The 123,868-nt window shown below is 39.0% G+C and overlaps 2 protein-coding genes across 2 annotated transcripts; one reads left to right on the top strand and one right to left on the bottom strand.

Annotated features, from left to right (window-relative positions):
* Positions 1-7,881: 7,881 nt before the first annotated feature.
* AKAP7 (A-kinase anchoring protein 7) lies at positions 7,882-95,034 on the top strand. Its single transcript, XM_055714262.1, is given in 10 exon segments — positions 7,882-8,246; positions 8,248-8,302; positions 11,148-11,297; positions 12,334-12,479; positions 17,190-17,326; positions 22,666-22,826; positions 34,772-34,884; positions 45,347-45,491; positions 93,956-94,587; positions 94,923-95,034. Coding segments are annotated over 9 exon segments (1,431 nt in total). The 5' UTR covers positions 7,882-7,925; the 3' UTR covers positions 94,159-94,587; positions 94,923-95,034.
* Positions 38,231-42,155, bottom strand: MSH5 (mutS homolog 5). The gene has a single exon (XM_014282925.3). The coding sequence runs from the start codon at positions 41,583-41,585 to the stop codon at positions 39,150-39,152; it is 2,436 nt and encodes an 811-aa protein (XP_014138400.2). The 5' UTR covers positions 41,586-42,155; the 3' UTR covers positions 38,231-39,149.
* Positions 95,035-123,868: the final 28,834 nt, after the last annotated feature.

Here is a 123,868-nt window from a genome sequence, read left to right as displayed (position 1 = left end):
GACTATATCAGATAAAAAGTTAACTTCTGGGTAACACATAACAGATTGAGAGAAACGCTTTGAGAGGTTTGAGAGGTGAAGGAGTAAGACAAATCCTCCAAAGGCAATGTTGAAAAATAGGAGAATCATAAATCAATATTGTCATAAAAAACGAAGTGAGACAAGATTTCAGTGAGAGAAATCTAATCATATGATTTGAAATATGTCAACTAGCCACTAAGAATAATGATGGAGTCTTGTTTTTGGGACTTGGGTCACGTGAGACTTGGGTGAGAATAGTTTCAGGTGTAAGGCAGAAACTGGACTGTAGAACATGCACTTTTAGAAAAATGTAGACAGCAAATGTAAACAGTGTATTGACTGAGGCCAGAGCTGAATGGGTAGGACATGCAACATCTAGAAAACAAAGTACGTACAGACTTACTATCAAAGGGACAAAGGCCCCTTAGGTTGCCTGTTATCATGGGAAGTCAGTGAGCACCATCTACTCACTCTCTCTTACTCTGAAATCTCCCCGATTATCATACATGGATAAGACAAGTCAGCTGTCAGTGGTACTTTCCATGAGTCTCTGGAGTCCTCCAAATATACGTAATTGGTAATGTCTGCTGTAGATCCACACACAGATTTGACAAAAGTACAGCTCAACATTTCCTTTGGCAGTTCAGTTTGCTTTTCTTCCCTCTTGTTCTTCTGCTGGTCCTGCTCATCTTCAATTAAGGGAACAGGTCCTGACCATATTACACCACTGCAGGGATCCTATTATTGCCTTCCTAACTGTCCAAAAAGTACAAAGCCACCTTTTTGCAGGTATGATTTCACCCTTTTTGAAGGTCTTCATGCAGCTTACCTGTCTCAGCCAGCTATGCTGTGAAGAAGGCTGTTCTTAGGATTGCAGGTACCATTGTGCCAAGACACAGCAGAAAGACAACTACATGTCCCATGGTACTATTTATCTACTAATTTCAATTTGCCTGTTACTTGCAATTTTGATGCTTATCTGTTTTGCTCAACATAATGAAGTTTTTAGGACCCAGTGCAAATTAGAAAGAAAGCAGTCATGTCACAATACTATGTTACATGAGAAGGTATCATACCATTTAGTCAAAACTGAATGCAAGCATATCTGACACTGAAATATTTTCAACCAAGTATGAATTATGTGTCAAAAAAATTCATTGATTCTCTGGCTGCCCACTGAATGTGCAGTTCTTGACAGAGTGTATTTTATGTACATCTGAGCTCATTCCTTTCAGTTTTTCACAACATGTAAGCCACCCTTCATGACTTTTAAGCTGCAGATTTAATTTCTTACATAGAAGCAAGTCTAGCAAATTATACTCTTAAAATGAGAATCACCCAGGAACTGATTAAAAATAAAGACTTTTTCTCTGCTACATGGGTACAAGTTCTTGTGGTAAGTCCAAATAGCTGTTGTGATCAAATTCTTCTGGAGCCATAGGGAGATGCTTTTTCCCACCCTCTCCTCACTTTATACTAACCGCATTAAACAGCTGTTCGTCCACTTTCGAAGAAACATGGTAATGGACATATGCTGGCTTATGGAGACAGACTGGATGCCTGACAAAATGGTCCAAATCTGATCCTTTCGATAGGAGTGCTAAAAACGCTGTTCTAACCTGGACTGAAAGTCAGATTTACCAGTGGAAATGTAAATGGTTTCCTCCCTTTCAGTTATTGCAGCGTATTTAGTGCTGCAATGTGAATTGAAAGAGGCTCAGCAAAAGCCTGCAGGATTGAAAAAGAACTGTGAGAGATCAACTGTTGAAGTACATAGCAATGTGCTAAGCTGGAGAATTAAAACTTGTCTCTTTCCCCATTAGCCAAAACATGTTTAGTTGTCTCTGTTTAGTTGTATTTGTTTCCTTGTTTATGTTTTGTCATAATACTAGAATATTTTACATTTGAAAAATACTAGAATTTGTCATAATACTAGAATATTTTACTTGATGTAAGTCAAAATGATGACTGTAAATAAGGGAGCTTTAAATTGGTTTATCCATGTGACTTGATACACTAAAACCTTGAGCCTCAAGAAGAGGATCAGGAAACTCCACCGTCAGCAAAGAGATGGCGAATACCCTCAGAGCACTACAAACAGCCTGATCCAATAACTTTAAGAGATTTTAGTGACAGAAACTGGATGCCAGATCACATTGCTTCAAGCGTGAGTGGTGGCTGAAACAATGTTAGAACTGAGATCTCTCATTTCTATTTAGGTCAGGTACCCTATTCTTCTTCAAACAATAAGCTGCTGTTTTCCTGAATAGCTCGTAGAAAAGGCATTTTGAACATCACTCTTTTTTTGGTTTACATTTTTGTTTAAATATGAACAGCCATCTTAAAAGACTGCTGATTGTGAAAGCAGTGGGTGGGATTTTTTGAGCACTTAGGCCCAGCAATACCAGGGGTAAATCAATTTCAAAATTCATGTGAAACATAAAACACTGCTTAATTATTTCTTCCTAGGTAAGCTCTAACTTGGCAGAGTCCCAAAACCTACACTGCGTGAAGTTTTCTGAGCACTTGAGCTTTGCAGCATTAGCCATAGCCATCATCAGGTTCTTCGAATTGGATGAGGGTTAGTATAACTTTTGAAAAAGGCTGGTTTGACACAAGTGATTCCAGTTAGAGAGTAGATATTCAATTTAATTTTCTGAGCTCCAAAAGGCTTTGCCAGAGTCTGAAATATTGGGCCAGAGCACAAAGCTTTTTTCCTAAGTCTGAACCAGGCAATCACAAAATTCAGGCCTTGATCCATTTCACCCAACTTGAGCCTTCTAATCAAAGTGCCTAAGCAGGACACAAGCCTAGTTGTCCTCGCCATCTCTGTTCGTGGAAAGAGAAGAGCAACTCTAAACCAATTCCTATTTATCAGGTGAATTACAGTTTCCTTCTGCAAAAGCCTCTGTCTTTATTGACTGGGGAAGAGTCCCAGAGCAGGTACATTCACATCTTAGGCTAAATGAACAACTGGCTGCAGCTCTGGTAGTGCTTGTGAACGAATGTCTCAGCTGCTCTCAGGAAGAAAGGCAGGCACACACCAGAAATGCGTGCAGAGGTAAGAGTGGTGACCTGAACTTCAGGAAGGACTATGCAGTAAGAAGCCTAGATTTGTTCCTTTTTAATTGGACTTTGTGCTCTGCAAACGTGCATGAAAGATACTGCCCATATTTAACAGACATCCTAACTTTAGAAAAAGTCCATAGATAAAAAAGAGGAGAAAAGATAGAAGGCCACACAAGAAACCTGCACAGCAGTGACAAACACATAGCATGTTTGTGCAGCACCTGGAGCTCGGGAAGGTGAGGAGGCCAGATCTAAAAAAGAAGCTTGCAGCTGAAGGGAGAGACAGACAGAAGAACAAGAGGGGAGAGGAGAGTAAGAAACACAACAGATAGGCAGCTGAGAATCAAGATTTTTCAGTTTAGTCAGTAAATACGTATTTCCCCCACCCACATCTGGAATAATATGAATTTTGGATTCAGAACTGCATTCTTTACTTGCCTAAGACTCCCAGTAAAGTGTCTTTCACTCAAGGAATGCAGGGTCTAGTGTCTCAGCTGCTGTATGACTTCCGCATGTAGTTGGCAATATTTACTGCATTCAAAATCAAACTGTTTTTAATTGCAGGCAGTGTCTTCTTTTTAAACTAAAGACTTTCCCTCCACTTTCCCCTACATATACTTTGTTAAAATCTCTGTTTCAGTCAGAAAATAAGAACAGCTCCAGGAAGCTGGAGATTCCGGATCAAACCCAACAACCTCTGGAGCTAAAAGGTCCAGTGGGTTTAGTAAAATTCCTAAAAAGAGAAATGTGCTTTTATTTCAGTGTACAGTCTCTCATGTTGCTGATCTGTGAGTTTCCTGGTGTCTTCACTTTGCAGACTGCCGTTCTTAATGGCCTCCAGAACATGCAACTTTTTGCTTAAATCAAAATTATATATATCAAGAATAAGAAAAACAAGATAGTGGTCCTTAAAATCAAGTTATTTTCAATTTTATGGTTTCATTTGTGTGTGTATAAATATTTGGTAATAAGATAGCGATCTCCTCACATCACAAAATATGAAGTAGTAGAAGTATTCCATAATATTATTTTTATTCTAGTTACCCTGTATTTTGGAAACTGGAGTTATGTATATCACATTGTTTGATGGAATTTGTGCTGCTGAGATAAAGGTACACAAGTTAATAGCTGCTTTTAACCTGATGGTGGAGCAACATAGGGAAGACTGGTTTTGTTGACTATAGAAGGTCTATGTAACTGCTGCAGAATGAGGATTTACCTAGATGACTTCTGGTGGATTTTCTGTGCTGACAAGTGAAAGAAAAATTAGATTAGGAAAGCATATTCTAGCCCTGCTTCTTCAGGTATTTAAGAGGAAATATTAAAACTAGCCAATGAGATACAATTTGCAGGGCAAATGGGTAAAGGAACTTGCTCTAGTAATTGCTTTTTTCAGGGATCAAGGGCTGCAGGAGTTCAAGCTAGAGATTACACCCTGATAGTAATGCCCAGGGCAGAGTCCAAGTTCATAAAAAATGTCACTGACTGTAAGTTAGTGCAGATGTGCATTGAGCTGCTTTTGCCAAAACCCATCTGTCCTAGATAAAAGATTTTACATTTGTCTTTCTTGAACTTCATGTAGCAAGCATCTGTTGTTCCACTTCTCCAGCCCGCTGAGGTCCATCTAAATGCTAATCTGTGTGTAGGAACACGGGACGGGTCCCCAAGCATGCTGCTTGCTCAGGCAGGGAGGGACAGCCTCTGCCATCATGCTATCCCACATCTGCTTTCTCATTAACTACCACTGCCTGTCAGCACATCTCTTATAGCTCTTCCAGTTCTTTTCCAGCTGATGGGACTGCTTCTCCATTCTTCAATAACCTAGTTTAAAAGCCCCCTTACGAGGCTGGCAAGCCTGTTGGCAAAGATATCCATACCCCACTTTGTCATAATGGTCCTAGTGGTCATCCTTCCTCAAAAAGCCGGGAGGAAACTGGAAGCGTCTGAAACAGTGCCTTGACATTAATAATATTTGAATATCTTTGCTGATCTTTAGCCAGCGTCCCTCATAACAGGTTGCTCTCCGGAGGGCAGCAAGTGAAGAACTACCACTCTGGGTAATGAGTTAATTTTTCAGCTGATTCCCACTGTTCTGTTCCTTCCTTTTGCAATGTAAATGCACTGCCTGTCATCAACAGATCATAAAAGTATCCATTTATGTTATTCCTTTGCACATTAATCTTCATATTCATGTTAAGATATCAATCAAACATAGTTCCTGTTCATAAAATACAACTGATAGCATTTTCATGTGGTTTCTTTTCTTCAGTTATTGTAGAAACCCTAGCCTATTTGCTTTTTGATCTTTGCACGAAATTACTTTATCCCAGGCACCCCTCTACCTCTCATTTTCCATTATCTGTAGTTCTGCAACTCACACCTTTCTCTAGCAAATTTCTTGTTACTACCAGATCACAGTCTGTTCTCCACTTGTCAGAAAACAAGTGGCTGTATCAGCAGTGTCATTAATGAAGCCTTGTTTTGTATCAGTTATGTCTTCCCTTCTTATCACAATGACCCAAGCTTCCCCTGTAGTCTCTCTGTCCTCCCATTACAACACCTTTAACTCCCTCCCACAACCTACATAATATCCCAAAGTTTCCTTCCAATATTTAGGCCTCCCTGTAACACATCCCGTTCCTGCCCCTTTATTTCCTAACCTCCCACAGTGAGTCACATCCCAAATACTCATAGCTCTCCCGTATCTCTGGGTTGACTAAGATAAGATACAATATGTATTGATAATATGTACGGTGACCTATCATGTAACAGGCTGACCAGTACTCATGGCGAGCCACCGTTTCATGGAAAAACACAGGCACAGCATTGTTTCTTCTTGCCTTCATTTGAGAGCTAAATCAATCTCTGTTTTCTCCCAAACCACTCATTTTCAGAAAAGGTGTGGCAATATCATACCTCTGAATCCTCTTACTCTCTACTGAATTTGATTGAAGTTAGAGGGTGAATTAAGAGATGGTGAAGTGGGTAAGAGGCTAACAGGTATGGGCTAGGCAGTTGTGTAAGCAAATACATTTGTAGAGCTGACTCCGCTTCCTCTTTCTGTCAGTTTCATTCAGCTGTTACAGGATATATATTTTTTTCCCTAAAAGGGACAACTGTACTGCTGAGAAGTTAATCAGAAACTTTAATAAAGGCAAGGCCACAGAAAATTGATAAAGTGCTGGCTTTAGCTCAAATCTATGCTGTAATGAAAACCACTCTGCCAGGCACAAGGTCAGTGACCTCCTCTATGAAACTGGTGCAGTATTTGGGCAGGCAGAAAAATTGCAGCTTGTCACTTCAGCTTTCTAGTCCTCATTTGAACATTTCTCTCTAGCACCACTTTTAGGACTTGTAGGGACAATTCACAGTAATTGATATCAGCTGCAGCTAAGGTGCTTTCAGTTTCTCACTTCTCCTCATCCTGGAGATACTGCATTCAGGCACATCATGAACCCAAAGAATACATCTACATATTGGTGCTAAACTAGTGGGAATTGGTTAGATACAATTTTAGCTCCACTAAAAATGAATTGTGTTTTCAAGTGTTGAGAGGAATATTAAATGCTAACTTATCTAAACATTTGCTGAAGATTTCTGTGAAACACCTAATGAATTGATCTGGAGCAGTTTCAGATCCAAAACTGTTTTTTAAACGCATATTTTTAAAAAGACACTTGATACCAAAATATTTCCTCCCAGTTTTTGTTCTGTAACTCCACAGAATCAATTTTTTATGAAGGTATCATACTTATCAATTCTAACAGGGTAGGAGGAGGTGACCGCTTATGTATTTAGTTTCCTAACGATAGCTGGTATTCAGATGAAATGTGTATATCCAGAAAAACTGACAACAGCCTCATCCTAAAGCTTCTCTTGAATCCCATAGAACTTGGACTTCTGTGTCACATCCAGCCTTTGGTCTCCTCACAGGACTATGCAGACCAAATGAAAATATTGTGCGAAACACAATGAAGGCAAACACAGCACAAAATGGGTCAAAACAATGGTAAAATATTTCCAAACAGATTTTATCAACCAGAAGGGAAAGGCACAGAGGAGCTAAATACAGAAACTGGCCTCGTTTTTGACTCGTCTCTCAGCTTCTAAGATCCAGCAGCCATGCAGTTTCCTCCCCTACGACTGCGATCCCATTTTATTTGCTTTTGCTATCCCTATGCTCTTAAAAAATGAAAGTAGGAATCTTTATATACATATAAACAATCGGCTCCCTCACACCAGGTCTACATGCACGGACCGATCTGCAAAAGCACCAGGCGACATTTGGTTTGGCTTCTCCCACAGAACGTGGCAACAGGATTTGGCTTCCAAGAGGCACCAACTCTGTATTTCAGAAAAAAAGCGTCTCCCATTCCTTCCCTCGGAGAAGCAGCTTCTCCTACACACTTCAGAGGCCGACTCCTAACAGGAGCCTGTACGGCCACTGCAATGGTGGTTGTGCCCGTGGTCGAGGGTCCCGGGGTGTGCGGTAGGGTGGGAGGGGTGCGGTAAGGAAGGAGCTTAGCGCACATTTAGAGCCAGACTTGGCTGTTCTCCCCCCAGACCGCTGCTAAAGATGTCAAATACTGCTCTGCAGCCCTAAGCTGCAAATGCTTGTTTCGGGGAGACACCAGCCCAAACCACTCCCGTTAAATGCCGCTCTTCTGTGGGACGAGCGCTCAGCCAGCCACGTTTTGTTACAATACCGAGTGAAAACAATGCACGCAAATGCAGATCCTGCATTTCAGGGCGCACCCGAGCGCGGCACTACGGCCCTCCGGGCGGGGGAAGGCAGCGGGCGCGGCCGTGCAAGCCTCGGGGCCGCCGTCCCCGCCATGCCCCGCGCGGGTCGCCCGGCGCGGAGCACGCCGGGAGCTGTAGTTCCCCCGAGCGCCCGGCCCCGCTGTTTTCCGCCCCGCGCTCCCGCCGGCGGCAGTCCTCCGCTTGCCCGAGGGGCGCGGCGGCTGGGCTACATCCCCGCCGGTCCGCGGTTTCCCGGTGGGCAGCCTCGCTCGCCCTAACCGGGCATGCAGCGGCTGCTGCGGCGGCTTCTCCCCGCGCTTTACTCGGCGCGGCCGGCGGCAGCCCGTGCCCTCCTCGCTTGGCGGGCTGTGCCCGCGCTCCCCCCTCCCATGGCGCTGCGGACGGCGGCGGGAGCGGGGGGGGGGCGGTGGCGACCCCTCCTGCGCAGGCGGCGCGACCCCGGAGCACGGTGAGGCGGCGGCAAGGCGGTGTTGCGCGAAGCGAACAGGGCGGGCGCGGGGCGTCGCTGCCGTCTGAGCGCGGGCCGGGCGCCCTCCGCTGCCGCGGGCGGGGTGTGGGTCGTGCCGGCGCGGGTGGGGGGTGCTGTGCTGAGCGGTGCTGTGCTGAGCGGTGCTGTGCTGAGCGGTGCTGAGCTGAGCGGTGCTGAGCTGCGCGGTGCTGTCCGTCAGGCGCTAACGGCTGTAAAAACTACGACTCGTGCACACATAGGCACGTATCAAATGGAAAGGGGATTTCACAGCAGGGGTTGTGGGGATCGTAGGGGAAAATGATTCAACCTATTTGTGGGCTGTTGCTGGAAAATCGCCTGCTTGTGTTTTCCCTGCCTGCCCTGCTCTGTCCCGGGACTTGCAGTCAGTGTAAGCGTCCGACCTGGCTGAATACTAAACCTACCAGTTCCCCGCCCCCCCCTCAAAGTTTGTTTTTGTTTCAAATCTTTTCCAGTTCTCTGACTATGTAAACGCTAGTGCCAGCACCAGAGGTTCCAAATGCCTGCAGAATAAGACCATCTATTTCTACAGCAGCTTTCTGTTAAACTGTCTCTAAAAGATTCGTTTGTTACTAAAGATATGAACATAAACATACTAAACATAAACAAATTAAAAAGGGAACAGTGCCTGGAGACCTAATCTCACTGTGATCTGTAGGTGTCAAATGATAAAAGATCTCTCCTTTATGAGCTAGGTGTATCATGATTTTTTTCTGCTGGAACAGATGACTTAAATACTGATGAATATCAGCCACTTAAGTACAAATATGGGAATGACGTGTGTACCTGTTCATGTATGAAAATCAGGCTAATATAATTAAGCATGCAATTAAGAAAAAAGGGTTTATCCTATAACAACTTAATGGTCATGGAGTTCCTATGGAAGCTGGTTTTGTTACTCTGGGTCTGAGGTTATCTACATTATGTCAAGAATTTTGAAAAATCTTGTTTTCGGATCTAGAAAACAGTTCATTAATTTCATCATTGATTTTTTTTTAATAAATATTTCAGAAAAGGCGAGGGATGGAGTTTTTGCTTGAGGCACAACCTGTAGAATTCAGAAGCAGTGCCTGTTCAGCTAATTGATTTGAGAAGGGGCATTGTTAATTATTATCTGTGCCTTTACTATGACCATCTGCTATTGTGTGTAGACAGAATTTTTCAAAGTGGCACAAGTATGATTTTGAGCAGAATTATTAATGCATCATCTGTAGTATATATCCCTCTCATTTATCCGAGTCCTTGTTCTCTAGCTGATGCTACCTTAACAAATCCCTTTTGCTCCCAGCTGGTTAGGATTCTGCTTTTCTGAGTTTCCTGGGTAATTTTTCTGCCCCAGCCCGGCCTACTGGTTTGTCAGTTTCATGGATTCCTGTTTTGTCCTTCAGTTTGAGATCTCTTTTGAAGGCAGGATTGCCGTTTCCTGTGTGGTTATGGATCACCAGCAACAATCTGTTTTGTGTGAGCTTTAATCTGAATGTTAAGTAATAATTTTATTATTGCTTTAACATCTGTTTGTTTATCATAGTTCTTTAGTGTCTACAGGAAGAACAAGCAACCTATCTCACTGTTTTTTTAATAGCCCCCAGGATAAAGTTAGGTGTCAGACCACAACCACAGAGTGATTTATGCCTCCCTACTTTAGACTGGAGTGAATTAGCATTTAATTGGGTTGTTCTTTTACTTATCTTCCTTAGCATAAAGTGATATATGGAAGAAACATTTCACAGGGTGGTAACAACCCGGATTGGATATGTAGTATTGATTTTATACACGTAGTGTAGCTTTGCATGCCACAGGAACATAACGCGCACTTTTGCTGCCAGATTTTCCTCATGGGCCTGATTTGGGCTATCTGCACTGGTCACAAGAGGAGCTTTGAAAATGCATTGTCTGTAGTAATGAGCTGTCCTGGGATAAACTGCAATTCTGACATAAGGCTTCTTCCACTACAGTAATCCCATTGTGGAGTTGTCTCGAAAGAATACTGCAGGATGTCTGGTTATATGCACTTTTTTTGCTACTAGAGAAGATTATACTGTTTAATTTTTTATTAGAGTTTACTGATACAGAAATGTGAAGCAGACATAAGGAAATAGCTCATACTTGTTGCTCTGAGGAAAAAGATATTTTAAAAAATTGTTAGTGGAGATTATTCTGTCATTGTATTACTCTGAGATAGACCTTCATGTATGTCTTTATACATACAAGATGAGTTTTGATTTATATTGATTCCTTTAAATACTAAAAGTCAGTTTTTAGAATGAGAAGTTCAAATCATTGCTATGACATGCTATACTGTGTGGGAGATGCAGGAATAGAATAATCTCATTCCTGAATAATATCGTCAGCTGAGAACTCTTTGTTATAAGTGGAATGGTAGGATTCCCTTTATGCTCCTTCATGCCTCATTTTCAGGGTGCTTACATTGGAATTAATTTGCCAATGTTTATTTGCACTGAACTTCATATGCCATTACTGTTACATAAAGGAACTTTTTTAATGCTTGATTATAAGTCTCTTTTTTTTTTTTTTTTTTGCATGTAATTGCATTTACTTAGAAATAAACAAGACCATAAGTTATTAAATGTAGAAGGCTGAACTCCCTTTTTTTGCTGTTCCACATAAAGTATTTTTGCTGATATGTTAACAAGGAAGAAGAGCAGCATTCTTAAGGGGGTTTATATGTCAATATTTATTTGCTGATAATTAGAGAAACGTATACTTGGTATATTGCTTGTGCATAATGTTTCTACTGTTTATATTAACAACTAAGAACCAGTGTGTTATTTTAAATATATTACAGATGGGCTGGAAAATGTACAGCAAAAGAAAATCTTTAAAGATAATAAGAAGATGACACAACAGAGAGAAGAGCCATGTCCTGCTGATTCGGTAGACTCTCTGATGGCAGAAATGCCATTTGTCGACACAGATATTGAAGATGAATTTGTCAGTAAGTATATTAAGTAGAAATAGTGTGGAAATATAGACACATTATGCATTCGGTTCTTGATCCTGCCTGTTGGCCTGTGCAAGTGGGCTGTGCATGTAGAACAGAGTCTCCCTGCGAACAGGATCCAGGCCAGAGCCTCTTTTATTAGTACTCAGTCCTGCAAATACTTGACGGTGTTGAAAATGTACCATTTCGTGATCCATTGCAGCAATGAGTCACAGAATAAAAACATCTTGTATGTCACATACTGTATATGAGTTTCTCAAGTGATGGCTTTTATGAGCTGTCTTCCAATATGTATATTCCCAGCGTGGGGCTCAAACGCCTCTAATTGGACAGTGGATGTCTGCAGCCTTGTCAGTTTATGGGTATGTATCAGGCCACGTGGTGAGAGAGGGTCTGCAGAGGCTTGAGGAAGTAAGCTGGGAGGAAAAATAATTTATGGTGCAAAGGAAGAATTGAGGACACTCCTTTGCTGTGTTGGAAGGTGTCTTTGGGAAAGGAGGAGGTAGAGAGTTGATCTGGCTTGGATTAGATATTCTTCTGGGTTGGATTTGGTCCTTGGACTACAGATTGGCCTGTTCTAGTCTAATAAAACATTTTCCTTTAATAATCCTATGTGTTACCATATTTTATATTTCAAAATGCAGCATGTGTGGGATTTTTGAAGCTTAATATTGGCCCATTTGCTCTGAAGTCATGTCCATGTTCAAGTGTAGACAATTTTCAGGCCTATTACACTGCAGTGTGAATTCGCTAAATGAAACACAGTAGTTTGGAAGCTGCATGTCTGTATTAGCAGCTTATAAGCCCTGCTTAGAGGTCTAAACTGTTAGTTCAAGTATATATGTATGACTACATTAATTCAGGTTGGAGTAGGATCCCAGTCAGACAGTTCAGCACACAGGCAGATCAGATGACTGGGAAGACATGCTCCAGTCAGTTGGTTGAAGTCCAGCTCCTGTTGGCATGATATTAAGTGTATATTTGTTTTGATTTGTCTGTATGCTGAAAGTAATTTTTATTTTCTCTTCAGTGCCTGCAACCTCTGAAATAAATATAAAAAAGAAAAGAAAGAGGACTACTGGAAGGGAAATTGGAGAAGGCAGTGAGAGAAAGAAGAAACAGAAAAAACAGTATCAGCCGAATTATTTTGTTTCTCTTCCAATTACTAATCCAGAGGTGATATTCTTTATTATACTAATTTGGTATAACCAGAATTAATTCAACAGCTGCATGTGTTTATAGTAAGAACAGTGTTTGATCTTGAGCACCTCAATAATTTTTTTTCAGATATTTTTAAAGCAGTGTTAGCAGCCCAATAAAAGAGTAACTTTATGTAACAATTTTGTGAATAAAATTGCTTATTTGGAAAAGGTAGAGGAAAAATGTTTATCTTTTTATTTGGTTTGTCAGTCTTATGGATTTCACATTATTTTGAATGAAGGTGGCTTAAGTTTCCCTTCTGGACTGTTCCAGTATTGCTTATTTTGTTATTCACTTAAAATAAGGAGGAGACATATTCCTATTTATTTTAGTAAGTAAATTCCTAGCAATGTTTTTAGCTCTCCTTATAGATAGGAATTTATATTTGTATCTATTGCTGTTTTAACTAGGCAGTTTGTAGTTTAACATTTTCCACTGAAATTGATCATCTTATTTAAAATTCAAACAAACTATTGTTTTAATTAGATGTTCCAAGTGGATTCAAGAAGTGCAGAAAGCTCTGTAAGAAAATGCATTTTCCTGTAGTTAGCATGTGTTGTCTCATTTAGACAATGAATGAGAATGATTTCTCACATGCTGTAGGTTGTCTCTGGTACAGTTTTGATACCTTTTGTGTCTGCAAAGAAGAAAAGTAGATGCATTATGTTTAAAAACTTAAGCCCAACAGTTTACCACCATTCCCAAATTTAAATTTATTTTTTAATACTAGGTGCTATTTCAGTTGAGTTTTAACTCATCCTAATTCTCTACTATCTGTTCTCTGAGAAGGTTAAAGACTAAGAGAATCTGAATTGAAAATAAACCAAAGTAGGTTTGAAAATTACAGTGCAGTCTTTGATTCTTCAAAACATACATGTGAAGAAGAAATTGTAGAGGCAGGTTTTCTAAGACCTGGGATAGCCTGCAAAATAATGTAGGGGTTATATAATCTGGTAATTTAGAAATTTTGCTCACAATTGTTATTATGTTGAATAGGAAAGTCTTAACTATGCATGCTTTTTTATGCCATGTGTTTAGCCTTGTATCATTACAGAGGTAAAGGAACAGCTATATGAAATCTCAGAGCATTTGGGAATTCCAGGACTTTACTAGAAAGTTTTGTTTATACTTGCCTTAGATGTAGAGTTGTTTTGAAAGTAGAAGATACTGTTGGAATTTGTATAGGCAACATTAAGCAAAATTTAGACTTAAGACACCTGGTTTCTTGATAGCCAGAGGGAATTTGGTAATTACTGGTAGTATTTCAGTTAGTAATGAGACACCATTCTTTTTTTTTGAGGATCTGATTTTGTTCCAGTGAAGTGGTTTAGACTTTAGTACTCTTCTTCATATTTTATGTAGTATTTTAGGCTTTATACAGAGAATAATTTTGTAGTAAGGGATATTTCTGGAACATTTAATGAACTGTTCATCTTGGAAATCAAGCTATTTTCTTGCTTGCATTTCAGTTATGTTCTGAATCTTCAGAAATAAAATGTAGTGTTCCATTAATTTTGAATTTATATTGAACTTTGCATAATTACTTGTGCAAAAATAGTTAAATGGATGATTAATATTATATCATTTTCTGTTACTTTATGTTATGTTTCATCTGATGTAACTTGGTAGGTTAGGGTTTCAGGGTCCTCCAGTCTTGATTATAATTGTAATTAATCTGGTAAATCTTTAAAACTTACAGTCTTTATATTCACTTACTAGTAATACCCTTGCAATAAGCAAAATAAAGTAATTTTTTTTTCTCTGAGTAACATATTCCAATTAATGGGAGAGGGGCCCCTGAAATCAGTATTTGAGGCCTTTTGGAGCACTTTTAAAAATAATCTAAGGAGAGAATTGTTGAGTATTATCTGCCTCCAGACACTTCTTTTAGTTAAGTTAGAAAATCTCAAGTGAAGAGAAGTAGTCAGCATGATAGCAGTTGAAAGATAAAATAAAACTTTTTAAGGTAATTTAAATAGCAGTTTAAATAGCAGTTTAAAGTTTTTATTTATGCAGTGGGTCATGACTAGTTATACAGAGATGTAGGAAGAGTCCTGGTTTGCTTAGTTAAAATTCAGTGTATTCGACTGTTAATTGCACCTTAGATTTATTGAAGAAAACACAACGAATCTGAAGTTATATTATGCACTGTGATGGCACAGCAATTCTACAGCTGTTGTGTTACATTTTGATCACAACTTCTGGGAGAACACATTAAAAATAAATTCCTGAAATTCACAAAAATTTTTTTCTTCTTTCCAAATAGCATAGATTGTGTAGAATCTTGTCCCTTAACCAAAGAGCAAGAATGTGCTCAGTCTTCTTTCCATTTTGCCTTTATTGAAAAGGCAGCTCATTTTATGTTTTTCTGGTGGATTCAGCAATAGCTCATCTCTGGAACTGCTAACTGGCCATCTTTGGAATTAATCCTGTTCCAAAGGTATGTTATTCATTAGGTTTTTAGTTTGGTTTCCTAATGGACTTTATACAGGTGTGAGCTGCCTATCCGTTTGCCTTGTTATAACCAGGCATATAACCACAAAAATTGAGGTTTTGTGGGTTTTGAAGCTGCTGTGGGTTTTCAATCTGTTGTCCAAATTTGGCTAAAAAAAATTGACATCTTGGAGGTACTGATTTCCTGCAATTTTTGTGAAATTGGTGCTTGCATAAAAGAGGGAGCCTTGAAAGAACATGCTTGTGTTGAAGACTCTAGTATGATGGGGCTATTGCCTATTGTTCTAGACCTGCCAGCTGACAAATTAGTATCTGCATGTTTGTTAGCCAGTCAGCCCCGTAGAGCTCAAAGTCAGTCACAGCATGTAACACTTCTTGCCCAAGCCAGAACTGGACTATATGAAAGAGCTGGAGGTGGTTTAGCACATGAGCAGAAACGGATGTTGGGTATTGGCTGCTAATCTGAATGCTGAATAACACTGATTTTTTTTCAGAGCTAGGATGGTTTTATTACTATGATATCACAGTTCCATACCTGTCCTCTGTATTCTGAAGGGCTTGTACACTTACATTTATATATTTTTGACTTTGCCAGCTCTCATGTGCAAATTAATTTTAGAAGCAACATTTGAAAATGGAATAAAATCGTAATTCGTAGGATAGGTGATTTCATATTTGAGGTTGGGTTTTTTTTTTCTTTATGGGGATAACTGCATTTGCTTTAGTTTATAAACTTAATTATGCAGTTGATACATTGTAATTATCAGGGATTACATTTACCAGTATTTTGGTTAAATGTGGGTTAAATTTCTCCTGTATCTGAGACAATAAAAGTGTTATTTATCCAGGATAAGATCAGTTCTGAGATATGAAGGAAGATAGTCTCACTACGACATGATTAAGGATCAAAATATCAGTGCAGTTTTTTTCATGTCTTACACCACCTAAGACACTTGTGGTTTTGTAGGTGCCATATCACCTTTTTCTGGCAAGTGGCTTTTACTTTCCTTCCTTGTCCCCACCCTCCTTAGAGTTGGTTCCTTTCAGTTATAATTTGGTTTAATTTATATGGCACTACTAGATGCCTATGGCACATCAGGTAAAACTCCTGCATGGCAAAACTGATCTTAGGAAATTTGGTCAGAAAAATACTGAATGCTGCCATTAGATTGTGGTTTTTTTCAGGAACTTTGTTTCTTATGATCAACAGAGCTACCAAAATGTATCAAGGTGGTGGTTTGTTTTTGTTTTTTTTAAAAAAACTAAGAGCCACTTGTGCTTACGTTATTAAAGCCAGTATGTGCAGTATATTTGTGAAGCATTTACCACTGAGTTTCAAAGAAACAAAAAAATCAGACTGAAGTTTTCTACATGCTTCTTTTAGACCTTACACACCAAAGTCTGTAATGTCTTGCTTACTGTGCTTTAAGAAGTAACGCATTTTTGTGAAATGGTGAAGTTTATTTGATTTGATGTAATTTCACCTAACATATTCAGGAATTGTTGCAGGGGGGTATGTGTGTATTGGTTTGGTTTTTGGTTTGTTTGTTTTTTTTAATCACTGCAATACAACTATCATAATGGCAAGCACAGTAAGCATTTTGTAAAGCATGTATAACCATATAAATAATTTTCAAAGAAAAAAAAGTGATTCAAACAATTTTAAAGAAAAGACTGATGAAGTTAGAACTGTATACATGTTGGATGGGAATTCATTAAAATAAGTTTGCAGAGAGTAAATTTTATCTGTCTATTAGACAGTATAATCAGAGTTGTAAATTGAGTATCTCTACAAATTATTTACTGAATATTCCTGGTTTGTATGTGCTTGATCCTGCAAAGATCTTTTTCCAGACACTTGCATGCACATAGCAACGTACAAGTTTAGCAAAGTGGGCAGAGAAAGTCCTTGCAGAAGCCTTTTATTTGTATTACTGGCAGTGTAAAACTGGATGATCTTAATCTGCTCCAGGAATTTGTCATACTTATGGAAGCAAACTCCTATTAAGATGTGATGGGGAGTGTCCAGTGATTTATTAATCACTCCATTTGTACCCACTTTGGGTTTACTCGGGTCAATTAGCACAGCTTTGTTGGAGGATAAAACTTCCTTCTGCTAGAATGATTTTTATATAAATGTTTGTTTTCACTTTATATGCTTTTTTGTTCACTTGCATGATGGGATACAGTAATTGTAATGGCTAACTGTTGTTTCTGTGTCTTTCTTCCCAGATTACTGGCAGTATTCAGACTGTCCAAGATGCAATAATACAAAAGGATCAAAGGCTTTCCAAAGCAATGGTTCACTCAGGCTCATTGCATGTCACCATGTTAGTGATGCATTTATCCAATGAAGAAGAAATCAGCATGTAGGTATTCGGTATTAAATTAAGTTTATACAAGTATTTTTGCTAGAGGAATTAATAAAAAGACAAGAAGAGGTAGCTGGTGCTTACTTTCTGCAATATACAGTAACCCTAAATTGCTAGGGTTACTGAACATTTTATTTTATATTTTATATTTTATATTAAAATATAAAATATTTTTATTAATATTTTATATTAAAATGCTAATCACAACTTATGGTACGTTATGAGCTCTGGACAAAATACATTTTTTCCCTTGTGCTTTTCTTACTGTGTGCTGAACTTGAATGCACAAATCTCATATTTGCTAAAGTAATTATTTTAAAACAGTGTTCTGATATAGGGGACACTGAACAGATTACAAGGGAATTTTCAGAATTTCATAGCTTAACAAATGTTATAAACCAAATTAGTAATTGTCACTGAAAGACTTTAAAGAAATAAACCTTAGCTCCAAGATAATGCCTCATGCAGTTAGAGGGGTTTTTAATGTCCCTAAATGAATTTATTATACTAAAAATTTAAGTACATGAAAAAAAGAGAGGTGGCTATTAGGCCTTATCAAAAATACAATTGTTATGTTGCTTCAGTGATTTAGCTGTTTGGGGTTTTTTTTTGTCATATAAAAGGTAGAAAAGTTGTGGAAAGGCTTAGGACTTGTATGGTGATGTCATGTGTCTAAAATGTTAGGTGCTATGACTTGCTTTATAAAAATGCAGTTCTTTGATTTTTTTACTGTTTATCACATGCTGTACTACTATCTGACAAGCCTACTTGAACGTACAAGTTCAATGGTTTAATACGGTGATGTTCAGACTTAAGTCAGACTATACACCTGTAACTTATGAATGTTCAGTATAATAATTTGTGTGTATAGCTGTAATTTTGACTTGAAAACATACATTGTATTTTATAGTCCTGCTTTACGTGCTTTCTCATGTTTACGTTTCTGTTCAGATGTAGTGCCCAATAGCCTGCATGTGTGAATATAGAGACATCACATATTATAATTGCAGAATTGAGATTGCAAACACTTTGGTAACTGTAACAGAGTATTATGTAAAATGCTGATAAATGGCCTACTGGTATTATATGAACATCTGTGAATCCTCCATTGCTTATGTCAATTTCGTAGTGAATTGCTAATGAATCAAAATTCTTCAGATCCTTGTAATTCTGTGAAAGAGAAGCCTCATGGTTTCATCCTCCCCCATGTGAGTTCTTTCAGGGGCCCTCTGTCATATATGTATGTATCTCTGTGTGTGTTTGTATACATATATATATCTTACTGGTTTTTCTCTGCAGTGGTAGAAGACGTGGTCTATATACTGAATTAACCTAGATCAAATGATGAGTAAGTGCAGTGAGACATTGCTTTGGTTATGGTAATATAGTTACAAAAGAACGTGTCTAGTAAGTGTGTGTTGAATCATTTTTTCCCCTAGAAGGTTTGGCTGTTAAAGTGCAGATTGTTCATAAGTAAGTGAGAATTCAAGATAGAATGTAAGAACCATTTGGTAGTCTAGGGCATGCTTCTAGAAAGTAGAAGTATTTTGGTTAAAAACCATTTAACACACCTAAAAATAATGAGATATCAGTATATGTAACTCAATTGCCCTGCTTGTTTTTCACGCTTGTTTCTTTGAATGCTGTATCTTTGATGCTTCTGTGTTCTTACCTCTCGTGTGAGGATGCAAGGCTGTCAGCATCCTTGTCTCCCAACAGTCTGATCTGAAGGGAGACAAACAGATAGCCAGGAACAGAATAGAAAGGAAACCAAAGGATACTAGATCTGGACTCTCCATGTGTCTTTTGTCTCCAGGAGTAGGCATACTGTCTTTCTCCTGCCTTGTTTGATGAGCAAATTCTGATAGCACTTGAAAATTGGTGAGAACAACCACTGACTGCGTGTGTGTTTTTCTTAAAAAGGGTTTAAAGTATGAACTTTTTAAAAAGAGAATATCAGAGCATATTTCAAAGGTGTTTGCTTCCTCAGTAATATTTTTTTAGAGTCTCAAACTATATCAAAACAAATATTCTCAAATTCAGTATCTTCTGCTACTCCTTGAGCTTCTTCTCATCTTTTACTGTCAGACTGCCACCCAAGCATGCAATTACGGAGTTCTTTTCTGCCTCTCCCAGCAGAACTCCACAGTCCAGGCACCCAGGGGCTGTGTAGTCTAGTCAGCAGCAGCTTCCCCAGAGATTCACCCCTATTCTGGCCAGATGCCTCCTATAGCTATCTAGCTTGGCTATCCCTCAGGTATTCTAGATTCTGTTTTCTATTATATGGGATTTTTTACTTTTTTTTTTTTTTTTTTTCCATGACTGGTGTTTTCTATTTGATCTTTTCAGAGAACGTGAAGAGTAAAAATGTGAATTTTCCTTTCTTTGCTTCACCAATTTTTGATAGCAGGTTAACGGAAAGAAACCAAGATTCAGGCTGGCAAAAGAACCTGTGTGTAACATAGGATAAGAGTAATTCCTCAAACAAAGTGCATCTAGTCAACTGGGCATCTGAGAGTTCACACATCCTTAGGTTTGGATGCATTAAGTTACTTAGATATCTACAGTTTTTCTAGTGTGTTTGCACAATAGTGCCTCTGTCTATACAGAAATGAAATGTGTTGAATGCTATTTGAAGTCAAAATGCGTGATAAGAATGTGCTAAACATAACATTCAATTCAGCACAAAGCCCCTTGTATGGTATTTTAGTACGTAACAGCTTTCACCATGAAAATGGAAGATCTGTATTCTAGGCCGCACTTTCTAAGGGAATCCAGACCTGCAGTTCCCATGCAAGTTTTCTGACTGATTGGCTGTGGTCTAGCCTTCGTGAATGCACTTCACATCTCTTTTTGTAGGTCTATATGAAGTCAAGAATGTGAGATTTTAAAAACCATAAAGCAAACAAGCAAGAGTCATGACAGCACTCCCTTCAAGCAAAAGAGTTCTAGTCCATGCTAACTGTATGCAAGGTCATAGAATCAGGTACTAGAAATCAGGATGCCTGCCCTCACAGAAAATTACCAGACTATAGTGTCAAGTTATCCTTTCTTGTTATCTGTCAAAGACACTGTGAATCTAACCTTTTCACTATAAATATGAGAGCTGAAAGGATTTGGTTTAGCTTTTTTTGCAAGATCACTTTTTCTAACAAGTAATCAAAATGAACAATTCAGAAATTTCTAAAAACAAAATGACATCAATTTTAAGTGCTGTTATAATGTAAATACTATTATATAGAAAAAAACCAGGCACTGCTTCTGTAATCCTAGTTTGTATTCACTTTGTATGTGCTGCTTAATTCTTTTTTTTTTATTTCTTTTCTCTACGTTAAAGCAAAATGCTTGTAAACTTTTTGGTTATCCTTGTGGGTTAATTGCACTGTGTAACTACTATTTGGCATCATGAATACTATTTGGTATAGAATAGCAAGAAAATGCCACTGTTGGTTTTTGCTGTGTACTTCAGTGGAAATGTTTGCCCTTGTGTATTATTCCTACAAAGCAATTGTCAGATGTGGTAAAGTGATTTATATGAACATATTGAATATGCTAGAGAGAGGTGACAACTATTTTTCTAAATATTTTAGTGTTTACAAGATTATATGTAAAAGAAAAAGTAGAACTAAATCTTCAGTGTCAGTGTGAAACTGAAAACACACTGCACTGTTTGATTTGATCTCTTATAGACCCTATTAGGTAGAGTTGAACTGGTCAGTGAGTTCTACAGCACACCTTACAGTATGGAAATATAAATCTTTGTTCAGCTGGGGAACAGAGCTTTCCGTGACACTCTTTCTACCAGTTCTCAGATGCAAAAAATCCAGAGGTGGGGTTTAGGTATATGCATGATTCACTACTTCAAAGCCCACTGCATCTTTGACACAGTGTATTTGGAATATCTGTACTTGTTTTGGAACAATTTTCAGGTTCATGTCAGTAAATAAATCTACACACAATTCCCTGTAAGTAATCTGACAAGTATAATCAGTATTAGATGGTGGTTTTGAAAGGTTGTGAAGTATAGCACATATGGAAGACAAAGGAACATGCTGGTCTAATGGTGATAAAAGGGTAGGTAAGTGGTAGAGACTGTGCTGAAAGAAAAATGCCTTTCCCAAAGAAAGAATAATGGCATTGTTGTTTAAAGTGGTTATATAGGAGCTAAAGTACTTCTAGGGTGTACATTAAAGCCCTATAAGAAAGTATGGGAGAGGACTATTATCAATGAAGGGTATTTTGTCATGTAATCAACGTCTTTCTTAACCTGACCTAGGCTTCAATTAAATGCATAGATCTCATCAAGAGTCCATTTTGTTAAACACAGTGGAAACGTGTGTAGAATTTTCTGTAATTGTAGAGGCTTAAAGAATATAATTTAGCCTAGGTTAGAAATCACAGTGATGGCTTTCATCCAGCTAGGACAGATAAAGTAAAATAAACTCTCTTGGGTGTTCTTAACCTGTTACTGCCATCTAGCGTTTGCAGAGTTAGCATTGGTTTAGTGAAAAGTTTAAATTCAGTTTTGTTGAATAGTGCTTAAAACTATAAACATGTGAGAGATCTTTTAGAAGACACTAAGGATATTTATATTTCTGTTTAGCACGTGAATCAATTCAAGCGCAGGTCAAAAGAAATACATTTCATGTAATAGTACATACGCATAATATGGCTAATTAAAATTATTAAAAGATTACCAGGCTTGATCCATGCTTGTTACATGTAGATTATGTGTGCATGCTACTTAACTCTTAAATAAAGTAAGCACCAATTTAGATAGTGCTTTTAATAACAGTTCTCAGTGAGCTTAATAGTAATTTCCATATCGTTATAATTTATATATATATAATGTCACTAACCTCTGTTTATAATATTCAGTAACAATCTTTAGTAACTTTGAATGCAGCAGAATATTAGTGTGTTCAGTTGAGCTATCAGAAGATTAAAAAAAATAATTATTTTAAGAATGGAAAACCAAAAGCTTCCAAGTAAGCATCTTCTTTAAAGGGGATGCACAAAGTTACAGAGACACTGTCATCTTAATATCTAGTCATCCTGCAGGCTTAAATAAATTCTTGTGAGTAGTTACACCTGCTGCTAGGTCTGCCTTATTATTTCTGTGGTTTTACAGCAAGGTGTATGAACCAGTTTACCTTTACAAAATTGTAGTAATAATACTATCTGCATTGATTAGGAAGTAGTGCAAAATTACCTCAGTAAATAATAAATTTAGATACTAATAAAACTTTGATATTTTTGGATATAAAGAATAATAGCAATGTAAAAATTATTAATATATGTCACTTTCACATAGATACTTTATTTCCTCTTGACAGAGCAGTTGGGGCTCTTTCAGACAGCAAGGATTTTGTAGAAGATCTCCTGAAAGGAAAAACCGTGGATTTGTCTTTTCAAGGAATTGATCACTTCAAAAATGAAGTTGGATTTGTGAAGTTGGCAGAAAATGATCATACAACTTTACTTACAGAAATAGCAGGTACAACTTGTCAATCTAGTTTAAGTGCTTTAAAGACTTTTTGACAACCTAGATGAGAATGGAGCACAAAGATAAGTTGGTGCTAATTTAGTCAATGTTAGTTTACTTTTAACAACTTCAAAGGCTACATAATGAATTTCCCAGCATAGTTCAAAAGGGTATTAATGAATGACAGACAGTACTGTTCTCAGATATCTTTGTATTTAGTCTATGTAAAAAATGAAGTGCAGGTTTGTAGATGGATATAAAGACTCCATTCTATGTTGTTTTGGTCCAGGTACTGTCTGCTGTTTCTCAGCTGATATTTATACCCCTTTCAATTTGTGTATTCAAACTTACTGACTTTAAGAACTGTATCTTTGATGCAAAGTTACGTAGTTCTGTCATTTGTGTTCATGCTGAGTAGAGCACTGAAAGGCAGTGATGTTCCTTCCTCATGCATGGTCTGGGGAGACTTTTAATTTTTCTGTTTCCTGTATGTTATATGTATCAGTCTTAAATCTCAGTGAATTAACTCTTAACATTCCACTCCCACATGTGTAAGTGCATACATACATACGTACATATATATATATATATATAGGTGTATATATAGGTATATTTATCTGTACTTTATACATACAGTTGCATATATGTATTAAGTCTGGAGTTTCTCTGCACCCATGGAGGATAAGGGGAATTCAGGAGAAGGACATGACTCATCTGCCAGAATAATGGAATTTGAATCTACGCTGCTTTAGCCTGAATTTTTATTATTTTTTTTGAGCAGTGTAAGCACGTCTCTGGCTTGTTCAGTGTTGTCTTCCCTTAGCAATTAGGAAGTTACTGAAAGATGTGGCAGGTACATGCTATTATACATGTGTACATGTATGTTCAGTTCCAGAGCGAAACTCTCAGTCCTATCTTAACAGTGGAGCTAAGGCCACTTCCTTTGCCAGTCAGATAAAATGCACCCAAAGATACAGTTCAAGTCAGTAGGAATATATAAATCAAAAGGAGTATAAATACTAGCTGAGAAACAGCAGTCAGTGCCTAAACCAAAACAAGGTAGAGGGAGTTTTTATCTGTCTTATGAGTCTATACTTAAACTATGTTGTTTACAGATATTAAATAAAAATTCTCAGAGAACAGTACTGTCTGTAATTCATTGGTGTCCTTTAAAACTATCTCAGCAATTCCAACTATTCCTTGGAAAGATTCTTTAAAAGACTTTTTGAGTATTGATGAATTATCTTTTGTGCTCTGAGGAATCTGAGGTCACACCATTTTTTAATAGTGCAATAACCCATATAGGACATTTTGCCGAGCAGTGAAGACTGCTTCTGTCACGCTACCTCTTTGCATTCCAGTATAGAGAAAAAATGGAAGAAGTCTTTATTAATACAGTGCTTTCTCTAGCACTTTCGTTAGTTTAATTTCTGAAGTACCTTTAGAAAATATTTAGTATTTTTTAACTTACATTCTAAAGAAAGGTTGAGTAGAAGACTGAGCTTTTCAGCTTACCCAATTGCTTATGCTGTTATTTGGCAATGCTTTATTATTTTAAACAGTGCTCAATGCAGAAGTATTTCTAATATCCAGTATGGTAGAAATTGAACAGTAATTATAGTTCCAGAGAGGCTTTGGTTGTCAAATAATCCCATAATTATTTCAAAGACCGCATCTACCAAGTATTTCTTCAGTCCTTTGGACAATATGCTTCCTCATTCTTGTCTCTTGAGTTTGTCTTTAGATTTCTTTTAAAGGTGACAGAATATTGTATGTATGCTATTTTACAAACTGAGAATAAACTCTTGTAAAAGGAGATTGATGGTTTCTGTTAGTGACAGTAACTTTTGATTTTGAGAAGTTTATAGTTAAGAACTCCAAAATAACTGAAGTTGCTAGACATGAAGAGCCAAGTATGTTTTAACTATAGGAAATAAAGAAGTTTGGTGTGAGTAATTTTCTACACATCTTAGACTAGTGAACCAGGTTTTGATCAGAATTAGATGAGCAGAGATGAGATCAGATTTTGACCTTTGTTTTTCAGTTTGACAGTCCTTCGTAGTAGACAAACTCATAATACAGGCACATTTAGCAAACAAGCAAAACTATGTTTTCTTTATAAAGCATAACTACTGACACTCACCGGTGAGCATTCCTTGCTTATGTTAGAACTACGACTGTATGTTACTATTTTCACTTACCACTGCTGCTTAGTAAAAAAATTTCCTATTTCAGTGTTTGGTTTTGCCAACCCAATGCATCATTTCTTGGCCTTACGCCTGTGGTTCAGTCTCTATAGACTTACACAGCGATGATTGTTTTGTTAGGATTTAGTTCAGAAACAGGGTAGGGAGCTGAATATAACCGGAGGAAAATGGTGAAATAACTGAAGATGTTTAATGGGTTTGACTTCAGGATATACTATTTTACCATATCCTAGTGACTGTCATAATTGTAACTTCTCAGTTGCTGCTAATTTCAGAGTATCTTTTTGTGCCTTAAGTGCTATATTATTTCATAACAAGAAACCTATAATTCATGAAAGCAAATTCAATTTTTGTATTGATGCTTGTGCCAGAAATAAAGATTTTAAGTCTGTAATTATGCAACACTGAAAATTATACAAGTTTATTTCAAAAATTAGCTTAGTTACATATTAAACTAGTGGAAAGGCCAGGTATGAGTAGGAAGAAAATGAGTACATTAAATGGTTTCTATGTATGTCTTCATTAGATTAAATTGCAAAGAAAGTAAGAAAGTAATCTGTTAAAACCAGAGAATTTCTTATTATACAGATGACCTTCAGGGCAGTGCAATTTAGAATACAAAATTAATATTAAACAAAAAAATCCATGTGAGCTCTTCAGAACTGATGAGGTAAACAAGAGAGCTGATAGGATTTTCCCCCCTCCCCAAAGTGTATTACATGTATAATTCCTTTAACAGAAGAGTACATTTACAGGGTTAATTGCAACACAGTTTAGTCTGCATAGAGTTTTTACAAAACATTAGCAGACAGTCCCGTAAGGGCCAAACTTCCTACTAAAGGTGTTGCATTTTAGGGAGAAGACCATGTAGTACTTTCTGGGCTGCATTTGACACAATGTAAAGAACCATATTAGCAGAAAAGTGAGTTTATTTTCTGTAATACATTTCATATATTAATTCAGAACAGGCAGTATGTCAAAATTATGTCTTGTATTCCTGCTCTGTGGATAGTATCCTGAATATGCAATTTTAGAGAGACAGCTGCAAGAGAAAATACTAGAAACTCTTTTCTGCTGGGCTGCTGTTGTCAGGATCTGTGTGAAAATTTCTATCAGCTCTTCCTGTATACTGCTGTGAGGTTATATATGTTTGACAGAAATTAAGTGTCACAAGTTTGCCTGTCATACAACTAGTCTCCCTGGAAAACTGCTGTTTTAAAGCTGAAACTTGCAGAAAGAAAAAAAATGTACAGTATTGCCTTCAGAATGTTAATCATTCTGTTGTCCATTGAACAGTAGATATCACTTCTGTAGCTGGTCTGATTTTTTTTTTTTAGAAGATCTAAGTTTATGACAGAATTACTGTTTTGCTGCTTCAAGATTGTTTGGTTTCTGCTATGCTGTAAGGTGAATTTTGACTTCATGTGTTACATTCCGCATGAATGTTGAAGGAGAAATACTGATGACACAAGCAATAGGAAATATATGAAATTAAATTAGCTTCTTGTAAGAGCCCATTTAGTTCTGCAAATTATATGGGAATTTGTTTGATATCAAAAGCATCTGAATGTGGTACAGTATTATAATGGTCAGTGCACGTCTGCTAAGACCAATATAAATGTAAGTTTGCCAGAGACAGAAGTTCAGGAAAAGCAGAGCTAATATGGATCTTCATTTTGTTGCAATTTGTTAGTTATTTCCTAATAATCCATTACAAAACACGAGCATCATATAATTATGTACAAGGAATAGTGCTAAACTGTTATGACAGAAGTTAGAGGAGTTTTTTAATCACTTTTTGTCCAAGTCTTTTTAGAAATCCTGAGCTGAAAGTGACATAGACACTCACAGTGATTTTTAAAAAACTCTTCATTTCTTGTGCTTTGCTACACCACAGAATATTTTAAGTATATATAATAAATTAATAATTTCAGTTAATTCTGAAAAGGTAATGAATTATTTGACTTCGATTTTAATTTTGATGTTTACATTACAAATACTGATAGAAGTAGATAAGTGAATCCTGATTTTTAGCTGCAGGATTTGCAGATTTTGGTTTTATGGTCTGACCATGAGGGGGAGCTTGTATTTCATGAACAAAAAAGTTAGTCTTCCGTTTATGCAGATAACTATTTCATTTGCTTTTGGTCCTTTGTTTTTAAGAAATGTTGATTTGTTGGGGTAAATATTTTAATGCAGTTAGGACTGCACTAGAAAGACATGTAGTACACCTAACTAGTCATTTCCTTTAATTTCATATAAATGACATTTAGTCTAATATCACTAAATTGATTTTCCTAACAGTCTGTACTAGAGAGAGAGAAATGGAAAGCGAGTCATACTGCTCATCTTCTTCTCTAGGTTATGGCCTTACTTAAGTGTAAGCTGGCATTGCCACCATAACAAAGCAGTCCAGCCCCTTTTGTTGTGCTGGGGATTTGTGCAGCCACATGGTGAAGTCAGCTGTGGTTAAATTAACATATTTACCTTTTCCAGCTAATTTTTAACCTATTTAGTTTGCCAGTGTAGTTTATAGGTACACGACAGCACAAAAGATAAGGAGCAGTGGCAGGCATGGGTCTGGGGAGGAACAGTTTTGGCAAGGGTAATGGTTTATGAGCTTCTTTAAAGATTATGAAACCACACATTTAGAATCTATTTTAGGGTGAGTTGCATTGCCCTGACTTCAGAGAGCCTAGGGAAATAGTTTAATTCAATTAATTTAGTTCACTTTAGTTCCAGATGGCTGAAGCTAAGATAAATTAATTTTGCCTCTTGTCAGTTATTCTTGGGTCGTTTCACATGATGGAAAAACCTGAGAACTCAAAACTGCTGTATTTTGCTAATAAAACAACTGATTTGTACAAAGTGAACAAAAAAGCTGCTAGTTCAAATCCATAACAGTTGCACTGAAAATGTACTGCTCTAATGTTTGATTTTCTTCTAGTCCATGTGCCATTAGTTAGTTACAGTTCCTACTAATGCGTGTAGCATGATTTTGCTGGCCTGTACAGAAACTTGTGCACAGCAAGAAGAGAAATGTGTTCCGAAGCTGAAAGTGTCAATGTTCTGCTATATTGTGTGATGAATATAACCAGCAGAAAAAAATTCTTTAGTTGATTTCATTATAAGAGCCAAGACATCTATATGCTGATAGTACTTACTTTCCTGAAGGACTGATTCCAATAGACCTGAGCGTTGTTTATGCCTTTTGATACTATGAAGTTTTCTGCATGCAAAATTTTCCAGTTCAGCTTTGTGCTACATGACAATTTTCTTTGTTATAGGCCCCTTAACTAGAAAAATGCTGACAACAGGGGCAAGCATTTTAGTGAAGATGAACAGTCACTATTACGGTCTGGTATAACACCAGTTAGCATTATAAGTTTGCACTTCCAATAGATAATAGCTATTTAATATAGTTTGCTCTGGAGATTAACATTTTATTAGTTGCATGGGAATATTAAATGCTGTGCTGTTGCCAGATCTCTTAGGTCACCTTTTTTGTGTGTCATGTGATGAGTAGAAGAGGCTAAAGTAATATGCAAGAGCAATAGGCTGGGACAGAGGCCTGGCTTTGGAGCACTGTACTGGAGTACCTCTCCTGCCCTTTGACTCTGCTACTCTTCAAGCAGATAATTTTGATCAGCTGTGTGGAAGGAGTCAGAAAGAATCTTTTCAATTTGCTAAGTGATTTGGCTGTATAATGGCATTTTCAGCAAGGTACAGAGAGAACAGGTACAAGGGAAAGAATTAAGGTTTAATAGAAAGGAAGTTGGGGTAGCGGGAATAAGTAGAGGTCTGTTTGTAAGGCAAAAAGAAAATAAATCTTATGGGAGGATTTTGGCATTTACAAACCAGGTGATCCCTAGTTTGCTGTTGTGTAGTTAATGCAATAAATCTTGAAAGCTCCTGATCTGTGAATTCCACACTGACTCCAAATGTTTCTGCCATGTATCCTAATGTCAATGTCCGGTAAGACTCTAGGAGATGGCTATAGGCATGAATTCTCATTTCCCATACATAGTATCAATAGTGAGGTGCAAACAGCCAATCTTTTTTCATCTCTTGCTCTGCAACAGCTAATGACTGGGAAAGGGCTGCATAATGTTTATGCATATATATTATGTTATAACATAAGCAAAGTTTTAAACTGTAGCAAGTAATTTATTCAATTAGTAGTGAGTCTGAAACATCTTCAGTTTGTCACAGTATTTTGTCTTTGCATCTTGATGTTATAGTTTTTATTCTCACTGTAGATGCGTATGTGAAATATATAAAACACGCTTAACTATGTGCATATGTGGCTCTGAATCTGCCATTTAATTTCTTTTTGATCATTTATTATGAGGTGGTTTTGTTAACAACTGTCTGTACAGAACACATGCAATGATCTGGTTAAAGGCCACTGAACACTGCTGTATTATGTAAATAACGAAATTAGGCATGCGGTTCACTATGTTCATTGCCTTCATTCCTCTAAAACACCCATTAGCGATCTCCACATTTGTTCCTTAATACTAAAAATGTGAAGCATCGTTCTCTGACAGCAAGGACAGCAAATGCTTTTAGATTTTAATTTACTTTCTTCTTCATATTGTGCTGCCAAATGCTGAATAACAATAACTTTGATAAATATGTCATTAAAATGAATCAATAAGATATCATTTTTGTTGTTTAAAAGAAGGTAATCTCACCCACTTCTTCCTGTGACCTTGACAAACTTCTAGGTAGTATTGAAATGGATTAAAGCTAGTAAAAGAACCGAGGAGTTTTACCAGGAAGTCCTACCTAAGTTTCCATTTCAGTCTACCACTTTGATCCTTCACTTTATCATTGTTTGACTTGTAAGACTTACGTATTGGTGTCTGTACACAAAGTGAAGATTGCTTGGTCCGGCTGCTCCTTGGATCCTACTTTGTGAATGAGCACGTCTTTCTTCTATCTATGTGTATGGTGATGGAGAGAAACAGAACAACCCAGGCATACTGCCGATACGTGTTTGAAATAACCATACATCTCACTGAAATGTGATAGTGGTATGGTACAGTAACAACTCACTGTAGAAAAGCCTAAGTAATATATAACTAAGTAGAGTGGAAGAACCATTGGGAAACTGGATTGACTGTAGTTTACCTTTTGGCACAGTGTAAAGCTGACTATTTGCAGAGGAATGGAGAACAAATAGCCTCTTTTCATATGGAGAGGTGAGAAGCAAGGCCTTGCCTTTCCTTTCCTTACATCTGGGAGATAAAACTCACCAGCACATAAGTAGTGACTGACCCTGGTTTAGCCACCATTTTTTCATCACAGATTGGAGATTGCTGAGGTGTTCAGGAGTCGGTGGATTTTGTCAGGCAGCAGCCAGGGAAACTCCTCAGGCTGATACTGTCCTTCATAGTGGTCTTAATTGTAGGATGATAGAGTTTGGTGCTTGATACAGCCATTGATTATATATTCCAAGCATAACACGATATCGAAAATATTTTTTTGATGTGTGGCGCTCACCTCTGGTGACATATAGTTGAGGTCGTGATAAACACCACATCTGAAACAAGATGGCTTTGAGTTCTTAATTTGCTTGGAAATTAGGTCTTGTAAGGCTTTGCAAATGCATTATTCTCAGTGCTATCAGGAAAGGAAGAATGACCAGAAGAGCTTCTTTGTAAGCCTTAAACTTCTGCTGATAGCCAAAAGAATACTCCTAAAAAACTAGCTAATAATTTAAAAATTTAAACATGGCTTACATGATAGTTATAACTGTAAATTGTCTATTGTTGGCTTTTCTTCAGTCCCAAGTGTAAAGTAAAAATTTTTTTTCAATAGAGACAGAATACTGTTTCTAGATGCTAAACCGTTTACTTGGGGGAACATGGTTTAGAGACAAGCAGAAATCAATAGACTAGAAGAAATTGTACATAAATAGCAGTTTTACATATCTAATGAGATCTTGGAAGAGAAGATGGCCATGTTTATTACAGAATATGGCTCAATGCAATTTTTTCTATGAATCATTCTGTATTGATCTAGCAGTTGAATTTTTGAGCCTTTCCAGTATATAGTGGTTCTAAGTAAGTTTCATATATCACATTTCAAGTCTAATTATGGGGAAACAGTTGTCTAATGGATTCAGCCGCATCTAGTGTAAGAGAGGCAGATGACATTCAGTAACTTTGACATTATAAAAATAAGGTACAAAGTGGTATTGCAGAGAAATTCAAATTGCATGAAAGATGGTCTGAAAGCTGTTCAGAAATTTGTTCCAGGAAGTCACTGAGCTTGTAAAAATAGCCTTTACTTTTCTGGGGTATACTTTGACACTGCAAACATTGGTCAGCCTGAGACTAATAAGGGAAAACGCAGAACTTGTTTTATTTTTCAGTCTAGTTAGTAATGTTGATGTCTGGAAGAAAGATGGCAGATCCTTGTTTGTTAAGGCCCATGGGCATTGTGTGTCTACAATTCTTGTCACTGGCCTCTAATTTCTTTCCATTCATGCAATGCCTGTCATAAACTTTAACCTTTGTTTATTTGCTAAGTCTTCAAATCCACTTTCATGCTGTCCTATAAGCTTGGAACTTTCCCTTGCCCACAGCATCTCTGCTTCCTTCCCCATTTCTTTTAAAACCCTTCTTGTGGCCACTTCAAAGAGCTGCATGGATATTAATACCATTACATTATCTTTTAACCTTCCTGTGCTCTCAGGAAAACATTTCCCTTTGTTCCTGCCCGCCCCGCCCCGCCCCTCCCCCCCCCCGCTTCATCTACTTAGACATCTTTCTATTTTTATTATCTTTGAAGAAGGAAACATTGTGCTAATTATGTTCATAAATCACCTTAACCAATAAAATATCACACTTTCCTTAAGTGTAAAATAGTACAAAACTGGGGCTATCTGTGGCCAATCTCTTGAGCCTGTGATGTTTAATAAAGACACATTTATAGTGTCGTATGATCAGCCTGCCCTGTTAAGAACGCTGAATTTTAAGTCCTGTGATCAGATGCACGTTGGCAAACCACTGCTCTGACACTAAGCTCTTACTGGAGTTAGGAGGGCACCCTCTGCGGTGCAGATCTTCACCAGCACAGATCTTAATTGTAGGGTGGGAGATAAGACGCTGCTTGGCATAAGCATGATGGCACAAAGAATTTTAGGGGAGAAAAAGGAGTGCAGTCCACAAGACCAAGTCAGAATATCACAGGTTAGCATAAACCTGATTCTGATAAGACTAAGCCTTTGCTGGAACACCAAAGTCAGTGAGTGCCCAAATGATGCAGTTCAGAGAATCAAACACAGGAACCAGAAAATGACTTTGTTGCAGATAATTTCAGTTTTAAATAAATGTTACATTTTATTAGCTTACCAACATTAGAAAATAAGCAGGCCATTGGATGCATGGAAATAACATGCACACTTTAACTAAATGATTTAAGGTGAACTTCCATATCTCAGTTTGAAGAAGCAGCAAACGTTTATTTGTAGTCCTCTGTTTTGATATGCTAATCTGTTGTTCAGCAGCGTTTCTGCACACAGCTGCACAAGAGCTTAGTGGGGATTCAATGAAAATTTAGAAATATTTCCCACAGACACAATTTAAAATAATACAAGTAGGTAAGCTGTACTTGTGTATAGATACATAGCTATATATATATATATATAGTATAGATACATAGCTATATATATATATATATAGTAGGTCTATAGATCTGGATACATAGTTGTGTAGATTCAGGTGCATGCATCTACAGATCCATGTAACAGTTATGCTTGTATATACATCAGTGGGCACAAACTGAAACAAAGGAGGGTCCCTCTGAACATCAAGAAACACTTTTTAACTGTGAGCATGACCAAGCACTGGCATAGGTTGCCCAGAGAGGTGGCAGAGTCTCCATCCTTGGAGATATGCAAAACCCATCCAGACATAGTCCTGGGCAACCAGCTGTAGTCCTGCTTGAGCAGGGAGCTTGGACCAGATGACCTCTGGTGGTCTCACTTCAGGCACTGTGGTAGGTTATTTTCAGCATCTGCCATAATAATATGACTCCTATTACCATTGTGTAAATGCTTCAGAAAAGTTTTAATCTGGTTGTCCTTTCGCTATCCTGTGAGTTAGAATAAAAGACTGAACTAATTCTTTTTTTGAAAAGTGCACCAGCACCTTGTATGTGGGGAGTGAAGGCTGAAAGAGAATTTTCAAGTGGGCCTGTTTAAGAGATGGCAGTTGGGTCTTTGATTGCCTTGGCTTTTTTCAAAATCCCAACTTTTGGATATACTGTGGAGCCTAAGGTTATAAATCATATGCAGCAGAGAAAGAGAAGTGAATTTTGATCTTCAGGTCTCAAGTGAATACTCTGAGCTTCTTCTAGGACTTTTCTGTTGCAAAGTAATTCATAAACTTGTAAAATCTCTTCTTAAGTGTGATTTCAAAGTAGCTCACTTAAATAGTTACTAGAGAAAAAAAATGGTAAGAGTAAGGACTCTGGAATGACATGTTACAGGAGCATGAACTGGCACTTATACTAGCCAGCTTTATATGCTTGTATTTCTCTTCCTTGGGACTTCCCTATTATTTTTTTTTTTCAGCCAGCTATGCTGTTTGTTTCCCAGTGTAAAGTTTTCTTCCAGGTGGGAGAATAAAGCACTTGATCTTTGTGTTACAGTTGAACTATCAAGCCAAGAGATGATACACTTAAATGCAAATCCATCGTTATTGTAAGGGTTGATTAAATTAATGTAATGGGATTGATCACACACACACACACACACACACCCACACCCCTTTTTAATTTTCATTCAAGGTTAGTATGAGTCAGCTAGACTACAACTAGTGAAAAATTGGAAGTTGTGTTTGCAAAGGAAAAAAATATTTTTTGCAGTTTTTCTGGTTTTCAGTAATAGAAATACCCTACTTACTGGTATTATCTTTGCCACAGGTTTTAACAATTTTATCTAAACTGTTTAAAAAACAATTATAACAGATTTTTTTCATTTAAAGTATTTCAGCTAAAAGAAACATGGACTACAATTTCTAAGTCATACTGAAATTTATTTCTGAGAAATGAAACATTACATTGGGCACATGAGTTGGGAAACAGTAAACCAGGTCAGTGTAGTAGAGTTGCTTTGGCGTGGACTGTAGGCAGATAAAATTGTACATTTAAAAATAGGAAATTAGCTTGAAAGGCAACAGTGAAGCTTAAAAAACCAAACAAGAATCATCAGCGTACCTGGTATGTTCTCTAATTCCGCCATGTAAATCCAGTGCCAGAATTTAGAGCTTTCAATTTCAGATTTCCTTTGGTCTGAGTGGAAGATTACCCAAATACTGATAATAGAACTCACCATAGAATAGTGATTTTTGAAGAGAGACAATACTGTTTCAAACTCAGAGTTTTCCTGAAGTTTCCAAAACTTCCAGTAAGAGTAAAACCTGAACAGTTCTAATGTTAAGTTCCTCCTATTTTGTTAGCAAAAGCAGACAGCGTGGACAGCTTACTAACAGCCATTATTCTAGTAAAGCTAAATTTGTGACCCATATTAACTGCAAATGTAAGACTATTTCCACAGGAAATACTGTGTGCCTTTGAATTTAACTAGAAATCTCTCTGCCTTTTAGTACTCATCTTGTTTCTTCCATGTGGAGTGGCTGTGACTCTTATTACAATTGAAAGTACATTTTTAAGCATTCTATCATGTAATATCTTTGTGACGTGAATTCCCCTTCCCCTCCCCCCCCCCCTCTTTAGAGAGTATTAAGAAGATATTTCAAGAAAAGGGCATCTTGGCAGGAGAAGGAAGAGCTTTTAAACCACATCTGACCTTCATGAAGTTGTCAAAATCAACACAGTTACGTAAGCAGGTGAGCTCGCATTTCACATAGCTCAGCAGCAATCTAGAAGAAAGTTTAATCTGGAGACAAACAAAGGAGTTGCCTGTGCTATAGCATCATATTTTCTACTTTATAGCTGAAGAGGTAAGACTTTAAAATACTGATGTTTTTAAGAAAAAATAATCAGTACATTCTGCCATATAAACAATAGTCCTGTACAGTAATTTAAATTACCACTCTTGATATTCTTAGTACAGTAGTACCATGGTGTGCTTTTTTGTGTGAAACTATGCAGGACCAAAGGGTGAAAGTACTTGTTCAAAATTACAGAATTATTATTAGAGTGTAGATTATATGCATGCTGTTTGTTTGGATAGTTTTGTTTTGTTGCTGTATAGGAGAAAATAGGCAAATAAACAGCGATATTTATATTTGGATTATGAATAACAGGCAGACTGTCAATTCCCTTTATTGAGTATGATTTGGTGAATTTCAGAGTAGTGATGAAACACATCTATATTCTGTCTTGCAGACAGTTAATTCTTGCCTATTATTAGCTTTTAAAACAAAATATACAAATATATAAAAGTAGGTTATAATTGTGATAATAAATATATAGAAGCAATACTACTCTATCTAGTTTTTTTATTTCATAACAGTAATATTGTATTATTTAACATAAGGTATATCTCCATAAATATTTGTTGCTGACATTGTATAGAATATTTTATGTGATCCTTTAACATTGACCAGGAAAATAATTTTCAGAAAAAAAATTATTTTAAAATAAGAATCAAAGTGCATAATATAAATATTTTAAGGTGGGTTCTTTTTCTCTTCATAGTAAGCATTAAAGAAAAATACTTTAAAACTTCATTAGAAATAACTCTAAAAAATGCTGAAGGGTCACATTTTAATTAAGTAGCAATATGTAAAATCAGTTGGAAGAAGGCAGTGGGATTTGCAATACATCAAGAAACTTCAAGTGCACACATACTTGCTCTAAAACAGAAATAAGGACTTGTTCACAGGTTGCAGGTGGTACATTATAGCTATTACATTTGTAAGCTCACATAAGCTTTTGCTTGTATTAACAGATGGGTTTTAAACACTTATTTTAAAAATCCACAGCTGTTCTAGAATATCAACTGCTTAGTAATTTAATTCTTTGGTTAAAACATCTGAGACAATCAGTGTGGGGGTTTTGCCATTCTTTTTTTCAGTTGTTTTTTGGCTGGTTGTTTTGTTTACATTTATCTGCCTTGTATGAACTATTAGCTAGGATGCATACTTTCTGTGTACTGATATTCACTGCTGCTGACAGAACCAGGTCAATGTCATTCCAAATCATCTTCCTTAGTCCTCCATAAGGCTGGATAATGCATAGGGTAGTCTAAAGATACACTTTACACAGTATAGAAAGATGCTATATATTAAAAATCTATAATTTTTTCTCTGTCAATCCACTGTTGGGCATAAGCACTGGTCTTTATTATAATTTTTTGGTTTATTGCATTTAGTGAGATAGTTTCATGCATTTACTGAAAACAATTAAAACCATGAAACATAAAAGGAATCGGTATTTTGTAGTACATTTTAATATAATGTCTAATTGCATTTTCAGATCATAGAACAGCATGAAAAACAAGGGGGAGTAGATGAAGATTACATGAGAAAGCATATAAAAGAGCAAATAGAACTGAAGTAGTTGAGCGTAGTTCACTGCTATAGCTTTATAACAATAATTTTTTTCAATGTAAGTTTCCTTATTTGAAGCAATACTCTGTTAAGCCAGTCTCCTCATAATGATATCTAAATTTCACCAAAGTTATCTTTTGGGGAAAAAAACCAAAACTGTTTTTCAAACCTTGGTATAGCTACAGGCATTTTTGAAATGTGTGTATTCTGAAAAGATTAATAACTTTCTCAAATATTTACAAAGCAAAGAATCTGAGAATTCAAAATTAGTAAGTATCTCAAGAAATCAGCTTTCCACTTTGAAGATACAGCATTAAGCTAAAAATGGTAAATGCAAAAAACTTGGAAACAGACATTAATAAAGGATAAAAATGTGAAATAAAGGGTTACTGTACCCCATTCAGCTTCTCAGATTAAAGAACTTACTTACCTATTCATAAGTGAGAGCAACTTATTCTTCATGCTTAGTTGGACAATTCTGTGATCAAAGGGGCCACTGAAAACTTGCCCAAAATAAGGAGGTGTATTGTGCCTCTAGGTGTCCTTGTGGAAGGAGACAAAGGGATATAATTTACTTGCACATGTTTACCTATTTCCACGGTTCTTTGAATGATAAGAATCTTGGGTTAGTATCACTGTCTTCTGTACAAAGAACCTAATGAAACACAATGAAAGAAGCAATTGGAGTTTTGCACTTGAAGGTAACATTTCTATTCCTGCTTCCCTCACTGGCCTGCTGTCAGTCACAACCTCTGTTTTTCATTCGTCCAGACTGCTGTTTATTTCAGGACATATTGTGAGGCACGCTTGATAAATGCTGTGTGACATTTGGAGATCCTTTGATAGTGCAGTCCGAACTGCAAATACTGTGAAGTGGATTTTGTAAGTAGAAGATGACTGACAGCAAAATTGCTCTGATGGCATCTGCTTAATTAATAAGGAGTACAGTATATCTTTAGAATGTTGTATGTATAATTAATAAAAGAATATATTAGTGAGAAAAGTCCATTTGTATTTATAACACCTGCAAGTGTTGTACAAGGCCTGATTCACTGTTACCATTCAGCTTCAATGGTAACATCATCAAGGTGCTAGATCTTATTTTGTAGACAGCGTTGTTATGATTGCACAGGAAACAGCAGTAACTGCATGGTTCAGGAATTTATTCCTGTATTTTTTAATGTAAATTGTGTTAAACTTTTGCCACTATCCTAGTTTCATATAAAAATAACATAAGGTACTTATTTTTTAATAAAAATTCCTTCATCATGAAGGAGGAAATTCCACACTGAATCAAACCCAAAGCAGTCTCCGAATTCAGATCTTTTTGATGTGCACTCATGTTCATCTTTTTGCTACCTTCAGCTAGACATACCACATAAGATGTTTAATACTGATAATTTTGAATGTAGTTACTTTTTTCTCATGTAAATTTTCTCTCAATTTATATGACATTAATTTTTTTGCCTTCTTGAAATCAAATGTGGCTGAAGAGAGATTTAGTGTATCTGCTGATGTCTTTTATAGGCCGTACTGTAAGCAGTTACAGCAAGTTTGGCAGTCAGATAATAAGCTATCTAATGTCTCCTCTGTCTTACTTAGATAAGGAATCTCAGGCATTTATCTTACTGCAGGAATGATTATTACTTCTACAGTACTTAGATATCATGTCTCTTCATTAATTTGTTAATTTTTGTTGCATATGCATACATCAGATACTGCGCTCAGTAAAGATCCTCTGCATGTCAAGAGAAGTTAAAGGGAATCCTCCCCTTCTGGTATTATTCCTTTAATGTTAAGTTTTACTCAATACTGGGAAATAGAATATAAAATGTGAATTTCTGTCTTACATTCCTAGTATAGTTTTTGGTTTCCTAGATTTGTAATTTTGCTTTATTTGTACCCATATGGCATAGATACATAGTTGTACCGTATAGAACCTTACAAGAAGAGGGTGATTCTCAGTAAAACCAAAGCACTTCTGTTTATCAGTCCTCACTGGTTCTGACCTCCAGCATTCTTTTTATAAAAACTCCTGGGACTCTGGCATTTTGCACAGAAATGCTGGTATAAGAAAAGCTGTAGAGCTCATTAAATCCCTTTGTTTTTCTGTTTATCAGCCTCTACATCAGTGGTTTTTATTGTGACAACTGTTACTTGCTGATATAGGAGTCTGAGGCACACACCTAGTTGGAATCTTTGATGCTGATCCTAAAATGGCTGCAGCTATCCCTTTGGCACAATACAAAACAATAAACACTTTGCTTTCACAGTCTTATGAGACCAGCAGAAATGTTTTTTGTGATTTTTTTTACCATATTTTTTTAATCTGAAGATCTAACAACAGGGGCAGAAAACTGGGTGACCCAACAGCTGGAAGAGGTTCTTAAATTCTCTGTCTTCCTGCTTTCCCACCATTCACCCATTGCAGAGATATGTAACTACAGTACTTATTTTAAACAACAAGAAGAAAGGATGTAACTATAGAGAGTTTGTTACAAGCTAAAGGTAGCGTCAGTCATTGTTCTTTAAATTACCAAACTCTCCTGCTGAACATGGTAGATACAATGTCATCCATGCATTTACACATGCCCATGTTACAGGACTGAGGCTGCAGAAGCCAGCACCTCGTTACACATGAACTCTTGTAAGTCCACATGGGGATCATCAAGGTCTAGGTGAAGAAACTTTTCCACAACAGACTTGCATTTTTCCATCTGATCTCCTTTTGAAGGATGATCAATACGTTTGATAGCTTTTCCATTACGAATCAGTTCTGACACTTCTACTCCTCTTTCAATAATTTTGGCTGGCATTCCTGCCAGTGCAGCAATGTTGGCAGCATGACTAACAGTGGACAAGCCTGGTTTGATCTGGTAGAAAAATACCAACTCAGCTCCATCTTGGTGGGTCTCCATGGTCAGGTACTCCAGAAGAGGTGTGTCAGGCAGGAGTTCTAGCTGCATTAGACTGTGAAAATTAGTGGAGACAAAGACCTGTGGACACTGTGTTCCTTGACTGATCCAGTGCCTAAGGACAGCAGCCAGGAGGGCCAGGCCATCCAGCGTGTTGGTCCCTTTACCAAACTCATCAATAAGTACCAGGGACCTCTCTGTGGCATTGTTTACTGCCTTGGCAACCTGGTTAAGATCAATCATGAAAGTGGAAAGCCCTACAGAAACTGACTCCCTGCTGTGAATTCTTGTGTAAATCCCATCAATTATGCCAATCTCTGCCTCTGCTGCAGGGACATAACTGCCGATTAGAGCCATAAATACTATGAGACCTACTTGTTTTAAGTAGATGCTCTTTCCAGATGAGTTGGGCCCTGTGATGATCTTTATTCGTCTTGTAGCCTCGCCACTGTTTGCAGGATTGGCCACAAAAGTCTTTGCACATAGTTCCATGAGTGGATGTCTTCCATCCTTGATGTGAAAACCATGGCGGTGAGTAAAGCGTGGCCGGCAGTAGGCGTTCTCCCGAGCCATCACTGCCAGAGCTAGTAGCACATCTAGGTGTGCAGTATACTCAATCACACTGTTAAGGACTTCAGACTTTTCCAAAATCTTTGTCTGCAGCTGATGCATAATAAGTGTTTCCTGGTCTCTGATCTCACAGTGCAAGTCACCGAGCAGTCTGTCTAGCTCCTTAGTCCTATCACTTCTGTAGTGCAGTTTATCCTCTGACAAGAACATGAAGTCCAAGCCTTCAATTTCAAAGTCACTCTTATCCACCATAGTTGGTAGCCGTGGAATGGAGAGAAGAAACCCAATCAAAGGAATGTAGATCACACAACAGGAGGGGATATGATTGTCCAAGGTCTCCAATTCTTTTCGTGCCACTTCTGTAAGGAAGTCTGACAGTCCCATCAGCTTTCGTTTCTTCGCGTCAATGGTAGGGTCCACATTGGGTTTAACAGTGAAGCGGTTCTCTGAGATGCTGCCTTCAAAGTCCACCACTTTGCTGATTAGACTAGCAATGTAGTGGAGATCATCAGTGAAGACACGTGAAATAGTCTGAAAGAGTTCAATAGTGTTGGGCAGAGAACGACATGTGTCTCTAAGGCACACTGCACTGCATGCTGTCTTATAGAGTGCTTGCCAGTCACTAACTTTTGTGTGGGAAAGAGTCATTCTTTTTAGAATAAGAGGCACGTTTTTAATATTCTTGAGGCAGCCTTGAAGAGTGAGAACTGTTTCATGGTTCTGAGCCAGCAGGAAGTAGTGGATAACATCTAGACGTTTGTTCAGCTCTGCCAAGTTCCGAGTAGGTCGTGTGAGCCACTGCCTCAGCAGTTTTTCTCCCCATTTGCACCTGCAATGATTTAAAATTCCATATAAACTGAATCCTTCTTTTAATCCACTGGACAGTTTGTACACAGAAGGATGGATATCACTTTTAAATATCTGCAGGACACTGTAAGTATCTTGGTCCATATTCACAGTATCTGACAGCACAAACTTTTTAAAGGCCAATATAGGAACTGCAGTAGTGCTTTCTTCGAGCTCAACTCCAATCCTTCTCCTGTCTAGAAACTTAAGGAGTCCCCCGAGGGCTCGTATCATGAGTGGACTCTCAAAAGGGATGACTGAGGACAAGTAGAGAATTTTCTCTGTTGCAGTCATATGAAATGGGATAAATGGAAATTGTCTAGATAGGATCCGTTGCTTGCTGACTTCTAGGCCAAAATCTATGTTGGGAAACAGGACAATTTCTGGTTTTCCTGTATCTTTATCACTAGCACTAGCTGTTAGGTTGGTCAGGAATTTGGCAATGTTCTGGTCCTGTTTTGCACTGGTCACTATGCATTGAGGATTAACTTCCTCAATTACTTTTTGCAGTAGCCTGAGGTCTTCGTTATCAGGTATGTCAGGCATGAAGTAGACTGAGCAATCTTCTGTATCATAGTAAGTAATTGCCAGCTGCCCTGCATACCACAAAACAGACATGTGTGTCTCAGAGTGTTCTTCATCCTCTCGTTCAGGCCCAAGCAATGGTGGCAAAGCACAACTCTGGGCTGATGTGGCACTCATTCTGCTGGAAAAAAAATATTTCTATTCACAACTCATCCAAAAAGTCCTGAGAAGTAACTGTAATTGACAACAGTAGGTTAACACTCTTTCAGTCCTATCTAAGAATCTACCAGGAATTAAACATACATGTTACCTGTTCAAGTGAAAAGATGCAGCCCATAACTACAGCCGCCATCTTGCTTCCAAGCAAGGTGTGACTGAGCTCACTACCAGCAGTGCTGGAATAGTTTTACAGTTTTTCTTTGTATCCTTTATTTTAGTAAGATATGTGTGCTCAAATGCCCATAAATACAGTAATATACATGGACATGTATATCCACATACAGTATCATCCTCCCTCAGAGTTGCGGGACACCCACATGCACTGACCACAGCTCCTCACAACAATGCAGCACACTGGCTGTCGTTTCGGGGTCCGACCCTGGTGTTTGTGCAGCACCACCACATAGTACCAGCTTCTATACAAGTACATAACGTACTGCACCTGGGCTCAACCATACTAAACAGTTTCCTCTGCTGCGTCCACAGTTCCTGTCAGCAACGCACTTACAACCCTCTCCCGCTTCTCCGTTCTAGTCACTCTTGTCACCACAGATGGGCATCTCCTCTCGGCGGCTGCATCTCCTTGCAGCCCAAAGTTTTATCTTGACCCCCTTCCCCCCCTCCGCGGGCAGGTGCTTGGCGCTCCCCGCGCTCAGGCCTCCCCGCCGCCCCGCTCCTGTCAGGAAGGCGCTGGGCTGTGGTGCTGAGCCCGCCTCCGCGGCCGCCCTCCCGCCCCGCCGTGCTGCCGGCAGCCGCCCGGGCGCAGGCCCGCCGCAGCCCGCTCCCGTGCAGGGCCCTGTCGTCATGCAGGGAATGGGCACCCTCAACCTCTCCTGCGGCCTCCCGGCTGAAAGGGAAACACCCCTCTCCGCGGGCCTCCAGCTCCTCCTGCCTGCCCCCGCCCCTGCCCCAGCGGCGGCTAGTACTTCCCTCCCCGGCCTCCTCGGGCCTGCGCTGAGGGGAAGGGGATACGGTTGGTGGAAGCCCCCGAGCAGCCCAGCCCACTGCCCAGCAAGGGGCGCAAAGCTCTCAAGTATTATTTCCGTGGCCTGCCTTTGCACCGCCTGCCAGTGCTCCAGTGGGACCCATGTCTGTGCCTGCCTGCTGCCCGGCTCCCCAGTGTTTACCTCTTTCACCCATTGCGCCTTCTGCAGTTCACTTAATGAGCTACTAAGAGCAACTGTAAATGACGCCTCAAGGGACGCCTTGAGTAAACTCCCAGTACTGCCTTGGCCTTCTGGGAGCTGGGTGTGGTGCTGGGAGTCCGGTGTTTTGGCTGCGGGGTCTGGTACATGGAAACTGAAGCTGCTTGCAGGAGAGTGTTGGGCACCTTGCTTTGCACCTGTGTTAAGGCCTGTTGCCACTTGAGCCTGCTGGCCCCTGGTCCCACCAAGAGTGAAACGCTGCCTGGCCGCCCGCTGGCTGCAGCCATGGGGACCCGGTGCAGCTGGAGGGTTTAATGGCAGGCTGGGGGTGGCAGGCTGCACCTTCCCTTCCTGCACGCAGAGGAGGCGCAGAGTTAACGAACATGACTGGGCTACCAAATGCTGTCTCATTGGTGTCCTGCCAGTCTTGCAAGAGGTCCACATGCAATGCTTCTCCAGGCCCACATTACACAGGCACGCCCCTTGAGATTATAGCATTACAGTGCTTCCTCAAAGGCAGGTGTCTTTGTCCTCCTTCCAGCACCAAACGCTTCAAAATGGCCTCTCAAGTACTCGTGTTTCTCACCCTCCCCCGATTATAGCATATCTCTATAATCAGCATCTCTGACTTTCCCATGTGGTAACAACTCCCTTTCATCTCTACTGCTCCAGACCCTTTCAGTTAAGAAATGAACCGTGACCTTCCCATGTACCTGCATTGTTTCATCGGTTCATGTCTCATTACAAAAGTGCTCCAGAAATTGCTCCAAGTTACTAAAAATACCAGTTTTCTTGTGGCTGCTTTTCCAAATATATTTCAGTAGTGCATCACAAGCATAACTCAGTTCTTGAGCATTCAGTATTTGATTCACACCTTACTGATCTCTTTTTGACAAGCAACATCCCAACCTCTTGTAATTGGTATTTTTTTTATTGGAGTATGAGTGGTGATTTTGATCTTTTCCTCATTTCACTCCATGAGTACTCAAGGCTTCACATTTTGACAAGTGTTCTCCTGCCTGAAAAGGTCTTTTTTTATTACTGATTGATGGCTAAATGTATTTCAAAGAACTGTGAGCTAAAAAAACAAAGAATAATGATTTAACTTCAAAATAGCCTTAGTACATAAGGACTAATCTAGCCATAGAGTATCGAATTTTAAATAATGACTGTGAGGATAGAATAAATGTAGACTTCCAAGGAGATTGTGTACCTGAAATGAAAAGCATCCACCACCAGATGTCAACGTTTCAGAGATTAAGGAAATGGAAAGACAAATTTCTGACCTTTGTTAAATTGGACTTTAAGGGACCAAAAGTCTTGATTTAGTAAAGGGGACCAAAAGTCTCTAATAGAGAATCAAATGTGCAGGTACTTAAGCAAAGGGCTTCTGAAGTCAATAGTTTTGTACCTAAGTAAAAGCTCAGTAGACATACCAGCATTGAGCCCATCTTGCACATGAGTAGTTGTAAATGAAACACCACAAGAAATGCGTGAGTGTGATGCTCAGATGAGCGGATAAAGTGTAAGGGAGGAGACAGTATCTGTCCCCTTTAGGGGTGTCTGGTGAGGGACCTTTTCAGTGTAGAAGGGTATAATAAGAAAAGGAGGAGGCCCTAAACAACACAGAGAAACAAACTTTACCAACATATGATAAGGAAAGCAGTAACGAGCCAAAGCTGGTCAGCCACACAGGCTGATAAGGGCACGTGGAGTGTGAGGATGTTTATTTCAGCGGGATGTCTGGTTGAGAACCTTGTGAAATGGGACGGTAAGGGAAAGGGGGAAGCCATAAACAAAATATACGGAGACACAAGCCTGTCAAATGTAACACACAAAACCAAGAAACAAACCTCATCGGTCACACTAATTGGTGGGCAAGAAGCTGCAGGAAAACCAGGACTTTGCAGCTGCTGGGTGTTGGTGGGTGTTGGTGGGATTGTTCACATGGGTGGGGGATGTGCAGGGGAAGGGGATGAAGAGGAGCAGAAGAGGACTGGACAGAATGGGCTGTAAAAGGGGCTTGTCCTGTGTAAAACTGGGCAGGTGGGCATGCTTGTCTGACCGAGCTGGTGTGCTGGGTGCTGGCTGTTGGGGGCAAATGTCTCTTCCCCAGACTGTGTGTAAGGGATGTGGGTGTTCACTGCCAAACCTCAAGCTGGATCAGCCAGCAAGTGGGGGAACTGTGCGGTGGGTAAGGGGGCCTTGTAATAGCATGCCCAGTGTTCGCAGCAAGAATAATTTCCAGTTGCAGGTTCCATGAAGACTTGCAAACTGTGGGAAATTAAAGCAGTTGTAGCATTGTGTATGTCGATTTGTATCCTACAGGACTGAAGAGGGAGGGGTAGAAAGGAGGAATAATGACACTTTTATTTCATTGTTTAATATCTGCACTAGGCAGTGCTTAACTAAAACAGAAGATTTGGCACATTATTGTTTCAATATTCTTTCTGCATTTTGAAGTATTTTCCATCCTAAATATACCTCTGGTTTAAATGAAAACTATAGGAGTTAAATATAAAAATTCAGTCTTCTAGTAGAACGTCTAATTAAATTTTATGTTGCTATTTAAAGGTGAAAAAAATTGACTCAAGCCTGTATGAAGATTTTAAAAGCCATTATTTTGGAGATGAAGTTTTGCACCGCCTAGATCTTTGCTCCATGCTGAAAAAAAAGCAGCCAAATGGTTACTACTACTGTGAGTCTTCTATTGTTTTTGGTAAGTACATCTTCCTTTTCCTCTTACATCATTGTGTCTATAACTTAAATGCCTGAAAAGCCATTTTTTCTGGAGTGTATGTTAGGCAATTCTTGTAATAATAGCCTTGGAGTCTGACAGAATTATGTTCTTCAATCCTGGCTCTCCAGGAGCACTGTGCAGTGCTTTTGCTGACAGCTAAAGTTTACTTTCGACTGTCCATCCCCAGAATCCAGTTCCATTTCTCATCCTAAAATGAGTGAGATAAGTGAGATGTATCACTCTCCAGAGCGGCTCATCTCTCTGTTAATGATAGAGACAGCCTGTATGACTAAGTTAGATTAGATGCAGTAATTACAGATCATTAAAGCTAAGTGGAATGTCTCTGGTTTGGCAGAGATGTGACTTTACTTGGACTATATTCATATACAGGGAGAATTTCAGTGGTACAACAGATTTCATAACTGTTCAGAATACCATCAAGACTTTAGACATTTTATGGGCACTTTGCCTAGATTATTACAATACTAGAAATCACAGTTGTTTCCTTCTGCTTCAACTGAACAGAAGCTTCACATGCCTATGATTAATATTCTGGGCTTGTCTTCTCATTTCTGCCACAAGTCATGTATAGTTGGAACTTCAGGTGGTACGCATGGAAGGACTAAGAGACTATGGGATGGATAATGGCTTGTACAATAAACCTTTCTCTGATGGTTAGATTCCCAGTAGCTGATAGTGGATCTTGGGGCTGCTACTAGTCATATTAAGGACATGAGTTTAAAACACTCTCAAGTGGAATAACTAGAGAATACTGAGAATTTTTTCTCAAATGTAGTCACACAATTAATCTAGGAATGTATTGTTTGATGTGTTAGGAATATCTTTAAAAATACCATTCCTGAACCTGCAGATCTTTAAGAGATCAGATGACGTGGGAACATGGTCAAGCAGTAATACAGCAAAATGCAAAGTTTTTTATATTAATTGCTTTTTTCACCTGTCCTAATTAGTCTGATTCTTTATATATGTCATGTTAAAGGTGAGTCTCGAAAGACAGGTTTGTAGCAGGGAACAGGTCATGGTGTTTGGCAGCCAGTTTTTATTTCTCTTCTCTGTACTGGTGCAGCTTGGTTTTTAGGTTTCTGGGGTTTGGGGCTTGTTTTGTTTTGTTTTTTTCTGAAGTCATGTCAAAGGTTGAATGTAGTGGTGTTAGAAGACATGGGATACTGAAATTCATACTAAAAGTTCATGTGAAGATATCACTTTGTCTTTTTTATTTAGAAATAGAAATTTAGAAAGAGCAAAATGGTTTGGCATGGTGTCAGTGAGCAATAACTCCGTCCCAACAAGAATATGGACCGTCTTAATAAAACTTAATAAAGCAAAGTCTTAACTCCGACCTACTTAAGGAAAAGAGAACATCTGTTCTTGTATGGATCCTCTAATAATAGGAAAGAACTGAAAAATCTTTTACAAGAAGCCTCAACAATAATATGCTTACTTAAATACTGTGATAAATTTGTTCTTATATACCTTGCAATGTTTCTGAGATTTCTGGTAATAAGCAGTAATATAGAAAAAAAAAATGTCCAGAAATCATTCTAACAAGCAAATTATTCAGTGGATCTTATGTTTCTCACTCCAAAGCATACTAGCTTTAGTAATGAAAATATTAATGACCAAGGAATGATCGTATCCTTAGAAAGAAAGAACAAACATGCAATGTCAGGGAAATCTTCGAAGACCATTGCCATCCCAACTAGCTGAATAGAAACATCTTCACTGGAATCTTTTCTTGAGTGGACAGTTTTAAAGGAAAGCCCTGTCTTCAGCCTTAAGTAATAAGGAGTCTCAAAAAGATGAAAACAACTATTTTTTATCAAGATACATCCTTAAGGAATAAGAAATTTCAAAAAGCCTAAATGATTTTATGATTCTGTGAAGATATGTTATTAAGGACAAAGAAATCTCAAGAATATGAAGACTTTATGAATGTACAATGTCCATCCCCGAATTCTCCAAAACTTTTAAATGTGCGATGAGCATAAAAGGAAAGCTTCTGATCCAGACACCTCTTCTAGTTAATCTAATTGTGATGGAAAGATCCAAGTTGCAAAAGCTTATAATTGACAGAAATACACATGAATAATGCATTATACTTTATTTTTTCTAAGCACATACTGTTTTTTTCATAATCATAAAAACTGTGCCTGTTTAATAGGTAGGTTATACCTGGTGCTTCACCTGCTGTTTTTCAGCTGCTTTTCAAGTTCTGGATTGTTTCATTCTTAATGCTACAAAACTGACACTATGTTGGAGACGAAGGGTGTTCATGAACAGTTAGTAATACTTAAAAATTCCTGTTGTTTGGATTAGCTTTACATAAATACCACTATTAAAATTTAGTGCTGGTTCCAGGACTTCGTGTAGGGCTTTGGTGATGACGTGGTTTCTGCCTTGTGGTAACTTCTTCCCCTATGCTGCAGCATTGCTGGTGGAAGTGCTTACTGGTCTTGAGGACCATTTGAGGATTTAGGATTAAATACTTACACAATGCTTTAGTCAGGCACTTTGCAAATGCTAATTGCTGTTAATGTTTTTGCTTGCATTTAGGGCCACCTTTCTTTAGCTTAGGTAGACCTACAAAACAAATTAAAAGCAGTACAGAAGGAAAAAGAGTAGGATGTCTGTTTAAATCAGTGGCAACACTATGGCAAAATACAGACCAGTCAAAATCAAAGTCAGATATATTTATACATATCTATCTATCTATCTATCTAAACATATTATCATATTTATTACCTTGTGTTATGCATGTTTCATAGTTATGTTTATATTTGTTATATAACTATATATCTAATGTCTTCTGTAGGTTTGTACATTCAAATATTATTTATGTGCATCCAAATGCTTAGAGAAAGGAAAATTACAAGATTATTTAACATGGTATAAAATTTTTAATTTGAGTGAAATTGAGGTTCCGCTATTCACAAATACACTTAAAAATTATTTTGAAATATTTATCTGATGAAGGAATTTGGTAAATAACTCATTACAAATAAAAACTCTTTAGTAGTCTATGTGGTAGATATTGACAATGTTTTCTCAAAACATTTGTCTAAATCTCTCCTCTTGAACTTGTCTTTTGACTGACATCTCAGAATAGTTAAATGAGATAGTCTTTCAGCTGTCTTTTGAATATGATTCCCATTAAATGGTTTATAACATCTGTTAATCAACTTGTATTCAAAGCAAGAATTAGATGCTTGTTTGGCTTCAACTTAATCCTGGTATGACAATGCATAAAGAACTCATGGGAAGTATAATTTTCATAGTCTGAACACCGTTCTTCTCAGAATTATCTTTACATGTGTACTATATCTGGCTTTCTTCAGCCATAGTATTTGAACAGATGTTCTTCACTGATACCACATTAAGAAAATGTAGTATTATTATCCCCACTTTACTCAGTCCTATATTGACATAGAAGCATTGTGCCCAAATACATGCATTTAATTTTGTACATAATATATATTTAACTAAGACCAATAGGAGAAGGAAAACAGCTATATTTGAAAAGTTTAAATGACTCATTTTTTATTTCAGAGAAGAGGAAACTATATTTTAATGAATGTTTAAGAACTCATGTTAAAGTGTTTTAAAATATGATTTGAATAGGTGTTTTAGTAATTAAGATAGCTAGGATATTAAAATAAACACAGGAGGGAGTTAACGCAGTTTTAGTAATACATCAGAAATAGTGAAATTTGAAAATTACTTAATACAGACAAAACACTGCATCCAGCTCCTGTTCTTTCTATATGTATGTGTACTCAAGCAGTTATCTTCTTTCTCTGAAGTGCACGGAAAGCACAAAAACAGAATTTACTTTTTGTTAGTTAGAGTTTGAGCCAGAGTTGAGTGTTATGCATCTAATAAGATGAAAGGATCTAGAAAGAGATCAGACTATGTTAGAAACAGGGATCCATACACAACAAAGAATTGCATACTACCATTGCTAGTAAGTGCCATAACGTGTAATCAGCTTGGTAGCCACACATTTGAAAAACATGTTTAAAAATATGGGAAGCATAGAAAAATTAATATAAATAATGGCAAAGGTGAAACACCTGCTGAGCTCCAGCAATATGCACAGCAGTTAAACAGGCTTTGACAATATGTTACAGAGCAGCATCCACTATCTTCAGCAGAGCCTACAGATCTGCAACAGATTTTCCTGCATCTGCATGGCAGACCTGCAGGGTATGTATTCAGGAGTTAAAATTTGGCATGACAGCGCAATAATGTTCATCTTCCAAGTAGAGCTCAGTTTATTCTTTAAAGCAAACAAAACAGCAGACCAACAAAGTGTCCTCCTTCAGATAACCCACCTCATGGCTGCTGTTGTGTATCACCTCAAATCCCAAAGAAGACCAGTAAACGCTGGAGTAAGTTGAGCTTCTGAATATGTACTCCTTCACCTTTATGTCACAGTGAAGGTGATCAGTAGACCTTCTGACCACCAAAGGGAGCATTATATAAATCTTCTTACGTTAAATATGCCATTAGCATGAAGTATCTCACTTAAATTTTCAGGATCCCCTCATGAACTTTTTTGTAGACTTGTTTCAAAGAAATTTTTTCGTAGTAATATAATGTAAAATGAGATTATGTACACATTAAAGAAAGTTATCACATTCAAAGCTGTATTCAGCCTGTAAACTGTGATAAGGTTCTCCGAAGTGGCCAGTAAGGACAGATTTATATATCACACTTCCCCTGTGCTATCTCTGAGGTAGAAAAACTTAAAGACGTCTGCTCCTTGGTGGACACCACCCAGCAGGTTACTCTTACTTTCTGCACATTCAGAACTCATATATCTGGAATGTGTGCCAAGCTGAAGATTAAAGTGCTATTACAGTTCCACTTAACCCTTGCAATCTAGCAGTAGCAATATGGAAATTAAAATATCAGACTACAAACATCTGTTTTATCTGCATAAAAGCATAATAATAGCGTAAAAGGTAATGCTTCTTGCTGCTGAAATATCTTAAACAGATGCCTTTCTAAGTTGCAAAACATTAGTGGGTCAATTTACATTTCACTGGAACTATGTACAGGTTTAGTCTCCAGTCAGATGTTGTCATTGAGGTACTTTCTGCAGTCTCTCTGAAATGGGAGACACCTACAGGAAGTCATTCATCCAACCCTAAAATGTTTTGTAAGGCAGGCAAGATCTAAGAGGTGTCTAAGATAGACAAGATGTAGGTCTAGGATACATTACTTGAACAGTTGTTAATATTTGTTAATTAGCTTGCTTGCTAATTTTATATATATTTAAATACGAATTTTCAACTAAATGACAAAAAGATGCATAATATTTGCAGGCTTCATGTTTCTGAGGAAAATCGATAGCACTATGGACAGAACATGTTACAAACAAGATTTATTCTTGCCGATTGCTGCTGTTAGGCTATTTGAATCATTTAAGTAACTTGTTAGTTACCTAAACTTTTAATAACCTCGAGTTAGGATTCAGCGGTGCAGTTTATGTTTCCACATTACATTTTACATAGCCAGGCAGCTGCTCAACATCCATGTCTCAAAGAACAAGATGTTCCTGATAGTACCTTGTATAAGAGCTTTCCAGGCTGAAGATAAGTTTAGTCAGCAATAGGTTTGGGGGATACCCACAAAGAAGAAAGAAGTACAGAGGAAAGAAGAGCAGAAGAAAGGACTCATCTGTACCTGAAACAGAAAACCTATATATGTCACTCTGTGAACTCAAAACAATACTGAGAAGAAATAGAAAACTGAAAATAGAAGAGTTGGAAACCAATTGATAGTTGGATAAGATTGTCAGCATCCCTCAGTTTGCTCTTTTTAAAAAATGCACTTACACTGTCAAGCAAAAAATACAGTAATATTCATTATAAGGGGAGAAGAGGGTTCAAATACAGTCTGCAATATGAAGTTTGCCTAGTTTGTCTGACATCTTTTTAAAGTGGCACCAGCTTTAAGAGAAAGGCTGGCATTTGTCACCTTTAGATGCTCTCCTGCTTCTTTGTCTACAGATGGTTTGACCTAAATGTGATTGATTTTATTTGTACAGCAATTAGACATTTTCTCACATTGGAAACAGCAATAGTAACCAAATAAATGCTGATTTTATTGTCCAGATTCTACATCCTGCAGAATTACATGTATCATGTTGGTTTCTTTTACTCTCCTCCTTAGTTGCATGACAGTGAATCACTTCTTCTAAAATAATGTCATTCTTTGATTTTATCTGTTATCTGTCCTTTTTTCTTCTTGTTCTGTAATTTCAAAATACTCCTAGGTCTGTTTCTTTCACTTCTTGATTTTTCTTTCCTTGATAGTCTATTTGTAGGCTAGCTTCTACTTTCTCCACTCTGTTAGGTTGTGAATAACTGCTCTTAAGTTTTTTGCATATCTATGGCCCTCTTCTCAAATTTTAATTATTAATATGGCAGTCATACTGCTTTTGGATAAAAATGTCTTGGGCAGCTTCCCGGGTCTATTTCTTAACATTCAAAATTAGTAATTAATTCACTGTTTGTGTTGAGTTTGTCCACAGCCACTGCGATTTTGTGCATGCAGTATGCTTAATAACTTTGCCTACATAAAAAGGAGCAGGTACTGTGTGCTTATCAGCAAAGTCTTCCCATAAAGCACTATTTCTTAGCAATCTCATGTGGTAGAATATTGACTTATAAAAATTATTCTTTTAAACACTGCAGAGAAACACTCACATTTTAGCCATTTATTAAGTTAGAAACCAGGCTTTTTATGGACAGTGACTAGAGAGTGGTGATCGAATGATTTCTTACACACATCAGATCTTTTCCATTCACTGCTGAGGACAGAATGGTCCCCTATTGATTCCTTTTCACTAGTCCTACATTAGAACTTGATGGATATTCTCTTTAGCTGTAGCAACATATCTGATTTTATATCACTACAATGCATAGTTTCTTCTTCTGTATTTGGTTATTTTCTGCTATTGAAACATTGACCATTAGTATAGCAATTTTCATAATGAAATAGCATATTTATATTAATTTTGTAATGGTAGTTATAACTTAAAAACTCTATTGATACATTCTGTGTGTGGATAAGGAGGAGAAAAAGCTGACAGAGAGGGAAATAACCAATATAAATATGGTTTGAAAGTGGAAATTTTCATTTTGGAATAATATTTTATTGTTTTGAGGGCAAGTTCTAATGTCCCTGACTCTGAGATTTAATGTTGTGAAATGTGTAACAAACTTTTCATTAGAAAGTGACAGGGAGCTTCAAAAACAGGAACATGATGTTTAGAATTCAATCATTCATCTCCTAATACTGAAAGTAAGTAAAACCTCATCACCTCTGTGACTCTGTGATTATGAGGTATGTAGTATTTGCTTTATTGTACAGGGTAATTTTTGCAATTTTATTTAAAAATGCCATAATGTAATTCTATTCAAAAGGCTATTGTTCTTTTATTTTTCAAGAAAAAGGTGTTTGAAGTAGTGACGTGTTTTCATGCCAGAGCTGTTATCAGTAGCTGAAAGTGAAAATAAGATTTTCCACAAATGACTTTCAAAAATAGGTGCAGACAATGGGATAAAATTGATGAAGCAAATATCTGACAGGAAAGCATAAAAGCATATTTGACATCAGTAAGCATGTGATTCATGACTGAAAATTTGCTTGAGTATATAAAAAGACAGAATTGATTTTTCACAACATAACATAGGATGCTACAAAATATGAATTAATAACATCCAGCAGCTTTTTTGTATGTTTGATATTTCTGCTTTAAATAAATTTTTCCTCAAGCAGACTTTGGTGTCCAAAGAACTAATTTATTCCTAAATTTAATATATTAAAAATACATTGAAAATTGCAAAAAGTAAACAGACCACCTAGGAGGTGAGGAATAAATGAAATATATAATATTCTTTCATTGAATAGATAAGTAAAAGGTAATTGCTTTTAAATCTTAAAATTTTCCTAGCTAGCATGTTACTTTTGTTAATATGTATTTATTGTATAGTGTTAACATCAAATGGAAGGTATGTTTGATTTACCATAATTAAATTAAGTTCTTCTGCAGTTCCTTTGAGGAGTGGTTTTCAGTAGTTCGAAGGACCTGGAGTGAAAAGAAAAGCAATCTTCCATTGTTTAAATGCTACCATTTTCCAGTTAGTATAGATCTGAAGAGCTTTTCCAGTATGCTGCATGGTTACACAGAGGGAGACTACTATGCTTCCTACCTGATCCCTGTGAAGTATTCTAAACTAAGATGTGGTTGCAGATCAGTAGAGATCTGTACTTCAGGGAAAATACAAACACTGACATAAAAATGTAGTTGTTGAGGAAAAGGGCTTGTTATGCTTAATACCACAACTTACATTTATCTTTCAGAATAGTGCTCAGCAATTAATAGAAACAGGTAATAATTTCATTTCCAGTAGTTTTCTTATTCTAGACTGGACATAAAATATTTTTGAAGCCCCTAGTATTTGTAAAAGTAGTTTCTTTTCAGTGGAAATACTTTCAAGATAAAAATGTGACAGTTTTTAAAGAAGCTTTGTTAATGTGGCATATAGTGTCATTTCTTGTTTCCTAGAAAGCAGCAATGCGCTGTTTCTTATGGAAGCAGTAGACTGTAAGAGCAAGATTACATCTACCACAAGATAAAACATGACATTGTCTTTAACAGCAGCCTGCCAAATTACTTGGAAGTTTTAATTTGTTCTTAAGCACATCAGAAAGGGCCATCATAATATCTGCTGAATACATAGTGTGCGATCTTTGATTTTTCAAATGAAGATCAAATATTTAAGATCTGAATTAAGATTTAATGACAGGAGAGAAATCTGAACCACCCCTCTGTTTATAGGACAGTTACACAGAGCTGTTGGGTATGAACAGTTGGAGGGTGTCACTCAGGCAGTATAGAGAACTTTCTTGGAGGGTGAACATACAATTCAAAAAAAATGTTGCTTTATTACCTTATTAGGTGAAGAGTTTTGATTTCTTCTTAGTGAAGTATGCCTGAGTCTGCATGTGGGCCCTTATTTGTCAGCTATCCAGCTGGGGACAGTCTAGCATTGTGCTTAATCCCCCTGCACCACAGCTTGAAAAGCTACCAGAGGACATGGGTTAGAATTGAATCACTGTAAGCAGAATGGTGCCAAACCTTGCAATTTACAACCAATAATAAATGGCTGAGTGGTGCATAAGAAATAACTTTTTTACACTGCCTTTCATGCTATGTGAGCGTTCCTGCTCTGTTCTGTTACAAAATTAAATGCGTTAACCATCCGTGACTTAATTTATCTGGTATTACTTTAGTTGTTTTGGGTACCTTGCTTGCTTGTGCTGTGGAACTGACAAGGAGCATACAGGATCAGGTAGAGATGGCAATGCTTAATGAAGGCTTTCCTGCTGCCTCTCAAGTGTTGGCTGCTGTCTCTAGGCTGATACAATAGTGTTTAGCTATGTACTAATTTCAACATAAGCATCGGTAGGTCAGGAGACTTAGATGCCCAAAGCTGTGGTACCAGGCCTAGGTCAAACATGCATATATACTCATACTTATTAGACATACCTACAGACAGTTGAAGTTAGGCTTCCAATTAAGTTTCTAAACATGTCTACACTATTTTCTAAGTCAGTATAGATTCACACCACTTGCATTCTGAGCAGATATCTGGGTGTATGTGGTTGGCATAGTGCTGAGCTTGACAGCTGGAGCTGGTACCACAGATTCTGCTCACCTGGATTAGGGTCAGCAGTGGGTATGGGAAGAATGAGCTCCTTTTTTCCTCTCAGGACTGCATGGTTTTACTTTAGGTGAATAACTTGATTTCTGAAGTGCTGAGACACCACAGTTGACCCTTTGGCACATACTTTTAGAAACCTCTGCTTTAACTTTGTGTTTTGCAAAGAGCAGATTTGTCTTAAAGAATTCTGAGTAACCATCCACAGCCTACGGATTACAGCAGAAAGTAATTGCTGACTGAAGACTGTTTAAAAACCTTTTACCTTTGAAATCATGTATTTAGGTAAACAGTAAAAATGCCACAATTGCATTTTAATACCTAAGTACTGTTTCCATAGCTTGCTTATTTTTTAAAAATGTTTAAGGTGTTTTCAATCAGAAACCCTAGATACTGGACTTTATTGCTTTAATCAAGAGAACAAACAAAAGGCTTTCTTACATGTAAAACTGTTCCTAATTAAAACCACTTGGAAAGTGGGTCAAGCTGAACAGGAACAAAGCACTCTTATTCCAAAATAAGCATGTTCATGTATGGAATTATTCAGAAACAGCTCAATACTTTGAAATTCCCAGCCAGTGTTAATCTGTCTTATCTTTCACATGCAGGCAAGCCCTATAGTCTTCCTTCCCCATTCCTGTCTATCTATTGCAAACACAAACCAAACTGGATGTTAAAAATTTACATCACTTGATTAGCATGTTACACCGCCTTTGGCAGAAGAGGAGACTGGTTAGTGTATCTTAGAAATGTTATTTTCACATGAAAACAAGTAAAAGCTATCATTATTTTCCATAGTAAATATACCTACTTATGGATGTACTGTTTTAGAAGCATAAGTTGAATTCTTTGTGATTTTTATTATTGGTGAATTCTGTTTTCTATATATTGTTAATTTCCTTTCCTGAGATATTACCCAAGATGTAGAGATGCTAATTTCCAAGTATCTCAGTTAGCATCCATAGTATGGATTAGCTGGTACCTCAGTCATTTACATCTTCCAGTTATCTAGTCAGACCTTCTCAGATACATTTTTTCTCTTCAGAAATATACAGAACATCTGCCTTACCTTTCTTCATAATTCGTTACCCAGATTGGGTTCAATGTACTTAGTGGTTATTTATATTCTTGAGGATATCTTTTCTTAATTTTGAAGAACACAAAATACATGAAGGCATACTGGTTCTCCAAATTGAGTTTAGAATATTATAGTACAATTCCTTCTATACAGGCATAACAAACATGCATTTCAAAGTAAACCTAAATCCGTATTTTGAAATACAGATATCTAAATTCTAATGCCTTGGTTGTTTTTAAACTAATAGAAATAATTTCCTGATAAACAGTCATCTGTGGTTTTACTGCTTCTCTGTATTATGGGGGCTTTTTTGGCTTGTATTGCCAATTTTCACCATGATGCTGTAGTTATTCAGGTTTCTTATGAGAAACAAAGGCTAAGAAGTTTTAAAAATTGAGTTATTTCTGATTGTTTATCTGCCCTTTGATTTTAAACTCTCCAATCGCTTTCAGCCCCTTTTTTCACATCATTCTTAATTTGGGACTTCAATGGTATAGGGCCATTGGTGGTGAGGCTTGCAGTGAAATTCTAAGGAAAATAACATTATTTTGGGAGAATATTACTCTGTAGTAGGGTAGATTTAAAGGGAAAAATTATACAGTAAAGTGCAATAGTAGAGTACAAAATATTTTTAATATTTGTGTATTTTTGAGCTTCTACTTAGCATTCCTCTTGTCTGTACTGTAGTTGTGTTGCAATGCTCAAACACATGGAATTAGTCAGCTGCATATATTTCATAAGTTTGTCTTCTGTAGCGGTAGCTATTCTGACTATTGCTTTTTTTATTTGAAGACTTACGTCTTGATTGGTTTATTTAATTTAATGGAAGAATCTGTAAGGGGTTGCATTCTTTCACATATATACATCTTTTCAATGTAAATTTATGTCACAGCACTAGCAAAACTATCAAGCTGCAACAAGGTCTTTTACCATCTCATACCAACATACTCTTCATGCCTGTCCCTCCACTGCCTTCTCCTGGTCTCTCCTCACCCAGGGCACTTGTTCTCTCTTCTCTCTGCTTCTTCCTCCTCTCCTCCTTAGCTGCTCCCTCTCCATTGGCTGCCCAGCCTCTTAACAGAACCAGCCAGACCTGCACCTTATCTACATTGGCCAGCCCACAGTTGTATATTATCAATGCTGATTAACCCAGCTTCATTCCTTTACAAGTTTATATTTGTATGAATTCAAATCAGTGTGATTATATTAATAACTTTGTCCTATTAGTGCAATTGTAGTAAGAATTCTCCCTATAGACTCTCTCTTAAGGGCAGTTTTCCAAACAGATTTTGGTCCACAGTCTTTTGTGCCATGAGATATAATACAGGGGCTGAACGTATGTTATCTACCTGACCAAAAAGTGCATTTAATAGATGTATTATGTTGACAAGTCCTGCTTTTTATATTAAAGGAGGGGTTTGTTAAAAGTCTTTGTGTATAAAGAAAACTTTGAAGTCCAAGAAAGGTTGTAAGTGAATATCTTTTGTAGGAATTTGGCCCCAGAATTAGATGCCTTCATTTCCAGTTGCGTGCAGCATCCAGTATCTCAGAGCAGAATCAAGAAATTGCAGGCTGAACGGAGTGCTGTGTTGAAAAAGCCAATGGGAAATACCTGGTTTTGGTATTCATTAGAGATAAATTATCAGTATATAGGGTTGGTACATATATATGTTTTTCTGTGTGTGTTTGCATGCTTGTCTATATGCACATGCATGCATGTCTACATAGCATAACTCCTGGTATTTACTTTACTGGGAGGTAGTGCAAAACATTTCTTTTATGCAGCTCTTTTCTTACTGGAAACCTTTTAATCAATTTAGCCACAGAAGTGGGTGGGGTTTGCATGGAGGAGGTTAAGAAGAAGCACACTAGAAAAGCATTGAATAAATGTGGGTTTGGACAGCCTTTGACTATGGGAGTCATAGGGTACCTTGACATATATCAAAGCTACTTCCTACCAGTTGCATAGTAGATTCCCCATGATAAGCTTTGGGCTGAGTACAGCCCAGATATTTGTTTTCTCATGCATTTTTAGTATTCATTGAAATTCTCCTTTTCTTTGGAAATAGTTCTGAGAGTCTCATACACTGACATATTTATGAATGTCCATTTAAAGGAACATCTTTTTTGATTGTTGCATGTTGTTATCTTTGTATGTGACCTCATTTTTCAAGCTATGCCATCTTTCACATTCTTGCACAAAAGCTTCATTAGCACTTAAAAAGCTCATATTTAACATTTTACTTAAAGAAATAAATCCTATTTTATTTCAAGCTTTGGAACAGGCTTCCTAGGGAGGCAGAAGAATCACCATCCCTGGAAGTGTTTAAAAAAAACATAGATAGGGTGCTTAGGGACATGGTTTAGTGATGGACTTGGCAGTCCTGGGCTAACAGTTGGACTTTAGGCTCTTCAGAGTCTTTTCCAACCTAAACAATTCTATGATTTATTAATTAGTATAAAGCAGCAATTTGAAAATCAGAGCAGATACTGAAGGTGTAACCATTGATTTATCCTATCTCCAAAACATGTTTGTCAGTGCTAAGGATGAAAACAAATGCATTTTTCCCTTCTCTAGAAAGGAAACAGTTGTAGTTTGTGCAGTACACAAATTTTATGGAAATAAACAGAATCCAGAGCAAAGAACAGAAACACTTTTACTTCTTTTAAAGCCTGCTTATACATGAACGCATTTTGCAAAGAAATTTTTTTCAGTACATTGAGGAAGGGAGAAAAAAATTTGTTACTTCACATGGTAGACATTGTATCCTCTTGTTCTGACAGCAAATGTAGAATCCCCTTTTTTTGACCTTTATAAATAATCACGGTGTCCTTGGAGTAAAGGAACACGTAGTAATACCACTCAGTTACACTTGCAATTTGGGTTAAGATGGATAACACATACTGCAATATACCTATACCAATTAGTTGTCAATGGCTGGCTTCTCATGGAGTCTGTAATGGGTCACAGGTTCTCCCGCTTGTCTCAGCTATGTTGGGCACTACTTGCTGTAGCCAGAGTCTACCGTTACCTCACATGGGGCACCAATTGTTGCAGCACAAACAAACCAGTAGGCTGCAACAAGGCTTTTACCATCAGTTAGATTCTGCTGTCCATGATGTTTCTCCTTCCTCCACAAACCACCCTCCCCTCCTCAGGGCTATTTAACCACTTCGCAGGAACAAGCTACAGCTGCCCATCATCCATGTCAATCAACCCACTGCCTTCAGTGCAAGGCCACAGCTGCATGTTATCAATGCTAATCAACCCACTGCCTTCATTCCTCTACAAGTTACTTATGTTTTACTTGGTTAATATAGGCATAGGCATCAGTCAAAGCTCCCAATTATTGAATTCCTTTAAAAAATGAAAATAATTTTTTCAAAATGATACAATTTTTGTACAATAGAATAGGTGTTCATATATGAAACTAAAATTCCAGAACACACTTCCCTTGTAGTTATGAATAGTAAAACCTAAGATGGAAAGATAATAAGCACTTTTCCAGATAAAGATACAAATAAGTCTTCTAGGCCTATTGCTAGCTGGTGTTTTTTGAGAACTTCCCAGTAAATCACTTCTAGCTGTTAGCTCACTTTTGACTCCATAGATTTCTAGGAGGACTTCCAGAGTATGCACTTTCAGTGCAGATTTTTATTAATTAGATACCACTTCTATATCTTTTCATGGAGATATGATAGAAGATCATAATACAGAAGCTTTACTTCACTTGTTTGTACTTTACTTTTTACTTCTTCCAAGTATACACAATTCAGATTAATTGTCAATACTTTTATACATAATGACTTACAAAATAACTTACTGATTTGAGTATATTTGAAAATGTGTGTATTTTAATTTTAAATCTGTAAGTGCATTCTGTTTATGTTGCGTCTCTGGTATAATTAGGTTTACATGATTTTAGTGAACTCTAATATTTTATCTTATCTGTAATTGGAGGCCAATGGAAAAACTAGCAGAACTATTTGTTTAAATCAATATTAAAATTAGGAGGTGGTTGGTCTGTAGCTAAAGAATGGCTGGGTTTTGGTAGAAGTTTCTGTTAACTTTGGGGCTGGACATGATTTTTGTGTTACTTAGTTTTTTTCTAAGAAGGATATAACAAGAATCTGTGTGTGACTAACCAAAAGGAGTTTAGTTCACAGTCATCTGAGAAAGCAAAAGCTGGCTGGCATTCCCAGTTCTCCTTTCCGAGTTTTCTCTGCTTTGGTCTCAAGAAAATCTTGGAGCATAATGCCATGAGAAATGAGTCAGTGTTACTGCCTGTCCCAGGCTTTTAGTAGAGACTATCTGGCATTTCACGATGATGAATCCAATAGATTCTCGCACAGGCAGCTGTAGCAGGGTAATACCTATTAAAATTACACCAACAGTTATCCAACTTTCAATCCTTTGGTAGTGTGTTTATGGTGTGTTGGTAGAGCATATGCTAAGGGGTCACATGCAAGTGATAAATGCAGGTCATTTATTACACTTGCTGCAAAGATACATTAGTAATGAATGCATTTTTTGTGCCTGTTTCTGAGAATGAACATTTCAAATTCCATGCTGGTTTTCGTTTCCTTTTCATGAATTGAAAGAGCAGGAAGAAAAATTGTAAAAGGAAAAAAGCAGCTTCTTAAAATACAGTCAATAAGTGATTGCTAGACTAATTGTTTACGATATTCTAGAATGCGTGGGCTAGATCCCAAAATATTTTCCATTGCCCCATTTCTGTCTTCTTATGACTGAGAACAGAGTTGTTCCTGAAATAATTTTAACTGGTATACTCAGAGCAGAGCTTAACAGTTTAGCACATTTGCCATTTGCAAAAGGTTATACTCCATGTATCAGTTTTAGCTGGCGTACGTAAGGCTTAACCTTGTACATACTGCTTTAAATGACATTGTACAGATGAAAGCCATGGTGCTGCACATAAATCAGATAATTCAAACAAGAGGGCAGCCTGAAGGGTACGTACTTGATTTCTGTTTGAAACTCAAGGTGGAGACTGCTGTCTGAAAAATAGCTGTTGAAGCTGCATGAAGTATGAAACCAGAGGTCCAGCCTTATCTCTGCTATAGTGTGGGCTGTTAGCCCACCTGGCCCTTTGCTGAGTAGAATGGGTTTAGATAAGCTGAAAAGATGATGTTCTCACAGGTACACGGTGCAGGTGTGGAGTATTTTGCCTACTGCCAGTGGTCAAAGCCCTGGAAATGGTAGAGAATTAACTGCTTGGAAGACTAAGCTGCATTCTCATCTCATTGGTGTGGAGAAAACTAAAATTCCTCTGGGTATCAATCTTGGTCACCAGTCTGACTTCCTGCATGTTTTGTATGTGTGCACCAGTCAAACGCTTAAAATTGAGGATTCTTTGTACTGAACCTGGTCACTGGTCAGAGCATCCTTCTTTTTCCCTGTCCCATTCGCAGACCTTCTTCCCACTGTGGCTCATCTTTTCAAAGTACTGTTGGCTGAAAGAAAAGAATGTATTTAAGGATATATTCAAATCCAGAGACTCATTTTCTGGAAGGCTTTGAGGTGAAATGTGTTATTTCAAAGGAAAGAGAGTCACAGGTTAATTCTGTCTTTCAGAATATTTTGCTCCTTATAATCTGAACAGATCGGTATGTTCCTTGGTTAGCTATGCAGTTTACCAAAGCAAATGACAGCACAGGCAGATTTCAGTGAACCATCTTAAGGTGCAGCAATCTAGCAAGTGCTATCAGCTAAACACCACATCAAACTATTATTAATTGTATTTTTTTGAAAATATAAGTTTTACATGGATTCTTTTGCTGACTTGATGTTACTTTCCTTTTTTACCTCTCATGAATCATGAAAAGCCTTTGATCCAATCTTAAAAACATAGCTGCCATACGCAGTAACTAGCATTGGTCCCTTAATTTCTGTTCTCTAATGCTAGGTATTTATTTGCATAGCACCAAATACCACGTTTTCATTGGCATACCAGAATAATATGGCAAAAGCTTCAAAAATTACCTAAAATTCTGGGGTTTTGTTCTCACTAGAAAGTCAGCACAAATAACCTATTACTACTGATTTCCAGAACTTCAAAAAGTATAGAGCATCCACCTATTCAACATCTACTTTTTCTTCTAACTGTAAAAATACATATTTAAGGAGCCTTCTGCTGTTGTACTCTCAAGTAACTCTTAAATAAATTAAAATTTTACAGAAAGGACTACCTTAAATCTCAGTTCTGTCCTGACTTGCATTCTTCCCAGCAACTTTAACAGCAGGAGAAAAGGAACTTTGTAATATTCTCAGAAAGTTAACAAATCTGGGCTCTGGAGTTCCAAATGTAGATGTGGGGAAAGTTGCAATACTGAGGAGTGTTGCAACAGGAATGGAAAGGGGGCTGTAATCAGGACCTCCCTGTGCAACCTTATGCCAGCTAAATTTTGGGCACATTCAGTGAGCCTATTACGTGTGTTCCCAGAAGAATTCTAGTCTAGAATGATAATGAGGAGTAATACATTAGCAATAAAATACTGACCAGTGTTACTGGCATTAGCAAATCTGATACACAAAACTGTGGTAAGGAGTCGATGCATTTTACTGACTTTCTTGAAAAACTTTAAAGGGAAATAATATCCATAGTCACCACTTATTTTAATTTTTTTTTTTGCCTTTTTAAGAAGTTCATTCAATTTGCTTGTTCTAGTGGAAAATTAATTTTGATTTTTTTTAGCAAGAATTGTTCTTCTAGGCTATGAAAAACACTCAGAGTTCCAGAAAGCAAGTTTTAACATAATGTGATAGATAATATATGTGCATTGCAAAAAATAACTCACTGTGCTGTGTTCATATTGCATTTTATTTTAAATGTAAAAATGTTTCATGTCTCAATGGAGAACAAAGGAAAGAAGTACAAGAACAGACCTCTAACTTCTTTTTCTTGGTAGCCACATTCTTCAAATTAAGCATTGACAAATGCTAAATGTAATCAGGAAAGTAAAGAAAATATTCAAAACAGTATTTGGGCAAAAAATGGAAGTCCTCTTAAAAAAAGGCAAACAGTGTAGTGATAATTTGTTGGAAGTCAAAGTTTACTAATTTAGATGGCAGAACCTAGTCATTAGAGCCTTGCCGGTGCCTCATCTTTCTCTTGTTTAATTTTTATACACATAAGAAAAAAATATCATTATGTTACTCTGGTAAATAAGTTGAAAGTAATGTAAGTTTTTGTATTCTCCTTAAAACTTTTCTGGTGCCCTCACAGTCAGTTTAACTCTCAGTAGACCATCATTGGACAATAATAGCTGTCTCTAGCTACGTACTGCTTGGCAGAATCATGGAGAGACTGGCAGGCTGTGAACATCTCTTTTCAAGCCTCATTATCTTAACTGCTCAGTTTGCCTTTGAAAGTTTAGAAGGAAAAAGTATACAAATACCCACCAACATTTTTGCCTTGATTTAAATAGCACTGGGGTTTTTCTACATGTGATATTTAGTAATTAAGCTAAGAGATTCCATTTCTTTTCGTGATTTTGGAGAGGTTTTCCCCCACAATAACTAGTGTATCCTTCACTTTCTGGCATCCCTGCTTTTATACATTCCATTCTCTTTTCCACAACAGAAGGAACTAGCTGAATATTGAATTAAATGAATGCTTGATAGGTCTTAGAGGCTTAAGCTTGTAAGGTGACCCTTGGGAAGACCCTGAAGTGTGATGTGTACCTTGCCCCAGCTCTTCACATTGTCAGTTGTCTTGGGGCTTATCTACAAATCTCACATTCAAGGGGCACATGTTCTTGTATGCTGGTGTCCACTATGAAGTCCATCTTGTACATCCACTTTCAGGGAAAATCACTGCAGGAGTAGACGGGATACTTTGGCACACACACACCACAGATAGACATGTCCACTCTGCAAAGAAGGGTACCATGAGTACTCTGCAGAGCTTGAATATATTTGGGGTTTTCACCCAGAGGTGCTGTACAGCTTATTCTAAACATGGCTCTGAACGCATTCCTGAGGGTAACAATCTGAACAGTTGGCAGATTTGGTCTTGAGCCTCACCCTGAGGTTACACTTAAAATAGAAGGCAGGCATATTGGTGGCTGGCGTCCCAGCCTTTGCTGAAAAGGTACAGTGCGTTCAGCAAATAGAACTTGCAGAAATAGTGATTTACAGTGAATAGGAGCAAGATTCTCTCTCTAGAAGGCAGTGTTGTAAAACACGTATTAGTGGTGAGATTTCCCTGGAAGTATTTTAATGTGGTTTTAAAAAGCATAGCTAAAATAGGCACTTCTGGTTTAGAATGCAAATGTAAACTCAGTATGATTTCTTTCTTTATAGTACATGTTTCTTGGAATATTCTTAAGCCATTGAAGAATAAGAAAATCAAATATGTTAAAATTAATTTAGTCTAGTCATTTATACTTTTTCTCCAGAAAAACTGAATTGGAATTATTGTCAGAAGGACACAATTAAAAATTTGATAGAATTGCCCCTTGCATTACAAACCAGTATCAGAAAGAAATGGGAGCAGAGTCTGCACTGTCAAACATGGTAGGAAAATGTTTGTGTTTTGGGAAGTCCAACAGATGGTTTGTTTATCCCTGTTTTGGGGTTTTTTTTCCTAGATGGAGATTATAATTCTGATTTGGTAGGTGCTCCCAAAACAACACTTAAGAGTGATAAGCTGTCCTCTGCATTCTGTGTGTGTTTATATACATAGGCATGGGAACAGCTTAGGTTCTTAGTGCAGGAATGCTTTTAAGTTGAAATGCAGATCAGCTTTTCTTCCTCACCCACTTTTTACATAATTTGCACTATAAGCATCATCTAAAAAAAGCTTTGCTAGTTTTCTTCTGGATCAGCTGAACAGTGTTCAGGAGCATTAAGAAAGCTGAAATTCCCTCTGCTTAGAAAGAATACCTTTTAGTTTCTTATGGTCTTTACCTGCTCTGAAGAGAGACACTTTTCCAAGATTCAAAATTGTAATTTTTGCTTGATGGATACCAGTAGTTCTGTTTGCTACCAGTTTGTCCTGCCTAGTCTAGGCAACCATCCTTGATAAAGGATGGCACCTTGCTATTCTTTACCTGCAAAAATTCCACCTCTCAGGTACCCTCCAGCTTCCCTGCTTCCCAACAAAATATATACCTGTGTCTTTTGGGGCTTGTTCATTTTTAATACTGCTTCGGCTGTTTAGGCCTCATATGGCTGGAGTTATTATAATTCTGTATCCAGTCACACTTTGTGCCTGAAGCAGCTGAAAGCTTTGCTGCTGTGCTGTTAAGTTCTGTCAAAATGTACTTCATGTATCTCACCAAAATTTAGAGATGTCAAAACAGAACAAACTACAGTTTGAGCTAGCAAAGTGCTCAAAATGTGATCAGGCCCACTTTTGTTGCTGAATGTATGCGCAAATACTTAAGATGGACCATATCCAGCTCTGGAGGTTTAAAGTGACTTCATGGTCCTTACCCTTGCAAGCTGGAGCACATACACTGATCTGGCCAGTGTTACAAGTCCAGGGCCCTCTTAGAACCTTCTTCTTCTTCGCTGTATCCACATTTGTGCTTATGTGTTTTCTTAGTTTTGGCTAAGAGATGACTTGTAGATTTATGAAAGAGGTCTGTCACTGGTTGTGACTATTCCATAATTGCTTAATAGACATCCATGGATTGCCAGGACTGCCTATTAAGCTACCAGCAAGAGCTACGGTTATTGCATGTTTTAGTAGAAGGATGCTTCATTTTAAATACAAGAGTATTTTAAATACACGATGTTGTGCTTCATATGCTGCTTTTCTAAACATGCTTGTCGAAAGATGACAACACCAGGAGTTTTGTATTCATTTAGATACTACATAGACATGATCTTTCTATATAAAGGAAATTATGCCTACATGAAACTGAAAAATCTATCTTATTTTTTGGTGTATTACTTGAACATTTCTGGTTTTTTTAAAGTTTTCTTGGTGGAGAATATTTGTTTTGTTGCTTAAAATGTTGCCTGTGTTCTTGTTTTGATCCTGAGCAGAACGGAAGATACTGCTCACTCTTAGAAATAGTCACTCTGTGCTTTGATGACTGGCTTCACTTATGACCTGTAGTACTCATGTTTAATTCACTTACGTTGTAGAATATGGGTCATGTTCTTTTCTTTTTGCTCTTGGTTAGGCTGACAGCATCGCCTCAAGTGAGGCAACTACACAGCTGAAATGGATTTCTGTGAATACAGAACTTCCTAACTGTTACAGTTATTTTAAAAACTTTTATACCATCCTGATTTTTTGTTTCTGCTACTGGAAGATAATAATTCTCTAAAATGGTAGATGATTTAATTATTGTTAATAACTGAGTAGTGATGGAAAAGAATAAAAGAAATTACAACCTGGCAACCTCATTTTAATGCATTTTAGTTTTTTGGAATAGTACTAAGCTTAAAGACAATTGAATTTTCATAAGGAGCCAGGCCTTAAAAATATGTTAAATATATTACACTTGTTCTTCTCAGATAAGCTAGCATATCTCTGTAAGAAATATGAAATATTTATAGGATTCTCCAGTCAGAGATTCTTACATCTAGGAAAACAAACATATAATTTCATGAATCTAATAGTACTCGAAATTTGAAGCACTAGACTTTTTTGTGGAGAATTTCTGGCACTGATTAAATTATTGGTTTTCTGGAAAGGATGTCGTACAAACTAACACTTAAAAAGTGCAGGTTAATAGTAGCAGAATTCATACCCTCATTTTGTCCTAAATGGATTCTTTTTTCAGCTGTAAATATTAGTCTTTAGAATATAAACGAGAATATTAAAAAAATGTCATCTAAGCCTTATCATTTATTTTACCAGTGTGATAAGGAAAACAAGTGCATGCTTTATCCATCCTTCATATTAATATTAAATGTTAAGAACCATTGCTGTCACAGGCTCTGTGTTATATTCAATGGGTGCTCAAAAGGTATCAGTTATTGCAGGTATTACCAGAGGAGGTGTGCAAGATTAGGTCTTTTAACAGGAAGTATTTGTGGATTTGGTTTCTGATGATTTTTTTTTTTTTGCATTCTGAATGTAAAAAAAAATAAATTACTTTCAAAAGCAAAGTGACTGCAGCTATGAAAGGTTAGTTTTCCAGTGCACAACAGATGATCTTTCAGTGAAACACTCAGGTTAACCTGGATCTCCTGGGCAGGAAATTGTGTGCAGACTTTCTAGACTGTAATCCCACAATTTCTATGTATACCTGCATTCCTTTATTATTAGCCTAATGATAGAAGGCCTGTGGGATCATGTTTTGCATATGTGTATGTGCATGTGCTCTCTGTCGGTTGCAACAATAACTTTAAAAGTTGGCAAATTTCTGGTAAACAGATGCAAAAGTGTGAAAATAATAAATATCTACATATTAGCAGAAATACACATCCAGGTAGAAGAGAGAGATCTTACTATTTCCCACAATGAAGGAAAAATTGCAGTATGAACTCAACTTTTAAGAGCCATGGGGCATCCAGGGAGTGTTGGCATCGTGAATGGCTTACCATGGGTCAGTCTTAAATATGAATTCATTTGACACCGAAGAGCTACTTCTCAGCCACATATCTCATGTGCGTTCTTTGTTGTCTAGCAGAACAGTTTGTGATGACAGCTATTTCCAGCAAAAGCCAGGATATTCACCACATGCTTACCCTGCAAGGATGCTTTGATAGCTAACAGCCTGTGAGCGCCCCAATACTGGCTGTCCAATTCCTTTAAAATTTGATGAACCACAAGACAAAATAGGTAGGAAGCTGGGTGGTTTTGGTTCTGGTGAATGCAAGAATACTTAAACAAAATATTTATGTATTTACATTTGGTTTTATTTACATACTTTGGATGAATAGACTCCGTTTGCCAATGCTATACAGGCTGTGCTCATTTACTCTCCTGTTTCACTGTGTATGCCAAACTTCTACTCTTAGGTGTGTTTATTTTCAAGTAATTAATGACTGTGTTAAGTAACGTTGGGACTAGTACTAATCCCTGTAGGACTGCCTTTGATTATTTTTCATCTTTAATCACTAACTTACTCTTTACTGATATTGTATCTCATTATTTTTTTATTACCTTAGAAAAGCTTAAGTTTATTACATCCACCAGGTGACCTTCATCACCCGCACTTGTAATACATTCCCTGTTGAGAAGGAAGGCTAGTAACCCGGAGCGAAGATGAGCAGCTCTGTTCCTGCTGCAGTCTGTAGTGAATCCCCACCAAACTGAGAGCAAAAATCCCACTTTGTTTCTCGGTAGCTCTTGCCACGGCTGCGCACTCCTCCTTGTGTTGACCGGCGTGTTTTCCTTGCTTAGCCGTATAACCTCATTTTTGCCTCGGGGGGGGGGGGAAGGAGAGCCCGTTTATGAAGTAGAAGTACTTGTTTTAAATATAGAGAGACGTACTTAATATATGCTTAACCGTATTTTGTGCTGTTTCTCAGCACGCTTGCGGAGGGGAGCTGTGGTGGCAGAGGGCACGCAGCCACACACGCTTTCTTAAACGACCGGTGCCTTATTTAAGGTGGCCAAATGCTGCCTGATTTTTAAATGCCCTTCCCTCCTTTAGCGTAAGGACGGGGCAGCGAGGATCGGGCAGCTGTCCGTACGGCGGGGGAGCGGCGCTGCCAGCGGCCCCCGGTGCCCGCGGGCTGGGGCTGCCGGCGGGGCGGGGCGGGCGGGGCGGAGCTGCCGCTCACTGCCGCTCGCTCCCCGAGCGGAATAAGCAATTTCTTCACGGAGTGCAGCCGGCTCTACAGCTTTTCCTTGAGGTGCACGTAGAGAAGACGAGGAAGAGGATAAAGCGGTAGATGCCATGGGCCAGCTCTGCTGCTTTCCTTTTTCCAGAGGGGAGGAAAAAATCGGTAAGCGGGCAGCGGTGTGCAGCGCTGCCTGCCGCCGGCTCGGGGAGGGGAGAGCTGCGGGAAGCAGGCGGGCGTTCCTTGGGCTGCTTTTTTCCTAACTGATTGCTTTAGAGAGGAAGCATAGGGGTAGGTGGAGACGAACTGAGCAGTATTTCCACTAAGTAGATGTGAGATTTCTCTGTAGCAGAGATAAGTAATTACATCTGGTTTTGTTTATGAGCATTCTAGCAGTCCATTTCTTTGCACAAATGTAGTCAGTGTTTTAATTTTCCTTTCTAGCAAGTGTGATTTAGAGTAAGAGATGGAAAAGGGCAAAAAGCATGTGTGATTTGAACAAGTGCAATTTAGAGCAAGAGGTGAGAAGGTTGTGATGTTGGTAGCATACACATGTTGATGGTAATGCTCATTGGAAGCAGATATAATGGAGATTCTGTTGATGGCAATATTGACAGATGATGAAGGAGATCATCAGTTCGTTTTCCGTTTGGGTGGTGGTTGGGTGTGTAATTTTAAGCTGGCCGAATGAGGGAATAGTTGCACTTCATGTATTCATCTGGTAGCGTCAGGAGTGACTATCAAGTATATATCTTTGGTTTTGCTTTTAGTTGAGTAAATATAAGTTGAATTAGAGGAAGCAGTTCTGATTGCCTTACCCTTTGGTGCACTGAGTCAAGCTAGCTAATTTGACTGGAATGTTGTTTCTGCACAATTATGTGCTGAAAACGATGTTTGTCCTAAGTTTGGTTACACAATAAAACATCTACTCGACTTTTTGCTCAGTGAAATATGTTCAACCTTTCTTCTAGGAGATGCAGCCAAATTTCTGTCACATTGTGTCTGAAATCAGTTTTAAGTAAATTCACATAATTCATTAGCTGTAGGCTAGAAAATCCAGTTTTCTGATCTGGTTTATATTTCATTCTTGTTACTCAGGAAGCTGTCTAGGCATAAATAAAATGAGACATTTTATACCATCAATGAAAAAATCAATGTGTATACCAATAGTGCAAGAAACGTGGAAGACAAACTCAAGAAAATCAGTTGACTGCTTTAAAATGTTTTTCCCTCACAGGTCATGGTATGAGGGTAAATTTTCTAAATTTTGCATAGGGAAAGTGGCTAGGAATCCTTTATATTTCAAAACTTTTTGATCATGTAGCTGGTACAGGACATCTTTATGTGAAAATCAAGTAGCTAGTGCATATCGCTTCTAATATACAGAATAGGTGAAGACAGACAGCAAATACAAATTGGTTGTAAGATTGTTCTGTTGACACAGAACAAAAGATACAAGTGATAGTTTCTTCTGTGTCCTGCTTCTCTCAGTCCCCTCACTGCTTTTTTACTTCTGGCATTAAGCGTCATGCACCAGCTTTCTTTGTATGTGCTTCTGTGAATGAATGGAGCATACACTAAATATAACATTTAGCATAGCATGACCTCAGACTGCTTGTAGTCAAAAAAATCATTCAGGAGATGTCATTGCATGCAAAGACACAAAGGCTTTTGAACGAGGTGGGCTTTTGGCATGTAGCAACTGAAAAGTGCAGCATAAACCCCCGAGAATGAGGAAAGGAGAAAAGGGCTGGGTATAGGACGATGGGAATCTGAAGCAAGGAGGTCTGGCTGTGGATGAGGTAAGAGGGTGGTGTCTGAAATGAGGAGGGGGAAAAAAATAGATGTGGCACTGTTTTACCAGTGTTTGTGGGGGGGTAAGATAGACTGAGACATCTTAAAAAGGGAAAGATAGAGGAAGTGTGTGACAAGCATGGTGAATATCATTCACTTTTCCCTCAGTCCAGCGCTGCCTGGAGAAGAGAGAGAGAGAAAGGAGAAAGGGCTTTCCTTTCAACTGATCCCTTGGCTTCCCTCCTTTTCTTCTGCCACACCTTCTTCTCCCTCTGGGTGGTGGGAAGAAGCACCGAGATGTGTGGCTGTGCCCCAGCTAGACGGATGGTTTGAAGCTGGGCACACGGAACAGGCAAAGGGAATTACTTTCACATCCATTTTTCATCTTCCTGTCATATCACGATGGCCTTTAAACTGATTGTGTTGGGAAATTTAACTGGGCTTTTTATTGCCACTGAATTGTTCTGGTTAGCAAACAAGCAGGTGCAAAACACAATCATGTGATTGTTGTACATGAGAAACAAAAAGTACACATGAAATAAAGGCAAGCATTTGCAGTAAACAGCAGCTCACCATGCTATTTGACTCACTTCAGTCACAGTGAAGATGAAAACATCCAAACTTCATTATAATCTTCCTGTAAGTTTTGTTTCAGCTGAAGTTAAACACAGCTGACAAATGCCTGTTACTGAATTGCTGAGAATTCATTACTTATTTGGCAAGGAAATGTTTCCATTTCATGCGCAGTGTAGTTTCAAAAGGTGTTGCGGATTATATTATCTGGTACCATTACATAGTACATATTTATGATGTGAGGTGAAAGCTCACTGCTTTCATGGCATGCTTTTTAAAATCTGAGTTTAGATCTATTTTACGTCAAGTCTGAATTGAATTTAGCTTCAACACATTGCCTAATCTGCATTGTTTAAAAAAGAAAATATAAATTTAACCTTAGAAATTAAGATGCCTATGACTGAAATGCACCAAAGTACTGACAAGTGGAAGCTGAGTCATGTTAAGTTTGAACAGCCACTTGCTTACGTTTTGTATCCACACACAGTATGTATTTCATATTGCTCTTTATTCTCTTCAAGTACAGGTATAACCTTGGAAAACATTTAGCCAAGTTTTATGGTTGTGGTGAAATCATAAGAGTGGTTGTTCTGGACCAATTTAAGATCCTTCTCCCCAGCATTATAGGCACAGGGTACCTAATAAAACCATTAGAAACGGGCAGGTGTAAGAAGGTGTTTCCTCAAAGTACAGCTCCAGTGCAGCAGCAGTTCAAGGCTTTTGGACTTTGTGGAGCAGCTTTCTTGATAATTAAAAGTCTTTAATTGGTTTTACTTCCAAGAATTTTTCCAGTCATCTCTTGAACACATGTAAACTTCTAGTATCTGTACTATCTTCTAGCAAGGAGCTTTACAGTTTAAATACATATTTTGTGAAGAACCTTATTAGCCATGCTAACAAATACAATTTGGTTTACTGAGTACTGTCTAAATAAACAGTTTTGCTGCCACATTTGATAGAAATCAGTTCCCAGAACATACTCTGGGGAGCAAAGAACTGGAGTGTTGTGCAGAGAAGGGAGGGAAGGAAGTATTTGTCTTCACCACTGGTTGTGGGACAGATACAAGTAAAGCATGAGTAGCTGTTATAACTTAAATGTTTAGGACCTTCACAACCTGTTCTTTCAGTTGTCTCAGTGAATGATCGTGTAACCACTCTAAGGATGGGGAGCTTTCTACAAGGATGCAGACACCCACTTCAGCATCTCCACTTGCTGCCTTTATGTATATTCATCTGTGCATCTTATGTTGAGTCCTTTACCAGACAACCCTTTTCAAATAACCAGTGGCTTAACTGGTGTTTTCTTTGGTTTTAGGTACATAAAATGAAACCATATTGATGATATTATTCTGCTCTTGTGCAAGAGATCACTCAGGTTCCTATAAATTTGAAGGAACTTATTTCCATTCATGAGCATAATACTTTTAGAAGTTACATAAATTTTGACAAAATTTGTGAAAATCTTGATTAAAATGTATGAAAACTTTTTTTTCTAAATTAGAAGTCTTAGGGTGGAAATGTGGGGATTTTTTTACATAAAACTAAACAAATCACAAATGAAAAAAATACCCCTTTATTTCTTCTCTGATTCAGAAATGTTAAATTCCAGTGAAGTTGATGGGTGGTTCAAAATTTGGTTTGCTATGTGTAAGGAGAGGCTATTGAAAGAGTGTATATTCCAAAAATACCTAGTGTTTAGTCTAACAATTAGTTCTTTGTATTCATGAGATCATGAAGGAATTCCCTCTTTGACCTGGAGTTAGATCTCAGTTGATTTGCTTATGTGAGTGATAAATAAGTGCTTTTTTATATTTTGGAAAATATCTCAAATGATCTTTAACTCCTTTTTGAAATTATCTCAATGCAAGCTAATTTCTGGTCTAAGTTGTTTGTTTATATTAACTTCATAGCGTGACACTTTTTAACGTGGCATAAAAGAAAGCATTTTACAAAATAAGCGTTGTTGCATTTTTGTTTTAGCTCTATATGTCTAAGCCCATTTGCTACCTGATAGGAAACCAAGGATTAGAGTCTTTGTTGTACTGACCAGAAACTGTTAAAAAAGGCTGTTGAATATTGACTACATACAAAAGTCCTGTGTCAGGGAGTTACTGATGTGAAATAAGACTGGTCACATCAAAATAGAACGTGAAACTTACTTGCATTCTGAAAGATGTGATTTACAACTTGTGAGGGCAGAACATAGCAATGGAAGCGCTTTTACATGTTCTGATGTAATGAGATTAAGCACTTAATTTGTTCGTTGATAGCTATTACACACTACTACTTATGGTGCATATTGAGTATAACACATGCAAATAGTTGTGGAAATAAGTCAATGAACACAGGACTAGGGACTATGTACCTTGTGCACAGGAGCCAGGCACGCTCCCACACACAGCCAGGCCAGGGACTTCAATTCAGATCCTGCTCTTTTGGGCCTGACCAAAAACTTCCCAATGGTATCAAACTAGGGTTAGTTTCTGGGGGTAAAGGAAAGTTTAGTGAATGAAATTCTGTTTTATTTAAGACTTAAACTGATTTTGAAAATCCTGAAAATTACATTTGCAAATCAATGACTTGGTCTCATTTGCAGTTTGTTATAAGTTATCATGAACTATTTTGCATTTATGTGGCTGTAGTACAAAAGATGCATTGTCTGGCTTTCTGTCATGAGAGACAGGACAGGTTTGCCTACTGCAAATAATAAGTCAATCCTCGTTGTTAAACAGCCCTTGTACATTTGTCAGGCTGTCTGACTAGTTTCCAATACTGATAGCACCCTGTCCCACAGGTTGTGTGTACTTTTCACTTTTGTTTTGTGATGTTTTAACTCTTAGCTGATCAAAGCGATACCTGCTCTAGTACTATAAAGACACTATCCTTTTCCCTTCTTCTTCCCTGAATGTGAAAACACACCTGTCAGCTAAGCTTGGGGAGTCGTGATACACTCCATTCTCCAGTGCTTATATTCTTTCCTGTCTTGCCAATCTCCCTGTGTAATGTAGATTCTTCACTCCCATGCATACATTCACTCATACACACAAGGTATACATAGATAAAGAGGTGCATGATGTGGATGAAAAAACAAATAGTTTGAAAGAAAGATGCGTTCCTCAAAATGGCATTTTGGATAACAACTAGGTGGTGTTTGTCTGTTTACCTCTTAGAAGTTCAGGCCCCCTATGATTAGGTTGTTAAGATTCTTTCTTTTCTTCCAATAGAGAACGGAAGCAAAATTTAGTGGTCCCAACCAAAACTAAATGTTCAATACTTACCATGTCGAAGTTGAAAGTTATAAGTCTTCCTCCTCCTGCAACCAATAACGTTAGGTTTGCTGACCAAGACAAAAAGCTTAACCAAGGCCTGATGACAGCCAAGACTGTTGTTAGTGTTTGTGTATCATGAGTTAGCCCTACTTGTATGTCCTTTCTTGGGACTGACGTTGGCTATCGAAAGTAATCCCTCAGTGATGAAGCTAGACTGCTAGAAGAATTGTGTATGCTAGTGAAGACAAAGAGAAAGCAGAGATTTAAGGAAGATCTGGGAGAGAAAATGTGGTGTTTAGATGAACGGTTAAGTTCAACATCATTGCAAGGTATCCAGGAGGGGATGATAGAATAGCAGGCTTTTAAACAGGAGGAAGGACATTTAAAAAAGCCTTCAGCAATAGATGCCTATTTTTGGCTTCAAAAAAATGGAGACTATAGTACTTTTGAAGTAGAGAATAAAAATAATGGTGACTGTGAAATTCGGGAGGTTTTAAGGTGATGTTAGATTTATCCATATGCCTTAGGTAATCCTCCTTGAAATTAAAATGTCTGCATTTTTGGGTTGGCTGTTTTGGGTTTTTTTAATTTTAAAGTTAATAATTGCTTTTGGAAAATAGTCCTATGTGGTATGAACACCTATTTCTGAATCTCCTCCAGTGTCTGATTTATAGTCATTTCAGGTGGCATTTGACTTTTAATTGAGAAGTGATATTACATTTTTTTCTCTCTTTATATTTACATATGTAAGTCCAAATTTAAATCCTATCAGCATTATATGGCCCAGGGACAGAAATTAGTTTATTGAATTTAAGTTTTGTACCAGTTTTTATTTGAATGTAAGGAATTTTGAAGCATAGAATTGTAGAGTTTTTAAAACTAGGCTACGTTTTACTATTTCATGAGTATGCAGCAGATTGTTCTGCTGTACAATCTATTAAATTGCAGATGTTAGGCTCCCTTCTACCCTCTTGGCAGGATGTTTTGTATAAAATGAATTGCAACTAGAAATTCTGGAGATGAGTCAAGTCAAATGTGATTGCCTTGCCTATTAATTTATGTTACTGATGGGGGGGGGGAAAGCAGCAGTGTTTATTATATATTTAGACATATGGCAGAACTGCTTTTTTCCTGAAAGGAAGCATGAACAAAGACAAGGAGTTCTTTGGTTCATAATCAAAAAAATGTCCAGGTTAATTTGTAGCTGTTCTAAAATAGTGAAAATTTAAAATTTGGTTAAAAGTCTCACCTTTCTCTAACATGCACGTAAGTATGAAATTAAGACGTGTGTGGGGCAGAAGGCCTTATTGGGGAGTACTTTGGAGCACAGTGATCCACAACTACTGTACACTGAGAAACTCGAGCAAAGCCCTTGACCAAACTTGTTTGTATTAAAGGACTTGAGGAATTACACATGAGAAGTTACAAAGATATTTCATTTCAGTTGTAGCAAGCAGAAGAATAAGACTAGCTAACTGGTATAGGTGACTAGTTCCGTGATAGGACAGGTGCCAACGCTTCTTGATCACATTAAGAGAAGACGAGAAGGAAAAAGAACAATAAAAACTTTGAAATGGAGATGAGGTTGCTAAAACTGACTTTGTGTTGATGGAGTTGGAACTGTAATGAACTTGGTCACTTTTCAAAAAGTGTCGGCAGAGAACCAGCCTCCAGTGATTTGTGACTGTGTAGCAAGATGAGAATTGCCCAGACCCCAAGGGCAGGTTGCTGTTGGTGCAATGTATTGGTTGTTTTCTGTCTTCCACTGATGCCACCAGAAGGTGGTTGCAGAAAATGGCTGCACTGATGGTTAAGACCCTCTGAAAAATTCTCTCCTGGATATTTTTGTGGTCAGTTTGTTCCTGTCTGTATCTAGACTGTCCATTAGCTGAAGTATTCAAGGGTGAATAGCTTAATGTCTTTTCTGGTCAGTGTAATTGCCAAACCATCATTTTGCATAGGTGGGAAAAAATAAACACCTTTTTGGCTATCAGATGATGCATAATATTTTGCAGAAGTATTTGCATAGAATCCTCCTATATTGTTGAAATTGTATTTTCCATGCTGGGGCCAAGTGTGCCATCCTGTTTGCCTGCTACTATTACTTTACTGTCAGTACCTCTGCAACTGTATTAGGTCCCAAACACATTGGGAGAGAAAGAATTATATATATATATATATTTATATCTGTTTAAATGACTGGCAGAGGGGGCATAAGGAAACTCTTGTCTTTTGCTTTCACTTTCATTATGATCACAGTCCTTTTTACCCCCTGTGTGGGACTTGTGAGATCTTTGCCGTGACTGCCTCTCTGATAAGACTATCAAGGTGAAATCTGGCTGTGCTTTTGGGAACTCTGCTTGTACTTTGTGGTGGGTTGCTACAAGCTGCCATCTTTCATAGTGAGTTCTACCAAGAAATGTGTGGTCATACCCAGTACTAATTAACATCACTTGTTACAAATAAATGTTGATAGAAACAAAGTTATTATGCTGGCAGTTGTTAGATAAGCAGAACAATAATGGCTCTATGGCCATAAAACCACATTCTCTCCTAGATGCAGAAGTGCTGACAGAAGATGTTGCTGATCTCGGGTAGTCATTGTTGCTACCATCCCCAGCCATGTACAGTGGTGGTATGCTGTGCACGCTGATCTATAGCAGAGAGGGTTATTGAGCACTCCTTTCAGGCAAAATCAGCCCAGTGATGTTAAACACTTCTCCATCATTGGCTGACTAACCTGTCTAAATTTGCTTGAAGTAAACTAAGGAATCCTCAGAAAGCCTGGAGCAGAGGACAGTAAGCACCTTTAGCCACAATAAGTTGTTCCACTATATTACTGGATCTAGTAAAAAATGCCTGTTGCTTCAGAAATACACGTGCTCAGTCTTGCAAAGTGCTGAGCAGTCTTGATACCTTGTGAACATGTGCGCATATGGTGACGTCAGCATCATTCCTGCTGCCATCAGAGGATGCTGGGGTTGCAAGGAGCTGAAGCCTTCCATGTACAAGGGAAGCATTAGTGGTGCGGGGACAGGGGACATTGACCAAAATAGATTGATTATGGTGTCTTTCTCAACAGTCTGTATTAGTAACATTTATATTGAGATAAAGTAAAACTGTGCTATTTGATGCAATGAAAGAAATTTACTGTTTCTAAAGTAATAAGCTCTGTTTCTGTGCAGATTGATCCGCTGATAACTTGTGGATCAGACATTAAATCATGTAGACATCAGATGGGTCAGCCTTCCCGCTAAGTTCAGCATTCTCATGACAGTGAAATGGTGTCTGTGCACCTACCCTGGACTGAGATGGAGACAACAAGGAGGACCTATTTGGTTGTAGTCCAATGCTTTTCAGGAACTGCAGCAAGAATAGTTGGAAGGGCAAATCTTGGAGAAGTGTATGGACTATGTATCTCCCTTTTGCCCTCCCTCCTGGTTGTATTGCCTCATACGGCTGCTGCCCCACAGGATAAAGTGCTGTGCTCCTTGTTGGTTGGCTATCTTCCAAAGTCTTGTAGTGTTTATCATGCTTACATTTCACAAGGTTAGCTTCATATTTGTATGTTTTCCCATCCTCTTCTCATCTGCAAAAGCATAATTCTCTGAAAAATCCAGAAATGAGTTTATTAACAAAGAAGCAGTAGTTAGTTAGTGCCAGTCTGGGAATGTTAAGAGCCATGGAAGAAAATGAAACAACTGATGCAAGTTTATACCTAATCTCTGCTGTGAAGGGCATTGTATGAACCATTTGTGGATTTTTACGTAAAATAATCTTATTTAATTATACCAGAGCAGATTCTTCACTGTTCAGTCATGTTAGTACTGCAGTGGATAACTCTGCTATGGGATATTTTTCATTGAGCAAAGATGAGAGACAACATTGAAATTGTTTTGTTTACAGCTGAAGGCTTCTTTCAAATTATGGGAACTGAGCCTGTGATCTCAGTGAGCCCAAAGAAAGGTCACCACTGCTGGAACTAGTCAGCATGCTTGTCAGACTAACAGAGGCTGCTGGTTGAGGGGGTTGCGAAAAATGTGCTCTTAGTTATACTATGGTTATGCAATGCTTTCTGGGTGGAAATAAAACACAGTAAGAGACAGTGATCAGTACTATGCAGCATTGCTGCTATTGTATGTACAGCATTGTAAAGGAAAGAATAATCCTCTGTCAAGAAGAGGGACCTTTCTTAAAATATTTATTTTACTGCACATTGATGCCATGAATTATTTCTGTCACTGGTTTTCTTGCTTTTGCTCTCTGTATTAAAATCTATGGCCAAGTAACTTTGCTACAAGGTCAGGCAGCCCACATGGGGAAGTAATGCACTGGAAAGTTGCTTATGTGGAGAAGTTTCTAGCTGTGACATTAGCCAGACGTTTTATTCGTTGTTTCCAGAAGGTATTTCATTCAAAGAACTGCATGAATAAACAAGCAGATTCCAAAGAAAAAGTATTATTTTCTTGATCTCCTTACTGAGCTCCTTCAACTAAATTGATTGGCAAATGTTTGGAGAGACAGGAAGCTTCAGTAGATACAGAGTTGAACCTTGTATTTCTTGGGGTTTATAGATACCAGTTTAAATTCCATCCATGATAGGTCATTTCCTTGCCTTATTGAAGGGGTGGTGGTGGTGATGGTGGGGAAGGCCCAAGAATATATCCAAAACACTCCATATGGCTGCAATAGCATTCAGATAGCCCTGGGCATTTCAGTGGGCCACCAGCTGCAGTGGCAGATTACAGCTGAAAATTGCATGTAACGTTTCAAATTGTGCTGTTGCTTGGTTCAAAAAAAACAAGCAGTAGTACAAACCAAAGAATGGTGAATACCGTTTCTCATGGGGCCAAATCTTTCAAGTGCAGTTAGTTTGTTTTGTAAACCTCCAGCATAAAGTTAGAACAAAAACTGGCATAGAAATGAATAACTCTCTTAGAATATGCTGTAAATGGGTAATAGCTTTTAATCTTTTGTAAAGGTGAAATAATTGGCAGTTAATTATTGTCTATCAATTTGCAACATAACATAAATAAGAATACATGTTGGGTTTGCCCACAGATTTATTTCCATATAATAAAAATTATACTTTTCTGGTAGTGATAAAATCACAGAAAGATTTCCAGTGTACATTAACCAAACTGGGAACTTTAAAAATGCTTATGTTCATTAAAAATAAGAATTTCAAGGATAATATACCAGTTAGTACTGCAGTGCTTGGAAGCTGTCCAAAAGGACACCTCAGTTGGAATATTAAATTAGAAGCAACAGTGTTTAAGGATTTTTTCTAAAGATGCAAATAAAATCATGAAAGTGAGACAAATTATCTGGGGCACGAATCAAGCAGTAGTGAAAATGTCAAGTGAAACGCTTAGCAGCAGCGAGCAAGAATAGTGCTGATTTATACCAACTGAGGACCCGGCCTGCCAAGTGTCGTGGCTGTGACAGTCTGCTGGCAGTCCTCGGAGTCAAGGGCTGCAGTGAGATGGATGAGAATATCAGCTAGCCCATTTAAAAGCAGACCTTCTATAAATAATATCTGAGAGATTGGTTCAGATGGCAAGCCAACAAATTGCCAACTCCATCTGGAATCCTCTTTGTACGTACATACATAGCAAGGGAAGGATCCTGCGTAAAGTACTGTTGTTTTGGCCCTGGGCATTCAAAATCAGGCTAGTACTCTGCTTCCACGCCTCTTGCAAGAGACTTCCAACATTATTTCTTAAAGCCAGAGTGAGCCTGGAAGGAAAGTAAGATCACATTTAAATTTTCTGCATTTACACTAGTTTGCTTAAGCAGTGTGTCTGCTGCTATCCCATATCCTTTTGGGTTTGAAAGGGAGAGAGAATAAAGGGCAAAAGACATTGGAAGCATACATACACATATCTTGGGTGAACTGAAGAGAGTAACTTCACTGATTGTCCTATATACAGATGTTCCATTTAAGAAGATGAAGTGTTTATTAGATTTCTCACGCCTTTGTCAGTACACAGGTTAAACATTATTGCTCATTAGTGGAAAAGATGTTTGGTGGTCACCCCATATACACCTAGGTGTGAGATATTACATCTTTCAAGCTGTTAAGATATTTTAACAATTATCTTAGCAACAGACTGGGTTCTCAGAGGAGCTCTGCTTGCTTTACCCTGGCATACTACTGAATAGGGCAAAGTCTGAAACATTTTTTTTATTGATTTCCAAAGGGTAAACTACAGGCTATTGCTATCAGGTAATATTAAAAGCTGCCCTATATTTCCAGTGAGCAACATCCAAATACCTTATTCTGTATAATGGAAATCCCCTTTGTACAGTTGCTCGTATGCATTATTATTTACGCCTTTCTCAATTTACTGACCAGTGCCTCTCAACTCAGTATACAAATTGCGTCACTTGTTAACTCGCCAAGCAGTAGCAGGGGCAGCAAGTGCTGTTAAGGCCTGCCCTGAAAAGTAAAAAAGCATCGGACAGTCAAAATACTTCGAGTTATGAATTTTGTCTTTCCTTTTCTTTACTTCTGGAGATTAAGTCAGGACTACAGCAGGAGGATTTCCTTGTAGTGGAAGAGGAAATGGAAATTGTGTTGTTCCCTCAGCTTTACTGGAGTCACAAGCCAAATCCTGTCTTCTGGCACACTTGTTACTCTAGCTACTACTGCATTACTCTCTGAAACTGTTCTTAGTTTGTTTCTGTTTTCATTTGTGCTGGGCTGCTTTGGAGTTACAAGTCAAAACCTCTGCCAATAGAAATCCACAGAAGTAACTGTTCCATGAATGCAGAATTTGGCTCAATGTACTTCTCAGCTTTGCTGCCTACAGACACACCCTGGCTCTGCAGACCGCTCTGCATGCCTTGGACTCCTGTGCGCTGTGTGATGGGGTGTCTGGGGATGCACCTGCACACTGGGCCTGCCTTGTCTGTGCCGTGACCCTGGCACAGCTCAGGCCCTGGGAAAAGGACGCCTTCTGCAGCAACTCCTGGGTGCTGGCTATGAATTAGCACCAACCCAAGTCCATTCCTGGCAGGCATTTAGATGCAGCTGTGTCGTTTCCAAGGCTGTCAGAGCTGGACAGGATGGACCTGAGCTTCTCTGTACTAATTGGCCTCATACCCAAAGAACAAGTACTGGCATTGTAGAACTCATCTGTGTAAGCATAGCCAGGTACCTCTGAATGGAACACTGGCTTTTGGAGGTGCTTTTCTTGTTACTGTGAGGACAGGTATTTTATCAAATGTCGAGACAGAACTTAAGTTGAATTCTCCTTCTCTATTCAAAAGTGATGCTTGAGCAAGTTGGTGTTACAGCCAAGTAAGAACTGTGACATGCTAAAGATGAAATACCGTTCTCTGTTACTGTGTGTGAAGAGCTACCCCAATTTAGATACTAATTTGCTTTGACCTATTGTATTGCTGTATGACAAGTCCTACTGTAACCTAATCACTGTGAGCTTAGAGCAGAGCCATTCACAATGTAGAAACTAACATATGGAAAAAACATCTATTACAGAAATAGAACAGCCACAGTTGGGAGTGGAAAAGTGCTATACAACCAAAATGTGGTAGTTGTCTACTTCTTCCTAACCTGGTGTGTTAAATGTGCTTTTTTTTTTTTTCCCTCTTAGGCTGTCTTATTTGTGATGCTTAGTGCTAGCTAAGTGAGTGCTTTGTTTTCTAATGGAGAGTGGTATTCCTGGAAGCAGGCAGGCATGTTTTAACGTTTATTCCAGAAACCATTAAAATACTAAAATTAAAATTATAAAATCAGTCTGCACAGCCTGTCTCAAAGACATCATGTAATTAAGAGAGAGAAAATAGGTTATTTTATTTTGTTTCATTAAAGGTTTCTAGAAATCAAAATCTGGACAAATAATCAGACTTTCAAATATGACAGTTCCATACTGACCTGGAATGACCAGGAGGCTGTACTGAGTCCTTTTTGAAGAGAGGTGGGGGGAACAGGTTTCATCTATGGAAAAGGTTCACCTCTGGGAAAGAAATAGGGTTAGGGTTTGTTTTTTTCTTTTTTCTTCTCCAGCAAGACTGTGTGCCACCAGACCTACAACCTTTTAGCACAAATGGTGTGCATGCAGTGCTAGCTAGATCTGCACTGGATCTGACAGTCTGACTTTTGTCCTAGAAGCTTAAGAGGCACAACCATGGAGCAGAGGAGGAAGTTTGGAGTAAGGGTTACATTTTCAAAAGAAAACGCTACAAATGACAATAGGAGCCCAGGCTGCACTTTGAGAAAATGCCTGTAGAGCTACATCTTGGGGGCAGCCTATGTGCTCTGAGAGTAGGAACTAGTTATTTTTTGGGGAAAAAAAGCTACAAAGCCAGAAGGCAGGAAGAGGAACTGGTTAACGTGATTAAGCAACTGTTAAGATAGCATGGGATTTCTTCTATTGCATCATGCAAAATAAGTATGAGATCATTTTGTATAAATTTCAGGGAGAGCTTCCTGTTGGTGACAGATGCTGGACTGCAGAGAGTCTCTGTTTTGCAATACTGTGACCAAGATTTTCAGATTAATGCAGACAAACAAAGCAAGCAAGGCAAACAAAGCAAGCAACGCAAACAAAGGTCCTTGGTCAAGTGGGGGGTTGTCCTTTAGATGACACTGGTCTGTTACTATTTGTGGAATTGTTATAGGCAAAGTGGAAAATGAGATAGTAAGGCATACTGACACCTTGTTCAGCAGCTGATTATTGCTGTTTTAATAATGTTTTTTACCTAATAATCAGGGCCATTCCTGAAATTTGAGTGATGCTGTTTCCACAAGCTTGAAGTGTAGATTTGACAGAGGAGACTGGGATTTAGAAGAATTTGGGGTATAAGGCTGTATATGATGCTATGGAAGTTACAATGGAGAAAGTACTAGGACATTATCCTGCCTTAAAAAATGGAAAATGAACTGGATGCCGCAAATACGGTTTAAAATTTAGATACCTTCAACTGATAAACATTTGACTTAAGACTAAGTCCTTGGGCCTGAAGTAGCTAAAAAATATACTGTACCAGTGATAGATCTGGCACTGCCAAACTTTTACAATAGTTGGTGCTTTTAAACTTGTAATTCTGATGTTAGCACACGCAGCTGAACTTTTGTCAGGCTCTTGATCCTGCCTGTAACTCTTCTGAACCTTAGGAATTGCTGTCCTAAATTGGTACAGAGACAATTCACTCATTAGCTATCTCCTCTGGTTCCCAATCCCCAAAATTTCAAAATCCACCATTAACTTTATCTTTTCTGCTGATGACTTAATCTCTTTGAATATCTGCCAGTCTCAGGTGAACTTCATCTGGGCACTTGCTGAGATTCCTGTAAGTTAAATTCTTCAGGCATGGATAATTCATTTGCTGTCATGAGAGAACTTGTATCCTTTTGCTAAAAGGAGAAACGTCTCATACCATGCCCTATTTTCATGTTACTCATTCTGTTTCACATCACAGCAGTAATTTTTTAAATGACATTTTATTCAATTTTCCACTTTAGTACAAAGCATGAGGACTGAACAAAAACGTATTAAGTATCAGTCATGTTTTCTGCAGCACTTACTGTGGCTGAGGCAAATCAGCAAATGAGTAACATCTTTTTCTGTCTTAAAAGTCCATTACCATCCAGTATAGCCTGATGCTATAAAAAAGGTTTTCATTCCTCTCATCTCTCAGCTCCCTGTTTACTTTTCACATACACATCGTTACAGAATGTGAGAGGACATTCCAGCACAAAATGAGAAGCTTGTTCTTGTAGTTCCACAAAATATAACCTGTGACTAGGGTGGGTTCTAGTGATTGAACGCCCTCCTAAAGTCTGGGATTACCATTCTCTTTCTAAAATGAAGTTGGTATAGTGTTTGCATGTTTTGAAACACTGTTGATCCTCTGATTTAATGCAATAAATGTTACTTCCAGTTGACCCCACCTGTGTGCCCTATTCACAGATTGTGTATATGTTCTGTTATAATTTGGAAGGAGAGCCAGGTGTAATAAAGACAGAGGGATTGGTGTAGCCCAGCCCAGATCATGGAGGCGTTGCCTTTAATGCCTGCTTCAGCGCAAGTGAATAATAGTAACTGTTCCAAAGCAGTGCGTAATTTTGCTTTGAAAGGTTAATTTCATTCCCGTGGTCCTTTTTTAGCCATAATCTCTATAGAAGGCATGAAATATGAAGAGATTACAGGATTACACTTTGGATAAAAACACGGTATATGGTAAGCTGTGTCCAAGTATCAGCAGTGGGATACCCGGATCAACGTGGTTCCGCACCTAGGTTGTGAGGACAGGCTAATTCTCAAATGCTCTAGGTTATTGCTTCTGGTGTCCTGCATGGTAACAGCACATAACCCTCTGATCTACAGCTGTACCTGCATTCTTGGAGTTAAAACCACATTGTGCTGTGCCGTGCAACTCTTGTTTGTGTTTACCCATTTCTGGAAATCTCAAAATCATGAATGATATAATTTGCTATTGAGAGGAACAGTCTTTTTGTTAAGGCACGGTATTGAGCAATCCGTTACGTTACAGAGTGTAAGTTGGTAAAAGTTGTGAGAATTAGTTCGGTTTCTGGCATAGCAGACAAATTTTTCTGGATTGATTTAATTGAGGTGCTGCTAGAATAGGCTTTGAGTCACTGAGTTTGAGGAAGTAGAAATGTGGGGGAATACAGAGAGGAAGTTATTCTTTTGCTAGAGTTCGGTGTAGGAGCTGTAGGGAATTTCTCTCATGAAAGAAGTGTTGCTATTAGGTAGGGAAATGTTGGTTATATTCTTAGGGAGTTTTGTGTTGTTCCACAAAGAAAATGCTTTTAGAACTATATGATATTTAGCATAGGAAGAATGTGGAAATAAGGCCCCACTGGTTTAAACAAATAAACAAAGAATAATTGAGCCCTGATTCTAATGAAGCAGACTCAAGAATAACATTAATTTTGTTTACTGGGTGCTTGTTCATCAACTCTAAGATATATGTGCTATTCCTCCTAATGAAAGTAAGATGAAAAAAAATTAATGTTGCTGTCTAATTTTCTTTCATTTTTTCTTGTCCTTGATTATAAAGTCTGCTTATTTTATGTGAAGGATTGACTGCATTAAGTTTAGTTTTATGACATGGTAATGTTTCAATTCTTTTTCATCCACAGATTTCATTTAGTGATCTCTCTTTATGCTGTACTCTAGCAGCAATTTTTAAGTTCCTGTGAATTAGATTAAGTGAACTGTACTCATACCTTCAGCATTCTTAACTGTTTAACTGTGACTTCATATAATTTCTGATCTCATGTGGCTGAAGTGACCAAAAAAACCCCATGACGCAGAGCAATTCTTTATGATCAAACACATATCTGAATTTGCTGCTTATCTTGCCTGAATATTGTTCTTTGGACATCAAGATCTGCTGCTCTTGCAAGTGAGTATATTTGGGCTTTTAGAGATAAATTGAAGTTGAGGAAAAGTTTGTCTTAAAGAGGGTCCTGAGCAGTAGTTTTATGGGCCCAGAGCAAGCATTTAAAGAGAGGTCTAAACTTTTATGAACTAATCTTTCCAAGTGTCAAAAGTAAATTTCATATTTACAGACCTTTCGTAAACCTATATGTGGTAGAGCAATGAACATTTATACAGCTCTGTCTCACAAAATCAGAATGAAAACTTATATCAAACTCCAACCTTAAAGAAATAATATTTAAGGTGGAGGTTATATGACAAACAAAGGGAGGGAAGAAAGAATAAAGCTAAATATGTTACTTAAGACAAAATATATGGTAGATAAAGGGGATTAAGATAGGAAATGCCATGAAAAGTACTTAATGATTTTATTTTTTTTATGTGACATTCCAGTTGACTTACAGGTGTTATATTAGTTTTTCTAAAGCTACTAACAAATCTGGTCAGATTCTGTAGGCTTGATCCATGAAATGAAAGATGGCAACAATACTACTTATGCTCAAAAATGCATAACTTCGTGTTTTGCCCAAGAAACTGATGAAGTGGGTTCAGTTCCTTCATGCAAGAACCTGGAGAAAAGGATTACACCCATCCAGTTTGACATCTTAGGATGTAGTTGCACTACCAGTTCAAACTGATGTAAGATGCTCCTACCAAAAGAGGCAACTCTAACCTTATTCCATTAGATTTAGGGTCTAATTAAGAAGGATTACAGAGCTGTTATAAACACTTTGCAAATGACAGTTTTCCATAAAAATTGCACCTTATTACAGTATTTTATGGACACTGTTGGACATGCTCTGGAATTGCAGTTATATCTTAATATTCTTTGGACAAGATTTTATCTTCCTTTTGCAGTTCAAGCAGCATGCAGCTGTGTTTCACAACTCATGTTACTGCAATTGAAATAATTAAAAGAAATGTTGATTAAAAGTTGACTTTTCTCTCCATAATTTACAAATATATTCAAAACAGTCTCTCACACAGTATGACTTTTTCCTCAGAGAAGACAATCTGACAGCATGAGTTCATATGGAGTCTTTTTCTGAGCTCAGGAGGAGCAACAACACAGGATCAGCTTGTTAAGATTCACTTATTAACACTTGTTTAACACCTGTCTTAAAAAAAAGGTTGCTTTTTTAAGTCTATTTGACAGTAGCATGAAGAAGTCTCAGCCAAAATAGTGTCCCATTGGAAGCTGTATAGAAGTAGATAAATCCTAATGAAATTAAATTGAATTTCACAGAGAATGTGAGAAGGATAGGAAATAATAATGAGAGGTCAATATATATTAAAAGACATCCCTCATCACGCTTGTGAGTGAACAGTTTTTGCAGTTGACTGGTCCATAAGTAGGGACTTGAGGATTTGGCAACATGTTTGGACTCCGGCAATTAAAATCTGTGTGTGTCCTGTTTTGATTAGCTGCTGCATTTCTTGGACCTGCACCTCCCTCAGTTTAGTGACCTTAGTGGGGTGTTTCTTCTGCCTTCAAGACCATCCAGCTGTCTGTGGTCACTGGTGACCAAGGCTGATGGGGAAGCAACCCCTGCTGTCCCCATAATGCTTTACATCCCCAGTATTATTTCTGGAGGGCCATTGAAGATGAGGCACAGCAGAGTCTGTCCTCTTCCAGAATTCAGCTTTTCCCTGGGAAGCCTTGTCTCTCAGGCTCTGAAAACAGTGAGAAGGTCCACCTTGGCTAAGTCCTGGAGGGAGAGGGAACTGTTCTGCTCTCTCCTGCTAGCCCTGACAGCCCAGACATCTCCTTTTCACTGTTTCCCTTGAGCTGCTAGCACCAGGCAGAGCTGTGGGTGGTGAAGAGGGGTGAATAATTCTGCTTGGAAGTTTGCTATCACAATCTGCCTGGATGTTTTTGTTCTCCTATGATCAGCATGCACAGTGGATGTTCCTGTGGTTATGTAAAATCACTTTTGTAACTTGGTCTGTTTTCTTTACCTGAGTATCAGTGAGAAAACTGAGTAAAATCCACAGCTTTTTAAACCATCTTCTTTTCTGCAGCCATTACGTTATCTTTCTTTCCTGTTCCACTGGACTGCTTAAACTTAATTCATTTATAAGAATTAAAATACCTTGAGGGAGTCAGGAAATTTCTCTGTCAGCGTATCTCTCTTAACAGGAAAACAAAACCCGAGATATGTAACAGAACTCCCAGAATGTCAGGAGTAGAGTCTTGGTTTCCTTATGTTTGTTTGTTTTGAAGGCTTGTGGCTCTGGCATCTCACCCTTCAGTGCTCACAGAAGGAAGCTGTAGGTTTAGCAGAGCACCTCCTGTTTCTCCACTTACAGTTAGAGGTGGTCAGAAATTCTAGATCACTGAGCTTCAAACAGTTTTTTCTGAAACAAAACAATCTTTTCCCATGTTCACCGAGCCTGTCATCCTGCTGTCATCACTGAAACTGGCAAGAGCACCATTTTTCCTGAATAGCTGCAACACCCTTAATTTCCTTTTTATGAGAAAATCCTAGTTTTGTTGGGTTTATTCCATGATGGGCCAAATCAAATAAAACTCCCCCAGCAAACTAGAAACCCATGCATTCAGTATAAAGGACAGATTGATATTGCCTTCTTACACAATCCTATATTTACAGAACAACATACATAAAACTAAAGAAGTTTGTTAGATTTCCCAGAGGAGACCCAAACTACACACGCTTCTTAACATCAGGTGGGAACATCCAGCAACACAAATTTCACCATGTCATAATGAGATTGTAATTTCAGCCTTCCTCTCAGTGCTATTTGTGCCAATTTCTTAAGTGACCACTCCAACTGAAGAGATGTTCTGTGGAAGCCTTTCCTAATTAATGAGGAAACATTCAGAGTTGTCAACTTTCCTGTCTATGCTTATTGTGTTGATTAGATATGGGCACATGCTCGTGTTTGTGTTCATTACTTCAAAACCATGATCTTGAATGTGCTGGCTCATTCACAGTCTGTTGCAGGGGTGGGAAGCATATGGTCTGGTGCCTGGTTATAGCTTGTTATTCAATTTATTATGGACTGTGGACTTACTGTCTTTGCAGGGTGAAGGGGGATGGTATTTCTCTAATGCTATAATTCTGTTAATATATATGGCCTTCACATTTATCTGTGAAGTCCTCAGTGAAGGAAATGTTCAACACGTTGGTCTAATGCATGGGACATTGCAGTTCAGTATGTAGGTGTGGGAAACTCATTTGATTCCCATGGAAGTCAATGAGATATAATTTAATTTTGAATCAGATTCCATAGATGCGAAAGTCTAGTGTAGCAAAAACTGGATGTTTCCGCAGGCTGTAGCTGGGCATGGCAGCATGGCGGTAGTCTGCTACATCTGCCCAAGTGTTGTGAGTATAAATGCTGTCTTCACTCTTAGGTCTTTTTCTGCTAGTATAGACATAGTGAACCACGATAAAGGCATAATGACTGGCATCACAAACTGTGTGAATTCACATACTACAATCTATCTGGAATTTGTTCTATTGGCTGGCCTTTGTTTTCTCCAATCCCATCGTATGCAGAAGTGATTGTTAGTTATCTGCTGAAGGTTTTTGGGTCCATCAATAGTTAGGGTAGTTGTCTCCTTCCTTCTAGTCCCACTATACTGCACACCAGCAAAGTTTTTGCCTCTGTACGGAGGGATTAATAATGAGTTATTTTATGGTGAGGGATTATTATGAGTTGGAGCCACTGAGAAGTCACCACAGTAAGGGAGTCTTGTGAAAGTTTTGCCTGTATGCAACAGCAACTTGGCCCACTGTATTGGTGTTAGTAAGAGGCACAGTGTAAGCAGAAAAATGAAGTTTTCCAGCCTTCAGAAGTGATTTCTTAAATTTAGTTTTTGAAAGATTGCCCGAGTCCCTCATGGTTGTTTTGTTTCTAGAGTTTTTAGAAATAGTATTAGAAAACTGATGAACCAAAAGGTAGACAGGCATGTCTGTTATCACAGCCCTCCCCAGGGTGCAGACTGTAACCTCTACTGCCAGAGTATGGACTTCCCAGCTGGTCTTAGTCACCTATTCAAAATATCAGGGATCTCCTTTGTAATTTGCCACAGGTTGGCATTACTTTGTTGTGGTGAAAGGTTGTTGAAAGTGGGGAAAAAACCCCAACCTGAAACAAAACAAAAACCAGCAGTGTGTTGAGGCCATGAGGCAAGGATTGCAGAACATTGTCTTGGAGTGTAGCTGGTAAAATGTTGTAAAATTGGCTTTTCCTGTAATAGGGATCCACTGTTGGTTCCTTCAATTAAGTCTCTCAAAAAATGGACTAGTAGCATAAACAGGAGTGGGATCTCTCTGAATTTGAGATATCCACGTAGACTCCAAAACAGGCTGTACCTGTACCTACAAAATGCTGTACCAGCACCACAAAATTTCATTTTTTCCAGTGCAGTATTTCAAAATCCAGAATCAGTCTTGTGAAGTGTAAGGGGTTGTAGGCTCGGAGAGCAGACCTAGTCCAGTAGAGAGATACAGCAGTGGATTTGCATCCAAACTTGGATTTGGTTGCAAGCATCTGGCTCATGTCCATAACTGCTAGCAGCACACTGTAGGATCATAAAGCCCCTTTTGAATAATTCTGTGCAGTTGCTAGTTACCTTTTGTGAAAAAATGGTGGTCATTTCAGGACAATGATAGGCTTCGGTGTCAGTAATAAAAAGCACTGCTTAGTATGGATGCATTGAGATACACACACAGACTGTGAATTTGTTTTCATCTTTTGAAAATCGTAGAAGAGAATTCTGGGATAAACAAAATCAAAGGTTTTTTTTCTTTTTTATTCTGAGCCACATGCAGGAGAAAGCAGTGGAAGGTATTTATTCACAGGCACAGAAATAAAGTAGTTGCACAGTCCATACTGAGAGGCACAGCATAGATTCAAATACAGCACATGTGGTACATCTTTTCCCTTTTCAAAGCAGAGTTTACAAACAAAGCAATTCTGATTATTTTTTTTTAACACCTCTCTTTTAAATCTAAAACATTCATATCTACAATGACTTCTTACTGATACTCTGATAACCCCAATAACATAAGACAGTCTACACAGTGAAACTTTGTCTGCTGCATAGGAATTGTACATATTTAAGAAGCAGACAGCAGCTTATGCATCATGGAGAGAGACATAAACAGGATATATGTGTGTTAAATATTCAAGTAAATATAGGTGATAAATACCTGTTGTTATTACATGACCTATTTTTGTCAACAGTCATGAATAGGAATGATACAATAGTATACAACTACCTTGCCTGCAAACCTCCGCGTTGCACAGACACTTGCACAAGTTCTATTTAGGGAGTCTGAGAATATAAATCGAGCATGAGTGAATCATATAGCTCCATGTGCCAGTCCACCACCAAGGTGGCCGGATGGATGAATCCAAGGGCATTCTTCATACAGGGGTGCGCACACATTTGCATTCACAGGTCAGATCCTGTGTATGTCTTTCCAGTGGGAATGCGGAGTTCACATAGGAGGTGCTATAGACTCAACTCCAGACTGTTGGTGAGCCTACAATATCTCAAAATATTAAAAATAAGTGAAGAAACAAACAAAAAAACCCAAACATTCCCAAACCATTCTTCTGTAGCTATATAAACTATACTTTAAAAAGCTCATTTTAGGTAGCCTGATTGGTTTTATGCTTGAGAAATTACTTACACAGTGAGCTTTACTCTTTACTTTGAAGCTTTAAATACGATAACAGAGATACAGATTTTATACATATATATAACTGAGAACTGTTTTGTGGAAATGCTTAGGAGCAAAGAGCTCTGTCCTTTTTTTTATTAGACTCTAAGAATAATACATAATGTGCTACAAGGAAAATTACATTCTGAATACATAAAATCACTACTGTTTTGTGGTATCTGGAGACCTCTGTGACTGATGAGTCATATTCTGCTTATTAGGTACTATAGGGTCAAGTGTCAGAGTGGCTGAGTGCTGTATTTCCCATTGGTTTTGTTCAGAGTTGCGTGAACGGATTGTTAGAGCTGTGTGAATAACAATGTCAGAGGGCTGCATTGAAAGGAGTATGTGGGCTCAATTCATAAAAGCTGGGAGGAGTTGCTGCTCATATATAACCTAGGAGAGACTTGAACCCAGGATTAACGGATAGTGAAGGAATGTGGTAAACAGTGGGCCAGAGAACGTAGAGTGTGTAGCTGTCTGAGTTTGGGGAACAGTCCCTGTGCCTCCCTCAGACTCATATATTAACCTGAAATGTTTCTTCTTGGAAATGCTAAACCTGTTTTTAATGGTTTGGTTTTTTCTTTGGGTTTTTTTAAGTTTCAAGCAAACTTATTCCCGTAGCTGCCTTGTAAAAATATTTTTTAGAGTATTTTTCCAAACTTTTTTCAAAATATAATGAAATGCATTACCAAGGTCTAGTCTGATGGCTCTTTAGCTGGAGAACACGGTTCTTCCTTCCCACAATAACAGTGCTGTGGAGGCCCAGAACTGGAAGTTTGGTCTGTCTTGCTGTTCTAGAGTGGGATGCTGATATTAAAAGCTAATAAAGGTGCTGCCGTTGAAAACTGAGAGTTTTGTTTACCTCTCCCTCTCCCCCTTGAATCCCCATATGAATTACGTTTTATCAGTGAAATCACTCCTGTGTTGTGCAATCCACCAGGGAGATTAATAAAAGTCTTTTATAACTATAATCTATATGTGCTGGCAAACTTGAATACATTTACATATATGAAAAAGAACAAATTTAGATAATTGAACAGTACAAAGCTTTGTGCTAAGAGCATACAGTAGTATCTCTTTTACCAGATGTGTGTGACTAAACAGCTTCTTAGAATTGGTTGCAGAATGCTAACTCCAGAAGAGGACATTAAAAATATGACCTTTAAATACAGACAGATGGAAACAGTTAGTTACCTAGTGCAAGAAATTGTGAAGTGGCAAATTACATGGCCAGTGGAAATTGGGAAATAAAATCTGCTTTTCCTGGATTACATTCTTTATAAAGGGAACATGCTGTAGTAGGCTATATAGTTTATTATAAGGAAAAAGTTTGATGGAAAAGTACCATTTCAGAATACATGTAATGGTGTATGCAAGTCCTCACTATGTAAACAGTTCTTTTGTTAAGAGTCCACATGAATAAACATATACAACAAAGCAAGGGAATGCCAGCTTCTTACTTTTATCAGTAAATATCTAAGAAAAGGCCGCTGGAACAGTGTAAGAGTAAGTCTGCATTCCTTCAATGGCAGAGCTTTAAGTTAGAAGACAGAAGAGAGGCAGGGAGGGGGAATATATGGTTTTCCAAGTTCTACGCTTTGTTTAGGGAAAAAAAATTCTAACCTGTGCTTAGAGTGTTTAAGTCATTTCCCCCACTATAAACTCCTGAATTACAAGCAATGAGGAAACAGATAGAGTTTTAGATTTATTAAGCAAAATCACAAAACAGGTGCAGCTAAACTTAAGAATGTTGCTAAAGTGTAAATTCATTGTGTACTATGTTTTTCATCTTCACGTAGATGGCACAGGTGATTGTTGGGCAGAAGAAATTAAATTTGCATGTTTACTCTTCCAAACTGAGTGGATGCTCATAGTGTTAGCCAGTGGCTTTTACTGGAGTGTTACAATTAAGATATGCAGTGAAATATTTTTGATCTGATACACTGTATACATCTTCATGAAACTTTTGATTCAGAGCTTGAGGAGGGGGAAATTACTTTTTACAGTCAGGAAGAGGTAGCTACGACCTTAAAATCCAGCTCAGACAGAGGCTCCTGATACAATTACAGCTGCTATCTTTCCGTGGCAATGAATTCCTTCTCTTGTCTGTTGTGACGCATAGGTGAAAAACATGCAGCAGAGCCAGACGATGCAGAGCTGGTGAGCCTCAGCAAAAGGCTGGTGGAGAATGCAGTGCTGAAGGCTGTACAGCAATATTTAGAAGAAACGCAAAACAAAACCAGACAGACTGATGGAAGCCCTGTGAAAACTGAAGAAGCAGCAAGCAGCAGTAAGAATGAGAGTGATGATGATAACAGCAAGTGAGCACTGTGCAGAAAGCCTGGGAGCAGATATCCCACCAAGAATAACCACAAAAACCTGTCCCAGCTCCCCGCTGAAATTTGCTAAGTGGTGCTGAGTGACAGGCACTCTGCTTTGTGAGTCTCATATCAAAAGTTTGTTCTGAATCGAAGGACACTCTCTACTGGTTTAATAAGTGCTTGCACTGCTGAAAATCCATTGAGTGCTGGGAGGGACGGACTGTGGAAAAAAGACAAGAATGGTGAAGCAGGTGGCTCCAGTCTTCACTTGCTCTTGATACCAAGAGTCCCTTCCTTGCTTTTGAAGAGAAGCTGAACCCTTTGTGTTTGCATTTTGGATTGTCGTGGATGGCCATGGAAGAGGCCTTGCCATAAGTGGAAGTGATGCTTTTCACCCGAGGGTTCGGCACTGCCACAGGGCTGCTTACTGCATGTGAGAGCACGTGCTGTTTCCTAGTCAACAGCAGTCAATCCCAAGCTAAAAATTACCACTACAGATATTCATCACAGATACTATTACACAGTATGTAATATGACAGGAGTTTCTCCTAAATGTGACGCTGTGCTGTTCTTTACTTTTTGGTAGCATTTGTTGATGTAACTTTTATTTTTTTTACAAAGTACCTTTTTATAAAAAACAAATATGCACAAAAGGCTGAGCACTTAATACTGTCCAGACCACATACGATCTCTTTATCCTCATACATTAATGATTCTAAGTGACGTTAGTTGTTATAAAATGTATTATATTGTCTTTTTTTCCTGTAGGAAAGAGCCATGAAGCAGACTTAGTAAAGGAAGCTTTGCACAGAGAAACACAGGCCCTGTTATCCGGACTGAATCAGATAAAGGAGCTGTTATCCAGTTCTGAGATCCGCATGAAAATTAGAAAAGAACTGTTTGAAGACAGGCACAACTCTTAACAGAGAATAGTAAAGTGGTATTGACTCTGGATCTCCAAATGCATGGTTGTAAATTGCCATGATGTAAAATCTCATCAGGTCGTGTAAAGACAAAAAATATTTCTTAAAGAAATTTTCCTTTCTTTTTTACTGAAAATATGGATGGGTATAAATGGCTCATGAGCAATCATGCTGAAATACTTGCACAGAAGGATTATATTTCGTCATGATGAAGTACAGCCACTCCTCAGCACTGCTTTGAAACATGCTTGGATGTGCAGGTATATGTCATAACTCCAAAGTGGAAAAATACTGGTTTTAAGTAAACCTGAGCAAACACTGTGCCCTTCCTTTAGCATTGCAGATAATTCAGATTTTTCTCAAAGATCCCTTCCCTAGCAATGCTGTACAAATATTTAAAAATGGATGTTTTTAAGTACTTTAAAATGTGTATTTGAAAGAAAACTTTTAATTATCTGCCTTTTGGATATGTACTGGCATTTTTTGGTTAGCACTCTTGTTTTTTGTTTTTTTTTTTAACAGCACTTGAATACTTGTATAGATGCTGACATGTTGTTTCTGCTGATGTTTACACTAATGCAAGAATGTTTTAAATTTCAGAATAAAATTCAGGCTCCACTGATCTCAATGGCAGACTCTTAATGGCTTTAATGGAGTCAGGATGCTGCAATTAAGTTTTCTCATGAAAATAATGATATTTGGGATATTTGCTTTTTTACTTTTGTAGAACAGTGGGTTTGTCTTTTTGTTTTTGTTGTTTTCTCCATCTCTACCTTCTCCTGCCTGAGGTGGGGTGTCAGTTTGCTCTCGTTGTTGCCTCCACACATCTGCAGGATTCACTGAAGCTTTGGATGTACAGCAATGCAGGAGTAGGTCCAGTATTTGCATTTTTAATAAACTGTTTAAAATTGCCTCTGATCATAAAAGCTATAGAATATCTGTTGTGATTGGTATCAGAATTGTGCTGTTAGAACAGCTGTGTGCATATTCTTCATTGGTCTCAAGCACTGGTAACTTAACTCATGCGTCAGAGCTTTTTTTTTTTTTTCCCCTTCTCATTTGATACATGATGCTGTGTTCTGAAATGCGTCTCATACATGCCTTGTTCACAATAAAGTATTTTTTCCTTTCCACTCTGTGTATGTATTCACCTGTCTCCAAATGAAGTACTTGCAAGTAACAGGATTGACAGAAACTGTGCTTGTAGGAATCATGCCGTTGACTACAGGTGTTGTGCCAAGATACTGACCTAGAGCTTGGCTGCTGAAATCATGTGAAGAAATTCACACAGATAAGCAAGTCCCGAGACATTAATATTTTAAATGGCAAAACTTTGAAACTCTAGGGATTAATTTATATTCTGGGGAGTGTAGCTTTAGGAGGAAGTACTGGTACAACCTCCTAGAGGTCCACTCTTCAACATCAAAAATTGAGTGTGTCATATCGAACGTTACTGAATACTACTTCATTCAGAGACAGCTATTCATTTTGCATCAATTAAAATCCAACTTGCAGATGACAACACAAAACCAGACAATCAGCTTATGAAAACAGGAAAACAATTAATCATATTCTATCTGAATCTCAGGTTGTCATCTGCCTTTCCTCTATAAGAAGTCATTACTATGATACGGCTTTTTTATGTCATTCAACTTGTAACAGTCATTGTTCTCAAGTTTTGAATAAAACTGTAGAAATTAATCACAGAATTTATGTTCAGAGACTTTGATAGGCAACTTGGTTATTAGAGACTCTGTTCAGTCATAGTTCTTATGGATGTCATCAAGAATAACAGCTCTGAAAAAGTTTAAGAGGCTTAATGGCCTGAACATAGGCTGCTCCATCATTGGAGATGGCCTAGAGTGGGTCTGGCAAATATGACACAAACCCGGGAGGAGGCATGTGCTCTTCTGGATCAGGAACTGTGGGCTAGAGGATAGTCTAGAGCCTCTAAAAAGACACTGGATACCTATGTTTAAGCAACTAAAATCCATCTTTGATTTTTTAGATGTTTTGACCCATGAAGGTGAAGAGGGCTTTTGTTTCTAAACCATTCACATCCTTTTGAAATGCCAACCGTAGACTTTATTTCTGGTTTTGATAAGACACTGCTATTCACAACAAAACAGGGTAAAAAAGATCCTGCATCCAGATTCATTCTCTTATGACAACCCATCTTCTTGTGGTCTCTTTTTTTTTTTTTTTTTTTAATTGTATTTTTCTCCTACTGGTAGTGAGCCATGACTGCCAAATGAAAGCATAAATCTCTTGCATGGAGCTGTGAGATGAGCACCAAAGAATGCAGATACATGGAGACTGAACCTAATATTGACAGGTGTGAAGCTCTGACTGCAAACACCAGAATAAATATGTTGCCTTCCACAGACTCGTAAATAATTTTCAGACAATTCTATTTTTTAATTAAGTGCTTCTTTTGGGGAATGTCTTGTGGTAGTGATGCACCAGTTATTCAGGGCAAGCATTAGCCTTTCAGAACAGATGGTGCAAGCTTGTCAATGTTTTGTTTTCAGTTCTACCTTCTGGCTTGTTCATACTCAGGTGTTTCTACGCTGCTGGTTGCAGAGTTGTCTGTGACAGGTTTAAAAACAGTAGCTCAGTTTCCAGGACTAGTCTAGCTGGAAGTCTCTGGGCTGCCTGTGACCCACTGAGAAACTTCCTGACATCTATGCTTGGTCTAGCCATAGAGCATAGAAGTTGCAGAAGCCATACATTTGATATCTGAGCAGCCCTTGCCATGAATTGTCTGCACTGTTGAGCTATACATCAGAGGTGTTTAAGAATTGATAGAGTGACCACAGAGATCGGTAAATCCACGTTAAGTCCTGACCAACAGGCACTGATTTTCTGACGGAGGAGAAGAGACTTGTAGAAACCAATATGTCCAAGCATAGGTGAACGTGGCATAAGGATGCTCATTCTGATAGCTAAATAGTAATGCAGCAGATGAATATGCATCAAGATCATTGTGAAAGGAAACCAGTAGTGTTTCTGTGTTGACTGAAGGTGATATGAATCTAAAAAGGATTGGAGCTTAAAGGTCAAATTCAGACACTATATCCAGATACACAGATATTGGGACCCCCAGTGGATAATGCCCTGTATCTACTAATGGTCCTACTGAAGTAAGTGTGATGCTTTCAGTGGCAAAATACTACTTCATGGCAAGGTTATACAATCTTGAAGTTAGGATTCAAGAGGCTTTATGTTATATATTTATAGAAGTTTCTGATTATAACTGTGCACACTTCTGTGTGTGCTATTTTAGCCTGAAGGCCATGTAAGTGTGTCATGGATCAAAGACCGTCAGCCATGCTTCATTCTGCTGACAAGAATGATACTTTTCACTTTTATGTCAGTCTAGACATGACTCATTCTTGTTAGAATTCTGATTTTATAGAAGACCTGAGATATATCCTACATGTTCCTGTACTCGGCAAGCAGGGAAGAAAGAAAAAAAAAAAAAAAAAAAGAGCGTAGCCACTGCATTCAATAGAGCTTGTAAGTTAAGTTTAGTAAAAACACACATTTACTTTTTAAAATCAGTTATGTCTGAGAATATGCTCATGAAATGAAGGTAAACCGAAACTTTTTCACCACAGATGAAATACTACCTGCAGAGCCATCTGCAGTCTCATGGAAGCCAGGAGGGAATCTGGTTGCCTCAGGTAGTCTGGTAGCCACACACCTCAGGGTTGCTTCACTCTGCTTCTAGCCTGGGACTTGTTTTGCACAATCTTTTTCAAAGTAGTCTTTTATCTGTGAATGCCCTCTGCCTCTGTTCAGCTGTTAATGGCGTATTGTCTGGGCCTGAGAATATGAGGGACTGAATCAGTACCGTGGCTTTCAGCTGTTTCCATCCCTTTGGAGGAGGGGGAAGTTGTCACTGAGATGCCAAAGATGTTGATGTCTTTGCAGACACCTCTGGTCTTATTCAAACTGCCAGAGGTCAGAGGAGGGCCTTCGTGACTGTTCCCTGAGGTCTTTATCTAGAGGTGACTACTGCCTGATCTGAGGCAGCGGAGACAACGCAAAATCACCAGACAAAAGCAGTTCCCAAGGGATATAACCTCCCAGCACCAAGACGTGAGTGGATCAGCTGCATGATTAGTGAGCAGTTGGATAAAGTAAGTGTCATTTTAGCTTTAAGAAAATTGTAAGTCATGGTCACATAGTAATTTAATTTGTGAAAACCTTTTGGAATTTTAATTCTTCCGTAAGTTTTTTCCTTAGTGATAAAGGGCCATCTCTGATGAAGGTGCATTTGCTTCAAAGAGCTCCTTAGTGCCTTACCATAATGTTCTACAGAGATGCTTTGCACTTTTTATTTCGTTAAACAAAATCATTATGCTGGCCTGGTTTCAGAGGCAAGGAGTCACACCATTCTTATGGGAAAGGAAACTCTGAACCCTGGAAATAGGAGCATGTTAATGCTGACATGTGTTTTAGTCTGCTGTTCCTTTGATCAATACTGTTTCTGTATAAGCAAATTCTTAGCATGCATTCATCTTCTCATTTATATTCTCCTCATGTTAAATCTTTATAATGAGAACATTTGTACTGAATGAAAATCAGTCCTGAGAGACGGCTGGGCTGAGAAATAAAATGCACTTATAGTGGAGCAATAATTAGAACAGTACATAGGAAAACAAAAAGTGATATGCCTGTCATTCCTGGCATAGCAAAAAGGGCACTCTGGCATTGATAAGCAAATACTTCTGCAGCAAGAGGCTGGTGTTTGAGTGCTGAATTCTGGTCTCTGCTCCCACTGCTGTTTACGTGCTTTGTTTAGTGACTCTTGGATGCAAAATGCATTAGCAGAAACTGGGACGTGGAATTGTCTCTTGTAAGAGACTCTCCTCGTTGCTGGAAAATAAAGCCCCTTTTTGCTCTTGGTGATTAAGAATTAAACCAATCAAAAATGCAGAATTAGGGTAGTTAAAAGAAGTTGATTAAGTAATGACACATGAGGATTTCAGCAGAAGCTTATTTGAAATATTTTTTTTTTTTCAGATAAGAAAGGCAGAGATGTTTCAAGGTCAGAATTGGCTCTAGAGATTCCAGTGGCATTTCTTTTAGCAAAATTACAATTTGAATTAAAAGTCAGAGAAAGCATTGCACTTTCAGAATCCTTTTTTTTTTTCTCTTTTTTTCCTCCCCCAGACATACAGAGAACTTCAGGCATGAAATGGTCAGAAGAGAAGATGAAGAAAACACACTGATATGATTTAACTCAGTCATAACTCAGACAACCAAAATGTAATAGAAAAACAAAGCCAAAAAAAAAAATGCCAGCAGCTACTAATAAAATTTGAACATGGCTGCAAGTGTAAAAAAGATGTTGTAAGTCGAAGTGTTTAGAAGCGTAAAGGATGAAATGAAGCAAAGCAATAGCATTCTCTGCATCTGGTCAGTCAAATGGTGCACACCTGTGTTTGTCACTCAGCTGTGCTGGACAGGCAAATGTCCCGTTTCTCGGTCGCATTTTCCAACCAAATACATCTGAGAGGGAAGGCTGAACAAGCATGTGGCTCTGAAATAACACTCTGGCAGAGCACTGAAGTGAAGGGCTATAAGAAATATAGCTGGATAGAGGCTAAGTCAAAGTGAAGTCAAAGAAGAGCTCAGGGAGATGATCTCTAGAGGAGCAGGAAGAAGCAAAGAAACAAAGCATGCATTTGAAACTCCTTTTACTAATATGTTTCAGTGTTGTGCAGGTCCTCTGGACTTCTGTGTTTAGAAATCAAAGTGGACTAAGAAGTCAAATCCTTAAATGTGCAGAGACAGCTACAGAGCTTAACTACAAGTAATCTTAAATTCTAGGTTATGCATACTGCCAGCCAGGGGAGCAGAGTCAGAAACAAACCTTCCTCCTCCAGAAACAAATGGATGACTGAATGCTTGCAAATGCCTGAATGTGATGGCTGCAGCATCAAGCTGCTGGCTGCATTACTTTATGTTTGAAAAGTACAGGAAATCGGAATACAAATCATGGGTAAGAGGAAATATATCTATTCTTTGTACGGATAATGTCAGCAAACTTATTTAGGTTAATTACCAAAAAAGATCCACTGCAAAACCAGGCAGAATCATCAAGCAAATATGATAGCCAGATAAATTAAAAACTGCTTTACCATTATGCTCTCAAACGAGATGTATCTATCATGTATCATTTGTAGAATGATGGCTAACAAAGGGAATATGTGGAGAATGGCTAAACCAACATCCTAAATGAGTAATACTACAAAGGTAAGGAAGACATTTCAAAAATGAAGGTACGAAAAGGAAAAAGCAGATTAATTTTTTAGTAAATCCATATATGCTTAACTTCACCCTTCCCAGCAAAACTTCAAGTGCAGGACAAGTCTCTAATACGTATAGCTCTATTAGGCTTAAACCATAAAAAATGTGTTAGTCAAGGAAACACATAACGGAAACTGCTTTTAGTGGTAGATGTAGCAGACACATAGAAATAGATTCATTGCTCATCAAGCTAACATTCATTGTAAATTACCTGGCATTTTTGTTATGTTTGTATTCTGTAATTTTCCATGTAGGCATAGTAATATTTTCTCTAGAAACTGGAAAAGCACTGAAATATAGGGGACACCCACCTAATCTGTACCTTAAAAGAAGGAAATGAAGTTATGCAATGTTTTCTCAACAAAACTTTCCAGTCTCTCAAACTGGAAATTAGCTTAATTAATTATATACTAGACATTTCTGCATTTTTAGTATATGAGGGTTTATTGCTTTTGAAATAACGCAGACAACACATTACTGGACATCACTGGATTTAGCAGTGACACAAAAGACAAGCACAGAGAAGCCACAGATCAATTTGCGTTGTTTTGTCTTGTTGCTATCCTGTAACTTCAGACCATTGGAAGACCACTTTTATCTCTGGTAAGTGTGGAGATGCTGCTTCATAATTACTTGTTAAGCTTCTGGGGTTTTACTAGTGTAGCATTTCTGAACTGTCAATGCAAATTAATAATGTATACACATTAATAATTTACACTACGGAGTCTGATAGACTAACAGAGGCTGGAGGCTATGGGATCAAAGGGAAGAAGGATCTTCTCTGTAATCAGTGAAGTCACCAGGGTCATGAAGAGAGTCTGAAAGATAATGTAGGAGAGTGCCCTCTCTTTGTGGAGAAGAGCAATGTGCTCTACCAAGCTGGGTGAACAACTTACCCCACCAGCACAGGAAGACGTGGGCTGGGAAGAGGAACACAAATAGGTCCTAGCTCAAAATGTGTTTGGGCATCTTTAACCAGGCACAAAGAGACTCTGCAAACAGGACATGTACAACTCAAAAGTGTAAAGCGATCATTTATTACATGGCACGCATTAAAAAGTGGGATTTGACAAACTACTAAACTAAGCATTAGCATGCTCCCCACCCCAGAACCTCTCTGCTGGCCAGGCTGGCATCAGACAAGAGGCGAGGGGTCAGTCTGCACAGTCCCATGGACTGGAGCCTCCCCGGTGCTGAGCAGCCTCATGCTGCCCCCTCCACCAATGCCAGTGCACCAACCGTGCAATCCAAGGATTCCCGGCACTGTAATTTTTCATGGTTGACCTTCTGCCACAGCATCTCACATCTCTCTTAGCAACCTGAATGAGAGTTGTGCAGGGGGAGCATGTCAGAGCTTCAGCATAGGTGAGCAGCTAACTCCCAGCTGGAGGGAGGCTCATTCCAGGAGCTGGCTTGGCTTTGCCGTGAGCTGAAGGTGGTCACAGAAAGGGAAGAAGAGCTAAGACATGGTTGTAGGTGGCCTGTAGCAGGCAGAAGAGCCAGCTCCTGGCTGGACATGCATGTTGTTCCTCCCTGGAGGAGCAGGGGTGAGCACTGGCGCTGAGGAAGGCCAGCTGTGCCTCAGCGTGTGTTGGGCAGGACCCCGGGCAGGCAGGGGCACTGCCAGGTGTGGGTCACCACGTGGTCTGCGTGGCCTCAGCTGGCCCTTCCTGCCCCACTTCACCCCCATGGCCATAATGTCACCGGTGACCTAGTCACATCCACAGTTGCCATATGAGCTGTTCCCCATACCAGCAGACATTTCTGTCCAAATACTGCATTAGCTTATGCATGAGTAGATTAACATTACTATTAATATTCCAGACTCAAACTAGTCCTTGCAAGAAGAATTCGGAGGTTTCACAAAAGTGTTAGCTAACATGTGCTATTCATTACTCTTGAAAGAAATCCGATAGCACTTGGCTCCACCAAAATGTTTGACATTTTCTCACCCTGCCTCCTTTTCTCGCTCTAAAGAAATCCAAAGAAAAGATTGCTGTAGCCACGGCTGGCCCCAGAGGGTTACTCACAAAGGCGTGGGAGGCATGTGGCCAAAATCAAATGGAAACCTAGAAAATGGACACCGAACACACAGATAGTATCTCCATATTGCATGTAGTCTTTTCCTTTCCCTGGTTTGCCTGGGAGCCATCTTGCAGTGCTCCTTGGTTGGAGGCTATGCCACATGGAAATGCTCATGTTCAGCTGTTTTGTGTAATTTGCCCTTCACTATCCGTGTTACTTAGATGTGTAACAGCTTAAGAATAAACATGAGCCCAACAGAGACCTAGCACAGTCTGATGTGAACACGCAGCAGCTGAGTTATGCTCCCCTGATATTAAAGAATCTTTGTCTCCTACCAATGCTTACCCTTGAAACCATACAAATAAATGAAGAAGCTTTCAAAAGAAACCATTTCTTAAACCAGAGAGAGAAAAGTTACTAACGGGTTTGCAGCTCTCCAGAGATTTTATTAATTGCATGAGTGGCACACCAGGGCACGCAGTGAGCCGAGGCCCAGGCTTTGCCTGGCAGCTTGGTTGAGGCTCCTGCAAGGTCACACGTGGGCCTGGGCTCACATCGTCACTTGCATTCCCTCCATTTTCTACTGCGGCTGCAGAAGCCTTTGTCACCTAAGTTACCTGTATGACAAGAAGGGGTTTGCCCTTACGTGTGAGCACCACAAGGTGCATTACTGGACACAAAAAAAAGTCGGAGTGGCAGTACACCCAGAAGCTAAACAAACCTGGGCTAGGTGACTCCAAAGTTAGAGAAACTGATTTAAAATCAAAGTAACCTTCAGGAGGGCCTTTCATCACCCAGATTTCTGTATTGAGAGGGCAGAGGTAGAATTCCAAGCCTGAACCAGTAGATATTTATTAGGCATTTGTTTATAGAGTGGGCTCCTAGCATGATGTGTAAATGGCCCTATTTTTAATCAGACTACTTTAGAGTGTGTTTAAAAACTGAAAATGCCATTGCTACCCATCTGAGGTAAATTTGCCTAACAGTCTACACGAAAAACATACCCTGGATGGGACATTTACATTAACAGAAATGAAAGTAGACTTAGGCCATCAGTGAACACTTCTAAAACTCATTCTGAGCCTCTGGAATAAACACAATTAAATAATGCCAAAATAAACCTGTGAACATATTTACAAATTCATTCCACGAGTCACGTCGTTGCTTTTTATGGGCTCAAAAATCATTATGCATAAAATTATGCAAGAATAATCAGCCCAGTTTTTATGGCAAAAAAAAAATTAGAGAAGAATAACATTTTTTTTTTGGTCATTTTTTGTTTCTTTTCCTATAGCACTTCAGTCAAATGAGAATAGGAAAACTATCCCCTGTCATAACAGGTATTACACATATCAAACTGAAATTTACATGTGTAAACATACCATTTCAAACCAGAATTTTTCAATATACACTTTACTCATGTGAACATAAGAACTGAGTTAGAGCAAAGATCCATGTTGCTGGCTTGTAAGACCAGCCAGCAGCGGCTGCTTAAACAGGGCAGCTGAGTGTTTCTCTTCCTGGCAGATCCTACCAGTTTCCAGCAATCAACACTTTAGGGATTTTGTGAGTGGGAGCTTGCGTCTGGAACTGGAGGCTTTGATTACCAGCCTGATTACCAAAAATGAGAATGATTTCCAAAAAGCAGAGAGGAGACATAAGAAGACAATAATAAGACAGTTGAGGTCTTAAGTGAATTAATGAGCTGGAGAGAAATTCGATTCTATTTAACAATAATGATTTGAGTATTATTTTTAGAGTCCCAGACTTCCCAGAAGTAGAAATGGGCTGCAAAATGCTGTGGCTTGGGTAGCTCACGTGCCCTGCTACTATGGGCTAGGAATCTGTACCCATAGCATGCACACGGAATGACAAAGCATATACCACACCACGGTTCCTAGCATCCTGTAGGAAGCCTTGCCCAAAGCACTGAAATACAGAGATTAACAGCTGTCCTTTTATTGCCATGCTGAATCAGAAACGTTTGGCTGTTGTGGTACAGAGGATATTCCCAGCAATGAGCTGGTGAACAGCTCTGTTTTTCAAACAGGACACTGCAAATCCTCACCACCTGGGAAGCCCAAGTGCCATGGCCACCAGCCGAGGAGCAGTCATGCGGTTCTGTCTGGCATAGACATGGTGCCATTAGCAAGGGCTCCTTCTCACAGATAAGCAATTTAGGTAATTTACGCCCTCCCAGCGCAAATGAATATCAACTAGTCCGGAGGGTCAAATGCAGTACATTAGACAAAATAGTTAATGTATAATAGGTTTGTGGCTGCAGAAAATAAAGACATGTTTTGAAAAAAAAATGTACTTCCTGTGCTATTAGGTCAGGAGAAATGTTGCCTGAATAATAATTACAATTTAAATTAGGCTTTTGTTTTTCCACTTGTTTTGAGGGTGAAATAGCATTGCCACAACTAGCAGAAGAGTCTGGTTCTTCTTAATCACCAAACTTGCTAACCAGAGAGAAAGTATTATTCATATTCCTTTTCTGTTATGCTCCTTTCCTATTTATGTTCTTTTAAACTATGGTCCTCAAACACATGGCAACAGTCTGGGTACATATTATTGTTTGTTGCTTCAACAGCCTGGATCTTTTCAATATACTGAGTTGCAGTAAGGGGCATCAAGGGAAGATGGCAGGACACAAAACAAGCAGAAGGGGGTTGTCACGCAGCAGATAATCGACCTGTGGAACCTATTGCAGAATGATCTTATATTAGTGGAAAATCTTTACATGGCTTAGGGGGATGAATGGGTGAGTACTTGGAGGGGAAATCTACTGTGGATTGATATGGAAACCATATCCACTTCAGGAAAGCCCCAACTGTAGAACTATTTCTGTCCTTTAAAATATGAACTTAAATTAAGTTTTTAATTCAGCTAGTCTGTAAAAGCTGTGAGCTTTGTTATCCTTATTCCTTGGGCTTTGGCAAGTTGCTGTAATATACATTTGATCATACACAGGAAAAACATTGCTACTAAGCTGTGATCAGATTACAAATAAAAATATAATCATAGACTTGGTAAACTCAGGACAGCCTATTGGAGGTGATAAGATGTGCAGATCACTCTTCTACAGCCCAAGGGGATTTTCATGCTTCAGCGGTATATTTCCCACCACTGCACAGAGAATTATCTTCCTTTGTCCCTTGCCCCTTAGTTCAACTTAAAGCTCCTTACTAGCACAAATAACCTACTTGCTATTTCTTTTTTATTTGGGAGGGTGTTTTCTCTTCTCATGTGGGAACCATTCTGTATCTTTGTATTTTTATCCTTGTTGGCTATTGTTACACCTCTTTAGCTCTGGGACAGGCCCTCTGGGCTGATGTGACTAGAACTGAAGACACCGTTGTCATTGCAGAAGCATATACAGTCCGGCATGATGACGTTTTCTTTTATATTCCCTGTTTCTTTCCCAATAATTTCTAACATTCACTTTAGCTTTTTCATCAGGTCCCTGAACTTAGCCGAGATTTTCAGAGACATATTCATAATGATTGCAAGACCTTTTTCCTGGGTACCAATAGCTAACACAGAGACTATTTTTGTGAATGTGTAATTAGGGTAGGTTTTGCATTACTTTGTCTTTACCAGCATTGACTTTCTTCAGCCATTGCATTATTTACTGATACATTTTCACAAAATCTTTTTACAGCTCTTGATGGATTTTGCTTTGACTACTGTGAATAATTCAATATCATCAGCAAAATGTGTCTCCTAATTCTTCACGTTTTTTTCATGATCACTTACGAACTTTTATGGAGTTCTACAGCTATTCCATTTCCTCTTACTCTACTAATTTTATACTAATAACTGCTTAGTTTCTCTAATGCACTTTGAGGAGAGACATTGTTCAAATGATTTGGTGATTAGGTCATGCTTAATTGTATATTTGTTGACATCTTCAAATAACTCCAACAGATTTTACTCTAAAAGCCATGTTGATTCATTCCCTCTATAACGTATTTATTTTTTATTATTTCTTCCATTAATCTGCTCAGTAGATAAGGCAGATTTATCTCCTTGTAATTCTCCAAATTTCCCCAGGGGTCTTATTAAATATTGATGCAACATTTACAAATTTTCCAGTCCTTGGGATCTGAGGTAATTTTAAGCAATGGGGTACAGTCTGGTCATTTCAAACCATCCTAGGACTGAGTCAAACAGAAATTACTCATGATCTGGTAGCTAGACTTCACCGTGTCTGTTTTGCTGCATTGCTGTGGAAAATTTCAGAGGAAAAGCAGTGCCACACTGCAGGCTTAGCACCTCATCCACCTGCAGATGAGCATACCTTTCATTTGTATCAGTTGCTTTTGACTCCACGACTTGCAGGATTTGTTAGACTATGTATAAAGGCATGACAGAAGGTAGTAAGGACAGGCATCTGTTGCCAGTGGCCTTAATTGAGTGTACAGTGCACTTCCAATGGAAAGGTTTCAGTGGTCCTTGTGTCAAAATATGCTGTGAAAACTGTGTTTGATCCTTTATCAATACAAGTATAACAAAAGTAGCATGGATTAGTTAATTTCACTGTATGAGAATCTCAAACAGTTGAGTTCATGTGCAACTACCTACTTCTCAATGTAACAATAACCAGAAGAACCTTGGACCATACATGGTCTTGCAACTGAAAAGAAAAAAAGTATTCCTTCTCTTTCAGGTTAATAGTTTGGCTAACTATATAGTTTAGCTAGCTAAAGCTCCCAAGCAAGGTGAGCCCATGCTCACCTCAGGGGAAAAAGTGGAAATACTGGTAGAGGTCAAATCGCACAGGCTTCCCCTTCATCCTTCTGCCAAGGCTCATGCAGGTGAAATTACGGCAAAAACTCAGACAGCAGTTCATTGTAGGAAGGAGAAGATAGGAGATCTTCCAAGCATTTACAATAGCTTTGGTCTAGACTCATTTCCTCTTGTCTATATTTAGATTCAGGCAACTTGAGGGGTAGGAAATAAGGATCTGATATAGAGATGGAGTATAATCTAACAAAAAGAAAAACCCCATATGCTGAAGTTAATACTTCATACAAGAAAATTTATTTTTGGTCTTCAGAAAGAAAGCTGCTTTCAATTTTCTGTCATGCTAAAGACATTTTGCACCATCTGGATTTCTGTTCCAGTTTTCAGGCAGGAAATATTTTCATTCCTGTAGAAGCTTCATATCTTCATTGCAGTGATCTCTAAAATTCAGTTATAACAATAATATTGCATAAACTATACTAAATATTGAGCATCAAATGCTAGATTGATCTTTGCTTCAGAGATTCCATTTCTTTAATGTGCACATTATGTCCTCACAAGGAACCTGTTATAGCATTTTCCCTTCTGCTAGTGCTAGAAACAGCACCAGCATTCAGCCTGGGGCTTGATCCCAAACCTGCTAAGCATAGTGACAGTGCTGCTTGCTATTTTAGCACTGCAGAAAGCAAACTTGAAAGACTCAAGGTACCATTCTGAAGGATGTGGCAAGAGTTAACAGTTGCAAGAATCCAATTTAAGTCTTCATTTTCAAATGCAAAACTCAGCACTGGAGGAGATCTTTGTCATATGTCAATGAGTTTATTCCACTTGAGGACAAGCCTACCTGAAAATGTACTTTTACGATTATGTTTTCCACAATTTCAGAGAAACAAGTCTATCCAGACAGAAGTCTTCTTGTACATTTAGACACAGTCCACAGTGTACATCTCCTCATTTGCAAGAGTACAAATGCTTGAACTTTGGTTCACAGGATGTGTTTTCTTAGTATTTAAAATAAGTTTAAAAGAAATGCAACAGTTTCATGCCTCCAGATATCACAACTGCCATTGGTATGTAATCTTGGAACATCCACTTAGAGATAATAGTAGGTGTTTAGATAAGCAACCAGAAAAGCACCTAGACCTTGTGCCTGGATTAGAGCAAAGTTTTCCTCATGGTTACTGGGGTTTCCTGTTTCTGTTTGGGCTGAAAATACTTTGAGAACAGGTTAAGAAACACAACTTTGTAGCAGATCCAGTCCTAGCAGCATCTGTGAAACAGAGAACAAAACATTAACCCCCCCAAGTTATCAAGTTTTAAAAATCCCATGAAGTTTTTTTGACATCAGTAATTATTTTGAAATTAAAATCTGAAGCAGAAATCTTCCTTTGAGGCATAGCTGCTCACAGCTTTCTTTTGTTGGAATGATCTCTCCTCCCTCAGAGAAATGCTGAAAACACCAAGAACAAACATAGGAGCTTCACATTTTTTTCCAGCTGGGGGTCTTGTTCTGTTAAAATATTTTTACTCTTTTAAGTGTGATCAGTTGCCACTTCTTTGCAGGCTGCATAAGTCCTCTTATAACCTTGCAAATCGAGTTTTATATGTGTAGTTGTCTACAGCTCTCATTTGCAATGTCAGAGGCAATTTAATTGTTCAATATTTTCATTAGTCTCCTATTGATTGGTTCCTTTTCCTCCTGGCTGTGCAAAGAAAGGTACATTTCCTGTTGCTATTTGCTATTTAACGAGGCCCTCTTACCATTTCTTTGTAATTTTGATGATATTTGATGCTAATCTTGCCTAGTTGTAGTTAAAGCAGCATTTTTATTTAATGTTTTATTTAAAGCAACCTCTTAAGCAATTTTACCTGGCAAGTTCTTTTACTCTGAAGCCTTTGTAAATCTCCCTGCCTGCCTCCCAGCATCTGTTAAATCGAATGCTGGGCTAGGAAGGGGGAGGCTTTCCTCACCTAACTGAAGGCATTCATAAACTAATGCTGTCACCGTGCCCTTTAAGGCTACTTTTTAGCATGTGCTGGGACATATAGCACCCTAACACACCACAGGTGTTGTTAGCCAGCACATCAAGGCTTCTAAGACCTCAGAGAAGCATCTGCGATTGCCATAGGACCTCGCTGGAATCAGGTGAGAGAGCAGCCATGGGAAAACCCTGACCTTCCTTGTTCCAGCCAGGGTGTGTTACATGAGATCACTATGATACATTAATTTAAAAGACAGTCTTTTCTACAGACCTAAGCTTGCTTTCATGCCATAAAGCCACAGGTATGTCCATTTCTCCAGCTGGTGCCTCCTATTCCTAGGACATTTGCTGACCTCTGGGAAAAGGGCTCCTCCAGCTTGGTGCAAAAAGTCCTTGCCTTTGGAGACTGCTCGTGGCCGCTGGGCTGCATCAGGCTCCCTGTGATCACAGGGGGATGCCTCCACCTTGTGTTTTGTGTTTTGCTTCCATTCTGTGGTCTTCAGAGAGTAGGACCTTCTGTTTTCAGTTTTCAAATTAGAAATCTCATTCATTTCAACATTTTTTCTGAGATTGGATTGGTTTGGTTTTGTTTTGTTTTCATTGGGTTTTGAGCTTATGAAACAGCTTAGATGACTAAAGGTCTAGAAGAACATGTTTAGGTGCTCACTAGCACAGAGGCAAAATTAAAAACCTCTTTCTCCTTTTTTTTTACAGTAACCCCCAACAGATTTATACTATGTGTTTTATACACTTTATTTTTAAATCGTTCATTCTCGTATTTAAGAGTCTTTAGGTGAGTTACTGCAGCAGTTACCTGCTGTAAAGCAGGAGCTAAACAGGGTCCCAAAGTCCATGTAGCTACTGAGGAACCAACTTGCCCCTTAAAGGAACTGACTCCCCAAAGTCTACATATTTCAGACACGTCCCCTTCCCTCGCCACACTCTCTCTGGTGTTAGTGGCAAGGGACAGAGGTCTCGGGGGGGTGCTGTGGCCTCAGAGGTCTCTCAGCTGTCACCAGGGAGCTTCTTTCCCCCAGGGGAGGAGATAGTGCCTGTGGCCACCCTGCTTCTGGCTGAGGGATCAGGAAGGGCCCCATCAGGACCAGGCAGGCTGGACCTGGTGTTGAAAGAATGAGAATAGTGAGGAAAGAGAGTTTTGTTCTACCAAACCACCTTAAAATAGCTAAAGATACATACATAGGTACACACAGTATGCCCCATTTGGTGGCTCCCCACCAAGTGCTGCAGGTGGGAATGAGCTGGTACCTATGGGATGTTGCCAACATGTCCTGGAGCTGCTGCTGCTGCCAGACACAGCCAATCTCCACTGTGAGATAGACAGACATTTACAGGAACACCATTCTGGGGCCAGTGGTTACTGGTGGTTACCCCAGTCTGATATGAGAGATGCATCACAAGACAGCAGATATCTGTAGTATGTCACTGTATGGTAATTGCTAACAAATAAAAGGGCTGCAGTTGTGTGACAGCATCATGGTCTTCAGCAGTTTTACAGATTTATTAGTTTACTGTTTTTAATGAGTTACCAAGACCCATAATCCTCAATGACCTTAAATGTCTCTCAGATGAGAAGCAAAACTGGGGCTCAAAACATACACTTTGAAAGCTGTACTAAGATTAGGGACAGAGGACAGATGAGCTTATAAGTAAGGAAGAAATGTTCTAAAATGCCACATCTGTGTTGTCTTATGTCCCCTGGCCTGCACGGGACAGGACTGAAAGTCATTGGCAACATGCCACTTCATCAGCACTGAATCCTTCTACCAGCATGGTTCAGTTTCAGCCAGAAATATCAGATATTTCTTCTTTCAGAAGAAAAAATATGAATAAGCATTGACATTGATTTATATGAAAGATAAGATCCTGAAATTTAAATTGTAACACATTTTTTATCAGAAAAGTAATAAGACAGGCATGAAAAAAAGCACCAGTGGCGATGTTGTCCATTGCGAAGGCCTTTCCTGATGCTAGTGCAAAATGTCAGCTGAGTTTCCACCCTGGTCCAACAGAGAAATCTTCCTGCCAAAGTCCCAGCATGGAAATCCCAAGTATCACACAGTATACACCACTGAGAGTTTAACATCAATATGGAAACCATTGATCTGGGGTTTATTTCTGGTGCTTAAGCATGCTTCCCAGCACTTCAGATTTGCCCATGAGGTTTGTCCTCATAGATTTCTTCTCTGTCCTCAGCGCCCTCCCACCCCTCGTGGTTCGGGACGAGACAGGCAGGCAGAGCTGTGCTTTGCCAACCTGCAAGCACACGCTGGGGCACCAAGCATCCCCGCTGCCGGTGTCTGTTGTGAGAGAAACAACTCTTCTTGCTGCTGTTATTGACAAAATCATTGCCTGGTGCAAGTCATGCGGCAGGCGTCTTGAGAGAGTCCGGCTCCATCTTGGTTTTGTAATGGTCACCGCTGAGAGTCATGAGGCCTGAGCACTCAGCGGGGAAAAGAGGCAATACTGGAGTAAGGTTAGAAACAGCGGGAGCCTCAGGGAAGGGCTGCCGGCACCTGGCCCTTTCGGCTCAGCTTTGCAACAGTGACACAAGGGAGCAGCCTGGTATGTCCAGGGCATCTCCTTGCCCTGGACCCAGAGCTGCTGGACATGTCCTTTCCCTGCCAGCACACAGTGTCCCTCAGCCACCGTGCTGGGAGGGCGGTGGCTGCTGGGACAAGGGGACAGTGGGCTGCCCAGAAACAGGAGGCCTCCCAACTGGCTGGGACACCCCATCTCAGCTCCAGGCTTAGCCAGAAATGGCTTCATTTGGTTAAAAACTCTTTCCCATGGAAACGAAGTCAATGAGCTTGTCTTGGGGCAAATTCTTCATATTCCTTTGGGGCATCAAGCATCCCACGCAAGCCACAGCCATTCCTGGGCTGGCCAAGGGCCCTTCAGCACTGCCCTGTGTTACAGATCCACCACCTCCATCCCTGAATCCATTCTGCAGAGTCCCTTAGCAGTGTCTTGTGCATTCAAAATGACATGCCAGTAGTCCCCAGGAAACCAGGTGCTTGGTGGTCTCTGGGGTTCTGGGGCGATACTCCTGAGCATACTTACATGCATGTTTTCAGATGATGGCTGGGAGGGGATACAGCCACACAGTCTTCAGCCTTTCCAGTCCTTAAAAATAATACAAGTCTCTCTCCTGCAGCTTGCACAAATGGGGAAGTTTTAATGGCATCCAGAGAAAAAATGGCATGATCTTTACCTTTGTGAGAGCTCAGGTTTTTGAGTGCAACCCTTTCCTTCAGCCCCCCGGGCCAGAGCTGGGCTGTGTGCACCACATTGCAGGTCTGCTTGGGGGTCCTCTAGTTTCTCTCATTCTCTCTTCACTCCACGAAACAAGGGCTCAAAGCCCCTGTGGAGGAAAGCTAGCAGAGGCAACATGCTCCTGGATTGCCACCCACCTGGCACTGAGTACAGCATTTAGCATCTCACAGTTGGTTTGGGAAACAGGTAACCAAGCAGAACAAATCACCAGGGCTCATTTGGCACAGAATAAACACCTGGGCTCTGAGGTAAGATGCCATTAGACCCTCAGGGGCCACAGATGGTGCGGGTTATGTTTTCCCACTACTGTCCAGTCCACATGACTTGTTGGAAGTGGGATGACAAAACCAGAACTAAACTGAATAAAAACCCCAAATCATCATTTATTGGGGAGCCAGCACAGAAAGGCAGCTTGGAAAACTCTTTTCTAACAGGCTGAAACAAAAGTGAAAACATGATGCTGCAGTCACTGCACACAAGCACTGACTTTGTAGGAGCACTGAACTGAAAAGGACCAGCTTGTGCACAGGTAATGGGTGGCTAGAAAGGGCATTTACTGAAGCCATTCCCCATACATTGTAGCAAATTTAAAACCGTCTGCAAAATGTCAAAACCAGCATGTATAATGTGCTGGAGGGGAGAGCAGGGGGCTGTAGGCATTGCCCATGGTTTGGGTTCGCTGCTGCAAGGAATACATTAAATGAAACTCCTGGAAAATGGACCATACCTGAGAGAAAGGAGAAAAACAAGCCCAGAACAGTCACAACACCTCAGGAATATCTTGTGTGGGTTAGCTATGATTACGATAATTTGCAAAACCAAATGCTGGGTGGAACTCTTAAGTTCTGAATACACCATTTATTTGCATCAAATGCATACCTTTCTTAAAGCATGTTGGAAGTTTTCACAGGGGGCCTGCAGAGTGGGTAGATCTTTTTTTTCTAATGCCTGAAAACTGTGAAATTCACAAAGCAATACAGAGATTAAGTATTTATCAGCATTACATGGCCAACCCCCTAAACAAATATTGTGGAAAGGAACCTCTTGTAAAAGGTTGACTTCTGAGGCCAGAGTAGGTCTGGGCTTGCTGTCCCAGACTGACTTCTTCTAATACCCTGCCACTTTGTTGATGCAGCACAAAAAACCACTGCTGCACAGCTCTGTCCATCTGGCTTAAAATTACCACTGCTCGTACATTTTGACTACATGGGTCATGTTTATGACTTAAAAAGTACTCCTACCTATCATATTGCCCTTCCTTGCAAAACTTCCTCCGTGTTTTCTCATTCTCCTTGTGCTCAGAATCAGTCTGCTTTTACATTAGATATTTCTGCTACATTTTTTCAGTGTATTATGCCAATGCAATGCTGAAGCATGAACCCAAGGCTGCATTTCCCAAAACAGACCTGTGTGGCTGTGTTATCCGTGTTCCTCTACACGCTACAGGCCTGGGGCTTTCAGCCAGGCTGTGCAAGTCCCTTGTCCCACTGCATCACTTCATCCTCCTGCATGTGCCTATAATGGCACAAGGAAACCCTTGCTGCAGTACTTGGGTTTTTTTGCTGGCATTAGGTGTGAGAGGGACCACCAGCGGCTGCCTAGCACTTGCAGTAATATCAATCCTGGGTAGTATAACTTATGTTGCTCATTAACAGCAGAAGTACCCGAGGGAGAAAGGCATATACTGAGCACGAGTTGGGAAGATCAAGGCATGTTGGACGAGGACACTGACAGAAGAAGCAGCAAGGAAGAAATCACAACTGCATCTGAGATAGATGAAGTATCTTCTTACCTATGGGACAAAGATCATAATCACAGGATAAAATCCAGATGTGAAAATACCAAAATAATATATATCCAAATGGCAAATATAAAATGCAAAAGGATATTGTGTGGAGCTCTCTGTATGGGGTAATTTGATGTCCACTCTCTTCACTAAACCTAAAACAGAGGAGGTGATTCTTCTTAAAGAGAGTTCACCGAAGTCTTTTCTTCACAAGCTGTAGGTTCCCAGGGCACTTATCATCTAAGAAAGCCATCATAAAAAAAAAAAATAATAATCCCTAATTCATATACATGAAGATCATCTATTCTCCTTCAGAAGAAGGGATTGAAAATCTATTGGCAGGCACCTTGAACCTCTCCAGCTTTGTTAATTGGTTCATTTCTACTGTGACTATGCTCTGGAGTTTGAGTCAGGACTGAAGTTCATGTTCACCAGATGGCTTCTGCCCTCATCATGGCCCAAAGAGAAAAAATACAGCTCAGGCCACCTTGAAAATCAGTTCCAAAAGCTGTTTTAAAAACTGTCATTTTAAATTTGAATTTTCAGTAAAGAAAATTAATATTTGTCAAGACACATCCACAGATTTCAGAGGCCTTTTTGCTCCAGGATGTTTGCTACCGTCTTACAGTTTCCCATGTTCTTGGTATTTCTGCTCACCACCAAGGTGGCTGCAGACAGCTGTGAATGAGGAGTAGGAGGGAGGGAGAAAGCAGGGCCCAGGGAAGCCACTGTAGCTGGGAAGCTCTGTCCTTTGGCTGGGGACAAGAGACACAACTGTAAACTCTGACAGAAAGAAAGCCCGGTTCCAGCTCTGAAGAGGCAGCCTCTGTGGTGTGCCCTCCTCCTGAAAGGAAAGTCATGGCTGCTGCAACCTGCGTGGTGGGGATGCAGCACACCCCAGAAGAGCAATTTCACACCATGCTTGGGGGCCAGGCTGGTTGTGCTGTATGCTACATCGCAATTAGTCTGTGGATGCAAACCTGCAGAGTCTAATTACTGCTGATTTATTGCATCAACCATTGAAAATCAAAGGGTGAAAGGGGGAAAATTACTTTTTTTCTGCAAGTGGGCAAGTATTGAATGACACAGATCCAGTCTCTCACCATTACTCTCTAATTGTGACGCTTCTTCTGTGTCCACTGCGTGAGTTTAGCTCAAAGTGTTTTCTAGAGGCAGGAAATGGGACAAGTGTCTGTAAAAATTTTTTTTTGGATTTTTTTGTCCTTGCCTAGAGAGCCACATGTTCCATCTTTTATTTATGCTGTACTGGAAGAAGAACACAGCCAACACATTTCTGAAAATAAAAATATGGAATCATAGAACCATTTACGTATGAAAAGACCTTTAAGAGTCCAACCATAAACCTAACACTGCCAAGTCCACCACTAAACCATGTCCCTAAGCACCACATCTACACATCTTTTAAATACCTCCAGGGGTGGTGACTCAACCACTTCCCTGGGCAGCCTGTTCCAATGCTTGACAATTCTTTCAGTGAAAGTTTTCCTAATATCCAATCTAAAGCTCCCCTGGTACAACCTGAAGCCATTTCCTCTCCTCCTATCACTTGTTACTTGGGAGAAGAGACTAACACCCTCCTCAATCCAACTTCCTTTCAGGCAGTTATAGAGAGTAATAAGGTCTCCCCCAACTCGCCTTTTCTCCAGGCTAAAGAGCCTCAGTTCCTTCAGCTGCTCCTCAGAAGACATATGCTCCAGAACTTTCACCAGCCTCATTGCCCTTCTCTGGCCTCAATGTCTTTCTTGCAGTGAGAAGCCCAAAACTGAACATGGTATTGGAAGTGTGACCTCGCTAGTGTCAAGTACAGGGGGACAAACATTTCCCTAGTCCTGCTGGTCACATTTCTGATACAGGCCAGGATGCTGTTGGCCTTCTTGGCCACCTGGGCACACTGCTGGCTCATTTTCAGCCGGCTGTTGACCAACAGCCCCCCAGGTCCTTTTCTGCTGGGCAGCTTTCCAGCCACTCTTCCCCAAGCCTGTAGCGTTGCATGGGATTGTTGTGACCCAAGTGCAGGACTTGGTTCTGCAAGTCCTAGCCCTTCACTGCAAGATGCAAGTGATCTGCTCACAAATGAACGTTCAAGACAGAACCAGAAGGTGGGTTACTGCATTCAGAGATCATCCTGGTATCAGAAGACAGGGAGCAATTTCTGTAGAAGTGGCTTCAGCCTGGGTTGTGTGAGTACTCTTCAGGGATGAATGGCTTTTCAAACACAACCCATGCACTTCAGAAGGCAGTGGAAGCTTCACGTTTCCCCCAGTGCTAACTGGGAGTGTATCACAGAGCAAAGCACTAGTGGGCTTTCTCTTCTCTCATGGATGGCACTGTAAATATTAAAGAGCACCCACTTGCTCCAGACACCCCTTGCTGCTGAAGTGGAAGCAGGTGGTGCCAGCCATTGCCTTTTTTTTATCTTGCCTCCTCTTCTTTGGAAGCCTAAAATTTCATCCTTTTTTAAAGATGCATCTCAGTGCTTTCATCGGAGACATCAGCCCTTTCCTTCCCTCATACCATGTCACTGCAATTTCACAGCAAGTAACTGAGAAAAAAATGTATTAATGGCTCTAGGCTCTGCTGTGCTGAAGCAGCAATGCTATAAAAGGGCTAACTGCAGATAGAAGGCCTGCTGAGTTACACATGCTGAACATGAGGATCATTTCTTATGCCTTTCCCCCTTGCACTTCCTTGCTGTGTTGTCCATCTAGTCCATTCCAACAGTGTTAAGACAAAGATTTTTGTGAAGGAACAGGTGTGGTGGGGGCAAGGGTCTCACTCTGCCAAATCCTGCAGTGAAGGTTTCCCTTTGGTGAAATACTTCCCCTCCTTTTGCTCAGGTCAGGCTGCTTGGCTTGACAATCTGCCTTTTGGCTAAATACTACATTTCAAATACAAGATTCCCAAATCTGCAGATGAAGGATATCTTTAGTTCTCACTAGTTGTTCCCACATAGAAAGTAATTTGAATTTCAATGAGGGGAGAAATGTAGTGTATATGCAACAAAGCTACTGAAGGCAGGCTGAGAAATTGTAAATGAGCTTCATTTTTGTTGCTTTCAAGTTGCTTCTGTACAATCTCTTCAGTTCTTATTTACTGTAATCAACACCGATCCGATGGCAATTTGTAGGTAATTGTGCACTACTACAGTTTGTGTGACATACATAGAAAAACTGCAAGTTTCTGAAACCTGAGGTAAAACCCTGCAAATGCTTGGACTCTGGATGGAAGATGAAAAGGTCTCAGACCAGAACGCTCATTTTCCTCCAGATAAAGGTATGAGGAAGAACAAACGGGCACCAGTGGCTCCAAGCAGCTTTTCATGTCAAGATAGTTCCAAAGACAAAAAGTTTCAAAATGAATTAAGTTTTTCAGCACCTGTGGACTTTCTCAGGCTAAGACACATGGTTCCAGCACTTCCCTCATACAACTGGGAGACATTGGAAATGTTTTCTGTTAAGCCTCTTCCTCTTCCCCAGCCACTCCACCTCTGGGTGGGTGATGGAGAAACCTAATCTGCTGTGAGGGCAAGTGTGGCGTGAGGAGAACAGGTAGCACCAGTGAGTGGGTGTTTGGGTGTCTTGATGAACTGAAGCAACACAAGAATTTACACCAATTTGCTGAGCTGCAAATGCTGGGGAAGGTGCCTCTCTTGGCACCACTGTTTCTGTCCACACTGCTTTCGCTTCTTGTGCAGCTTCCTTCATGCAAAGCCAGGTTTTATTGCAGGAAGGATAATGGAGGTAGAAAATGCCTAGTGTTGAATTGGCTTTTATCGCTGGTGATGCCAGGTGAGAGTGACGTTAGTTTGAACTCTGCCAGGCTGAGATCGATAAACTCACTGATGTCCCTACATTTGTGGGGAATCTCTGAATCATACTTGAATAGCTCATTAACCTTGACCCAACTATTCTCCGCTCACAACACTTTTTAATGGATACAGTACTTCCTTGGAACAGGAACAAGGTACTTATGTTTGTAAAACGTTATGTAAATTTATAGGGCTACCTCAGTAGTGAGCCATAATAAATGTTATCAAAGGTCAACACAGCCACCAGACTGTGTGGCTGTAAGCAGTAAGCCCAGTATGAAAAAACTATTGTAATTATATACACAGATAGCATGATCCTCTCCGGCAAATCCAGTGAGATGCTACCCTGGGAAGAAAATGGAGCAGCCAGTGTGGAACAGCAATTTATAGGGGCTGAGCAGCATGTGCACATCTTATGCAGTGGCTGCAATTCAAGAAGGGCATCTTCCCTGTGGCTTTTGTCATTGCTGAAAACTTCAGGCGTCTGAACTTGTTTAATGTCTTGGGGCAGGCTGTGATCTGATTGCCTCCATGTGAAAGGTACTTAATTTCTGTGCCTAGTCTTTATCCTGGAGCACAGGTCTTCCTTTGTATTTATGAGATGATCAGGGAGAGTACTTTCTGTGGCAAGCCTGAAGCATGACCAATTTAATTTTGAATAAACTATTCTTATCAGACAGATCAGCTGTTGCCTCTGCCCTGGGCTGACAACCAGGTCCTTTTGCTGTGCAGCCAATAATGTTTTAAAGCTTCTTTAACGCCAAAAAGCCAGATCCTTGCATAAACAAACCAAAAAAGCTAGTTTGTGAGAAGTCAAATTCCCCAGGGAGGTTTAAACGCTCTGCAGCTGAGAGATGCATATGAAAGCTGTTTTGGAATAGCTAAACACATTTAAATCCATTAAAAAGCCCCACAATTAAATTTGCACGCAACCAGCAACTGCTCTGTCTCTCCTGAGTAACAGTGGGCATAGCAGGCTGGAGAAAGTCAGGGCCATGTTTTCACCACTTTAATCCCATGTTTTCCCAGGCAGACTATGGGAAAAGGGCATTGCTGATGAAGTGCCTTGGTGGGAACTTGATGGGGAAGATTCAAAGCAATGAAAGTACAAACAGACCAAAGGAAAAAAAAAAAAAAAAAAAGGCAACATGAGCTAAGTAACCTCTTCCTCTCTCCCTGAAGAGATTAACTTCTGAGCAACAAAGCCAAGGTTCAGGCATAGCCTGGAGCTCCTGGTCTTCCTCCCAGCCCAGGGCACAAGGGTGGATGGGCTGCAGCCGTGGGGCTGGTGGGCACCAAGCACTTCAGGCAGCATGGTGCTGATAGAGGGAGAGCATTTCTGGGGTGGGGTCCTCATGGACAAGTGAAGGGGGCAGCAGGACAAGTACCGAAGAGCAGAGCTTTGCTAATGAGCCCGTGGTGCTGGTTTGGGGGCAGAAAATAAACAGAGGATAACTGGGCTCCCAAAGATCTTCCAGCAATCGCTGCTTCTCATTAAAAGGCTGATGATGGCAGAGGTGTCACTTGGCAGCTCTCTGTCTTAAGAGACAGAATGGAAACGTTAGCTTTGCCATGCAGATTTAGGGTCCCACCTGTCCTTGGGTGCAGATGATCTGTATTGAAACAGATGGCTGCTGTGGATGGATAAATTGCCAAGGGCTTGTCTGTTGGGGTTAGAAAAAGCACATCTTCCTGTAGCCACACAGAAATCCTGGGGCTGGTTAAACAGGCATTTCTGTCTGCTTTGAAATATGGGCCAGTGCCATGTGTAACGGCAGCTGTGTGTTCCCAAAACATTTCCATGCAATTAGGTTGCAGGGAGACAAAACCAGCCAGCCCGACTCGCTTTTCCTTTACTCTTCTCCAGCCTCAGGGACTTACTGTGTCCTGACAGCAGCCTCAGCAGGGATGCTGCCCATGAGGTTTTCAGCATTTTCTAATTGAACCTTGCTTCCTAACTCCTGGAGCAGGGAAGACATCCCCGTCTCTGACCCCCCATGCCCTTTTCCTGCTAGCTTCCCCAGAAAGTCAATCAGTGGGTCACTGAGCATGGTGTTGGTTTTTTTAGCTATTAGGAGCATATTCATAGTAGGTTATTCTGGGTTTCATTCAGGGAAAAAAAAAAAAAAAAAAGAAGATAAATTAGACACTGTTTCAGTCTGAAAAACACTAATGAGTAAGGAAAGCTCCGTGACACAGTTTGCATTCAGAAAAATCTGTGAATTTTAAAACTTGTTTTTACAAGATCACAATGTAACAAGTCAGGGTTTTTTTTGAGATACAGGACTAATCCCACCTTGACCTATCTGGTATGTGTCAGAAAGTATTTTATGCTTTTATCCAAGGACATCAAAGCGCTGCTGCACTCTGTATGGTACACTATATTCCCTTCAATCTCTTGAATGCCTTTTGTCCGCCTCCATTGCAAGTCCTGCTGCTCCAAGTGGAAGTGAGCTGATGTGCAGAGCTGGCTGCTGAACGTGTGCCTTGCTGATGGTTTGTGTAGCAAAAATACTGTTTGGGCTTTGTGGGGTGAACTTTTCTGTTCACACTGGCTGGGCACAGCTCCTTCCCCTCTCACTTGGCCAGTTCGGACTTCATGGAGAGCGACTGGTTGCAAGAGGATGATGGAGGAGGAATAGAGGCTGGCAGCTAGAGGTGACAGACGCTCACCAGCTGGTGGCCCTTGGTGACCTGAGAGCAGCTAAAGGGAAAGAGAAGCAAAACTACTGGATATCAATGGTCTCACAAGCTTAGACAATTGCAAGTGCTGAAGCTTTAGGTATGATTAGCTTAGATGTTTGGTGTTTCTCTTCCCACTTTTCCCATTGTAGGAGGCAATAATACAAACCTTTGTCTTTTTACTCAGTTCTGTATTTTCAGATAGTTGTAAGAGATCCTTCAAGAGCCTTTTCTTTTAACAGGATTAGAATTAAGCAGAGGTAGAATATACACCTCTTTTCGGTCTCCATTTCCTGCCCACTTCTTTTTTCAGATGAGCCTAGAAGAGTTTTTTATAAATTATTGCAATGGAGTTACTATAATGCTGGAGCACATTCATCCACATAGCCTAAAGTGCAAATTGTTGTGGAGAAAAGATTCAGCAGTGGAGGTGTTAAATTTCTTTCAGTAAACTAGAGCAATGATTATTAATCCTCCAGCTGTTCAGAAATGCTGTCAGAACATACAGTTTTAGCAGAAGAAAGAAAAGGAAGTGTGTGCTTGCATGTGTTTGTGCTACGTTGTTCCTTCAAATTCTCCAGGCATGAAATCATTACATGTCTAATGAAGTGGCAATTAGAAAAGCAACAGTCTTTATTAGTCCCTTTGGCACTCAGGATATTTCTAGATGTTCTTCATCCCATGTTTCACATATTCCACTGAAATTCAAGGTGAATTTCTGAAGTTTTTCCACCGACTTCAAAGGAATCAGTGTTACCTCCAGTGGGCTGATGGCTGGGATTAATTCTGTGCACTGGTGTCTGAGAGGCTGCGTGTTTAACTGCCTTGTGAGTGGTAATAATACTACCAGTGCAGATACGATTTGTGGAATATATTACCAAAGTAGTGTGAAAAAACCCTCTTAGGTTTTGCAAATTGATACACTAGAGCTGGGATGGGGAGGGGTCAATTTACACTTCAAAACCCAAACGGTGCCCTTGGATATATTTGCCAAGCTCCTTCAGAAGTTAATAAGGACCGTGAAATTAAAGAAGATAAATTTTAGCTTAACTTCCCAACTATGTCTTTCCAACTACGCTATTTAGATGGCTAATCCCTTTCACTGTGCCTATTTTACATCTTCCACAACCAATTTTTCAAATGAGTTTCTGAATGTTCAGGATGAGGCACCTTAAGGAGAGGAGGCAGTCTGGGGTATTCTCCAACAAAAGTCTCTTAACATAATAGATACCAACAAATTAAACAGCCCTCAAATCTCCAGGTTCTTCAGAGAATGGGAAGAGGGTTTGTGTATCCCAAAACCTATTTTTTCCAGCTAAGCTGCTTCATTCAGTAAAAAAAAATTAACTCTTACCTACAAACATTGTCTTATCAACATGCCTAAGAGTAAACCACTTCTTTTTATGATATGACTCTTCTCTAAATTGTTCCTGTTTGAAAGTCACCAGTTTTTCGTGGAGGGAAGTTTTCTGTCTTTTACTGCTTCCTTCCTTTTTGAAACAATATTTTGACTGAAAACAACAAACTTCATTGTTAACAGACTGGCAAGATTTTTAACATAAACACAAACCTAAAATAAGTTTGATGTTTTAATTAATCTTCTCATATCAATCAAAAGAAAATGATGACTGAAGTATTTCTTTTTAATTTCAACCCTTTCCATACAATTCAGTGATTTAGGGTGGCTGCTGGATATTTCTAAACTCGTGGAATCATATGGCAGGTTGTGCCAAGCTGTGAAACAGGGAGAATGGGTTTCCTTTCTACCAAAACTTAATTCCAGTGAAGGATGTTCAAAGCAGTAGCAGATCTGACCTTACTGAAAAAACAGTTATGGGTACTTCCTTAATCAGTCTGTCTCAGGACAATTACGTTCCTTATATTGGCATACTGAATAGACTGAGGTCAGTTTAGCTTTGTTTACACTAACTGAAAAGTCCACATTAAAAGAAATCAATTTTATGATCTCACATAAACTGCAGGAAGGTACCAAAGCAGAACCACAGCGGTACCTTTTTTCATCCTGCCCTGCTCTGGAAACAGGTGTGTGGGACATTGGCACATGCACTATGGAGGCTTCTGTAATTCTTGGAGGGATTAGAATGGGGCAGAAAAATGAGCAG

Source organism: Falco cherrug, chromosome 6 (genome assembly GCF_023634085.1).
Source record: "Falco cherrug isolate bFalChe1 chromosome 6, bFalChe1.pri, whole genome shotgun sequence".
Lineage (NCBI taxonomy): Eukaryota > Metazoa > Chordata > Aves > Falconiformes > Falconidae > Falco > Falco cherrug.
This window is presented reverse-complemented; position numbering and strand designations above follow the sequence as displayed.

Excerpts from the sequence above, each read along its gene's own strand:
- MSH5 (XM_014282925.3), bottom strand. The coding sequence starts at position 41,585 with ATGAGTGCCACATCAGCCCAGAGTTGTGCTTTGCCACCATTGCTTGGG.